Source organism: Mesoplodon bidens (genome assembly GCF_964165515.1).
Source record: "Mesoplodon bidens genome assembly, chromosome: X".
Classification (NCBI taxonomy): Eukaryota; Metazoa; Chordata; class Mammalia; order Artiodactyla; family Ziphiidae; genus Mesoplodon; species Mesoplodon bidens.
Genome location: NC_138163.1, coordinates 35,500,402 through 35,644,580, shown reverse-complemented (window position 1 = coordinate 35,644,580; position 144,179 = coordinate 35,500,402). Strand labels below are relative to the sequence as shown.

Below are 144,179 nucleotides of genomic sequence, written 5' to 3'. Positions count from 1 at the left end.
GCCACCTTATTACCAAAGGTTCTGTCATATTCTTTCATGTCCTTACCCTCTGGGCCATAGTTGAAAGGTCATGGTGTTAGTACCTGACTTCAAGCTTGGCTAATCATTTTCTTCCTTAGAGGTTTTGAATTTATAACCCCAGAGAACATTCTCCCTCTTATAGCTAAAAGTATAAGTTAAAAGTCTTGGCAGTTATTGGCAGCTGCAAATAGGATCATATGGCAAGAACTGATTTGTGGAGAAAGACAGTGAAACAGATATTCAGAGAAAATAGACCTGAAGGATAGCATTTGAAATCTTGGTCCAGTTGCTCCTGAGGCAAAGTTTTCCCCCTGTCCTTTCCACAGCTTGGTTGTTCAATCCCCCTTTGGATCGAAGAACTAATAGACTACTCTTTTTTTTTTTTTTTTGTGGTATGCGGGCCTTTCACTGCTGCAGCCTTTCCTGTTGCGGAGCACAGGCTCCGGATGCGCAGGCTCAGCGGCCACGGCTCACCGGCCCAGCCGCTCCGCGGCATGTGGGATATTCCTGGACTGGGGCACGAACCCGCATCCCCTGCATCGGCAGGCAGACTCTCAACCACTGCGCTACCAGGGAAGCCCGACTACTCATTTTTAAAGTGAATTTTAGTTGAGTTTCTAAAACTTACAACCAAAGAAGCCTATTTTAAACACTGTGTTGGACATCTTTGAGGATAGAATATGGTCTGCATTTGAGATGAATTCCTTAAAATATATTATCAAAATAGAATTTCTGGATTAAATGTTATATATTTTAAGTCTCTGAATAAGGGGATTTAAATATCACCAGGTTTACAGAAATCAGAGAAGATAGTCCTGATGAGACATCAAGTTTTAGCTTATTCCTGAAGGTAATTAATTGTGAGAATGAGGCCAAGGAGTTACAATCAGATAAAGAATCAGGTGACTCTCACCATGAAAGAAACCAGAAACATTATGAAGGTTTCTGTGGAGAGAAAGACACATATAAAAGAAATACATAGAAACAACAGATATTCAACATTTGATATGAGTTCTACTAATTTTAAGTGAAACTAGACAACATTAATTGGGGAAAAAATAGATTCTGTAACATGTCTTCAGAATGACATGAAAATAATGCAAATGTGTAAGGTGGCCAAGTCTTACATTACTCAAGGAATTTTTCATGGTTGAACCACAAGTCAACATGAACCACAAGTCAACATGAAGGACTTTAAACTTGTTTTAACGTCACATCAGTGGCAATATTTCACCAAAATTTGTTGATTTCACTCATATGTGGAATACAAAAAACAAACCATAAAACCCACAAAATAAATGAACAAACAATACCAAACAAAAAACCAATGTAGATATACAGAAAAGAGTAGTGGTTACCAGAGGGGACATGGCATGGGGTGGGAGTGGTGAGGGTGAAATGAATAAACGAGGTCAACTGTATGGTGATGGATGGAAACTAAATGTTTGGTGGGAGCCTGCTGTAGTGTATAGAGAAGTTGAAGTAAAATGTTGTATATTAGAAACATATGTCATAAACCAATGTTAGGTCAATTAAAATTTTGTTTAATGAGGTCAAGCATCCTATCAATCTTCTTGTGTAAAAATTTGGAAGAATTTTTAGTTTTGTGATTGGATTCTTCAGTATGATGATTCTCTGGCTCATAGGATGTCTTCTTTGAAATGATTTTGACCAAAACTGATGTTATTCAGATTCATGATCCATTTCCTTTACCAAATTATGGTTTTATATGATTCGGTATTTTTTTCAGCAATGAAATTCATTTTTAAAGAGTGAAGATTTCTTACGATTGTGTTACAATTAAGGATATATAAAAAGAAGCTAAAATGTCTAGAAATATCAAGAAAGCTTTACAAATGTATTTTTGAGCAGTAGCTGTGCTGTTGTAATAAGTAAATTACCTTTGATATGACTAGTCTGAAGTGAATGTCACTTCTTTAGATACGTATGGAGAAAATACATCATTTACTTGGGGGCATATTTCTTGTAACTGTATATCCTAACTTCATCCCTGTCTGAAGCTAACTTTGCAACCGATGCCAAATCTTAACTTGGTAGCAAACGCTTCTGTGATAGGTAGCACAGTGCCTTGCTCATAGAATGCCCTTTGCAGATATTCACTGAATATATGTGAAGTATAATAACCTTTCTGTCCTATCTATCCTTCAGCCTTCAGACTGTATACTGCACTCAGATCTCAAGTGTAGTGTATACAGTGTATATGTATACACACTACCAAACGTAAAATAGATAGCTAGTGGGAAGCAGCCGCATAGCACAGGGAGATCAGCTCAGTGCTTTGTGACCACCTAGAGAGGTGGGATAGGGAGGGTGGGAGGGAGGGAGATGCAAGAGGGAAGAGATATGGGAACATATGTATATGTATAACTGATTCACTGTGTTATAAAGCAGAAACTAACACACCATTGTAAAGCAATTACACTCCAATAAAGATGTTAAAAAAAAAAGAAAGTATTCCCTAGATCTTTTCAGGAATGAAAAGTTTTGATTTAATCAAGCAATCTCAAACTCCATATGTAAATTAACATATTTCTACCTTAGCAATAGTCTTATTATAAGAACTTAGTTTGGTTACACACATAAAATGACAGAATTCCTTTACCAAATAGAATTTTAAAATACATAAGAAAGTAATCACCTTTGTACCAAACTCCATTATTGCCCACCCTCCAGAGTTCATTTTCCTGCAGACATCTTCCAGGAATAGACAAAAATACTGTGGGAAAGAACCTTACAATATACATGCAGATAGTTACATAATTTCTTTTTGCCTTGGTTCGTCTGGCTACAACACTTGCCTCAAGTACGTATGCTCTTGCTAAGCCCTTTAGCATTGGACCATGGATCGAATGAAAGTGTCTGAGCAACCATCATCAGTGAGGTTCCCAGCCTCCATTCCATCTATTCTGGTGTCCTTCTCCACCCCAGAAATGTACTGAGAACCTAGAAAGTTTCTGCCTAAACACATGGGTTTTCCAGACTTACTATTTGGGGAGGGGGCTTAAGAGGCGGTCATCTGGTTGGAAGGTAGACTAAAGGGCTTGTCTTATAGCTGCATTTACATAGAATGTACATGATTTTTACCTAGTCTATGTACTTGAGATAGCTTGAGAATGCAGTGATGGAGATTTTGAAGTACTTTAACCACCTATTCCCTACCACTCCTTGGTTTTAGCACTAAAATCATCACAAGTTTAACCACCATAAAATATATATATCTAATTCCTTGTTAGAACTAATAAAAATCTATAGAACATGGAGACACATTTCTGTTAAGTCCAGGGTACTTATGCTTTTGGAGTAGATCTTTGTCAGATTGAGTTCCAAGTCACCTTGAAGGAGTTGGGAGGGGAGGGAAAGTATCTCTGCCATGGATGGTGAGGGAACTACAGTAAGAGAACATTGGATCTAGGGAACATGAATTTTAAGATTTTGGTAGGAGAGATACAGTTTACAATGTTTACTTTTGTGTAGTGTTATATATTCAGTACTGAGTTAAAGCAATGAAGAGATTGTTAAAGTATGATAGAGAACTTTTAAATGAAACCTTTGGAATACATATTTTGGAGTCTATGTCCAAATTTTTTTTCTCAGCTGGAATTAGTTTATAAAACTAACATATATCCTCCCAAGTATTGCAGAAATAGGAGGAGAATAATTAAACTTGAATTGAGAAAAATGGAAAATGTCCTTTGATACTTCCAAAAACCTGTACTTTCCAAAGTGAGTGAGAAGGCACATAAATTGATAGCAGAAATATTCCCTAGCTGAAAAATTTTATGTGGAGATGGATATCTCATGACTCTGGAACAGTCTGTGTTACTCATTAATGTAACCTGAAAGGAAAGAATAAGGCCCACGAAGCAGAGAGGCTGTCTAAGAGCAGTAGGAAGCAGAGTGGAGAGGGCCGTTTGACATTTCTGTGACTGAGACTGCCTTCGGTTGCTCGGTCAAGGGTTTTTCCTCATTGCTAACTAACTTCTGCCCTCCTCCCTGCCTAACAGTACTAAGTGAGAGTGAAGACGAACTCAGGTTATGTCCCAGCCAAGAGTCTGGCTTATTATGATCTCTTATTCCTATATTTGCATCTCTGAATTTGCATTTGACCCTAATACCCATCCTCATTTTTTGTATGAAAGAAATTGCCTTTCCATTTGCTGCATGCTGGGATTGGGAGGGGAGATTTTATTAGATAAATATCCACCCCTCTCCTCCCATAGAATTGTAGATGAGGGATAATATAAACTAGAGAAGAAAATTTAATATTAAGGTGGGCTATTTAAGTTCAGTAATCTCTGGTGTCAGCTGCAGTTTCTTGAAAGTCTCTCAGACATGAGATCTCTGCGTGATTGATGTAGAATTTGTGAGCACTCACAGCAAAATTTACCAAAGTTACTCTATCAGTTTTACATCTGCTAAGAATTCCTGCAAGTGAGTCTGAAGTATCTTCCCAGTCTTTTGGGAAGATTGCTTTTATTTTTCTCTGTATCTCTAGGCTTTTGCAGAAATTTTACAGTTAAAGTGGGGGGATCAGGGTGAAAATCACACATATATTCCATGAGGAAAAACTGAAAAAGTTTCCGTAAATCACTGTAGCAGGGTTGAAACAAGTACATGGCATCTCTGCCTTTTTCCCCTCAGGGTTTTTTTGTGCTCCTGGGGATGTCATCTCCCCTTTTATTGAATGGCTCACCTCTCATGTTCTTTGCCATCACCAGGAGGCTGGGCCACATTGCCCGGCACAGTATTTGCTTCTGTTCCTTGGGTGCTGCTTCTTCCCAGCAGCTGGGAAGGCATCTTACTTTTGTCAGCTCTTTCCTTGGAACTTGTCAAATAGAGCTGAGCTGCCTATTAGAGCACTGGTGACGTCATTCTGTATACTTACAAGGGCGCTAGTTGCAGGGTTTTGTGAGGTGGGGGATGGCTGAGCATTATTTGAATGCTCTGCCAAAGAAGTACAAGAACAGACAGAACTCTCCTTCAATAGAGACTAGATCAAAAACTTCCACTCCGATGACAACTGTAGCATTAAAGTTTCTTTCTTGGCTCTCATAGCAGTTCCTCCTCTTTTGCTGTATAGAGCTGGAGAATCTCTGCATCTCCTTGATGTCAGGTAGTCTGGTGATTTTCAAATAGTTTTTACCTGGTGCATGGTGAGCGATACAGTTTACAACAGTGCACACATACATAAATGTATATGTAACAAACAAAAATTTCATGAAACATTTAATGTGAGTCTCTCTGCTATTTTCTATTATATCCTGTTCTATTAAAAACCTGCTTGTGACCCACACACTTGATTTTAAAACCTACTAATAGGTTGCTATCCACAAATGAAAAACATTGATCTAGTCCATTAACAGTTTGACCATAAATTCTTTCTTTTGCGTGTATTTATCATTTACTTGTTTTCTTAATTAAAAAATTGATTTTCAATCCCTGTGAAGAAAACTAGGCCCTACATTGATAACAGTTTAAAATCTGACAACAAAGAAAGGTAATCTTCTGTGTTTCCTATATTTTCTACATGTAGAAGAGGGAGTGTGAGAAAATGAAAATAGCACTTCAGCAAGTCACATCCCTTCCCTACGTCTCAATTTCCTCAACTGTATTAAGAAGAGACTGGATTATAAATGACTTAGAAGGTCTATTTCTGGTAGGATCTGTGATTTTGTGTCGCTTCTTTCAGGGAATGTTATGATGATGATAAGAGATACATGGTAAGTCTATGTAAGATTTTGTGATTCTCATTTGTCTATTACAAGTAGTGAATTTTCTACCTATGTTGTGCCTGAGTACTGTGCCAGATAGGTGGGGGACTAAGAAAATATAGTGAGCAAATATGCTGGCAAAAATAACAGTATCTGAGCTCATAGAACTCTGCGTTACAAATCCAAGCTGCAAGGATTCCTGAATTTAGATCATAGTTTAAGGCACTAGCTGACTGTCTCTGAATATCACTTTTCTTATCAGTTTTTAAAAGACTGGAGATAGAATTACATAATCACAATGTCAGATGTAGAAAAGAATTTGGAGATTATTTAATTCAGAGTGCACAGTAGTGTGGTCCAGAGTATTCCAGACTTGGCAAACAAATGCAAAGTAGATGTTAATATGGAATGGATTTAGTCCGCAGAGCAGAGGAATTCAGAAATCTCCCCTAAGTGGAGAGGAACTTGTTTTTAAGCATTTAATACAAACCCAGTTTTAACGAAATCATTGGCAAATTGATTTGGAAGCTGGAAAGTAAAATTCTTTTCGGATTTTTGAATATTTGGGAGAATACTTTGTAATGGTACATTACTTTTCCCTTTGGACTAAGTCCAAAATAGGTGCTTAACTCTAGTAGATTTTAAAAGTGTGACCTCTTTGTTACTGAGAGGTCCTGCAGCTTTCACAAGCAAATCCAAACACTTTAAGGTGTCAGTAAGCAGTGTTCAAATGAACCTTGTCACACCTGTGACATGGTAAGAAAATTGGTCTCTTATACCCCATAAGAGGACCGCTCCATATCAAAGCAACAAATATGTATGTAAGGTCTACTGGGGGCAGACATAGCCTTTGTACTTCCTGTGACTTTTTTGGAAATGGCCATTACCAAAGCTTTGTAATCAAGGTGAGAGTTGATGCACTACTCAGAATTGGCAAACATGCTGATTTAATTAGAAGTCAGGGTTTTTCAGTCAAAGTTCTGACACTTTCCATTAAGATTCAAAACTAAACTTATTTATTTATGAAAGATAGAGTGCTTAATAATTGTTGGGAAGGATGTTAGCTTCTTGATTACTCATTCTAAGGGAAACAAGTTTATGTCAGCAGGAAGAAAGCCTCCTCTGTGAGAAATAAATGCATACATTCTCCTTTAAACTGCATGATTTAACTTACTGACTTAAGTTACCTGAATTAACCACTTGTTTTAACATAATATACACATGACTTTATGATTAAAAATGTATATGCAGTTTGTTTTTGAGATCAGGATCTCTGGGCTCTGTTTCCCGTATTACAAATCTGTGGCCCTAGAGACATTTGCTTCTAATTTCTTGGAGAGATTTGGTAGTACAGTATAGGGGCCAGCAAACTATAGACAGTCATTTGTTTTTGTAAATAAAAAAGCACACCCATTTATGTATATATTGTCTATGACTGCTTTTGCTCTACAATGGCAGAGCTGAGGAGTTGCAACAGAGACTGTATGGCCCCAAAGTCTAAAGTATTTACTATCTGTCCCTTTACAGAAAAAGTTTGAATGCCTCTGGTATAATATACTTTTAAAACAGCATGGAGCAACCAAGTCAATCTCTTTTTCTTTTTTTTTTTTAATGGTTGGTAATTCCTCCATCTGTGTTCTTTATCTGATTCCCTCCCATCTCTCTTTGGACTTTATCCAGTGTGTCATCCTCTCTTTCTCCTGTGTTTTCAACCTTCTCCTCTCTATTGAGTTTCCCAGAGCCTATAATATATACTGTAGTCTCTCCTAACTTAAAAAAACAAACAACAGCAAAAAAAAAAAACCCACCCTTCCTAGCTCTTGCCCTATGTGCTCTTCTTTTTCGAGATGCTCCTTCTTTTCACTTACTACCAACCTATATTCCTCAGCATGCCACATCCTGGTTTCTGTTCTTCCACTTCACTGAAACTGGAAAAGGTCACCAATCCAACAGACACTTAAAAGTCCTTGTCTTGTGTAACCTCTTTGCAACATTTTATGTTACTTCTCACTGCATCCTTGAAAATTTTCCTTCTTTGGTTTCTATGACATTACTGTACCCAGTTTTTCTACTCTTTAATAGTTTCATTCCTCAGTTGCTTTTATGAGATTTTCTTTTTTGTTTGCCCTCTCCATATTGATGTTACTATGTATTCTCTCCTCTGCATAGGGGATGTATATAAGGGGAGAAAAGCAGAGGCCAGTCTAATTCAGTCACATACATTGAATAACTACCTATATGGCTATATCCAAAATAAATATCTGCAAACCAAACATTTTTCCTAAGGTCAGGATCGTATCTGTCTAGTTGACAACTTTTCCCAGATATCCTATAGACATAGCAAAAAGTGACCTCGTATTTTTCCACCTAAATCTATTTCCTGATTTATCAAATGGCATCACCATCCAACATGACATATACCTCAGAAATCTTGGAGTTTTTGTCTTCAAATCATTGTCTTTTGCTCGTTAAACCAATTGTTCGTTAGACCTCATAGATTATAGCTACCCCTCCCTAATATCTCTTATATCTCTTTTCACCTATCAATCTCTACTACAACTGCCTAGGTTAATAGTTTTTAAATTAGTATCTCTACTTGTAGCATATACTTCCCCTTCAAGTCATCCTCTACACAGTTGCAAGAGGAATATTTATAAAGTCCAATCCAGCCTTCTTAACTAAATTGCTTTTAAGATAATATTCAAACACTGTAATGTCACATAAATGGCATAGCACTAAATATTTTACAACTGCATTCCTGTTTAGCTTTACTTTGTAGCATTACCTTAGTGGTAAATTGTATTATTGTTTCCAATCACTTGCTCCCCTATCTTTTGTAAAACATTATGCATCCCTCCCCCTTGCTATGTGGTATAATGCCACCCTATGAGACAAATATGATACCCCATTGTGAGCTTTGACTGTGTGACTTAGTTGGCCAATGAGATATAAATGGAAACAGCATTGTGATACTTTCAAGCAGAACTTTAAACACCTATTCCTTAAATTCTCCAGTTCTCTTGCTTTTTTCTCTTTTGCTATGAGAGTGGCATGTTTTCATGCTGACTGATAATATGGATAAATAATGAGTAGTGTAAGCCACCAAGAGTTTGGAATCATTCATAATCATAGCAAACCTAATTCACCCTCATGTCCTACCATCTTCTAATGAGGAATTCATAATTTCTGTAACATGTCATAAACCTCCACACCTCTGTGACTTCTCCCCATTTTGTCACCTTCTCTATAAAGCCTTTCTGATTCCTCTCCCCACTGTCTCTCACCCCGATCTCTACCCTAATTATTATTCCAGTCTATCCTACAGAAATATTTCTATCAGGGAAGGAAAAAATTAACAGGATGTCCGTAACTCTGTCTTCCCTTCTCAAGAAGATAATGTTTACCTCCACCAAACCTACTTATAAACATGCTTATGGAATTTACTAACAGAAAGATAACTTAAAAAATTCTTATCTAAGAACTCTTCAATAGGACATACCTGTTTTTTTTTTTTGTTTTTTTTTTTGGCTGTGTTGTGTCCTCGTTGCTGCACGCAGGCTTTCTCTAGTTGTGGCAAACGGGGGCTACTCTTCATTGCGCTGTGCGGGCTTCTTATTACGGTAGCTTCTCTTGTTGCGGAGCACGAGCTCTAGGCGTGTGGGCTTCAGTAGCTGTGGCACGTGGGCTCAGTAGTTGTGGGTTGCAGGCTCTAGAATCCAGGCTCAGTAGTTGTGGCACATGGGCTTAGTTGCTCCGCAGCATGTGGGATCTTCCCAGACCAGGGCTCGAACCCGTGTCCCCTGCATTGTCAGGCGGATTCTTACCCACTGCGCCACCAGGGAAGTCCAATACCTGGTCTTTTAAGATTGCTTATTGGAAAAAAAATGAAATTTATAGATTTATAGGATGCTGATAGCTGAAGAATGGAAGATAGTCACAGAGACTCCTTGTTTATGTAACAAATGGAGTGTAAAACCTGGGAAATTAACATGTACCATAAACATAGCTAACATACATTTGTTACTTTGAAGCAAAATGTATCTCACTGTTGAAAAAGGGAATATTGTGGAAATTATGCCTGATACTATGGAGCCCTTTCAGAGACAGATATTCCTACCTTTGTGCTTGCTTTGTGTTTGTGTTCTTTGCCAGTCAGTAAAGTTTGCTGTTGAGTAGTATGCATGATTCATGTGAATCTACTTTTGTCAATCCAACCCTCTGTGACACTACATTATCAATACCCATACCACATTTTAAAAATAGACCTCAGGACACACCATCTTCAGTGTGAATGCATGGTTCTATTCATTCAGTTAGTCATCCAGTCATTTAAAATTAAATCAAATCTTTTAAACCCACCCAAACAGAGAAATAGAAAATTAACAATACTTACATCTGTCCTCATGCTCCTCCACTTTTCTCACTTTCTGCCACCCTACCCAAAGTAAGTACTATCTTGAATATTGTCATTAATCTCTTGTTTGTTAAAATTATTCTACATATTTCTATGTCTAAATAAAATGTTTAGTTTTAGTCATTTTTGAATATTATGAAAAAGATAGCATGCTGTATGTAATCTACTTGGAATTGCCTTTTCATCCCATACTCTTTTCTAAAGGGATTGCTGCTTTACATTTCCACTGGCAACATATAAGAGATCCTGTTGATCCATACTGGATATTGTAAGAAACCTTAGTTTTTGTAAATTGAATGCTTATAAAATGGCTTCTTATTGTGATTTTGGTTTGTATTTTCATCAGTGTTAGTAAGGTCATTCATCTCTTCATATATTTATCAATGTATACGTTTCTTCCTCTGTGGAATTCCTCTTTATATCTTTTGCATTTGAAAAATAGTCTCGTTGTCTTTTGTTTGTTGTTTGTAGTAATCATATATTTTCCTGATGATCCCTTTTGGCTACGTGTATTGTAAATATTTTTTCCCAGTTTCAGGCTTGTATTTTTTTCTTTCTTTAAGTTGTTCTTTGCTGAGAAAAATTCTTAATTTTAGTATAATAAATTGTATCAATCATTTCTCTGAGAGTTAGCACTTTTTATAATTTGTATAAACTATCCTTCAACATCCTGAGTACAGAAATATTTTCACCTGTATTTTCTACTAAGATTTCTATAGTTTTTCCTCTGACATTTAAGTCTAACTGGAATTGATTTCATGTTTAGGGATAACTATATTTTCATACTTCCATTAAGCGAACTGCAATTTTTTCCTACTGATCTGCTATGTCATCTTCTTAATATAACAAAAATATTTTAATGCGAGTTTGTTTCTGAGATATCTCTTATTTCTACTGATTAGTTTGTCTATACCTATGCCACCCTCACTCTGCTTTATTATTATATCTTCACAATGTATCCTGACATCCAGCAAAACATATTTCCCTACAATATTTTTCTCCATAAGAAGTTGATTAGTCTTAGATCTATACTTTACCCTGTAAATTTTTCTAACCAGCCTATCAAGCTCTTCGAACAACCCACTTGGTATTATAATTGGAATTTAAGTAAATATGTAAGTTAATTTAGGATAATTGATATCTTTGTTATGTTAAGTTTTCTGTCTCCTTTTATTTGGATCTTCTTTAACGTCATTCAATAAAACTTTGTTAGATTTACTTTTAGGTACTTCATAGTTTTGTGACTAATATACATTATATCTTATCTTAAACTGTGCTTTGCTAATTGTCAGTAGTGTACAGATATGCATTTGGCTTTGGTAGGTGGATCTTATATCTAGCCTCTTATTAAATTATACAGTTATTTTATTTTATTTTATTCTGTATTTTATTGAAGTATAGCTCATTTACAATGTTGTGTTAGTTTCAGGTATACAGCAAAGTGATTCAGTTTTATATATATTTTATATATTTATATATAATATATATTTATATATATATTTAATATATATAAAACTGAATCATTTTGCTGTATACCTGAAAAAAATATATGTATATATTCTTTTTTCTTTTTCAGATTCCTTTCCCTTATAGATTATTACAAGATACTGAGTAAGGTTACCTGTGCTATATAGTACGTCCTTGTTGGTTATCTGTTTTTTATTTAGTAGTATGTATATGTTAATCCCAAACTCCTAACTTATCCCTCTCCCTCCCTTTCCACTTTGGTAATCATAAGTTTGTTTACTGTGTCTATGAGTCTATTTCTGTTTTGTAAATACATTTATCTGCATCCTTTTTTTAGATTCCACATATAAGCCATATCATCTTTGTCTGGCTTACTTCACTTAGTATAATAATCTCTAGGTCCATCCATGTTGCTGCAAATGGCATTATTTCATTCTTTTGTATGGTTAGTAATATTCCATTGTGTATATATACCACTTTTTCTTTATTCATTCATCTGTCGGTGCACATTTATTTAGGTTGTTTCCATGTCTTGGCTATTGTAAATAGTGCTGCTCTGAACATTGGGATGTACATATCTTTTTGAATTAGTGTTTTACACTTATACAGTTCAGTATGATTACCACTATAGTATTAATTAACATCTCTATCATGTCACATATTTCTTTACTGTGTTTAGAACATTTAAGATCTACTCTCTCAACAACTTTCAACTATATAATACAGTATTTTAAACTGTAATAAAAATGCTGTGCAGTAGATCCCCGGAACGTATTCATTTTCTAACTGCAAGTTTCTATCCATTGATAACATCTCTCCACCCCACAATTCCTGGTAACCACTACTCTTTTTTCCATTTTACAAGTTTGGCTAATTTAGATTTCACATCCAAGTTGTATCATACAGTATTTGTCTTTCTCTTTCTGACTTATCTCACTTATCATATTGCCCTAAAGGGCCATGCATGTTGTCATGAATGTTGGAATTTCCTTCTTTCTCATGGCTGACTAATATTCCATTGTATATATGTGCCACATCTTCTTTATCCATTCATTCATTAATGGACACTTAGATTGTTTCCATATCTTGGTTGTTGAAAATAATGCTGCAATACACATGGGAGTGCAGATATCTTTTTGATATCCTGTTATTTCCTTTGGCTAAATACCCAGAAGTGATATTGCTGGATGATATGATAGTTCTATTTTTAGTTTTTTTGAAGAATCTCCATACTGTTTTCAATAGTGGCTACACCTGTCTACATTCCCACCAACAGTGCACAAGAGTTCCCTTTTCTCTACATTCTTTCCAACACTTCTTATCTCTTTTTCTTTTAGATGACTGTCATTCAAACAGACGTGAGCAAATATCTCATTGTGGTTTTTACTTGCATTTCCCTAATGATTCACATTGTTGAACATGTTTTCATGTACCTGTTGGCCATTTCTATGTCTTCTTTGGAAAAATATGTATTTAGTTCCTCTGCTCATTTTTTAATTGGATTGTTTGTGGGGTTTTTTGTTATTGAGTTGGAAGAGTTCTTTATATATTTTGGATATTAACCTCTTATCAGACATATGGTTTGCAAATATTTTCTCCCATTCTGTTGGTTGCCTTATCATTTTGTTGATAGTTTCCTTTGATGTGCAGAAGCCTTTTATTTTGATATATTAGCACTTGCTGATTTATGTTTTTCTTGATTGTGCTTTTGTGTAATATCCAAAAAATTGTTGTCAAGGCCAGTATCAAGGAGCTTTTTCCCCAAGAGTTTTATGGTTTCAGGTCTTATGTTTAAGTCTTTATTTTATGTTAATTTTTGTAAGTGGTATAAGATAGGGGTCTAATTTCATTTTTCTGCATGTAGTTATCCAGTTTTCCTTGCATAATTTATTGAAGAGACTGTAATTTTTCCATTGATTATTCTTGGCTCCCTTGTAAAATATTAGTTGCCTATATATGGGTAGGTTTATTTCTGTGCTCTCAAGTCTGTTGCATTGGTCTGTGTGTCTATTTTTATGCCAGTACAGTGCTATTTGGTTACTATAGCTTTATAGTGTAGTTTGAAATCAGGATGTGATTTCAGCTTTGTTCGTCTTTCATAGGATTGCTTTGGCTATTCAGGATCTTTTGTGGTTCCATACAAATTTTAGTATTATTTTTTCTATTTCTGTGAAAAATATCATTGGAATTTTTATAGGGTTTGCATTAAATCTATAGATGGCTTTGGGTAATAGGACATTTAACAATATTAATTCTTTTGATCCGTGAACACAGAATGTTTTTCCAGTTGTTTGCTGCTTTTTCACTTTCTTTCTAATTTTCAGTATATGGATCTTTCACTTCCTTGGTTAAATTTATTCCTAAGTCTTTATTTTGTTTTTTGATGCTACTGTGAATGCGTTAGTTTTCTTTTGTTTGTTTTACACTTATTTCATTATTAGAGAAATATAATTGATTTCTGTGTGCTGATTTTATATCCTACAAATTTATTGAATTTGTTGATTAATTCCAACAGATGGTTGAGTCTTTAGCATTTTATATATATAATCAGTTATGGTGGTGTACATGGCCTGGCTGTGAGAGTTTGTGGGAGGGTCAATTGGCAGAGTTCACAAGTGGCCCAGATGACAGTAGGGTTCACGGTTGGACCAACTGGCTATCTGGGTCTGTAGGCGGGATGGCAAGTGGGGTCAAAATTTTATTAGTTATAATTAAGTTCAGATTTTCTGTTCTCTCCTGACTATATTTTGATATGCCAACTTTTTCTAGGAATTAAAAACCTTTTGTCTAAGTTTTCAAATGCAATAAAAATGCTTAAAATATTACCATATTTTTTAAGATTTCTGCTGTGTTTATATATGTCTCATTTTTATTTCTACTATTATATAAGTGCACATTTCTCTCTTTTTTGTTTATAATTATTAACATATTTTTATCTGTTACTCTTTACAAAGAATGAGATTGTTTTTTATATTGTTTTGTCCTTTTACTTATTGTATTTATTGCTCATTTCACCAATATTATTTACTTCTTCCTACTTCTTTTCATTGTTCTCTGTTGTTCCACTTCTAACTTATTGACCTTTAGGCTTAACACGTTAATATTTAATCCTCATATTTTGGTAATATAATCCCTTATGTCATAAACCTTTCATCCAGTGCTGATAAAGCTCAGAATTCAAAATTTGATGTGTATTTTCTATTATTAATTTCAAACTGGGTTGTAATTCCCTTCATGCTTCCTCCTTCAACTGATTTTGTTTGTAAATATCATTTTATATTTCTAAATATATGGGCTTTATAAGTTATCTTTTTGTTATTGATTGCTAGCATAGTTTTATCCTAGTTAGAAAATGTCATCTGTTTCATATCCATTCTTTGCTATTTGCTATATTTTTAGTTGTGGTGATGAACTCTGCTGTCCACATTATGCTATTTAAAGTTAAATTTAAATGAAAAGTAAAGTTAAATGCTGCTATTTAAATTTGCATTAAATAAAATTAAATAAAATGTAAAATTCAGTTAATCAGTTGCACTGGCCATTTTATAAGTGCTCTAGAGCCACATTTGGCTAGTAGCTACTGAATTGGACAGAACACTATTTCCCTCATGGCAGCAAGTTCTATTGAACAGAGCTTGGCTAGAATGTAAACAATTACTATAATGTTCCTTATCTGCTTAAGAATAATATGCCTTCACTAAATTTGGCATGTCAGTTCTATATTTTATTCTTTCTTTTATTTTTTAATCTATCAAGCCTGAGAGGAGAGTGTTAGACTCTCCCACAATGATTGTATATTTACTAATTTCTTTTTAAAGTTTATTTAATTTTCACATTACATGTTCTGAGTCTCTGTTATTAGTGGAATACAAGTTTATAATGTTTACATCACCTTTTGAATTTTTTCTCTTTTATTCTACATTGATCATCTTTACCTTTAATATTGCCTTTTCCCTGAAAATCTATTTTATTGATATTAGCATAGCTACATCTGCTTTCTTTTGCTAAGTACTATCCTGATATTTTATTGTTTACCTTCAACCATTAGAAATCCCTGTGTTTTAGTAGTATACTCTCAAAATTAACCAGAGCTCTTAATTTTCTCACCTGTTTATTTTTTTTACAAGTCTTATATTCCATTATTATGTTCTCAATTCAGTATTCTTCCTTTAGTTTTTGGTTCCATTAGAAAAGATTTCTGTGTTGTCTTTGTTCTTGATCAGTAATTTGACAAGTTACAAAATACTAGGCTGAGAATTACTTTTTTTTCAGCACATTGACAATAGCATATCTTTGCCTAGTGCTAGTGTGTGTTTGTGTGTGTGCGTGTGTACTCTCAGTTTTATTGTTATTTCTTGGTGGAACTATATCTTTGATTTTTGTTTGCATTTAAAAATATTTTCTTTGTGTTTGATGTTCTGAAGTTCTATGATGTGTGAGGGATAGATTTAGATTTTTCTTAAATTGCAGTTAGAATCATTTTGATAAATATATATTTGAGGCTTTAATTTTCAGTGATTCTCAAACAATATCACTTTTATTATTTCCTTTCCCTCATTTTTTCTTTTCTTCTTTTGCATTGCCTTTTGGATTGTCTCAGTCTACCACATCTCTCTCACATTCCCATGCCCCCTTGTCTCTGTGTTGCCTTTTGTTTCATTTTGTTCAATTATTCTCTAGTTCATGACTTTTCTCTTTAGTAGTGTATTATCTGATATCTAACTGTATTTTTCCTTTCAAGGAACACTATTTTTTATTGCAAACTTGCCTAGTACTTTAAAAATAAAGAGTTTGTTGTTTTTGCTTTCATTTCCTCCTTTTATGTATTTATTTTTACATAAGTATTTTTTATGAGAAAAATTTTCACATATACACAAAAGCAGAGTCTGACAAATCCCTAGGTAACATCACACACCTTTAACAACAAATAACATTTTGCTGTACTTATTTTGTCTATCTCCCCTCTGCCATTTTTTGCTAGAGTATTTTTAAGCAAAGCTCAGATATCGTTTATCCCCACCACCCAAGTACTTCAGTATATATCTTCAAACAAAAAACAAGAAAGGGCAATTTTTTTTCTTTTACATAGATAAAATGACAACAAAGTTAACACTAATTCCTTAATACTATCTAAACCCATGTTCATATCCAAATTTTCCTAATTGTTTACCTTTTTGTTGTTTTACAGTTAACTTGTTTTCATCAGGATCTATGCAAGGTCTATTGTCTATGTCTCTTTAGATCTCCTTTAAATTGAACCAAATCAGATCCTCTTCCCATTTGTTGCTATGTATTTGTTGATGAAACTAGATTATTTATCCTGTAGAATGGTCCATATTCTACATTTGGTTCAATGCCTTATCTTATATACTGTATCACATCAAGAGGCACATATCTGAGTGTCTCACTTTTACTAGTATACTAAGATTTATTCATGAGTTCAGGTGATGACATTCTGATCCTTTTATTGTAAAATTCCTAATGATGATTATTGCCCAATTGTGATTTTTATTAGGGGTTGCAAAATGTTGATTTTCCAATTTTATAATTCCCACAGCATTTAATGCCTTGGATTTACTCACTAGAAGATTTTTTACATCAACTTTTCTTTTCATATTACTCTCTCCTTTTATACATTGGAAAGTATACCTCCTTGTAATCTCAACTATGTTAATATAAATCATTTCAATATCTTATCCAGAATTTTATTTGCTTTTAAATAATGTGAGACTTTTTAGTTTTCCATATTGTTTGAAACTGAAGTTCTTAAATTGTAAAATCTTTTATCATTATATATTTATATTTTAATATCTGATATTTGCCCAGGCCTTAATTACCATTCTTTAGGGTTTTTAAAAAAATTGAATTACATTTAGGCATTGTCAGTTTGATCCTAGATCCACACTTTTTTAGCTATGTGACCTTCACTAAGTTGTCACCTTTAGCGAAGAAATTGAAATTTTCAAATTAATAAAGCTCCCTGTGCTTGAATATATTAACAGTCTACATATTCCATGTTTTTCAATAAAGTTATATTGTTTTCTGAAGATAGATCAGGCATATGTCATTAATCAGGGTTCAACTTAGTATGGCTAATAGGCTGCATCTGACCTCCTGCCTAATTTTGATTAATTGTGTATTTAGCAAATTAAATGTGCAAAAGCATTAATTGTTTGAAACATTAACATATCTCTAAACATTTGACTAAAATCAAAGTCTAAGTATCCCATTCTCTTGAATGCTTGAAAAGCAGAAAAACACCCCAAATTTCAAAAACTTATTTTTTCCATTTTATTTCCTTTGAAAAAGTGCTCATCCTGTGGACAGTGATGGCTGATATTTACACTTGACATGTACTGACATCTTTTTATTGTCGTAAAATACATATAACCAAGTTTACAATTTTAACCATTTTAAAATATGCAATTCAGTAGCATTAAGTATGGTCACAATAATGTGAGCCATCATCAGTCTCTAGTCTCAGAACTTTTTCATAACCCCAAAAAGGAACTGAATACCTATTAAGCAATCTTTCTTCATAAAACTGTATTTATGATGCCATTGAAAATGGAATTATTTTTCGGACTTTCCTTTTCAGATTGTTCATTACTAGTGTATACATACATCTACAACTGATTTTGTATATTAATCTTGAACCCTGCAACTTTGCTGCATTCATTTATTAGCCCTAATGTGTGTGTGTGTGTGTGTGTGTGTGTGTGTGTGTGTATTTTATACATATAAGATCAGGTCACCGGGAAATATAGATTTGCTTCTTTCATTTCCACTTTGGATGAATTTTATTTCTTTTTCTCGCCCAATTTTTCTGCCTAGAACTTCCAATACAGTATTAAATACAAATGACAAAAGTGTTCATCCTTGTCATTTTCCTGATCTTAGGGGTAAAGATTTCAGCCTTTCACCTTTGAGTGTTATGTTAACTGTGGGTTTTTCCACAGGTGCCATTTATAATATTTATTTTTTATTAAAAAATATTTTTAACATCTTGATTGGAGTATAATTGCTTTACAATGGTGTGTTAGTTTCTGTTCTATAACAAAGTGAGCCAGCTATACATATACATATATCCCCATATCTCCTCCTTCTTGCGTCTCCCTCCCACCCTCCCTATCCCACCCCTCTAGGTGGTCACAAAGCACCGAGCTGATCTCCCTGTGCTATGTGGCTGCTTTCCACTAGCTATCTATTTTATGTTTGGTAGTGTATATATATGTCCATGCCACTCTCTCACTTCATCGCAGCTTACCCTTCCCCCTCCCCGTGTCCTCAAGTCCATTCTCTACATCTGCATCTTTATTCCTGTCCTGCCCCTAGGTTGTTCAGAACTTTTTTTTTTTAAGGTTCCATATATATGTGTTAGCATCCAGTATTTGTTTTTCTCTTTCTGACTTCCTTCACTCTGTATGACAGTCTCTAGGTCCATCCATCTCACTACAGGTAACTCAATTTTGTTTCTTTTTATGGCTGAGTAATATTCCATTGTATATATGTGCCACATCTTCTTTATCCATTCATCTGTCGATGGACAATTAGGTTGCTTCCATGTCCTGGCTATTGTGAATAGAGCTGCAATGAACTATGTGGTACATGACTCTTTTTGAATTATGGTTTTCTCTGGGTATATGCCCAGTAGTGGGATTGCTGGGTCGTATGATAGTTCTACTTTTAGTTTTTTAAGGAACCTCCATATAGTTCTCCATAGTGGCTGTATCAATGTACATTCCCACCAACAGTGCAAGAGGGTTCCCTTTTCTCCCTACCCTCTCCAGCATTTATTGTTTGTAGATTTTTTGATGATGGCCCTTCTGACCGGTGTGAGGTGATACCTCATTGTAGTTTTGATTTGCATTTATCTAATGATTAGTGATGTCAAGCATCCTTTCTTGTGTTTGTTGTCAATCTGTATATCTTCTTTGGAGAAATGTCTGTTTAGGTCTTCTGCCCATTTTTGGATTGGGTTATTTGTTTTTTTAATATTGAGCTGCATGAGCTGTTTATATATTTTGGAGATTAATCCTTTGTTAGTTGATTCGTTTGTAAATATTTTCTCCCATTCTAAGGGTTGTCTTTTCATCTTGTTTATGGTTTCCTTTGCTGTGCAAAAGCTTTTAAGTCTCATTAGTTCCCATTTGTCTATGTTTGTTTTTATTTCCATTTCTCTAGGAGGTGGGTCAAAAAGGATCTTGCTGTGATTTATGCCATGGAGTGTTCTGCCTATGTTTTCCTCTAAGACTTTGATAGTGTCTGGCCTTATATTTAAATGTTTAATCCATTTTGAGTTTATTTTTGTGTATGGTGTTAGAGAGTGTTCTAATTTCATTCTTTTACATGTCGCTGTCCACTGTTCCCAGCACCAATTGTTGAAGAGGCTGTCTTCTCTCCATTGTATATTCTAGCCTCCTTTATCAAAAATAAGGTGACCATATGTGCATGGGTTTATCTCTGGGCTTTCTATCCTGTTCCATTGACCTATATTTCTGTTTTTATGCCAGTACCATACTGTTTTGATGACTGGAGCTTTGTAGTATAGTCTGAAGTCTGGGACCCTATTTCCTCCAGCTCCGTTTTTCTTTCTCAAGATTGCTTTGGCTATTCGGGGTCTTTTGTGTTTCCATACAAATTGTGAATTTTTTTGTTCTAGTTCTGTGAAAAATGCCAGTGGTAGTTTGATAGGGATTGCATTGAATCTGTAGATTGCTTTGGGTAGTAGAGTCATTTTCACAATGTTGATTCTTCCAATCCAAGAACATGGTATATCTCTCCATCTATTTGTATCATCTTTAATTTCTTTCATCAGTGTCTTATAGTTTTCTGCATACAGTTCTTTTGTCTCCTCAGGTAGGTTTATTGTAATATTTAAGAAGTTCTCTCCTATTCCTAGTTTGTTGAGTGTTTTATCATGAAGGAGTGTTGAATTTTGGCAAATGATTTTTCTGTATCGATTGAGATATGTTTATCCCCTTATTCTGTTAGCATGATATCTTACATTAATTGATTTTTGTCTACTGAAACATCCTTGCATTTCTGAGATAAATCCCACTTGATCATAATAATCCTTTTACTGTGCTGCTGGATTTGGTTTGATGCCATTTTGTTGAGGATTTTTACATCTGTATTCCTAAGGGATATGGGCCTGTCATAATCTTTTCTTATGATGTCTTTGTGTAGCTCTGGTGTCTGGGTTATCCTGGCCTCATGTAGAATGATTTAGGAAGTGCTTCTTTTTATTCTGTTTTTTTAAAGATTTTTGAGAAGGATTGGTATTCTTTAAATTTTTGGTAGATTCATCTGTTGAAGACATGGTCCTGGGCTTTTCTTTGTTTAGAGACTTTACTGATTCAGTCTTTTTAACTTCTTATATGTATTCAGATTTCTGTTTCTTCTCAATTAAGTTTTGGTAGTTTGTGTGTTTCTAACAATTTGTCTCTTTCAACTAGATGTGCTAGCATGCAATTTTTCATAACATTTTCTCAAAATCATTTTTATTTCTGAAGGGTTGGTAGCAGTGGCCAAACTCATTAATTATTTTAGTAGTTTAAATGTTTTATGTCATTTGCTTGGTCAGTCTACCTAAAGATATGTCAATTTTGTTGGTCTTCTCAAAGAGCCAACTTTTTGTTTCTCTGTTGATTTTATATTCTCTATTTCTTTTTCAGTGAATTATAGTTGATTTATAATGTTTTAGTTTCAGAGGTAAAACATAGTGATTCTGTATTTTTATAGGTTGTATGTATTCTCAATTTCATTTTTCCCCACTCTAGTCTGTTATTTCCTTTCTTCTGATAGCTTTGTCTTTAGTTTGCTTTTCTTTTTCTAGTTTTTAAAATATAAATGTAGGTTATTGATTTGAGGTCTTTGTTTAATGTAGCCAGTTGAAGCTATAAATTTCCCTTTGAGCACTGCTTTTTCTTCATCCCATGAGTTTTGTTATGTTCTGTTTTCATTTTCATTCATCAAAATGTATTTTCTAATTTCCTTCATTATTTTTTCTTTGATCCATTAATTGTTTTGTGTTTATCTCCCCACATTTTTTAAATTCTTAGTTTTCCTTTTTCTTACTGATTTCTAGTTTTGTTCCATCATTGCCAAAAAAGATACTTTGTGTGATTTTAATCTTTTTAAAAATATTGATGATTGTTTTGTGACCTAGAATGGTTTATCCTGAAGATTGTTTCATGTGCACTTAAGAAGAATGTGTCTTCTGTTGGGTGAAGTGTTCTGTATATGTCTGGTATGTCTAGTTGATTTTTATTGTGCCAAGTCTTCTATATACTCATTATGTTCTTTTAGTTGTCCTATCCTGTATTGAAAGTGGGTTATTGAAGTGTCCAGCTGCACTTGTTAAACTGTCTATTTCTCTCTTCACTTCTGACAATGTTTGCTTCCTATATTTTGAGGCTCTATGTTAGGTGTGTATAAGTTAATAATTGTTATATATTTTTGAAGGATTGACCCTTTTATCAATGTATAATATCCTCCTTTGTCTACTGTAATAGTTTAGTATAGCCACGCCAGCTCTCTGTTGGTTACAATTACGTGATATCTTTTTCTATCCTTTTGCTTTCAAACTATTTGTTCTTTGGATCTAAAATGAGTCTCTTGTCAACAACACGTAGATGGATCACACTTTTTATTCATTCTGCCAGTCTCTGCATTTTGATTGGGGTAATTGTATCAGCAACTATTGATAAGAAAGGACTTACATCTGCTAGTTTGCTAGTCTTTTTTCTGTGTTTCTTATACCTTTTTTCAATTCTTTTATTACAGCCTCCTTTTGTGTTTAATTGAACCCCTCACATAGCCCAAAATAGATAAAAATGAACTCAATTTTGAGAACAAGGTCTGCTCTATTCCAGAACCAAGAACTCACACTGGGAACATTAGCTGTTTCTTTAAGATAGTTGCAATATTTGGAGGGGGATAAGGCTAGAGAAGTTAAAACATTATAAAACTCTCCCTACTGTGTTTCAATTGCCTTTTTATTTTTACTTTCTTTAATTGAAGTATAGTTGATTTATAATACTATATTAGTTTCAGGTATATAGCATAGTGATTCAGTTATATTCTCCTGATTGTATTTCATTATAGGTTCTTAAATATTCGATATAATTCCCTGTCCTATATAGTACATATTTGTTGCTTATCTACTTTGTGTGTAGTAGTTTGTATCTGTTAATCCAATACTCTTAATTTGTCCCTCCCCCTTTCCTCTCCCCTTTGGTAACCATAAGCTTGTTTTCTATATCTGTGAGTCTGTTTCTGTTTTGTATGTAGATTCATTTATATCAGTTTTTAGATTCTACATATAAGTGATATCATATAGTATTTGTCTTTGTCTGACTTACTTTACTAAACATACTGTTCTCTAGGTCCATCCATGTTGCTGCAAATGGCAATGTTTCGTTCTTTTTTATGGCTGAGTAATATTCCATTGTATATATGTACCACATCGTAAGCCCATTGTTTGTTGATGGGCATTTGGGTTGTTTCCTTGTCTTGGCTATTGTAAATAGTGCTGCTGTGAATATTGGGGTGCATGTTTCTTTCCCAATTAGAGTTTTCATTTTTTCCAGATATATACCCAGGAGTGGGATTGCTGGATCATACGATAACTCTATTTTTATTTTTTTAAGGAACCTCCATACTGTTTTCCATAGTGACTGTACCATTTACATTCCCACCAATAGTGTAGGAGGGTTCCCTTTTCTCCACACCCTCCCCAGCATTTATTATTTGTAGACATTTTGATGATGGCCAGTCTGGCCGGTGTGAGGTGATACCTCACTGTGGTTTTGATTTGCCTTTCTCTGGTGATTAGTGATGTTGAGCATCTTTTCATGTACGTGTTGGCCATTTGTGTATCTTCTTTGGATAAATGTCTGTATAGATCTTCTGCCCATTTTTTGACTGGGTTGTTTGTTTTTTTCAATATTGAGTTGTATGAGCTGTTTGTATATTTTGGATATTAACCCCTTGTCAGTTGCATCATTTACAAATATTTTCTCCCATTCTGTAGCTTGTCTTTACATTTTGTTGATGGTTTCCTTTGCTGTGCAAAAGCTTTTAAATTTGATTAGGTCCCATTTGTTTATTTATGCTTTTATTTATTTTGTTTTGGGAGATTGATCTAAGAAAATATTGCTACAATTTATGTCAGAGAATGTTTTGCCTATGTTCTCTTCTAGGAGTTTTATGCTGTCCTGTATTATATTTAGGTCTTTAAGCCATTTTGAGTTTATTTTTTTATGTGATGTGAGGGAGTGTTCTAATTTCATTGATTTACATGTAGCTGTCCAGCTTTCCGAACACCACTTGTTGAAGAGAGTGTCTTTTGCCCATTTTATATTCTTGCCTCCTTTGTCATAGATTGACAGTAGGTATGTGGGTTTATCTCTAGGCTCTCTATTCTCTTCCACTGATCTATATGTTTACTTTTGTGCCAATACCATGCTGTTATGATTAATGTAGCTTTGTACTATAGTCTGAAGTCTGGAAGGGTAATACCTCCATTGTTGTTCTTTTTCCTCAGGATTTCTTTGGCAATTCCGGGGTTTTTCTATGGTTCCATATAAACATTAGGATTGTTTGTTCTAGTTCTGTGAAAAAATGTCATGGATAGTTTGATAGGAATTGCATTAAATCTGTAAATTTCTTTGGGTTGTGTGGCCATTTTAACAATATTAATTCTTCCAATTCAGGAGCCCAGGGTATCTTTCCATTTCTTTTAATCATCTTCAGTTTCCTTTATAAATGTTTTATAGTTTTCAGCATATATGTCTTTCACCTCCTTGGTTAAGTTTATTCCTAGGCACTTTTTAGATGCAATTTTAAAGGGGATTTTTTAAACTTTCTGATATTTCATTATTAGTATAAAGAAATGAAACAGATTTCTATATATTAATCTTGTATCCTGCTACCTTGCTGAATTCATTTATTAGTTCTAATAGTTTTTGTGTGGAGACTTTAGGGTTCTCTATATAGAGTATTATGTCATCTACAAATAGTGACAGTTTTATCTCTTCCCTTCAAATCTGCATACCTCTTCTTTTTCTTTTCTTTTTAAAATGATTTTTTAAAAAATCTTTATTCATACATAGATAGAGAACAATGTTTATTTTTTTTCACTCTTTTTTAGATTCTTTTCCCATATAGGTCATTACAGAGTATTGAGACTAGTTCCCTGTGCTATACAGTAGGTTCTTATTAGTTATCTACTTTATATATAGTAGTGTGTATATGTCAATCCCAATCTCCCAATTTATCCCTCCCCCACTTTCCCCCCGGTAACCATAAGCTTGTTTTCTAAATCTGTGACTCTATTTCTGTTTTGTAAATAAGTTCATTTGTACCATTTTTTTAGATTCCACATATAAGCGATATCATATGATATTTATCTTTCTCTGACTTACTTCACTCAGTATGACATACTCATGTCTCTCTTCAGATTGTATGACTCTTTTGCCTTTTACCTCTTCTTTTTCTTGTCTGATTGCTGTGGCTACAACTTCCAATACTACATTGAATAGAAGTGGTGAGAGTGGGTATCCTTGTCTTGCTCTGAAAGCAGGAAGGCTTTCAGCTTTTCACAGTTGAGCATTTGATTGCCTTTTTCTTAATGAGGCATTCACTCTGTTGCTATAAAGCTTTTACTATTTTTCAGAGTTTAAACAAAGTTGATTCTGACAGTTTTGGCAGATTTTTTAAGTGTTTCTTAGGAGTGATGTGTTCTTGGAATTCACTAGTCTGAAATTTTCACTCCCCTTGATTCCTGCTGACTCTTTTTGTACATAAAATTTTATTGGAACTGTGTACCACTTGTTTGTTGATATATTATCTATGGCTACTTTTGCTCTACAGTGGCAGAGTTGTGTGGTTGCAACATAGACTATGTGGCCTCAAAACCTAAAATACTGTTATGTTTTCCCAATGAATTAAAATGCCAGTTTAATCAATCAAATATAGATTCATGTTCCTAAGCTGTCTATTTTTGTGTGTGCTCAAAAGCTCTTTTCTAATAAGAGTACTATACTCTTAATTATTTCACTTTTATAGGTAATGTTGATCAATATGTCTCATTTCATTATTGTTTTTTTCAATGTTTTTTAAAAATATATGTCTTGTCTGCTATAGATGGAAATTAGAATTATTTTATCAAGGCTCTCCAACTCCTCACAATCCCTTTGGAAATTTGAATAATATATAATATGTAATCTTTGCAATATTGGGTTTTTCTTTCCTAGAAAATAACATGTGTCGCTTTATCCAGTTTGTTTTCATTTCTCCCAATATACTTCTAATATTTACATTGAGCTTGTGTATTTACTGTGATTAATCCTTATAGTTTTATATTTTATTGTTATTTTGTATAGGTTAATTCATCTCATGTTAAATAACAGTTGTGTTATACAGGCAATATTTTTGGTGCCAGATTTGATAGGCATGCTTTTAGTGCCCTGATAGATGAAATCTCATGTGGCAAATGTTATATACTGTTTATGTCTACCTAGAGTATTGGATTTAGAAAGGTTTTTAGGTCTGTTTCAATTCAGCTGTAAAGAGGACTTTTATAGTTGAATTCATTAATTTCATGAATATGGACTAGGAAATGGCAATACATGTCCTAATTTTATATACCTGCTCTTCTATTTCACCATTAAGTATGACAAATAACTATTAATATCACTTATACATTATTAACAAGTTAAAGAGGTTTCCTCCAAGTTTTGACTTTACTTAGAGTGTTTTTTATTTATCAGAAATTGGTGTTGAAGTTTATCAAATAAATGCCCTTTAGCAACTGTCAAAAATCATTTGGTTCTTTATTAAAGTAAAACAATATACAGAGTAGTTTAAAGAATTTCTAATTATAACTCATCTGTCATTTCCTGTGATAAAATCAGCTTGGTCATAATATATGATTTTTAGTTAACATATGACTGGACTTGTTTTGTTAGATATTTGAGGTTTCATGTTATACTTATTAGTGAAATTTATCAGTATTTTCATTCTTTTTGTGACAATGTATATCACATATAACAGCTTGATAAAAAATAATTCCAGGGTTTCAAGCTTTTTGTCCTATACTCTGAAACATTTTGAAGAAAATAAGAGTGTCTCTTACTTTGAGGTTTGAAAGAACCTGCTTAACACAATTGGAATATAGTGTCACTCTTGGGGGTAATTCTTTTAAAACCTTTTCAGACTTCTTTCATGGTTTTTGCTATACTTTTACACTTTTTCCTTAGTTAACTCGGTCATATATATTGATAATTCCTGGTGGAATTGTCCATTATATCAGTTTTAATTTTTTTATTAGAACAGAGTACAGAATTTTTTTTTTTTTTCTGTACGTGGGCCTCTCACCATTGTGGCCTCTCCCGTTGCAGAGCACAGGCTCCGGACGCGCAGGCTCAGCGGCCATGGCTCATGGGCCCAGCCGCTCTGCGGCATGTGGGATCTTCCCGGACTGGGGCATGAACCCACGTCCCCTGCATCGACAGGTGGACTCTCAACCACTGCACCACCAGGGAAGCCCCAGAGTAGAGAATTTTTATTCTTCTCTTCTAATTTTATTAAGTAAAATTTTTTATCAGGATAATATATATGTGCATAAGTTTTTAAAGTCACATTTACTAAGGGCATTTAGTGGATAACAACAGTATCCTGATGGAAACGTCCCCATCCCTTAGCCCTGTTCCTCAGATAGAACAACTTTAAACTATTTAAGGTGTTTCTTCTAGTGTTACCTCTGTGTTTCAAAGGAATATGCTCATGCCATTATTTATTTAGTGATTTTTAGAAATTATGCTTTTATTTCCAGTAACGGCATAGGAACATTTAAACTCTATGATTCAAACTTTTTCTTCTTCCATCTTTCAAATATAGTTATAATTTTAATAAAGTTTCAGTGTTTATATTATTATGACTGTGTTTATATCATTAACTGATAAGCCATCTATGGATGTTTCTTTTTTATACTTCTGAATTTTCATACATTTAATAATTATCTTGTTTTCTCTAGCAAATTCTTATTAATTATTGCAATACAAATGTGAAATGCCCATCAGTATTATTTTCTAAACAGTCAAATGCATTGTTTAATCTAGCATTTCTATTTTTTTCCCTGGAGACCTTTTTTTCCTTAATCCCTCCATTCCACAATGATTGCTTTCTGGGTATACTGAAGATTTGTCATCCCAGGAGTATTTTCATTCATATCCTATGTTGTACTCCGTGTTTTCTAAATCTCATGACTGTCTGGTTTACTCACCCATTTTGTTGGAGCAAATTTACCAGTGGTCTTCTGTGAAAGGACATATGCAGAATGTATTATAAATTTTTGAGCCATTTCATGTTTGAAAATCTCCTTACACTGTTCAGAAACTTGGTTTAGAGGAATGATATTCTCTCAGAATTTTAAAGGCATTGCTTCATTTTCTTCTAGCTTCCGGTGTTATGCTTGAGAACTTTGATGCTGTTCTATTTCCCAGTCCTTTTAGGATCATCTCTTTTATTTCCAGTGTTCTGAAATTTCACAATAATGTGCTTTGGTGTAGGCTTTTTCCCAATCATTTTGTTGACACTTCATTGCTTCTTTCTATTAGGAGACTCATATCTTTAAATTCTGTGAAACTTTTCCATTTTATTCCTTTGATAATTTTCTCTTTTATATTTCCTTATTTTTAAATTTCAGGTTATTTTATCAATTCCTGAATTAATCCTTCAGGTAAAAAATCTCCTCTCTCCCATTGTCTGATTTTCTTGTTGCTGTCAATATTATTTAAATTTCTAGGAAATTTCCTTGGTTTTAACTTCCATTGTTTCTTCTTTTAGAAATTGTGAGCTTATTTTTAAATTCCAAGGACTCTATTTTTCCTGATTCTTCCCCTTTTTGTAACATTCTGTTCTTATTTCAAAGACAAGGTATGTTCTCCGAAGATATTAATTATTGCCATTTTTGAAGTTCTATCTGTTTCTTGTATTTTCTGCTTTCATCTTGCTTCCTTTTCTCTTGTTTTTTTAAGGGGCTATTTCATGTTGGAGAGTTTCCTGAACATCTCATTATCTTTCACTGTTGGTTTACATTTAGGAAGGAAACATAAAAGAACTGCTTAGAAGCTCTGTGTGTGTGAACAGGGCTTTCAAATAGCAAACTTTAAATTACAGTGACTGTACAGTAATCCAGCTCTTTCATTAGGAGAACTCACAAATGTCTTTTCTCTAAAGTCCTTCCATTTTTCTGTGGATAAATTATCTAATTACCTGCCTAGTATGTATAAGCCTGGTTGCTGAAATTCTGGAAGCAGGGTAACAAAGGGAGCCTTGAATTTCCAAGGTTGAGTATGTATATTTTTATTTAATTATGACATGTGGAGCTTTGCACTTCACCCCATCCTACCTTGTGTTTGATCATGGACACAGAAACAAGTCCCTTTTTCGTTTGTCATGGTGTCTTTTTTTGAATTTGTAGTTTAATATCATTCTGTGTAAAGAGTTAAAATCTTAAGCTACTAACATAAATTTTACTGTTCATTGTTGTATTGTGCAGTGCCAGGTTTAAATGCAAGTATAAGAGCATTTAAATCATTTATGAAATCACAGAAATTATACAGTTTGCTTTCATGCATGCATATGAATTTCATTACCACAATTGTGAAAATGCTGCACAAAAGTAACTAAACTGTTTTTGTTTTACTTATCGATATGTGCACATTCTATAGATACTCTGGCTTACTGTTGAGTGAGAAGGACTGAACAGAAAAGAAATTTTAGTTTCCTTTACTTTTTTGAAAAAGATTATTTTCAATGTAAGTAGTTGGCTAATTAAGGATATAACATAAGTAAGACAGGATATGGTAGGATTCCTTGATTGTTCCAGTTTTTTAAAATGTCATTGGCTTTTTTCTGCATTTGGAGTTAAAATTTAGTCTTTGGGAGCTGTCAGCTTCCTTGCTTATTTACTTAACAGCTAAAACACACCTACCTTGTACTCAGTGTCTTGCTGAACTGCCACATATCATGAGTCTAGTGAAATTCTATGCTCATGGATCACCCACAAATGCTATATGCACATGATGTGGTAAGGAACAGCAGGGAGCATGCATACTGCACCAGTCTCCTTTGCTCATGTATGTGCTCCATTGTCTCATGGTGTTTCATTCATAATAACCCAAATTGAAAGGTATAATTATTAAGAACTTCAAGACAGCAACAGCAGAGCTTTAAACCAAGGCAGAGCTATTTTGAGCACAAGGCCATACATATACATGAAACCTGTTTGTGTTGGTCTTTTCAAGTAAATAATTCAGAAAATTATTTCTAATTCATTAATTTCTGCTTTTCTTCTGTCATTTCCTTCCTCCTATTTTCCTTACTTTTTTTTGTTTTCTAACTTTTCCATTTGAATGTCCAGTTTAATTATTTTCATTCTTGCTTATTTAATAAAAATATATTTGAGGCTATGAATTTCATTTGAGTGTAACTGTAACCGAACACTATAAATTTTGATATTTAGTGATATAATTGTTCATTTTTTGTAAATACTCTATAATTTTTACTTACTATTTCATATGAAAGTCACTTAGCAGCATAACTTTTAGTTCCTATAATATGTCTTATTCTACAAACACAGGTGTTTTTGAAAATGTCACATAATTTCCATTAAATAAAATTTGAATCCAACTTTGTTATGGATTGAATTATGTCTCCCAAAATTATATATTGAATTCTTAGCCCCCAGAACTTATTGGAAATAGGGTCTTTGCCGATGTAATCAAAATAAGATGAAAACATACTGGATTAGGGTAGACATTCTTACAGTCACTGGTGTCATTATAAGAGAAAGGAGAGGGATATTTGGACACTGAGATGCAGGAAAATAGCCATGGGAAGGTGGAGGCAGAGATTGGAGTTATGCTACCACAAGGCAAGAAATGCCAAAGATTGATTTCTAGCAACCACCAGAAGCTAGAAGACGCAAGGGAGGTATCTTTCCTAGAGACTTTGGAGGGAGTATCACCCTGCTGACTCCTTGATTTAAAACTTCTAGCCTCCAAAACAATGAGAGGATCAATATTTGTTGTTCTAAGCCACCCTATTTTGCTAAATTTTTATGGTAGTCATAGGAAACTAATATAGATTTTGGTATCAAGAAGTATAGTGCTGCTGTAACAAATACCTAAAAATGTAGAAGTGGCTTTGGATTTGGGTAATGGATAGAGGCTTGAAAAATTTGGGGGCACATGATAGAAAAAGCCTAGGCTACCCTGAAGAGACTGTTGTTGGAAATATGGAGGTTAAAGATGCTTCTGGTAAGTTCTCAGATGGAAATGAGAAGCATGTTATTGACCACTGGAGGAAAGGGAATCCACATTATAAAATGGCAGAAAGAATGGCTGAATCATGTTCTTCTGTTGGATAAAAAGTAGAACTTGTAGGTGATGAACTTGAGTATTTACTTGAGATTACCAAGCAAAATGTGGAAGATACAGTCTGCTTTCCTGCTTCTAACAGTGAAATGTGAGAGGAAAGAGAAAATTTGAAGAAAAAAGGAACTAGAACTTGATTTGGAAAAGTATCTGCCTATTCATATTGAAAAAGATGCTAAGACATGCTCTGTAGAGAACACCAAGTCTGTAGCTGGGCAACCTTCTGCTGGAGAGATTAAGGATGTAACTCATGGATCCAATCAAATATTTCAGCAGAAGCCAAGACTAGAGATGGGGTTATCCAGGAAGGTTCTGTAGAGAATCCTCATGTGTAATAGCATTGTTCCCCTTGAAGAAATGGAAGACTACAATGTTTCTGAGGATGTTTTACTAGCAAAAACACTTCCAGCTTGGACTGCCGGGGAGAAAGAAAGGATGAAATGAAGGAAGGCTGTTGAACTTCTGGAATTCTATGGGCAGAAAAAGTTACTTGGCTACCAACATGTGTTATCCTTCAAGTTAAGTAATGAATGACTCTAAGGTTGGGCTCAGTAGCCGATGGGGCCAATGGGACATCTGTAAGCCTAGAGGATGGAATATTAAGCCATAGAGGATTATTCATGGACCTTGAAATATAATGGAATTTTCCCTGCTGGGTTTGCACTTATATAGGACTCAGGATCCCTTTATTCCTTCCAATTTCTCCCTTTGGGAATGGGTATGTCTATCCTATGCCTGCCCCACCATTGTATTTTGGAAACACTTTCTAGTTTCACATGTCCACAGGTGGAGAGGAGTTTTGTCTGAAGATCAGCCATATCCAGAGTATTACCCATACCTGATTAGATGATTTAGAAGACAAGATATAAGACCTAGGGCTTCCCTGGTGGCGCAGTGGTTGAGAGTCTGCCTGCTGAAGCAGGGGATGCGGGTTCGTGCCCTGGTCCGGGAAGATCCCACATGCCGTGGAGCGGCTGGGCCCGTGAGCCATGGCCGTTGAGCCTGCGCATCCGGAGCCTGCGCTCCGCAACGGGAGAGGCCACAACAGTGAGAGGCCCGCGTAACACAAAAACAAACAAGCAAACAAACAAAAAAGATATAAGACCTATTGAGTTGACAGCCAAAAAAATAATGAAATAATGCCATTTGCAGCAACATGGATGGACCTAGAGATTATCGTACTAAGTGAAATAAGTCAGAAAGAGAAAGACAAACAGCATAGGATATCGCTTATATGTGGAATACAAAATATGACACAAATGAACTTATCTACGAAACAGAAACAGACTCACAGACATAGAGAACAGACTTGTGGTTGCCAAGGGGGAGGGGGGAGGGGAAGGATGGATTCAGAGTTTGGGATTAGCAGACGCAAACTGTTACATATAGAATGGATAAACAACAAGGTCCTACTGTATAGCACAGGGACCTATATACAATATCCAGTGATAAACCATAATGGAAAAGAATATGAAAAAGAATGTATATATATACACACACACACACACACACACACACACATATATATAAAACTGAATGACTTTATAGCAGAAATTAATACAACATTGTAAATCAACTATACTTTATTTTATTTGATTTTCTTATTTGGCTGCATTGGATCTTAGTCACGGCATGCTGGTGGGATCTTCATTTCAGCATGTAGAATCTTTCATTGCCGCATGCAGGCTCTTCATTGTGGCACACGGGCTTCTCTCTAGCCATGGCACGCGGGCTCTCTAGTTGTGGTGCATGGGCTCTAGCACACACGGGCTGAGTAGTTGCAGCGTGTGGTCTTAGTTGCCCCATGGCATGTGGGATCTTAGTTCCCCGACCAGGGATTGAACCCACGTCCCCTGCATTGGAAGGTGGATTCATAACCACTGGACCACCACTGAAGTCCCTCAACTATGCTTTAATAAAACAAATTTAAAAAAATAATAAGACCTATTGAGTTGATATTTAGATGAGATTTTGGTCTTAGAGTTAATCCTAGAATGAGTTAAGGCATTTAGGGGTATTGGGATGAAGTGATTGTATGTATTTTGCACGTGGGAAAAACAAGAATTGGGGGTAGGGGGCCGAAGGTAGACTGTTGTGGGTTGAATTGTGTCCTCCCCCAAATTATGTTAAAGTTTTATCTGCCAGTATGTAGTCTAGGTCTTACTTACGAATTCTTACTAGATTCTTAGACAAGCAGCTTCAGTTATGTACTTTTTCCCAATCTCACAGAGCCTTGCAGGCTGCATGGACCCTCCTGCCCATTTTTCTCTGTTTCTAGCTGCCACAGGTGTCTAGACTATGCTGATTCTTTCAGCACTCTTGGGGCAGGGGACTAGAAACCAGGCCCTTGGGGAGCACCACATTAAAAGTCCAAAGATGTTAGAGCCATACTCCACTCCTCCCTCCCTCCTGTATGAGAAGCCTCAGTTCTACACCTTCTCCAAATTTTGCAGAGTTATACTGGGCCACAGGAAGGTATCTACCCCTTTTTCTTTCCTAGCAGCCCCAGGGGTACAGACTATGTTTTTTGGTTTGATATTTATCTGGCTGGGAGTTAAGTTGTGTTTACTGTTTACTATTCTCTCTATGTGTAAGTATCAGAGGGTTAAATTTGGTTGTATGTCCTTGTTTTTATCTCCCCTGTTGCATAGGAGTCCTACTGATGTGTGTACCCATATTTCTTCTTTTTCTTTTGTCTCTTCTTTTTACCTGATGCCCCAAGTTTCTTTCTCTTATCATTACTTTTCTGTTTAAAGAACTTCCTTTAGCCATCTCTCTAACAATAGATCTACTAAACAGAATGCATAATTGTGGCTACTAGGGGCTGGAAGGTGGAGAGGATGAGGAGATGCTGGTCAAAGGTTACAAGCCTTCATTTATGAAGTGAAAGATCTCTGATGATCTAATGTACAGCATGGTGACTATAGTTGATAATACTGTGTTGTGTACTTAAAATTTCCTAAGAGAGTAGACATTAAACATTTTCATCTAACATGCAAAGAAAGGTAATTATGTGAGGTGATGGATGTGTTAATTAACCTGATTGTAGTAATCATTTCACAAAGAACGTCAAAACATCACATTGTATACTTTAAATGTATACAATTTTTTCAACTGTATCTCAATAAAGCTGGTAATAAAAAGGGATAGACCTACTAGTGACATTCTTTTTGTTTTCTCTAATGTCGGAATGCTTTTCTATTCCCTCAGTTTCCAAAGGTGGTAGACTGTTCTTTCCTTTCAGCACTTGAAATAATTTTTGTAGCTTCCTTCTGGCCTCCATGGTCTCAAATGAGAAATATGCTGTCATTTGAATTGGTGTTTTACTATAGTTCATGTGTTGTTTCTCTCGTTGCTTTCAAAATGTTTTTCTTTGATTTAGTTTTCAGAATTTTAATTGTGATGTTTCTTGGCAGGGATCTCTTTGGATGTATTCTATCAGTATTTGATATTTACTCTGCTTTATGAACCTGTACGTTCTTGTTTTCCATCAAATTTGGGAAGTTTTAAGCAGTTATTTATTTGAATATCTCTTTAGTCCTACTTTCTTTCTCCTCTCCTTCTGGCACTCTGATGATACACATTTTTTTTCACAGATCACCAAGGCTCTATTCATGTTTTCTTATGCATTGCTTTCTCTATTATTTAGATTGGGTGAATTCTATAGATCTGTCCTCAAGTTCACTGATTTTATCATCTGTTATTCCCACCCTATTTTTGAGCCTTTCCAGTGAGATTTTTATTTCTGTTATTTGGCAACTTTTATTTGTAATAACATGTCTTCCCAGAAAACTAACAAGATAAATAACGTTTTCAAATTGTGGGGTTTTACCTATTCTTTTCTAATCATTATACTTCCTATTTATTTCTGTTTGCTTATTGTGTTGGCTAGGACCATCATTAAAATGCTTAATAGTAGAAGTTATACTATCTTTAATTTACTCAAGACTTTATTAAAAATTCTTTGAAAGTTTTACCAGAAGTATCATCTTTTTCATGTGTGTGTGTTTTTTTTTGAGTTACCTTTAGTTAAGTTAAGGAATTTTTCCCTTTATTTTGCTAGACATTTTTATAATGATGGTGCATTGAATTTCATCAAGTCCTTTTTTTTGTCAGTGAGATGTTAATATTTTTCCTTTAAATTAAAGAAGTGAACTACAGAGATAGATTATCAAATCTATGTGCCATCCTAAAATACATCTGACTTATTTCTTTTTTCTTAACTTTATTTATTTATTTGGTTGCACTAGGTATTAGTTGCAGCAGGTGGACTCCTTAGTTGCAGCTCCAGGGCTCCTTAGTTGTGGCATGCAAACTCTTAGTTGAAGCATGCATGTGGGATCTAGTTCCCTGACCAGGGATCGAACTCAGGCCCCCTGCATTGGGAGCGTGGAGTCTTATCCACTGTGCCACCAGGGAAGTCCCCACATCTGACTTATTTCTACTTTATTATTTGAAATCCTTCCTGAATTCAATTTGCTAATATTTTGTTTAGGATTTTTGCTTTTATGCTTATACCTGACTTTGATTAATAATTGTATTTAATGTTCTTCTTGTCTAATTTTGGCATCAGGATTATGTTAACGAGCTAAAAGGAGTTTATAGTCTTCTCTTTTTTCTAAGTTTTTAAGCACTGTGCCTGAGATGAAAGTTACATGGTCCTTAAGGTTTTTGTTTGAATACCGCATAGAAGGACAAGAAATGATAGTAAAAGATACACTTTCAAAGATTTATTTATTTTATAGCTTATTGGTCTAGTCAGGCTTTCCACTTCTTATTTGAAAATTTTGGTATACTTTTATGTTTCTAAATTATTATCCACTTTATGGGTGCAAATATATTGGCATAAATATGCACATATTAGTCTCCTGATGTGGTAGTCGTCTGATGTTTTTATATTTTACCTTCTCTCTTCTTTTGATTATACTTGTCAACATTTGTATTTTTATTTTTTTATTATTTTTTAAAATTAATTAATTAATTAATTTTGGCTGCATTGGGTCTTCATTTCTGTGTGCAGGCTTTCTCTAGTTGTGGCAAGTGGGGGCTACTCTTCATTGCAGTGCATGGGCTTCTCACTGCAGTGGCTTCTACTGTTGCGGAGCACAGGCTCTGGGCACACGGGCTTCAGTAGTTGCAGCATGTGGGCTCAGTAGTTGTGGCTCACAGGCTCTAGAGTGCAGGCTCAGTAGTTGTGGCACACGGGCTTAGTTGCTCCACGGCATGTGGGATCTTCCTGGACCAGGGCTCAAACCCATGTCCCCTGCATTGGCAGGAGGATTCTTAACCACTGCACCACCAGGGAAGCCCCAACATTTGTATTTTTAATTAGTTTTCTGGAATAACTTTGTTTTATGGACAATTTCTACTGCTTTTTTATTTTTTCATTTTCAGCTTTTACATTTATTAATTCATTTACCTTGATTTGTGTTCATCTTGCAGTTCTCTTTCTAGTTTTATATTTCGATACTTAATTCATTTCTTTTTAATCTCCCATATTCAAGTGAATTACCTTCTTAATATTACGTTGGCTACATCTCACAGGTAGTGTTTTTATTTTCATTTATTTCTAAATATATCTTTTAACATTTATTCTTCAAATTCTCTTTAACCAAGGATATTTTAGAACTGTCTTTTCTCTTAATTTCTAAGTTGTATGGAATTTAGGGACCACCTTTTAAAAACAGATTTCTGAATATGTTGAATTGTAGTGTGTGGACATGGTTGGTACAATGTTATTATTTTAATTAATTTAGACATTCTTTGTCAATTTTTTTCAAATATTCCAAATATGTTTTTATCCTACCTTCAAATAAAGGTTATGCTTTTTTTTTCAGTGTGCTGGTTAATTTGATTATTGAAATTCTCTATAAACCTTCTTATTTGACTTACTGGTTTCTGAGAAAGATCTGCTCAAATCTCCTATTATTGCACATTTTACAAATTCTCTGTTGAGACTCAGTCAATATTTGCTTTACTTTAACAAAAAGATGTTGGATATGTAAATTAATGTTCATGGCTTTTATATATTTTAGTTGATTTTTCTTTACCAATATACAATATCTTACTTTGTCCCACTTAATGCTTTCTGCAATGAAACATATTTTGTCTACACCTGCTTTTATTTTAACATTTACTTGATGTAAAAATTTTTATTCATTTATTTTCTACCTTTTTTGCCATCTTATTAAGGTGCCACTCTTATGAACAGTCATGCTTGAACTTTAAAAAAATCCATTTTGGGGCCTCCCTGGTGGCGCAGTGGTTGAGAGTCCGCCTGCCGATGCAGGGGATACGGGTTCGTGCCCCGGTCTGGGAGGATCCCATATGCCGCGGAGCGGCTGGGCCCGTGAGCCATGGCCGCTGGGCCTGCGCATCCGGAGCCTGTGCTCCGCAACGGGAGAGGCCACAACAGTGAGAGGCCCGCATACCACAAAAAGAAAAAAAAAAAAAAAATCCATTTTGAGGATCTCTGTCTTGCAATAGATAATTTTAACCAATTAAAATTTATGTGATTACTGATATAGTTGGCTTTATTCCTGCCATCTTATTTTGTGTTTTCTCTTTCATTGTTTTATTCTATTCCTTTTTCTATGTTAGATGATCAAATTTATCTTTAAGTTTGACTTACCTATTATTTGTTCAGAAACAGAATCCATAACTCTAATTCTTCTAGAGTTGATCCACATATTAACACACTCTTAACAAACATCTACAAAATAGCACTAGCCTTCTGCATTTCCTCTCTTCTCCCTTCAGTGCTCCTATTTATTTGTATGTTACCCCTTTCTATCTGCAATTTCAGATCTTTCTTCATTTTAAATTTTAATTATTTACTTCTCTTATATATTTCAAGTCTCTTCTTTTAGCACATAGTTGTCTGTGAATTTGTTCTTAATAATCTGTCTTGTATGCTATCGCCTCTCTTATCATTTATTGTCTTTATTTTCTGCCTTGTTCTTCTGTGCAATCCCAGAAAGCTGTTTTAGGCACTCTGCATATAAATGATTTATGTTGTAATAATTATCCTTGCTTGTAATGCTTTTCTGAAATATGTTATACTGTTCATTTCCCTCTACACTTTTTTCATTATACTACCTATATCCGTTATTGTTATATTTTATTTCATCAGCATAGCTTTCATTTCCTTTATAGAATTTGTTTCTGTGAGCACAACGCAGATGCTGGCTAAAATTTCCTCTTATTTTAGCAATCAGTTTAACAAACTATGTTCTTCTTTATCTCTTTAGTGTTACTTTTATTTCTTTATATTATTCTGAAAAATATTTTGGCTCACTTGTTAGTTCTTTCTGTTGCAGACTTGAATGTGGCCTGATATTTGTCCAAAAGTGTGGGTGGATTCTCTTTACATTGTCTCTGTAGTCTCTAGGATACTCACAGAATCCTTTGCTCACATCTTTAATTTGAAAGTTGATTAAAATAAGTTTCTGTTATCAGTCTGGTGATTCAGTAACCTGAGGGTAATGGTAAGATGCTATTGCAGTGAGCAGCCCTGGTACAGTAATTTTACTTTTTCATAGATTTTATTTCAGAAATCTACTTTCTGTATCTAGTTTTCTCCTTAGCCTGACTTCCACTTCAGAGACATTGTAATTCATTGTCCATTTTTATTCCTGGTGCTACTGCACCCAATGCCAGAGAAAACCCTGATATATTTAGAAATGGTTTTAAAGACCTAAATAAATGGAGAGACATGCCTTGTTCATGGATTTTGAAGGCTCACTGTGGTGGAGATGTTAACAATTCCAAAATTGATTCATACAGTCAAATAAATGCCATTCAAAATCCCAGCAAGATCTTTGTTTAAAAATTGAAAACTAATTCTGTAATTCATATGGAAAGGCAAAGTTACTAGAATAGCCGAAACAGTTCTGAACAATACTCGATTGCAAGATTTTCCATAAAGCTAAAGTAGTCAATGTGGTATTGGCACATACCAAGAGACACACAAATCAATGAAACAAAATAGAGAACTCAGAAGTAGACTCATACAGGTATGGCCATTTGATTTCTGATGAAGGTGCAAAGGAAATTAAATGGAGAAAGTATAATATTTTCAAGAAAATGTGCTGAAACAATTGAAAATTCAAAAGAGAATAAAGGAAACAACATATGCCTCGTACCTTATACAGAAAACAAAGATTAACTCAAAATGGATCATAGCCCTAGTTGTAAAATGAAAAAAAACATGAAAGTTTTAAAAGAAAACACAGGATAAAATGTATGACATGGGATTGGTAACATAATTTTAAGTAGGGCACCAAAACTATACATACAGATACGCTGCTGGATAAAATACAGGATATCAGTTATATCTGAATTTCAGGAAAACAATGACATAATAGTATAAGTATTCCCCAAGTGTGTATTTTTCTTTGCTAAATCTGGTAACCCTAGAGATAGACAATAGATCAGTCGTTGCCAGAATCTGAGGGTAGGGGAGGGATTGAATACAAAGGAGTATGGGGGAATTTGAGAGGTAAAAGAAATATTCTATATCTTGATTGTTGTGGTAGCTATACAATTGCAGGTGTTTGACAAAGCTGGTACAACTATACACCAAAATGGGTGAAGTTTACTATATTTAAGAGTCTGTCATACAGAGTGAAGTAAGTCAGAAATAGAACAACAAATACCGTATGCTAACATATATATGTAATATAAGAAAAAAGTGTCATGAAGAACCTAGGGGTAAGACGGGAATAAAGACAAAAGACTCAGACCTACTAGAGAATGGACTTGAGGATTTCGGGAGGGAGAAGGGTAAGCTGTGACAAAGTGAGAGAGTGGCATGGACATATATACACTACCAAACATAAAATAGATAGCTAGTGGGAAGCAGCCGCATAGCACAGGGAGATCAGCTCGGTGCTTTGTGACCACCTAGAAGGGTGGGATAGGGAGGGTGGGAGGGAGGGAGATACAAGAGGGAAGAGATATGGGAACATATGTATATGTATAACTGTTCCACTTTGTTATAAAGCAGAAACTAACACACCATTGTAAAGCAATTATACTCCAATAAAGATGTTAAAAAGTGTACCTTAATAATGAAAATTGAAAGAAGTTAGAGTAAAATGGTAATTGTAGAATCCAGGCGGATATACGGTTGTTGTCTGTAAAATCTTTAAAAATTTTCTGAATGTTTGAAATGTTTCATAATTAAAAATTGGTGGGGGGAGCTGAACAATATAAAACAGACAAACAAACAAAACAGAAAACAAATAGAAATAGTTCTACCTCTTAGGGAATATGTCCACCATATCAAGAATCAGCTATGCTAGGGAGATACCAAAGATTTCTATTTGTTTTGGCCATACTTGCCTTTAAAGTACTTGGGAGTAGCTGCTTCTGATAAGTTTCTGCAAGGCTAAGAAGATTCCAGGAGTGCATTTTCCAACTTCTAAACTACCAATCCTTGTGTCTTAATATTAGGGGTATTTGTGGTGTTTTTCTAGGATCAACACAGTTCTTGTGATTCCACACTGTTTTTCCAGAGAAAGGATTTGAATAGATGAAATTTCATATCTTCATTCAGTCAGGCCTACTTTGCCTATTTCAAAGAAAAATTTATTGTAGTTTGTGTCATTTGAAGGGCATCTTTGCCCAATTTCCACAGCAGGGTTTTGCATATTTTAGCTAATTTGTGTCTGTTTCCAGGCAACATAGTAGGGTCAGGGGTAATGGTTTGGAACTGTCTTCTTATACCGCTGTCTTGAGAAAGGAATAAAAATCAGGTTGGCAAATCTGGAAGAGTTTTGACAAAACAAAAACTTGATTTTGTTTCCTTGAATACATGAAGATGTTTTGTCCATATTCAGATTCACATTTTACTAGTTTGTGGTCTATGTACAGGTCAATTTTCTTTAATTTATCCAAAACAAGTTAATATTTTTCTTTCTATTCTTAAGCATGTTTTTTTTTTTTTAGGTCCAGAACATTTTATTCCCAGTATTTGGTTCTTCCTTTCAAATGTTCTTGTTCCCTCTTTGGAACACCTAAACTTTATAGTTTTGACCTCCATTGTCTGTGCTCATTTACTCGTTTATACTTCATTTTTTAACCTCGTTCATAGTTTTGCAGAATGCAGGGTAAAAGAGACTGTATTAGGTTTGCCTCTATATTGCATATTTAGTTTGTTTTTTTAGCCATCGAGACTACAATTTGTATCTCTTTGTATTGTTTACTGTTATCTATGTTTTTTTCTCTGCTTTTCAATTCCATCTTTTTTTTTTCTTTTGACGCACATGTGCTTGTGCCTAAAAGGCCATGTCTTCTTAAAGTCATATTGAAGAAGCCAAGCATGGAAGATTTTCAGCACTTTTCCATAGATCCTTTGTAAATATTTCTCATTCTTTCTTTGAAACTGCTCACTATTCACTGGGAGAAGATTGCCAGAAAGTTAAAAAAATAATAGCAATGGATAAGGTTCTGGTTCAAGATATTGACCTAGGAAGATCTTGAACTTACCTCCACTCACAGACTTACCACATCAACACCTATATATGGAAAATTTTTCCTGACAAGAATCCTAAAAACTAGCAAGTACACATTGGGCAAATGAGAAAAAACGAGACACATCAAAGCAGGTAAGAGGGTCTGGGGTACAATCTCACCATACCTTACCCCTGGCATGGTGACCCACAGCCAGGAGGAAACTCAAAACCTGGATCTTCTCCCTGAGAAACAAAGAGTTTGAACTCACATTGGGAACCCCAACTTTTAGGACCTGCACCTGAGAGATGAGCTCCCAAAGCACTTAGCTTTGAAAACCAGTGGGCCTTGCATCCACAAGACCCATAGGGAATAGCAAACTGAGAAAGTGATCTTAAAGGGCTTTCCTGCTCAGACTCACTGGTCCCAGGGACCAGTGCAGAGGCAGCCAGACTTTTCTTGAAAAAAGCTTATTTGATTATCTTAAAGTGTCAGCCTGAGGGGAAGGCATCTAATTAATGCACATCCAGGTGTCTGCTAGGTTATTCTCTGGGAAGGGAGGTTGGCAGGTGCCATCTTTGCTCTCTCTGCCTCACTCCAGCTTACCCGTATCTCCCGGAAAGGAGCTTGTACCCTCTTCTCATGCCCCAATTTTTGTGGTTGCCACCCAGGAGGCTCCTCTAGACTGCCTAGCTCTGGTGGCCAACAAGGCTTATGCTCACTGGCCCCAAAGGACTTTAACCAGCAGAGAAAGAGTTCTTAAAGGGCTACTACCCCAGGGCACAGGAAGAGGTGACAGTCCAATGAGCCCAGGCTTTCTGTTGAAAGAGGCCTATTAGATTATCTTTATAGCTGTGGCCTGAGGGGCAGGCTTCTAATTAAACACACATTTAAGGATTGACTGTAATCTGTTTCCAGAGACCTAGAAGGGAGGGTGCTATCTTCGTGCTCTTCCTCTGCCAGGTTCCGGAGCACCAGTATTTCACAGAGGGGAGCTTTTGCATGTATCTGGTGCGCCAGTTTTTGTGGCTGCTGCTGAGAGGATGCCCTTAATCACTTGGCTGTGGAGGCCAGGGGGGCTTGCAGTCCCACAGGACTGTAACAATCAGAGAGTCAGTTCTTGGATGGCTACCACCCTCAGGGCACTGCACAGACAGAGACTGAAACCCACCCCAAGTCCTTCTGTGAAAAAGGCCTATTTGCTGGTCCTGGAGCTTTGGCCTGAGGTCCAGGCATCTTGTTTGTCACGCATCTAAGGGCCTACTGATGTTCTCTCAAGGGACGGAGGCCAGTGGACGTCATCTTTGCACTCTCCTCTTGTCTCACTTCAGCTTGCTGGTATCTCCCAGAAAGGAGCTTGTACACTCATCTGGTCCCCCAATTTTTGTGGCTGCTGCCCAGGGGACACCTCTAGATCACCTGTCTCTCATGGCCAATGGGACTTAAGCGTGCAGTCCCACAGACTGTATATATTAGTAGACTTTAAAAACCGCTCCCTGGGCTTCCCTGGTGGCACAGTGGTTGGGAGTCTGCCTGCCGATGGGGAGGACACGGGTTCGTTCCCCGGTCCGGGAAGATCCCACATGCCGCGGAGTGGCTGGGCCCGTGAGCCATGGCCGCTGAGCCTGCGCGTCCGGAGTCTGTGCTCCACAATGGGAGAGGCCACAATGGTGAGAGGCCCGCGTACTGCAAAAAAAAAAAAAAAAACGCTCCCTGAGGATCTGGTGTTCAATCAGCCTGAATCTAGGTGCTGACTGAGATCCTTCCCTTTGGGACACCGACAGGTCTTGGCACACCCTCAACTACTGGGACCCAGTAAAAATAAAATGGGCTGCTTGGACAATCACAATGGTTCACTCTCTGTGCTGTGAAGTTCAATGAGCTTTGACATATGCTCAATGTCTTATATCTACCATTAGGGTATTAGTCAGAATAGTTTCACTACCCTAAGAAATCCCTTGTGGTTCATCTATTCAACCCTCCCCTTTACCTGAGCTCCTGGCCGCCATTGATCTTTTTGAGTTGTATATACTTTTGCCTTTTCCAAAATATGATGTGATTATACTGTATGTAGTCTTTTCAGATTGGCTTCTTTCCCTTAACAATATGTATTTAAGGTTTATCCATGTCATTTCATAACTTAATGAGTCATTTTTTTGTACTGCTGAATAAGATTCCATTGTAAGGATATATACAGTTTGCTTATCCATTCACCTCTCAAAGGGCATTTTAGTTGCTTCCAATTTTTGGTGATTACAAATAAGGCTGTTACGTTTTTCAGTTCTGTAATTTTATTTGGCTCTTTTTAATAACATCTATTTCTTTGCTGAGATTTTTTTTATTTTGAGAGAATTTGTAATTGCCTGTTAAGCATTTTATGGTGTCCACTTTAAAATACTTTGACAGAATGTCAATATCTGATTCATCTTAGTGTTAGCATCTTAGTATTAGTTGATTGTTTTTTCTCATTCATGTTTTGCTTTTTCTGGTACTTGATATGGTGGGTGATTTTTGACTGTGTCCTGCATATTCTTGAGCATCCCTGGATTTTGGTATATGAGGAGATCCTGGAACCAACCCCCATGGATACCAAGATAAAACTGTATTACTACCTCAGGTCTAGAGAAAAGTGGGAAGAAAAAATAGAGCAAACCCCCAATGCTTATTATTTTTTAATATATTAGAACCACACAATGAAGAAATATATACCAATAGCTCTTACTTTTCAACCAGGTACCTCACTCCTCAAAGTAGCAAATGAGGGGTAAGGCAATAGTCCAATAGTATTAATCCAGGGAAGTCTCCTCACATAGAGACTTTTTGAAATCAGTGTTTTTGTCTTATTAATGAGTTGTAAGAGTTTTTGGTATATATTCTGTATACAAAACCTTGATCAGATAAAATTTTTTGCAAATTTTTTTTCTCAATCTGTTTGCCTCTTTATTCTTGAAAGTCTTTCAGAGATCAGGAGTTTTTAATTTTGATGTATTCCAATTTGTATAGTCTTTATTTTACAATTTTCACATAGCCTAAAGTCACACAAATAAGAGATAAGCAATCCAATAACACTTGGAATTATTAATTTTTAAAATTGCCAGTGTAATAGGCAAAACACTATATCCAGTTCTTAAGAATTGCATTTATTTGATTATTAGAGATGTTGGACCATTTCTAAGATTTTTTTTCTTACACTTATTAATTACCAACTTTTTTGGCCATGTCATAGAGGGCAAATGTCACACAGCTCCCAAAATATCCTGTGGTATTTTTGTTAAAAAGTATTCTGCATAGACTGGATAGACCATGATGTTGACCAATACAGAAATGTTTTTCCTTCAATTCAAGTAACTTGTTAAATAGAGCATGTTATACCTATGTATAGTTTGGGAGACTCAATCCATTTCTAAAAATTAAGACAAAAGACAGGAGGTACATCATTTTTTATTATAACCATAATGTATCCACTACCAGTTATTGCCTGATAGAACATAAGTAGGACTTGGTTATGCTCCTTGTTGTTAATGACCCAAAGTCATTTTGGTATATATTCTTATACAAATCTGTATAAGCATGTATGTGAACACTATAGTTTCTCTTAATATCTTCATGAATGGAAGAACCATAACAAAATTTCCATATCTGTTTACAACACATGTATTTTGCTGATATTTCACAATTTGGTGAAAAATTTAAAGTTTATTTTCTCACTCTTTTTTTTATTTAATGTGTATGACTCTAGCCTCAACTTAAACTTTGCATTTACTCTTATACAAATATATAGAAGCAGCAGGACAAAGTGGTGGCATGGCAGTATAGAGGGTTAGGAGTTAGAAGCCGTGGGTTTAAGTCCCAAGCACTTAACACATTTATGGAACAACTCCCACAGTCCAAATTCTATTTAATTTGAACAGCTGAAGAGATGAAATCTAACTTTGTCATTTTCTAGTTGTTTAAACCTACAGAAGTCACTCCTTTTAGCTTTAATTTCCTCACTACAGGGTCATTAAGATTATGAAACAAGATAAAATTAAGAAAACTACTTTGTACATTATAAGTACAGCATATATGTAAGAGATTGCTATTATTTTGCAGTCACATCCCCTCTTCTCCTGAATAACTGGTGTTTTCCCATGTCTTATTTGGACCATCTGTAATTTAGATCACTTATTTTTGTGCTTAGTCTAAGCAGAGATGATCTCTATGTACATTTTCAGATTTCCATATGTAGAGACATCTCAAAACACCTAGGAGTTTTTTGGTATATATTCTGTATACAAAACCTTGATCAGATGAAAATTTCTACAGAAGTTTTTTCTTAATCTCTTTGCCTCTTTATTCTTGGAAGTCTTACAGAGATCAAAAGTTTTTACTTTTGATCTGTTCCAATTTGTATATTCTTTGTTTTACAATCTTCACTTAGCCCAAAGCCACAACAAATTTTCTCTTATATTTTCTGTTAGAAGTTTTATAATTTTAGCTTTACCTTTAGGTCTATGTTCCATTTCAAATCAATTTTTTGTATAGTGTGAAGTAAAGTGAAGGTTATTTTATTTTTATTGTTTGCATATGGCTATCCATTTGTTTAAGCACAATTTGTTGGACAACCTTTCTTTCCCCATTGAATTACCTCAGCACCATATTAAAAAAGCAGTGGACCACATAAATATGTATCTATTTTTGAATTCTCAATTCTGTTCTATCGATCTATATGTCTGTTTTTATGCCAATGCCACATTTTTTCTTTACTGTAGCTTTATAGTATGCCTTAATCAGGTAGTATAAGCTTTCCAGCTTTTTTCTTCTATTTCAAAATTATAATGGCTATTCTAGGTCTTTTGTATTTCCATGTAAAGTTTAGAATCAACTTGTCAATTTCTAAAAAAAAAAACCTTTGAGAATTTTTTGGAGGGTTATATTGGATCTCACATCAATTTGAGAAGAATTGACACTGTAAGATTCTGAGTCTCCCATTGTAGGCAGAATTATGGTTTCCATGATGTGTGTCCCCTGGTGTCACTCCTGTAAAAATGTTACATTTCATGACAAAAGGAATGTGGAAGTGTAATTCAAGTTACTAATCAATTGACCTTGAAATAGGGAGATTATTCTGGATTATCTGGGAGAGCAATATGTAATCAATCACACGGGCTATTAAAAGCAGAAAGCAGGGGCAGAATTAGAATTATTAGAAATCCAAATGTTAACTTTTCAACCCAATATAAAAAGTACAAGATAAGGAAAAGTGTCTATTTGTGTGCTGATTCACATTTAAATGTTTTATCTCTTTACACCGTTTAATTAAAGGACTTGTTTTGAGTTAAGCACCAAATCCTGCAGAACAATTAGTAGATGTTGTTGTCGTTGTTGATACAACACACTGGAAAGGAGACATCATTTCTGTGTTCTGGTGTTTTTTTTCCCCCCAAATCCATAACCTAACTCCAATCATGGGAAAACACCAGACAAACCCAAATTAAGGGTATTCTATAAAATAACACACTAGTGATTTTCAATATTCTCAAATTCATTAAGGAGAAGGAAACACTGAGGACCTTTTATGGACTAAAAGAGACAAAAGAGAATACTAAATACAATGTGGAACAAAAAAATGGTATTAGTGGAAAAATTGATGAAATTCTAATAAGGTCTATAATTTAGTTAATGATGTAATACAAATGTTACTTTCTTGTTTTTGATAATTGCACCATGATAATATAAGATATTAATATTAGGGGAACCTGGGTGGAGGATATGAGATGTTTTGTACTATTTTTGAAAATCTGAAGTTACTTGAAATGAAAAAATTTTAGAAAATTTATACTAAGGCAATAAAATGGCTAGCACTTAGCAAAGTTCTGAGGGCATGAGCATATGACAGGTAATCTTTGAATGGGGCATGGTCTATCAATATTTGACTACAAGAAAGAGTGCTATCCTTTATGGGCTGAGTGTGAGAAACTTGAATGTGATCACCCAGCACAGAAGAATCAAAGCAGTACATAAAAGGAATTTTTATATCTCAATTCCAAGTTTACCAAGTACCTCCCCTACTTGCGTGGTAACAGCTCAGCTGAAGGACGAATCTGTGCCAACAGGTTGATCCATCCCGCAAAGCAAAAATACATTTTCTTAAGCCTTTCTGGGAAGTCAATGTCTTAACTAAAAGAAATAACCTTAACATTATGGATTTTAAGTATCATAACAGATCAGTCTATCCAAAGTTTGGAGGCAGACAAGTCCTTGGAACTATTCTTAATTTGTTCTATTGTAGGTGGCTGCCTCTTCTGCTTCATCTATATCAGGAAGTCTGAATTAATCTTTCTGTTCTGACTGCTCTTATTAAATATCTGATATTTTTCTTCATAATTTTACCTTTTTTCTCTGTAGCATTGTCTTTACGTTTTCTGCATAATTAAAGAGATATTCTTGTTTAGTTCAGTTATTAGAAGCCCTAGAAATGTGCCTGGGTGAAGTGAGCTGGCTACAATTTGATACACTGTATTACCATGGGCTTTAGCCCATGGATTATGGGACAACTCACAATTGTCTTTGCTGAAATTTTATGGTTTGTAATACCTGGAGGGCATAGTGGTAATTTTGTACAACCTTTATTTCTTAAAAATAAGTCATGGACTCTTGAAATGCACAGTGATTGAGAGAAATGAAAGAAAGGTATGAGAAGAAGAAATAAATAAAAGAAATGTTCTTTTTTAATGCAAAGGAAATACTTCACTGGTGTTATTTTCAGAAGGCAAATATTTTCAAGTATGAGCCAGCTTTCAACTAACAGAGACTTACCTACTTTGGGATGTATATATCCCCTGCTCTCCACACTCCTTCTGAATGCTACAGGGGCTTCATTTTTTTCTGACAACTAGCTAAAGTGCACGTTTATTTGACAGTTTCATCACCAGTGGAAAAAGTCTGAAAATGGCATTCATATAGCTCTCTAAAAGATAGCAAGCACTTTGTGGAATACTCTAGAAAACAGTACCAAATACATGGTTAGTTGATTAAATGTAGTGTGAAACCAAAAGCTACATTATATTTTAAATTCTCAGAAAATGCATGAAGTTGTACATGGAGTATCCATGATCTCTTTCTATCCTCTCTCTTTCTCAATCACACACACACACAAAATTTTAGTTTGTTATTCTGATATCTAGTTGTTTTATTTGCTAAAAGTCTCATCCTAGTAATGTAAGTGTAACAATGTTAAAAATTAACAGTATGATTTGTGCTTTTGACTAGAGTATATAAACTACACATTTTCTCTATAAACAGATAAAATTTTTCAGAAAGTTCAGTAGATGTTTATTATTAAAATCCACGTGCAAATATGAATAGTTGAGAACATTTTTGGTAAGTTTTAGGCTTTTGATCAAAAGCCTAAGGCAAATATATTTAATGGGAGAGAATTCATATACTTTCCCTTTAAGGTAAGCTACAGGGCAAAAATGCTTGTTACTTCCATCACTGGTTAACACAGGTAATCCTGTCACATTACAATGGGAAAAATATAAATACCTGGATTGGAAGAAAACAATAACTTTCATTTTATATAGATAATTTGACCATTTATATATAGGAACCCCTATGAAATCAACATACAAATTATTAGAATGGAAGTGTTCATAGAGGAACAAAAATCAAGAGTTATTCCACACTTGGAACAGGTGACTAAGGTATTATTTCTATTAATATTATGAATGAAGTATGTCCTTTTCACTGTATATTCTTGCCAGTGTAATCAGTGTTTCATAAGGAGACAGTAGAGATAATGAGGAAGAAGAAATATATGAAGAATGATTGTTGGTGATTTAGAATTTTCCAAAACTGTCAAAGGACCTCAATCCACAAACATAAGAAGCACTATAGGGACTTCCCTGGTGGTCCAGTGGTAAAGCACCCGCCTTCCAATGCAGGGGGCGTGGGTTCAATCCCTGGTTGGGGAACTAGATCCCACATGCCGAGGGTCAAGTAAGCCTGCCTGCCACAGCTACTGAGCTCACGTTCCTCAACAAGAGAGCCCACGTGTTGCAAACTACAGAGCCCATGCACTCTGGAGCCCACACACCCTGGAGCCTGTGTACCACAACTAGAGAGAGAAAACCCACGCACCACAACTAGAGAGAAGCCCGTCTGCTGCAACGTAGACCTGACACAGCCAAAAAAATAAAGAAAAATAAAGAAATAAAATTAAAAAAAGAATCACTATAAAACCCAAGACATATAAATACAAAAAACTTCAAACCAAGGCACATCATAGTAAGACTGCTGAAAATAAAATGCAAGGAGAAAATCTTTAAAGACTCTCAAGAAAAAAATGACACAATATCATTAAGAACAACAATATAACTGTTCAGCTTACTTCTCAACATCAACAAAAACCAACAAGAAGACGGAATAATATTTTTAATGTAAAAATAAATGCAAATTTAAAATTTAATAATGAACTTATCCCTCATGTATTAAGGTGAATTAAATACATTTTTAGAAAACCAAAATGAGAGAATTTATCATTAGTAAGCCTGCCCTAAAATTAAAAACTAGTATTTAGGCTGATGGAAAATTATTCCACATTGCAGTTTGGAGATGCAAGATGTAAAAAGGTAAATATAAATGAATTGTTGTCAGTATAAAACTACAGAACAGCAGCAGCAGCAGCAACAATGATGTTTCCTTATATATATATGAAAATAAAATATACAAAACCCAGAAAGTGATAAGTGAGGTTAAAGTAGCCTGATGTCTTTTTAGTATTTGAAATTTGATAAAAGTAATAATATTGGATTTTAAATCAAGGCTTCATGTTGTAGTCTTTAGGATAAACATTAATATAGACCTGAAAGAATGTGCAAATAATAAGTTAAAAGAGGGGTAAAATGGTATAATAAAACACAGTAGAAAAAGGTGAGGTAAAAATAAAATTAGTTAACATAGAGAGGTGGGACAAAGAGCAAGCACATTGTACAATGGTAGATTTTAAGCCAAATATATCAGTCATTCCATTAAATAGCTTAATTTCCTAATTAAAGACAAAGTCAGTCTGGATAAAAAACTAGAGATGCCCTCTAAATAAAATGACATAAATAGATTGAAGGGCAAATATGAAAAAGGATTATGATATTAACAAAAAGAAAACTGTTCTAGTTGTACTCCTATGACAAAAATAGAACATAAAAGTAGAAGCATTACTAGAGATAAGAGTTATTTCATAAGGATAGAGTCTTAAAATACCAGGAATATATATATATATATATATATATATATATATATATATATATATACATTCTAACTTTGTATAAACCTAATGAAATAATCTCAAAATATACTAAGCAAAGACTAACAGAACTAAAGGAATAGATTAATCCATAGTCCTAAGTGGAGATTTTAACATTTACTTCATAGTAAATTTAGAACAAGATAACAGAAAAGATCATTTAAGTTTGAAGTAAAAGGAAGGAAATGATCAAAGTCAAGAGAGACATAATAAAATATGAAGCAAATATACAATAGAGAATAAATAAAGCCAAATGTTGGCTCATTTACAATATGTTTGACTTTTTTTCACTCTGTCAAGACCAATCAAGAAAAAAAAAAAAAAAGCCAGGACAGAAATAACCAGTACCTGGAATGAAAATTGGGCATCACTTTAGATTCTATGGATTATTATGAAGACATTAGCAGGGTAATTTGAACAACTTTACAAAAATAAATTTTTTAACTAGATGAAAGGAGAAAGTTTCCTTAGAAATACATGTGAATAAATGAAACAAGAGGACATGGAAAATCTGAATAATTCTCTGTCTATTAATGAGTTTGATGTCATAATTAATTTGAATATCTAATGGAAACCTTTCCCAATTAGTGTCTGCTTATGCATAGGATGAAGTGATTTGTGTCCCTCTGAGAACTAGTGGAAATGCCAGCTAAATTTTTTTTCAAATCTGCTTAAAGGCATCAGAGAACAGGGGATAAGATTCTGTACAAGGCTGAAACATGTAAAGGTAAGCTGAAGATATGCAGTCATTCAATCATTTTTCCCGTAGTAGCATTTGCCAATTTCAAATTAAGGAAGAGGTTAAGAAGTAGAAAGTTGAGAAGAGATCAGAAGACTGAAGCCAACAGAACTTTTGGGAGTAGTATGCAATGGAGCAACAAAATAGGAGACTTTAGGGCCACAGATGTCTGGAGTCCTCTGAAAACATTGGCTATATTCTGAACCTATGGTGGGTAGTAGACTAAAAAGCTAAGTCAAAAATATGTGAAAAACAAAATTTCCAAAATCTTGCAGTGCTGAAAATTAAAAGATTATAGCTCATGACCCATCAACAAGAGGGACTCCAATGAACAACACAGCAGATTTACATTGGGAACTTCTGGTGAACTACAACATACCCACAGGATAAACCAGTTGTAAACCAGTTGTAAACTGAGCCTTACCAAATCTACAAGCCAATATTAACTCCATGAGTCCCTGTCTGCATAAAATTATCACCTCCAACTTTAACTAACTAGCAGAGGAGCTTATGAATACTATTTAGTGTATAATAAAATCATCTGGAACCTCTAGAGGTTTTCTTTTCTTTTTTTTTTTTTTTTTAATTGGCTGTGTTGGATCTTAGTTGCGGCATGCAGAATCTTCATTGCAGTGTGTGGGCTTCTCTCTGGTTATGGCGCATGGGCTCCAGAGCAGGTGGGCTCAATAGTTGCAGCACGCGGGCTTAGTTGCCCCATGGCATGTGGGATTTCAGTTCCCCAACCAGGGATCAAACCCGCGTCCCCTGCATTGGAAGGCACATTTTTAACCACTGGGCCACCAGGGAAGTCCCTAGAGGTTTTCTTTTAATACATGATTTTTGGTATTCATTTAAAAAATTACTTGGTATTCCTATAAAACAAACATAATAGAACAACTAGGCAGAAGATAATAAGGAAATAGAAGACTTGAACAACATTATACACAAATTAGGACCAATAGACGTCTATAGAACATTCTACCAAAAAAGAGCAGAATTCTTCCCAAGTGTACATGGAACATTCTCCAAGATAAACCATATGCTAACCCATGAAACAAGTCTGAAGAGATTTAAAGAGATAGAAATCATAAAAAATATGATATTCTATCACAATGGAGTAAAATTAGAAATTAATAACAGAAATAAATTTTTGTAATTCCCAAATAGTGCAAGTTAAATAACATACTCCCGAATAACCAAAGGGTCAGAGGAGAAATCATACAAAAATTAGAAGATACTTTGGAACAAATGAAAATGGAGATAAAACATACCAAAATTTAAGGAATGTAGCTAAAGCTGCACTTAGAGGGAAACTTATAGCTGTAAATGCCTACAGTAAAAAAGAAATCTCAAAACAACCACCTAACCTTCCACCTTACGATACCAGGAAAAGAGAAAAATGGATAACCCTTTAGCTAGACTGACCAAGAAAAAGGAGAGGACTCAATTTATTAAAATAAGTAATGAAAAAAGGTATATTATTACTGACATCACAGAAAGAAAATGATTGGAAGGAAATACTATAAATAACTCTATGTCAACACATTAACTTCTGTGAAATGGAAAAATTTCTAGAAACACATAAAAACCAAAACAGACTCAAGAAGAAATAAAAAATCTGAAGAGACCACAAACAAGTATCATGAATTGAATCAAGCTTCCCCTTCCCAAAATTCATATGTGAAAATCCTAACCTCCAGCGCCTCAGAATGTGACCTTATTTGGAAATAGGATCTTTGCAGATATAATTAAGATGGGGTCATATGATGGTGTCCTTACAAATATGAGAAATTTGTACTCAGACATACATACAGGGTAACATTATGTGAAGATGAAGGCAGAAATTGGGGTGATGCTTCTATAAGCCAAGATGCACCAAAGATTGACAGTAAACCACCAGAAACTAGAGGAGAGACATAGAACAGATTCTTGCTCATGATCCTCAGGAGGAACCAACCTGTCAACACTAGTCTCAAACTTCTAACCTCCAGAATTGTGAGAAAATAAATTTTTATTGTTTAAGGTACCCTGTGTGTAGCACTTTGCTACAGCAGCCCTAGCAAACTATTATTAGTGGAGAGATTAAATTAGTAACAGAAAAAAAAAATCCTAGGCTAAGGTGGCTTCACTGGTGAATTTTGCCAAGCATTTAAAGAAGAAATACCAATTATCCACAAATTCTTCCAAAAAACTCAAGGATAAAGGAACATTTTCCAACTCATTCTATAAAGCCAGCATTACCCTGATACCAAATCCAGATAATGAAATCATGAGAAGAGAGATCTGCAGCCCATAATTCCTTATGCATATAGATGCAAAATCCTCAACAAAATACTAGCAAGCTGGATCCAGTAATACATAAAAAGCATTATACACCATGACCAAGTGTTATTTATCCCAGGAATCCACAAATAAATGAAATATAAAATATCAATATAATAAATGACAGAATCCTCATTATTTTGATAGTTGTAGAAAAAGCTTTTGAAAAAATTTCATATCCCCAGTGATTAAAACAAACAAACAAACAAAACTAGGAATGCAGAGGATCTTCCTCAATCTGATAAAAGACATCTAACAAACATCCACAGCTAACATACTGAATGGTGAAAGACTAGATGCTATCCCTGTGAGATCAGGAACAAGACAGATTTCTATTCTCACCACTTCTATTCAACGTTGTACTTGAGGTGTTAGCCAGGCAATTAGACAGAATATGAAATAAGATGCATCCAGACTGGAAAGGAAGAAGTAAAACTACCTCCATCTAGAACTAATAAACTAATACAGCAAGGTTACAGAATACAAGATCAATGTACAAAAATCAATTATATTTCCCTATATTTGCAATGAACAAACCAAAAACATTACTGACAGTTACACTTATAATAGCATCAAAAAAAAACCCTTAGGAATAAATTTAACTAAAAGTTTATGCTTTGAAAACTTCTAAACGGGGGAAAGAAGACTCTTTTGAACAGATAGTACAGGGACAACTGGATATCCACATGTAAATAAATTAATTTGGACTCCGACTTCATACCATATTTTAAAATTAATTCAGAATTCATCAAAGACCTAAATGTCAGAGAAAACACTATAGAAGTCTTAGGAGAAAACATAGGCATAAAACAACATGGCCTCTATTTCTTAGAAATGATATCAAAAGCACAAAGAACAAAAGAAAAAATAGGTACATTGTACATCAGCAAGATTAAAAATGTCTGTGCTTAAGGACACAAGAAAGTGCAAAGACAATTCACAGAATGGGAGAGGGGTGGGATTATGACAAGAGGATGTCTTGTATTTTTCTACAGGCTTTGGTGTCACTGGTTTCACACTAATCTAGGGTGCTGGAGCCTCTCAACTGGTTTCTGGATTTTTCACAAAGAGAACTAATCCATACATCATTGTTGAATGGGTGTGTCTCTCCAGGGAAAGAGGGCCCAGGGCTTCCTATTCTTTCCTCTTACTGATATTACTCCTCAATATTGATTTTTTAAAAAACAATTATTCATTTGAATATCTTTTCTTTGCATTTGACTTTCTCAAATGTAAAAAGCAAGATATCATTTATAAAGATTCTGATCACTTGCATTCTGATCAGTGGAGGTACATTCCTCTGAGATTACATCCTGAAACAAAGTTGCTGTTACAGTCATACACTAAAGAGTGGACCAAATATATATTTTAAGTACTGCACTTCAGCACTCTTTCTTACACATTGCCATACAAACGTAAAGCAGTGCCTTTCTGGAAAGCAGATTGCAATTATGTATCGAGCCTTAACAATATTTGTACTCTTTAAACTAGTAATTCAACTCAGAGAAATTGACCTACATCTCTATTTCCTAGGAATAAAGATTTACATTGAGTACTTTTCTTTGCAGTTTTTCTTTTTCAGTAAAACTAAAACTTTCGAAATACCTCAAGTGCCCAACAATAAAAGAATGATTCAATAAAGCATGGTACATACCCACATGGAATCCTTTACAGCTATTAAAATTCATACTTAAAAATATTTTAGGCTTGAGGAAGTACTTGCAGTTAACGGTAAGCAGAGAAAAAACAAGCTAATACTAAAATATGTGGGTGTAAAAATCACAGGACACCTGGGATTCATTTTTAAATACTTCAGCAAAAGAAAATTTAAAATTCTGGTGATAAAGACACTGAGGGATATTCTTAATAATTGTTGAGTCTCGGTGCCATTTGATTTATTATGATCATCTCTAATTTAGGTATGTTTAAAGAAGTTCATGATCACTTTAAAAACAACCTACAGATGCATGGGTAGAGCAGAGGGGATTTTTAGGGCAGTGAAGCTATTCTGTATGATACTGTAATGGTGGTTACATGTCATTATACATTTTTTAAAACTCACAAAATGTACAAGACAAAGAGCTAACCCTAAAGTAAACTATGGACCTTAGTTTAAAATAATGTATCAATATTGGCTCATCAATTGTAAATATACCATGTAAGCAAAATGTTAATAGGGGAAACTGTCTGGGGAGGTTGAGGGGATCCACTGGGAACTCTGTACTTTTCACTCAGTTTTTTTGGTAAACCTAAAACTGTTCTTTAGAAATAGGCTAATTACAGAGAAAAGAAAGAGTAGTGGTTACCAGAGGGGAAGGGGTAGGGGGTGGGGGGGACAGAGAGTGAAATTTTTGGTGGTGAGCATACTGTAGGGTATACAGATGTAGAAATGTAGTACCTATGAGGCTTATACAGTGTTCTAAACCAATATTACCTCAATAAAAATAAATTTTAAAAATAGTTTATTTAAAATAAATACGATACCACAAATAAGCAGTATATTATCAATTTCCTTTTATGTATTTACATTGAATAAGGCTGAAAATGATATAGTTAAATGTAAAGAAAAGAAATATTTGGTGGAATTATGAATTATTTTTATGTTCTTACTCCTAGTTTTCTTTTCTTCTAAATTATTAGGTAAAGGTTAAAGAAAATTCTTACATGCATATTATAGTCAACACCACCTCCCCGAAAAACTTCTGTTATTATATTATCATTTGGTCTTAATTCCTTTCAGTATATTCATGATGTGTAACTTATACATAATGAATCTTACTCTGTATGTGTTTTTGGCATGTGAGATCTGTTTAACACAATCTCTGGTGAAAATATCCAAGTAACGTTTGGAGTCAGAGGGTAAACAAATAAATCTATAAATCCATTTGTAGGAATTGGCGGTTGCCATTTTCATTCAGTCTAATATCTTTCTACAAGAGCAAGCAAACTAGGAGATATAATTGTGTGAAATGGCAACATTTATTCTTTCAAAGGTAAATTTTGAACTTTTCAAAATAGCTCGTTCTAGCTATTTAAATATGGTAGTTTATTTTTCCATAGTTGTTGTGTAGTAAATGTTAAAACCAAATCTGAAGAATAAAAAAAAAGTAAAATATTTTCACTCAAAAACATCAGATCTGAAACAGTTTTTCCCTGACACTGATTCTTCAATATCCCTGCTTCCTCGCTATCATTTAAAAACTGATCTTTAGAAGGACCTTCAAGATAGCAGAGGAGTAAGACGTAGAGATCACCTTCCTCCCCACAAATACATCAAAAATACATCTACATGTGGAACATCTCCTACAGAACACCTACTGAACGCTGGCAGAAGACCTCAGACCTCCCAAAAGGCAAGAAACTCCCCCACGTACCTGGGTAGAGCAAAAGAAAAAAGAAAAAAACAGACACAAAAGAATAGGGACGGGACCTGCACCAGTGGGAGGGAGCTGTGAAGGAGGAAAGGTTTCCACACACTAGAAGCCCCTTCGCGGGCGGAGACTGCGGGTGGCAGAGGGGGTAAGCTTCAAAGCCACGGAGGAGAGCACAGCAACAGGGGTGTGGAGGGCAAAGCGGAGAGATTCCCGCACAGAGGATCGGTGCCGACCAGCACTCACCAGCCCGAGAGGCTTGTCTGCTCACCCGCCGGGGCAGGCGGGGCTGGGAGCTGAGGCTCGGGCTTCGGAGTTCAGATCCCAGGGAGAGGACTGGCGGCGTGAGCACAGTGAATTCTGGCAGAAGACCACAGCTCAGTGCTTTGTGTCCGCCTAGAGGGGTGGGATAGGGAGGGTGGGAGGGAGATGCAAGAGGGAAGAGATATGGGGCTATATGTATATGTATAACTGATTCACTTTGTTATAAAGCAGAAACTAGCACAACAATGTAAAGGAATTATACTCCAATAAAGGTGTTAAAAAAAAAACCCTAATCTTTATATTTACTTCTCCTTTGCCTCTAATTCTATTTGGACATCTTCTTTAGCCTATTGTTATCGGTTGTATTGATCAATTTTCAAATGTTGAATGAGTCTTGCATATCTGGAATAAATCTCCTTTGGTTATGGTGTATCATTCTTTTTATATGTTGTTGGATTTGATTTGCTAATTTTTTTTAATTTAAATTTTATTTTTGGCTGCGTTGGGTCTTTGTTGCTGCACGCGGGCTTTCCTCTGGTGCGGCGAGCGGGGGCCACTCCTTGTTGCGGTGTGCAGGCTTCTCATTGCGGTGGTTTCTCTTGTTGTGGAGCACGGGCTCTAGGCACACGGGCTTCAGTAGTTGTGGTACACGGGCTCAGAGTGCAGGCTCAGTAGTTGTAGCACACGGGCTTAGTCGCTCCGTGGCATGTGGGATCTTCCCGGACCAGGGCTCGAACCCATGTCCCCTGCATTGCCAGGCAGATTCTTAACCACTGAGCCACCAGGGAAGCCCTGATTTGCTAATGTTTAATTAAGGTGTTGTGCACCAGTGTTCATGAGACATACTGCTTGGTAGTTTTCCTTTCCCATAATAACTTTAGTCTAGTTTTAGTGATAGGGTAATGCAAACCTCATAAAATGAGTGAGGAAATATCCCCTCTGCTTCTATTTTCAGGAAGCAATTGTAAAGAATCGGTATCTTTTTTTCATTAAGTTTTGGTAGAAAACCTTATGGGCTTGGTGTTTTCTCTTTTGGAAGGTTATTAATTATTGATTCAGTTGTTATAAGTAGATATAGGCCTATTTAGATTATCTGTTTCTTCTTGTGTTTTGTTGGTTTATGTCTTTCAAGGAATTGGTCTATTTCATCTGTTATCAAATTGATGGACATAGAATTGTTCATAATAATTTTGGCATGACAGTTTGCCCTGCAACCTCGGTTTTCTGCTGGGTCCAAGTAAAATTATTGATTTTCAGTTTGCTCAGCCTTTTTCTTTTAAGGACTAGAGTAAAACTGGAAGTCTATTTTCAAGTCTTTAAAGTACCAATCTTTACAACAGTGATTTGTGACAACTTTTTTGATGCCACAGTAATCTGATGACGTCTATAAACCCTCATTGCAGTACAAAATAAATAAAACTATTATCCCGATATTGAATACAATTCAACACTGAACCTGCCCTGAGACCCATTCTTGGTGTCCCTTATACTAAGGCAGTATTTTCCAAAATTTCATACCCATGGCCATTTGTAGCAAAATTGCCTGGGGTTCTTGTTAAACTTGTAGAACTATTGACCTGCCCTAATCCTACTGAATAAGAGTATTTTGGAGGGAGCTTGGAACTCTGTATTTAAATAAGCATTACAGATTTTGTGTGCTATAATAAAATATAAGGACTACTTCTCTCTCCAACCTGCTACACTCAATGTAGCATTATCATTGCACTCTTTCTCAGTAAAATTCTTGGCATTAGTATCCTATCCATATTTTCTTTTCACATTGTTCTTTGCACATTTCTTTCTTGTCTCTGATCCCTAAGTTCTCCGTACTTTTCCCAACATCTCCATTTTCCCAATTTCTACCATTATATGAAGACTTCATTACCTTTCTGTTTTTTACAGGAAGTTGTCTTCTATTATTCAAATGAAGTATCATCTTTATCTCCTCACAACCTTTAGTAGTGTAATAATATTGTGCTCTAGTTCTGTTTTTTTTTTTTTGATATATCCAAGTATTTTTATCCCTGAACATTTTTAGCTGGGTATCAGGAATAATATGTTTTTCCTTCTGAAGGGATAGAACATCACCATCATTAATATAGATTACCAGTCATGAGTACAAATATCTTTAGATATGGCAGATCTAATATCTAGGTTTACCTAAATATATCTAGATATAAATAAATAGGGTATATCTAAATATATATATCTGAATATCTTTAGATACTAGGTATCCAGCTCATATGTTGCAGCACTTTTGTACCTTCTTCCTAGACATTCAGTTCTCTCATAACATGATAGATTTCATTTTCCCTCTGGTATTCACTAAGAAGCACAGTTGGCTTTGCATTATTCTCTAGTTTATACATTTTCTTATAATTCCATTTTTGTATTGGCAATGTTTTTCCAGCATGTTTCAACAAAATTTAATTTGGGAGACCAAGATTTTAGTCATTCTGATTTAAAATGTAAACTAAAAAAATAGAGGCGTACTGTGTTTAGTACAAAGTGACTATATAAATTAGCTGGCAAGAACTAACTTTTATATTCAATATAATTTACACATAGAAAATCATGATGGAGTGAGTGTACCAATCAATGAAGTTTTACAAAGTGAATATGCCCAGATAAACATCACCTGGACCAATATATAGAAAATTGCCAGCATCTTAGACACTTCATCCCAGCCAACAGATCCTCTACCCCAAAGTACTCTTTCAACTTGTATAATCTAAGATAAGGCTTTTATATTTTTGAATTTGATATACATGTTATCACACAATGCACTCTTTTGTGTCTGGTTTCATTTGCTCAATATTATATTTAAGATTCATCCATATTGTTGTATGTAATGGGTTGCAGTTATTTTCTCCCAATGCTGAAAAGGCTTGACTTTTCATTCTTTTCATGGAGATTTGTTTTATGAAATCATTTTTAAATCTTGTTGTCCAATTTATCAACTCTCTTCTTTATGGTTAGTGCTTATGACATCTTCTCCAACCCCAAGGTCATGAATATATTCTCATGATTATCTTTTAGCAAATTGGGTTATGTTTTAGAAGGCGTACTCCTTTACCTCTTTATGTTGCAATCTACAGTCCACTTGGAATTTAATTTTGTGTATGCTGTGAGGTATGAGTCATGATTCTTAATTTTTTAAAATATATGGGTATACGATTGACCCAGCACCATTAATTTTTCCTTTTCTACTGTTCCACTATGCTTTTTCCAGAAACAAACTGTCAAATTTAGCAATATCCCTGTTTTTTCTAGTTTGCTAACAGTTTTATTATTATTATTATCATTATTATTATTATTATTATTATTATGTGAGAATGTTGGTTTTTATTAAACATTTTGCTGCATCCAGTGAAAGGATCATATGATTTTCTCCTTTGTTCTATCGATGTGAGAAATTATATGATTACATGGATTGAATTTTTAATTGTTGTAAAAATACATAATGTAAAATTTTCCATTTTAACCATTTTTAAGTGTGCGATTCAGTACCATTAAGTACATACACATTATTGTGCAGCCATCACCATTATCAATCTCCAGAACTTTTTATTCATCCCAAATTGGATTGATTTTTGAGCAATAGTTACACATTCTTTTACTATTTTTTAATTGCTATTGTAACAATTACAAGATGCATTCTTAGCTTAGTAAGCACAATATAAAGTAGAATATTTCAACTTTATTGACAATTAAAAACCATTAGAATAGGTGAACTCCATTTAGCACCTTCTTGCATTCTGTGCTATCTTTGTCACACATTTGAATTCTTCATAATCTCCAAGTATTTTGTACCCCACAGAATATCATTATTATTGTTTCATTTATACAATACGAATTTAGATTTTAACTCCACATTTACTTTTTATTTTTCATTCTTTCTTGCAATTCCTTGTTACCATCAAAGATCAGTTTTATTCTGTGTGAACTCCTCCCTTAATATTCCCTTTAATGCTGGTCTACTGATAGTGAATTTTCTCTCTTTTTTTGGTCTTAGAAAGTTGTTATTTTTACTTCATTTTAGAAACTACTCGTTAGATGTAATTTACATATGATTAAATGCAAAAAATTAAATACACAGTTTGAAGGCTTTAACAAATATACACACCTATGTAACACTAGTTAAGAGGTAGAACATTTCCATCACTCAGGAAAGTTACCTCACACCCCTTTGCAAGATAACCACCCACCAAGGTAACCAGCATTCTGGTGTGTATCACAGCAACTTAATTTTATCTACTGTAGAAATTCATATGCATGGGATTGTACAGTAAGTACTCTTTTGTTTCTAGCTTCCATAACACAAAATATTCTTTTGTTATCATCCATACAGTTGCATATTCAAATAGTTTGTAATTTTCGTACTGAGTGCTTTCCCATTGTATGGATATATCATAGTTCATACAATCTCTTCTTAATAGATGTTTGTATTTTTCCAGATTTTAGTTCTAAATAGAGAACCTCTTCTAAATAGAGAAGCTATGAAATTCCTGAATAAGTCTTTCTGTAGATATTACTTTTTTATTTACCTTTGGAAAATAACTAAGAGTGATTAATAGGTTAGGTCTATATTTAACTTGTATAAAAATTGCAAAATCTGTTTCCCAAAGTGATTTTTACCATTTTACACTTACACCAGCAACATATAAGACCTCAAGCTGCTCTGCATCTTCACCCACACTTGAAATTGTCATTCATTTTAATTTTATTCTAATGAGTGCAGAGTGCTACCTTTCATGGTTTAATTTTCAATTTCCAAATGACTAATGATGCTGAACACCTTTTTGTGTTTTTTCAGCCATTGCTATGTCTTCTGTTACTTTCTAAGAAGATGTATTGCCTACTTTTAAATTAAAAATGTGTCTTTTAATTATTGAATTGAATTCTATATATATTCTGTATGCAACCTCTGTCAAATTTATGTATTATGTTAATTATCTCCAAGTCTACGCTCTTTTATTTTCATAATTCTTCAAAAGAGCAAAAGCTTTTAATTTTGATAAGGTCCAGTATTTTTCAAAATGTAACTTTTGTTTATTTATTGAAATAAAGTTGACATACAATATTATGTTAGTTTCAGGTGTACTACATGATTTGGCATTTGCATACGTTAGGAAATTATCACCACAATAAATCTAGTAACCATCTGTCCCAATGCAAAGATACTGCAAAATTATTGATCACATTCTTTGTGCTGTATTATACCCCTATGACCTATTTCTCATATAACTAAAGGTTTATACCTCTTAATTCCCTTTACCTATTGACACTCCCCATGCCCTCCCCTCTGTCAATCACCCATATTTCTCTGTATCTATGAGTCTGTTTTTTTTTGTTTGCTTATTTTGTTTTTTAGCTGCCAAATGTGAGATCATGTGGCATTTATCTTTCTCTGACTTATTTCACTTAGCATAATACCCTCTAAATCCATCCATGTTGTTGCAAATAGCAAGATTTTATTATTTTTATAGCTGAATAATATTCCATTGTGTGTGTGTGTGTATATACATACCATGTCTTTTTTATCCATTCGTCTATTCATGTATATTTAGGTTGTTTCCATGTCTTGGCTATTGTGAATAATGCTGCAATGAAAACTGGAGTGCATATATGTCACAGGATTAGTGTTTTTGTTTTCTTTGGGTAAATACCCAAAGTATTTTTACCAAAGTGAAATTGGTGGATCATATGGCAGTTTTATTTTAATTTTTTGAGGAACCTTCATACCATTTTCCATAGTGGCTACACCAATTTACATTCTCACACACAGTGCACCAAGGTTCCCTTTTCTCCACATAATTGGCAATACTTACTATTTGTTGTCTCTTCGATGACAGACATTCTGACAGGTATGAGGTGGTATCTCCTTGGGGTTTTGATTTTCATTTCCCTGATGATTAGTGATGTTGAGCATTCTTTTCATGTGTCTCTTGGCCATATGTATGTTTTCTTTGGAAAAATGTCTATTCAGGTCCTCTACCCATTTTTAATTGGGTTTTTCAATGTTAAATTTTATGAGTTTTTGTATATTTTCTATATTAACTTGTTATCAGATATATTGTTTGCAAATATCTTTTCCTGTTCAGTAGGCTGTCTTTCTTTTTGTTGATAGTTTCTTTTTCTGTGCAGAAGCTTTTTAGTTTGCTGTAGTCCCATTTGTTTATTTTTGCTTTTGTTTCTCTTGCCTGAGGAAACATACCCAAAAGAATATTGTTAACATCCACATCAAAGAGAGTACTGCCTATGTTTTCTTCTAGGAGTTTTATGGTTTCAAGTCTTAACATTGAAGTGTTTAACCTATTTTGAGTTTATTTTTGTATACACTATGAGAAAGTAGTCCATTTTGATTCTTTTCCATGTAACTGTCCACTTTTCTTAACATCATTAATTGAAGACACTATCTCTTCCTCATTGTATATTCTTGCCTCCTTTATCATAGGTTAACTGACCATATAAACGTGGGTTCATTTCAGAGCTCTCTGTTGTGTTCCATTGACCTATGTGTCTATTTTTGTGCCAGTCCCATACTGTTTTGATCACTGTACCTTTGTAGTATAGTTTGGAATCAGGGAGTGTGATACCTCCAGCCTTGTTCTTCCTTATGATTGTGTTTACTGTTTGGGGTATTTTGTGTTTTCCAATGTATTTTAGAATTATTTGTTCTAGTTCTGTGAAAACATGTCATTGGTGTTTTGATGGGGATTGCATTGAATCTGTAGATTGCCTTGAGTAGTATGGTCATTTTAATAATGTTAGCTCTCCCAGTCCATGAGCACAATATATTTTTCCATTTGTGTCATCTTCTATTTCTTTCATCAATGTTTTATAGTTTTCTGAATATGTCTTTTAGTTCCTTTTATTCTTTTTGATTCAATTATAAATGGGATTATTTTCTAAATTTGTCTTTCTGATAGTTTGTTCTTAGTGTATAGAAACACAACAGATTTCTATATATTAATTTTGTATCCTGCAACTTTGCTGAATTCATTTATTAGTTCTAATAGTTTTTTAGTGGCATCTTTAGGACTTTCTGTAGATAGTATCATGTTGTCTGCAAGCAGTGATAGTTTTACTTCTTCATTTCCAATTTGGCTGCCTTTTATCTCTTTTTTCTTATCTGACTGCTATGGATAGGACTTCCAATACTATGTTGAATAAAAGTGGTGAGAGTGGGCATCCTTGTCTTGGTCCTGATCTTAGAGGACATACTTTCAGCTATTCACCATTGAATATGATTTTTCTGTGGACTTGTCATATATGGCCTTTATTATGTTGAGTTGTGTTCCCTCTGTACCCACTTTGTTGAGAGATTTTATCATAAATGAATGTTGAATTTTGTCCAAAACTTTTTTCTGCATCTGTTGAGATGATCATATGATTTTAATTCTTTAATTTGTTAATATGGTATGATATGTTGATTACTTTGTGGATACTGAAATGTCCGTTGCTTTCCTGGGATAAATACCACTTGATCATGGTGTTTGATCCTTTTAATATATTGTTGAATTCAGTTTGCTAATATTTTGTTGAGGATTTTTACATCTATGTTCATCAGTGATATTGGCCTGTAATTTTTTGTGATATTTTTGTCTGGTTTTGTTATTAGGGTGATGATGGCCTTGTAGAATGAGTTTGGAAGCATTCATTCCTCTTCAATTTTTTGGAATAGTGTGAAAAATATATGTTTTAATTCTTTAAACGCTTGGTAGAATTTATCTATGAAGCCCATGGGGTCTGGACTTATGTCTTGGGGGAGATTTTTTTATTACTGACTCAATTTAATTACTGGCAATAAGTTCATATTTTCTATTTCTTCCAAGTTCAGTCTTAGGGGATGGTACATTTCTAGCAATTTATTGATTTCTTCTAGGTTGTCCATTTTATTGGTGTATAATTGTTTGTAGTAATCTCTTATGATCCTTTGTATTTCTATGGGGTCAATTGTAATTTCTCCTATTTCATATCTTATTTTATTTACTTGGGTTCTCCCTCTTTTTTTCTTGATGCGTTTAACTAAAGGTTTATTAATTTCATTTATCTTTTCAAAGAACCAGCACTTAGTTTCATTGATCTTTTCTATTCTCTTTTTTTTGGCCTCTGTTTCATTTATTTCTGCTCTGTTCTTTATGATTTCTCTCATTCTACTAACTTTGGATTTTGTTTGTTCTTTTTCTTGTTCCTTTAGATGTAAGGTTAGGTTATTTATTTGAGATTTTTCTTGTAGATGCTTATGGTTTCCCTTATATATGCTTTATATATTTTTTATTAAGTTTTCCCTAAGTATTATATAGATCATTATTATTGTAAAGGCTATTTCTGACAACCTGGATCCCCTGTGGGTATCTTTTTGTTCATTTTTCTTCTTGATTTTAGATTGATCTCGCAATGTGGTATGCCTGTTAATTTTTAAAAATTCAGTGTCAGATGGGCCTCCCTGGTGGCGCAGTGGTTGAGAGTCCGCCTGCCGATGCAGGGGATACGGGTTCGTGCCCCGGTCTGGGAGGATCCCATATGCCGCGGAGCGGCTGGGCCCGTGAGCCATGGCCGCTGGGCCTGCGCATCCGGAGCCTGTGCTCCGCAACGGGAGAGGCCACAACAGTGAGAGGCCCGCATACCGCAAAAAAAAAAAAAAAAAAAAAAAAAAAAAAAAAAAAAAAAAAAAAAAAAAAAAATTCAGTGTCAGATGTTATATATAGAAATATAGAGATATTTTAAGGCTTTTGCATCTGGCCTCTAAGCTAGGGGGAGATCACTTTAATTCAGCCAGAGTTTGGGCTGATTATATAGGCTGAGTTTCGGTCTTTACAAAAGCTGATCTATTTTTGGTTCATCCTTACAACCCTGTAAAGATGATCTACCTGAAAACTAAATTATTTTATGAGGGCCGACCACTTTGATCAGTCCTAAACTCCAATTTCTATCTTCTTAGCTCCAAGAGAATGCTGAGAGCTATACTCAAATTCTTAGCTTTTTGGCTATCAGTCATGAATTTGTAAATGCCTGTAGAAGAAATGCAGTACCGAATGTCGGACTCATCTCTCTGTGTTTCACTTCTCTCTGGGGTGTTGACCCCTCAAGTCCTGCCTTTATTTGTAACTTTCTGATGCCTTCAAACATTTTTTTACAAAAAACTTTTTGTTTTAAAATAAATCATAGTTTCACCAGAAGTGACAAAGTAGTACAGAGAGGTACAGTGTACCCTTCATCCCAGTTTCCTCTAATAGTTACATTTTATATAGTTTTAACATAATATCAAAATAAGGATATTGACATTAGTACAATATGCGTGTATAGTTCTATGCCATTGTATCCCATGTGTACATCCATGTAACTACCATTTCAATCAAGCTATAGTATTCCACATTAAAAAAATGCTTTAAAAATATTTTATCCAGCTTTTCTGTCGATTCTTGGAAGTAAGATTGATCTAACCTAGCTTTTCCATCATGACCAGAAGCAGATGTACTAAAATTACCTTTATAATGTTTACTTTTCATATTTGCATTAGGAATTTTTCTGACTCTGAGATTGTGTATAGTATGTGAAAGTGTAAGATGTAGGTTTCAGAGTTCTCTTTTTCTTCTCCATAGTGCCTACCGTGGAGCTGGATATATGGTAGTAAAGCAACAAACAATTATTAGATGATATTTAACTAAATTTATTTCTATAGTCATAGTTATAAAGTCATTGTAGCAATGCGTTTGAGACAAAGCCATTAGTTCTAGTTTGCCTACATGGCAGAGACCTAGCTTAATTTACTTTTTTGGTACATTCAAGCTAAATGAATCATAGTTACCTTGTTCTTGCACAATTTTATCTTTGCATATGCACACATGTAAGGTGTTCCTGTATATTTAAATACCACAACATTTAAGTTACACTGGGGTCTATTCTCCTGCTCCACTGTTGGAAGAACTTAAATTTCAAGTTAAAGAATATGGGCATTTAGTAGACAATGAATAGGTATTAGTGGCTACTTAGCAAAGTACTTTAGGAAACTGCTTCCTTTGTAAGTACACATAACGAATAAGACGTGAGAAGCAATATTTCAGGTGAAATGTCATGAATAGCCATGAAGTTGACCCAAGGGACCAGTGAGTTAGAATTTTGTATCTGTAAGAATATTAGAGTTTAAGTTCATGACTTTATATAATGGAAGGGAAAATAGAAGGAAGAGAGAAAGTGGAAAAGAAATATAGATAGCACAGTGTTAAAAAAAATGAGTTCAGAGGTAAATAAATTATTTAAAATACCAAGTTTTGGGCTTTCACATATTTTTTAATAAGAGTGTCATATAAAAACAAATCCAGGCTTAGATAAGGAGAGGCTTTACTGAGAAGAAAGACTGTTGCAGTAAGGAAAGGACTCAGATCTCAGGAATGTGCAAGTGTCTCAAAAGCAAGCAAAAAGGCTTTTCTTTTATAGAGAGGGTCAGCTTATTCTTGGGATAAGCTGATAAGGGGATATTTTTGGCATTTCAGTGCTTGCTTAGGCTTGAGGACAAGCAGAATTCAGGGACCTTTAGTGAAGAGAAAAAACTGACAGAAATTTGGTCAAGACAAAGCAGAGGGTAAGACGTGGGCAACTGTGAACACCTGATCAGGAGCCAACACCACACAGGGATATACTGTTACTAAAGACATTCCAGTGAATAATAAATAGCCTCTTGGTAGTTATGCTATAGAAGAAATTTGTTATTTTAATCTGGTAGGAATTTGGCCTAAGTGACCTTCAAAAATTTATTCTAACTTGAAGAACAATTCTTTGTATGATTCAGTGAGTTAGTATTTTTACAGAAAAACCAAAGAGGTCCCCTTAGTGTACATTCCTGGGCAATTAGATTTGCTACATCATCTAGTCAAAGTATCATTCAATGAAAGTTAGTAAAATCCTTTAAAAGCAAGCTGTGTAATCATCATTTTGTAGATTGCATAAATGAATTATTCAGGACTAAGTATTTCAGAATATCTATTATTTCAGATTGAACAAAATTGCTGTGTACAGGATATGCATTTCTTCCCTAGGAATGCAATAATAGTATGGAAAAGATGTGCAGTATTAACATTTAGATAGGTATCATTGGAAGAGCAATGCTTAAAATTTACCTAGTGTGGAGAGAAAAGAGGAAAAGTTTTGGTTAAATCTTATCAGACTTACCACTAGTCCCTCAATTCAAAGTCAGCTTGGGGAGTGATGTTGCTTTTCAAGCTCTCATGAAAAGACTTCCTGATTTGTAAAGGAGGCAAATTTATTTATGTAAATTGACTATTTGGCAGTACTTCTGCTTCTTTTAGTGTTGACTAGTCCCACCTCTGATAAGACAGATCTAATTTCATTTCCATTAAAATGCAATGAAAGCACATTTATGAATTTAATAATTTCTTGCCTGAGTTTGATAGCTTAAAATGGTTAACTATGGAGTATTATTAATAAATATTGCTTTTTAAAATTAAAATAGAAACACCTAGCTGGTCAGAGATTTTTTTTTTCTATAGATTATGACAGAAATTAAGTTGGTAAAAGAAATAGTAATTTGCCAAAGGGTTTGTTTAATTGGGCCCTCTTGCTTATCTCCTTGTCAAATTATTTTCAAACCTAAGCTTTTCTATATAATTTAAATATTGGTGTACTTTGTTTTGCATAACTTATTCATCTTCCTGAAAGGAACATGAAGCAAATATAAATTTAGGCTTTTTAACAAAGCATGAAAAGAGGAATGTGACATCGTGAATTGTTATTCTAATTTGTCTTTCAGAAGGCTTTTCTAAAATCTTACCTTTTTCTCATACTTTCTGATCTTGGGTGGCCTCGGCCTGTAGCAGCTTGAAGCATGGTTTTGGTTCCCGGCCAGAGATTGAGGTCAGGTCAAGGCACCGAATCCTAGCCACTAGACCACCAGGAACAAGTAGCCAGTGACAAGGCCCTGGCCCTTTGGCTTTGCAGAAAAGAATTCCCACAAAGACATAAAGTAGTGAAACAAGTGTCCATTAGGAGAAGAAAAGAGTACGATACGTGTGGATAGACACACAGGCAGATTCAGAGAGAGAGTTGCACCCTCATGGTAGTTTAAATCACTTATATGGGACATTTCTTCCAGGTTTCCTTTGACCAATCATTTTGATTTGCCTGGTTCAGAATCTGTATTTGGTATATCTCAGGATCCTCCCATGTGCACGTGCATCTCTTAGCCAAGATGGATTCTACCGAAGAGGCCTATGGGTAGTTGGCATCACTTACTATGGGGTGGCGCACCCTCCCTTTTTGACCTTAAGGAGCTTTCTAGTTGGGAAGGTTTCCTTGACTTTGAGAATGAGAAATATGTGGTCTCTTATCCTCTATCTGGGCAGGGCCCAGCCTCCTCTCTCAATTGTCCTGCTATTGTCACCTTGGAGTATTGGTCCACAGGGAATGAATCTTCAATTGCTTACCCTGGGGGGGGAGGGGCATCTACCTCCTGCCTCACTTTCTACATTTTTATATGAACTGCCTATGTAAATGTCATTATTTCTGATAACTTTGTGTGCCTACTTGATCCACAGTTCTTCCTGATGAAGTAACATTTAGCTGAAGTTCCTCTGCATAACCTGCATAGTCAACAACCATTTGTGCTTTAACAAAAAAGGGAAGATATGTGTGAAAATTCGAAAAAATACTAAAGGGTTTTAAAGATTATGAGAATCACTGGTAGCAGAGCTGATCCTATTTTCCTGTCTAAATTAAGTTTCTGACTTCCCCTTCCCAAGAGGGTGAGGGGAGGGGAAGCTTCCCTTTTATCACTTAAAAATCACTTGATTGGGGCTTCCCTGGTGGCGCAGTGGTTGAGAGTCCGCCTGCCGATGCAGGGGACGCGGGTTCGTGCCCCGGTCCGAGAAGATCCCACATGCCGTGGAGTGGCTAGGCCCATGAGCCATGGCCGCTGAGCTGCGTGTCTGGAGCCTGTGCTCCACAACGGGAGAGGCCACAACAGTGAGAGGCCTGCGTACCACAAAAAAAAAAAAATCACTTGATTGAATTGTTAGGTCATATGAAACAAACAACTTTCTTGACATCAAGAGACATGTATATTGGGGAAGAAGACTGAGAAAATCTATGTAACAACGTAGAAACAGTGGGTTGCATGGATTCAGAATACTGAAACAATGTGGCTACAACTTAAGAGTTTCTTATGCATGGTTACTTAAAATAAATAAATGCTGAATTTACAAACTCGCAATTTCCTTGACAGTATTGCACACCTGTCAGTCATTTCCAGCCTATCCTTTATTAAATGACAAATAAATCTGGATTGGAGTAGAAAATATTATCTTGTGTCAAATATTTGTAGATGCCTTACTATGACTAGAACTAAAGACATAGACCTACTAGAGAATGGACTTGAGGATATGAGTAGGGGGAAGGGTAAGCTGTGACAAACTGAGAGAGTGGCATGCCATATATACACTACCAAACATAAAATAGATAGCTAGTGGGAAGCAGCCACATAGCACAGGGAGATCAGCTCGGTGCTTTGTGACCACCTAGAGGGGTGGGATGGGGAGGGTGGGAGGGAGGGAGACGCAAGAGGGAAGAGATATGGGAACATATGTATATGTATAACTGATTCACTTTGTTATAAAGCAGAAACTAACCATTGTAAAGCAATTATACTCCAATAAAGATGTAAAAAAATTTTGGGGGGTCTATTAATATTGCTATACTAGCTTCCCTTTTTATTTTATATATGTACATTAAATTTAAAATGATAGTTGTACCATTTTCTAAACACAATCTAAATTTATCATGCTATTTAAATTTCACAGTTTTCTGTGCAGACCTGTGTAATGTTTTGTGTATGGAATGAAAATCTGTTTTAATCAAAATATATTGATTTAGATTATAAAAATAATATAAAATGAAATAAATTCAATAGCTATCAGTAAATATTTGAACTATCATCCTTATGCATATTAAAAATTCATAGCAAATTAAGAAAGAAGAAAACATCATTAGATAAATGTACCAAACCTACTGCAAAAGTCATTCTTAATGGTAGAATATTAATAATTCATCCCAAATCAGCAATAACACCATTGGTGCTATTATTTATTATTTTACTAGAAGACCTAACCAATGCATTAAGACAAAGAAAGAGATATAAATATTGGAAATTGATACAAAACTGAGGATGCTTTCAAATGATTTGATCTGATTATCAAATAATTCTATTAGATTAGAAGCAGTGTTTTAATACATCAGCAATATCCAAATGATATATTGCCAACAGAAAAATAAAGATACATATTAAAATAGACAAGAGCTTTAATTTTATTTTGGAATAAACTTAACCAGAAATGTGAAAGACCTATACAAAAAAAATGGTAAAATTTATTGATAGACATTAAAGTTTCAACTAGGAAGACCAAACATTTTCCTTTTATTCTAAAGATTCATGAGTTTCAACTTTTGGAAATTTACTTATACTACTTCTTTAATAATTTTTTCTTCTTCATTTCCTCTATTTACTCTTTTTAATTTCTAATAGTAAAATATTGTCTCTATGAGATTGAATCCCTTTGTCGCCATCATTTCTTTCACATTTTCTTTCTCTTTTCCTTTCTCTCTACAAAAATACATTTATTTCTTCAGCATTTTTTCCCCAGTAATTCTATTGATATACTTTCATATAACAGTCATGTTTTGTTTTCTGATGCTTTTTTACAACATTCAATTTCAGTTTTTAGTTAAGTTTTTCCTTTTTGAGAAAGTTAAATTCACATGCAGTTTTAAGAAAGAATACAGATCCTGTATGCACCTTACCCAATTTCTCTCGGTGATAATATCTTGCAAATCTATAATATCACAACAGAGATATGACAATTGATACAGCCAAGATATAGAACTTTTCTATCACCAGAAGGATCCTTCACATTGCCCTTTTATAGTTATGCCTATTTCCCTCCCACCCCACCCTTTCCTTAATCCCTGGTGACTGTCAATCTGTTTTCCATTTCTATTATTTTGTAGTTTCAAGAATTTCATATAAATCTTATACAAATATAGCATTTATATAGTGTGTATTTGGCTTTGTTCACTCAGCATAATTCTCTGGAGATTTATACAGGTTATTGCATGTATCATTAGCTCATTGCTTTTTATTGCTAATTTGTATTTCATGGTATGGATGTACCACAGTTTGTTTAACCAATCATCCATTGAAGGATATCTGCATTGTTTTCAGTTTGGGGCTATTACTATTAAAACTAGTATAAACATTTATGTACAGGTGTTTGTATGAATATAAATTTTCATTTCTTTGGAGTGTAATTGCTGGTGTATGGTAGTTGCATGTTTAGTTACTCAAGAAATTGTCAAACTGTATCCCAGAGTGACTGTACCATTTTACATTCCTACCAGCAATCTATGATGTACTCATATTTCTCTGAGAATACTAATTAGATTATCTTAAAATATCTCTTCTCTTTCTTGAACTATATTTATTCTGGGCTCAGTATTCTGCTTGTTGTTTTGAAACTTACTGTCTTATTCTGTTGATTTTTATCGTATGTGTTAAATTTTTGTTGCCTGTTCATATACTTCAGAATGAAGTATTTCGTTGATTATTGTAGGTAAGTTGAAATTGGTTTTCTTTGCTATTGTATAGGCAGGTGTGTTTCCTGATAGGTTTCTCACCTGATTGGGAAGCCTAATGGAAGCTTTGTTTCTGGAGACTAGGCTGGACATTTTGAATGGCAAGCTTCATTTTAAGATGCCTATATGAAGAGTTAGAATGTTTGGCTTGGGAATCCCCAAATTCCAGCCTGTGGAATGCTTTAATTTAAATGTTAAATTCAATATTTGAAGGCCTAACTACACATAGAGTTAAGCACTCTAGTTTTGGGGTGGTGTGTGTGTATATATGTGTGCGTGCTCACGCACACATGTGTATGTGAGTGTTTTGAACATGGAGCAGGAGACAGGGAAATGGCCTTCCCATCTCATCTCTCTGTATGGAGGAGTAGGGAAGGATAGAATGAAGACAGAGACCGATCAGGATTCCATAGATGGTCATTAAAATTAATACCCTTCTAGCCTCACTTTTCACCATCTCTCTGTGTGGAAGAATTGGACAGGATGGGCTGATGGCAGAGACTTGGCACAAGTTTTTGGTAATCATTCAAATTAACACCTCTATATCCCCCTGTAAATACTTACTTCAATAATAGATCCTCACTGGGCTTTTCCCATGAATATCAGCTTGTACTTCTTTTCTAGGTACCATATTCATGTATTCGGCACCACATTTATAACAGGGCAAGAGAGTAACCTGTCCTGAGCTCCATGCTTTAGATGATCCCAATTATACACACAAAAAAATTAAACTTACTAAAGTACATATAGCAGCTTTTGTCCCTTAGCATCTGCCACTCAGACCTGCAACCCTAAGCAAGCTGTCTTGTGACGAATATTGTTTGGATCCAGGAGAAAACATTTTCCCACCTCTTGCCCTGTGCCCAAATACTAAGGAGTTTCATGTGTTGGATACTGCTTCAGGATGTGAGAAACATTTAAATGCCTTATGTAACAGAAAACACAAATTAATTAACTTGTTCAATATCTTTTCTCTCAGATGATATAAATCCCATAGATTCTTGCTTAAGGAAGTATTATTTCACAGTAGTGACAGGCATCCCTTTCCTTCCTTTTCTTTATGTTCCAATATTGTTTCTGAAGAGACACACATGGTTTTTATAACCAGTACAAAATGCAGCTGAGAAATATTTTGCTACATTTAACAATTCATATTCCTTTTAAATGTACATATATAGCTCTTTATGTTGGAAAGTAGGTGGGCATTAAAAGGTAGTATTGTGAATATCTTTATATCTATAATCATACTGATAAGATCTGAGTAAATTTTCAAAAAATACTATACATTTCAGCTTTATTTAAAATTTTAACTAAAATTTTGAAATTCAATAATTAAGATATATATTTGGCTTTTTTAAAAGTTTGAATATTATATAAGGTAACTGAAAGTATATGTGAACATAGCTATGTTTTAATATTTTATAGTAATTTAATTTTATCAATATAAATTCAAAATTTGTATATTTTGAACATGATCACCTTTTACATTTTAATCTTTTATTGCATTAATATGAAAATCTTTATTTTAACATTAAAGAAAAGGAAAAATAACTTGTATGGAATGAATATTCATAAATATGAATTATATATATCTATATTTTATTACTCAACCAAATATCACTGACATTAATAATTAACAATTTTTTTTTTTTTTTTTTTTTTTTTCCATTTTTTTTTAAGTTTATTTATTCATTTTTTTAATTAGTTTCTGCTTTATAACAAAGTGAATCAGTCATACATATACATCTGTTCCCACATCCCTTCCCTCATGCATCTCCCTCCCTCCCACCCTCCCCATCCCACCCCTCCAGGCGGTCACAAAGCACCGAGCTGATCTCCCTGTGCTCTGCGGCTCCTTCCCTCTATCTATCTACCTTACGTTTGGTAGTGTATACACGTCCATGCCTCTCTTTCGCCTTGTCACAGCCCACCCTTCCCCCTCCCCATATCCTCAAGTCCATTCTCAAGTAGGTCTGCGTCTTCATTCCCGTTTTGCCCCTAGGTTCTTCATGACATTTTTTTTTTAAATTCCGTATATATGTGTTAGCATACGGTATTTGTCTTTCTCTTTCTGACTAACTTCACTCTGTATGACAGACTCTAGGTCTATCCACCTCATTACAAATAGCTCAGTTTCGTTTCTTTTTATGGCTGAGTAATATTCCATTGTATATATGTGCCACATCTTCTTTATCCATTCATCCGATGATGGACACTTAGGTTGTTTCCAGCTCCGGGCTATTGTGAATAGAGCTGCAATGAACATTTTGGTACATGTCTCTTTTGGAATTATGGTTTTCTCAGGGTATATGCCCAGTAGTGGGATTGCTGGGTCATATGGTAGTTCTATTTGTAGTTTTTTAAGGAACCTCCATACCGTTCTCCATAGTGGCTGTACCAATTCACATTCCCACCAGCAGTGCAAGAGTGTTCCCTTTTCTCCACACCCTCTCCAGCATTTATTGTTTCTAGATTTCTCTTTTTTTTTTTTTTTAATTAGTTTCTGCTTTATAACAAAGTGAATCAGTCATACATATACATCTGTTCCCACATCCCTTCCCTCATGCATCTCCCTCCCTCCCACCCTTCCCATCCCACCCCTCCAGGCGGTCACAAAGCACCGAGCTGATCTCCCTGTGCTCTGCGGCTGCTTCCCACTATCTATCTACCTTACGTTTGGTAGTGTATATATGTCCATGCCTCTCTTTCGCTTTGTCACAGCTTACCCTTCCCCCTCCCCATATCCTCAAGTCCATTCTCAAGTAGGTCTGTGTCTTTATTCTCGTTTTGCCCCTAGGTTCTTCATGACATTTTTTTTTTAAATTCCGTATATATGTGTTAGCATACGGTATTTGTCTTTCTCTTTCTGACTAACTTCACTCTGTATGACAGACTCTAGGTCTATCCACCTCATTACAAATAGCTCAGTTTCGTTTCTTTTTATGGCTGAGTAATATTCCATTGTATATATGTGCCACATCTTCTTTATCCATTCATCCGATGATGGACACTTAGGTTGTTTCCAGCTCCGGGCTATTGTGAATAGAGCTGCAATGAACATTTTGGTACATGTCTCTTTTGGAATTATGGTTTTCTCAGGGTATATGCCCAGTAGTGGGATTGCTGGGTCATATGGTAGTTCTATTTGTAGTTTTTTAAGGAACCTCCATACCGTTCTCCATAGTGGCTGTACCAATTCACATTCCCACCAGCAGTGCAAGAGTGTTCCCTTTTCTCCACACCCTCTCCAGCATTTATTGTTTCTAGATTCCTTGATGATGGCCATTCTGACTGGTGTGAGATGATATCTCATTGTAGTTTTGATTTGCATTTCTCTAATGATTAATGATGTTGAGCATTCTTTCATGTGTTTGTTGGCAGTCTGTATATCTTCTTTGGAGAAATGCCTATTTAAGTCTTCTGCCCATTTTTGGATTGGGTTGTCTGTTTTTTTGCTATTGAGCTGCATGAGCTGTTTATAAATTTTGGAGATTAATCCTTTGTCAGTTGCTTCATTTGCAAATATTTTCTCCCATTCTGAGGGTTGTCTTTTGGTCTTCTTTATGGTTTCCTTTGCTGTGCAAAAGCTTTGAAGTTTCATTAGGTCCCATTTGTTTATCTTTGTTTTTATTTCCATTTCTCTAGGAGGTGGGTCCAAAAGGATCTTGCTGTGATTTATGTCATAGAGTGTTCTACCTATGTTTTCCTCTAAGAGTTTGATAGTTTCTGGCCTTACATTTAAGTCTTTAATCCATTTTGAGCTTATTTTTGTGTATGGTGCTAGGGAATGATCTAATCTCAAACTTTTACATGTCCCTGTCCAGTTTTCCCAGCACCACTTATTGAAGAGGCTGTCCTTTCTCCACTGTACATTCCTGCCTCCTTTATCAAAGATAAGTTGGCCATATGTGCGTGGGTTTATCTCTGGGCTTTCTATCCTGATCCACTGATCTATCTTTCTGTTTTTATGCCAGTACCAGACTGTCTTAATTACTGTAGCTTTGTAGTATAGTCTGAAGTCAGGGAGCCTGATTCCTCCAGCTCCGTTTTTCGTTCTCAAGATTGCTTTAGCTATTCGGGGCCTTTTGTTTTTCCAAACAAATTTTGAAATTTTTTGTTCTAGTTCTGTGAAAAATGCCATTGGTAGTTTGATAGGGATTGCATTGAATCTGTAGATTGCTTTCGGTAGTAGAGTCATTTTCACAATATTGATTCTTCCAATCCAGGAGCATGGTATATCTCTCCATCTATTTGTATCATCTTTAATTTCTTTCATCAGTGTCTTATAGTTTTCTGCATACAGGTCTTTTGTCTCCTTAGGTAGGTTTATTCCTAGATATTTTATTCTTTTTGTTGCGATGGTAAATGGGAGTGTTTTCTTGATTTCATTTTCAGATTTTTCATCATTAGTGTATAGGAATGCCAGAGATTTCTGTACATTAATTTTATATCCTGCTACTTTACCAAATTCATTGATTAGCTCTAGTAGTTTTTCGGTAGCATCTTTAGGATTCTCTATGTATAGTATCATGTCATCTGCAAACAGTGACAGCTTTACTTCTTCTTTTCCAATTTGGATTCCTTTTATTTCCTTTTCTTCTCTGATTGCTGTGGCTAAAACTTCCAAAACTATGTTGAATAAGAGTGGTGAGAGTGGGCAGCCTTGTCTTGTTCCTGATCTTAGTGGAAATGGTTTCAGTTTTTCACCATTGAGGACAATGTTGGCTGTGGGTTTGTCATATATGGCCTTTATTATGTTGAGGAAAGATCCCTCTATACCTACTTTCTGCAGGGTTTTTATCATAAATGGGTGTTGAATTTTGTCGAAAGCTTTCTCTGCATCTATTGAGATGATCATATGGTTTTTCTCCTTCAACTTGTTAATATGGTGTATTACATTGATTGATTTGCGTATATTGAAGAATCCTTGCATTCCTGGGATAAACCCCACTTGATCATGGTGTATGATCCTTTTAATGTGCTCTTGGATTCTGTTTGCTAGTATTTTGTTGAGGATTTTTGCATCTATGTTCATCAGTGATATTGGCCTGTAGTTTTCTTTCTTTGTGACATCCTTGCCTGGTTTTGGTATCAAGGTGATGTCGGCCTCGTAGAATGAGTTTGGGAGTGTTCCTCCCTCTGCTATATTTTGGAAGAGTTTGAGAAGGATAGGTGTTAGCTCTTCTCTAAATGTTTGATAGAATTCACCTGTGAAGCCATCTGGTCCTGGGCTTTTGTTTGATGGAAGATTTTTAATCACAGTTTCAATTTCAGTGCTTGTGATTGGTCTATTCATATTTTCTATTTCTTCCTGAGTCAGTCTTGGCAGGTTGTGCATTTCTAAGAATGTGTCCATTTCTTCCAGGTTGTCCATTTTATTGGAATAGAGTTGCTTATAGTAATCTCTCATAATCTTTTGTATTTCTGCAGTGTCAGTTGTTACTTCTCCTTTTTCATTTCTAATTCTATTGATTTGAGTCTTCTCCCTTTTTTTCTTGATGAGTCTGGCTAATGGTTTGTCAATTTTGTTTATCTTCTCAAAGAACCAGCTTTTAGTTTGGTTGATCTTTGCTATCGTTTCCTTCATTTCTTTTTCATTTATTTCTGATCTGATCTTTATGATTTCTTTCCTTCTGCTAGCTTTGGGGTATTTTTGTTCTTCTTTCTCTAATTGCTTTAGGTGCAGGGTCAGGTTGTTTACTCGAAATGCTTCCTGTTTCTTAAGGTGGGATTGTATTGCTATAAACTTCCCCCTTAGAACTGCTTTTGCTGCGTCCCATAGGTTTTGGGTCGTCGTGTCTCCATTGTCATTTGTTTCTAGGTATTTTTTAATTTCCTCTTTGATTTCTTCAGTGATCACTTCGTTATTGAGTAGTGTATTGTTTAGCCTCCATGTGTTTGTATTTTTTACACATCTTTTCCTGTAATTGATGTCTAGTCTCATAGCATTGTGGTCGGAGAAGATACTTGATACAATTTCAATTTTCTTAAAATTACCGAGGCTTGATTTGTGACCCAAGATATGATCTATCCTGGAGAATGTTCCATGAGCACTTGAGAAAAATGTGTATTCTGTTGTTTTTGGATGGAATGTCCTATAAATATCAACTAAGTCCATCTCGTTTAATGTATCATTTAAAGCTTGTGTTTCCTTATTTATTTTCATTTTGGATGATCTGTCCATTGGTGAAAGTGGGGTGTTAAAGTCCCCTACTATGAGTGTGTTACTGTCGATTTCCCCTTTTATGGCTGTTAGTATTTGCCTTATGTATTGAGGTGCTCCTATGTTGGGTGCATAAATATTTACAATTGTTATATCTTCTTCTTGGATCGATCCCTTTATCGTTATGTAGTGTCCTTCCTTGTCTCTTCTAATAGTCTTTATTTTAAAGTCTATTTTGTCTGATATAAGAATTGCTACTCCAGCTTTCTTTTGATTTCCATTTGCATGGAATATCTTTTTCCATCCCTTTACTTTCAATCTGTATGTGTCTCTAGGTCTGAAGTGGGTCTCTTGTAGACAGCATATATATGGGTCTTGTTTTTGTATCCATTCAGCCACTCTGTGTCTTTTGGTGGGAGCATTTAGTCCATTTACATTTAAGGTAATTATTGATATGTATGTTCCTATTCCCATTTCCTTAATTGCTTTGGGTTCGTTATTGTAGGTATATTCCTTCTGTTGTGTTTCTTGCCTAGAGAAGTTCCTTTAGCATTTGTTGTAAAGCTGGTTTGGTGGTGCTGAACTCTCTCAGCTTTTGCTTGTCTGTAAACGTTTTAATTTCTCCATCAAATCTGAATGAGATCCTTGCTGGGTAGAGTAATCTAGGTTGCAGGTTTCTCTCCTTCATCACTTTAATTATGTCCTGCCACTCCCTTCTGGCTTGTAGGGTTTCTGCTGAGAGATCAGCTGTTAACCTTATGGGGATTCCCTTGTGTGTTATTTGTTGTTTTTGCCTTGCTGCTTTTAATATGATTTCTTTGTGTTTAATTTTTGACAGTTTGATTAATATGTGTCTTGGTGTATTTCTCCTTGGATTTATTCTGTATGGGACTCTCTGTGCCTCCTGGACTTGATTAACTATTTCCTTTCCCAAATTAGGGAAGTTTTCAACTATAATCTCTTCAAATATTTTCTCAGTCCCTTTCTTTTTCTCTTCTTCTTCTGGAACCCCTATAATTCGAATGTTGGTGCGTTTAATGTTGTCCCAGAGGTCTCTGAGACTCTCCTCTGTTCTTTTCATTCTTTTTTCTTTATTTTGCTCTGCATCAGTTATTTCCACTATTTTATCTTCCACCTCACTTATCCGTTCTTCTGCCTCAGTTATTCTGCTATTGATCCCATCTAGAGTATTTTTCATTTCATTTATTGTGTTTTTAATCGATGCTTGATTCATCTTTAGTTCTTCTAGGTCCTTGTTAACTGTTTCTTGCATGTTGTCTATTCTATTTCCAAGATTATGGATCATGGAAATAGAATCTTGGATCAGCTTTACTATCATTATTCTGAATTCTTTTTCAGGTAGACTGCCTATTACCTCTTCATTTGTTAGGTCTGGTAGGTGTTTATCTTGCTCCTTCACCTGCTGTGTGTTTTTCTGCCTTCTCATTTTGCTTATGTTACTGTGTTTGGGGTCTCCTTTTTGCCGGCTGCAGATTCGTAGTTCCCGTTGTTTTTGGTGTCTGACCCCAGTGGCTAAGGTTGTTTCAGTAGGTTGGGTAGGCTTCCTGGTGGGGGGGACTAATTCCTGTGCTCTGGTGGTTGAGGCTCGATCTTGTCTTTCTGGTGGACAGGTCCACGTCTGGTGGTGTGTTTTGGGGTGCCTATGGCCTTATTATGTTTTTAGGTAGCCTCTCTGCTAATGGGTGGGGTTGTGTTCCTGCCTTGCTAGTTGCTTGGCATAGGGTGACCCGCACTGTAGCTTGCTGGTCGTTGACTGAAGCTGGGTGCTGGTGTTGGGATGGAGATCTCTGGGAGATTTTCGCTGCTTGATATTATGTGGAGCTGGGAGGTCTGTTGTGGACCCGTGTCCTGAAGTTGGCTCTCCCACTTCAGAGGCACAGCACTGGCTCCTGGCTGCAGCACCAAGAGCCTTTCATCCACCCGGCTCAGAGTAACAGGGAGAAAAAGTAGAAAGAAAGAATTAGTAGAAGAAAGAAAGAGAGAGGGAAAGAAAGGAAGAAGGGAAGAAAGGAAGGAAGGAAGGAAGGAAGAAAGAAAGGAGGGAGGGAGGGAGGGAGGAAGGATGGAAAGAAAGGAGGGAGGGAGGGAGAAAGGAAAGGAAGAAAGACAGGAGGGAGGGAGGAAGGAAAGAAAAAGAAAGTGGAAAGAAGAAGGGTGGGAGGGAGGAAAGAAAAAGAAAGAAGGAAAGGAGGAGCGGAGGGAGGGAGGGAGGAAGGGAGAGTAGGAAAAAAAGAAAGAGCAGGTAAAGTAAAATAGAATAAAGTATGAAATATAGTAGCGTTATTAAAATTAGAAAGTAATTATTGAAAAAAAAAAAAAAAAACCGGACCGATAGAACCCTGAGACATATGGTGGAAGCAAAGCTATACAGAGAGAATCTTACACAGAAGATTACACATACACATTCACAAAAAGAGAGCAGGGGGAAAAATCAAAAATCTTGCTCTCCAAGTCCACCTCCTCAATTTGGGATAATTCGTTGTAAAAAGAGGAAAAGGGCGAGAAGTCTGAAATCTTGCTCTCTAAGTCCACCTCCTTAATTTGGAATAATTCGTTGTAAAAAGAGGAAAAGGGGGGAAAGTCTTAAATCTTGTCCTCAAAGTCCACTTCCTCAATTTGGGATGATTCGCTGTCCATTCATGCACTCCACAGACGCAGGGCACATCAAATGGACCGTGGAGCTTTAATCCGCTGCCTCCGAGGCTGCACAGAATTTCCCTGCCTCTGCTCTCACAGCTCCCGGGTCTCAGCCTTGGACCTGGCCCCGCCTCTGCGCGTAGGTCGCCGGAGGGCATCCGTTCTTCGCTCAGACAGGACGGGTTTAAAGGAGCCGCTGATTCGGGGGCTCTGGCTCACTCAGGCAGAGGGGAGGGAGGGGCGCGCAGTGTGGGGCGGGCCTGCGGCGGCAGAGGCCGGCGTGACGTTGCAGCAGCCCGTGGCGCTCCGTGCGCTTTCCCGGGAAAGCCGTCCCCGGGTCTCGGGGACCCCAGCAGTGGCGGGGTGCACAGGCCCCCCGGAAGGCGGGGCGGACAGTGACCCGCGCTCGCACACAGGCCCCGCGGCGGCGGCGGCGGCGGCGGCGGCGGCGGCCCACGCCCGTCTCCGAGGTCCGTGCCTTACCCGCGGCTCGTGCCTGTCACCGGCGCTTCCCCAAGCAGCCCTCTTAATGCCCTCTCCTCGCGCACCAGGAAACAAAAGGGAAAAAAGTCTCTTGCCTCTTCAGCAGCTCCAGACCCTTTCCCCGGACTCCCTCCGGGCTAGCCGTGGTGCACTAACTCCTTCAGGCTCTCTTCCTGCCGCCAGCCCCAGTCCTCTCCCTGCGCTCCGACTGAAAGCCGATACCCGAGCCTCAGCTCCCAGCCCCGCCCGCCACGGCGGCCGAGCAGACAAGCCTCTCGGGCTGGTGTGTGCCTGAGGGCACCGGTCCTCTGTGCCAGAATCTCTCCGCTTTGCCCTCCGCACCCCTGTTGCTGTGCTCTCCTCCGCTACTCCGAAGCTTTCCCCCTCCGCCACCTGCAGTCTCCGCCCGCGAAGGGGCTTGTAGTGTGTAGAAACCTTCCCCCCTTCACGGCTCCCTCCCACTGGTGCAGGTCCCGTCCCTATCCTATTGTCTCTGTTTATTCTTTTTTTCTTTTGCCCTACCCAGGTATGTGGGGAGCTTCTTGCCTTTTGGGGGGTCTGAGGTCTTCTGTCAGCGTTCAGTAGGTGTTCTGTAGGAGTTGTTCCACGTGTAGATGAATTTCTGATGTATCTGTGGGGAGGAAGGTGATCTCCGCGTCTTACTCTTCCGCCATCTTCCTCCGGGGTCCTGAAGCATGTCCTTGCCTCCTATCACACTGGAATCCCATCAAGCCTTCAGGCTTCCTACCAGCTTACAGGATGGAATCTGCTGGCGTCTCCCCGCTTTTCCCCTCCATTAATGGCAGGGTCCCAATGTGTACTTGCGACCCATGCTTTTCTCAAACCAGTGCTTCTCCCGTTTAGCGCGCGCCAACCCCCCAATAATTAACAATTTTTAATCTTCCAAAATTGTCATATAAAAACAGTCAACCAGGCTTTTAACTTTTTTCAAGGCAGGATAATATATATGTTTTATGTAACAGATTTTTAGCTTGACTCAGAAGTCTTATACTCTTGCCAGGTCCCCAAATTGTTAAAGGTGTGTCCAAGCTCTTATTTGATTTCTGGTTCCAAAAATGTGTTTCAATCTTTTTGCTATTTTTTCCTTACTCTTTTAGTTCAGATATTTACTATGATGTTTTTAGAAAATATCACACACAAACAATTCTGCCCAGTCTTCAGTAAACACTTTCACCTCAAAATAAGTGCCTTCTTCTGTTGTGCACTTGATTGCATTTTACTCCTCCAAGACTCCATGTTTTCCTATGGAACTCCTGTTGTATAAATGCTGTGTGTGTGTGTGTGTGTTTGTATGTGAGAATAAAGATGTTCTTCCATATTTGCTCTCTGTATCCTTGCTATTTAAAGTAAGGTCTGCTGATCAGTAACTTCTGCATCTCTTGGGAACCAATGAGAAATGCAGAATCGCAGGCCCTACCGCATATTTACTCATTCAAAATGTGCATTTTTTTTTTTTTTTTACTTGTTGACAGTTTGCTTTATTTATTTATTTATTTTTGGCTGTGTTGGGTCTTCGTTTCTGTGCGAGGGCTTTCTCTAGTTGTGGAGAGCGGGGGCCACTCTTCATCGCGATGCGCGGGCCTCTCACCATCGCGGCCTCTCTTGTTGCGGAGCACAGGCTCCAGACGCACAGGCTCAGCAATTTTGGCTCACGGGCCGAGTTGCTCCGCGGCATGTGGGATCTTCCCAGACCGGGGCACGAACCCGTGTCCCCTGCATCAGCAGGCAGACTCTCAACCACTGCGCCACCAGGGAAGCCCCAAAATGTGCATTTTTAACAAGATCACCTGGTGATTTATATCCACATTAGTGTTTGAAGGGCACTGCTCAGTATCTTGGCTATCATAATTTCTATGGTTTTCCTTTAATTCTGTATTTTGAGAGGATTCTCTGATACAGTAACTAAATTTTGCTAATTCAGATCTTTATTGTTATGTATGTGATTCAGTGCCACTAAGGGCTATTTTATTATTGTTATTATAATCTCTGATATATTTTTATTTCTATGGAAGTTATCTTCTATTTTTATTGTCTCATTATACTTGATTTCCCCTTCTACTTGTAGTTCTATAAATTTTTATATATATTTTTCAGTTATATAAATATGTGCATAGATTTATAATTGTGATATATTCCTGAAGGATTGACCATTTTGTCATTTTATGAAATCTCCCTCGTTGTCACTGGAAATGTTGCTTGCCTTAAAGTCTACTTGATTTAGTAACAGTCCTGTTAAAGTAGCTTTCCTCTTAGTATTTTCATACTGAATGTTTTCATTTTTTTTTACCTTGAACCTGATTACTTTTATTTAAATTGTGTTTTTTGGTAAATAGCAACCGTTTTGAAATATGCCATAACTGTTGTCCAAAACAAAGGGAACTTTGTAAGGTCCTTGTATGACCTTGTTGTATCTCCTTTGTTGACTCTAGAATTCCTTAATTACTCCTACTTGAATAAGGTCTTTGTTATTCAGCTCTTTTCACTGTAAGCCACTGTTACACCAATCCCTCTTGGTATGGTGGCAAGGTATGGGAGAAGTTTCTTTCAATTTATGGTTGAATCGCAGTCGTTTAGTGGGCCCATGTCTCTGAGCTGTGACTTGCATCAATGTTTCTTAGCCTTAATTTCTCCTCTTAGGTAATACAGGAAGGATTTGGGGTCGGGGAGGGAGTAGAATTGGATAAATGCTCTTCTCCCTAGGGTGTAATAAGGCTCTGGTAAAGCCTTTTCTCCTGCAAAGTTCCCTTTGTTTTGGAGAACAGTCTTGGCATATTTCAAAATGGTTATGTTTCCTTTTCCTGTTTCAGAGCCAGCAGAGGATCCTTCCAAGCTTTTCACTGTGAGGATTGGGCTCCTGAAGGCAAAGTCCATGAAAGTGTACCCCCGACACACATGCCAAAACACAGCTCTTAGGAGTTCTCCCTCATGCTAGTATACTCAACCTCAAGCAGTTTGTCAAAATTAAAACTTAAGTGTTCCTAGGACTTTTTGTTTCCAGGTTTCAGCTGTGATTCTCTATTCACCTCTCTCTCCAGATTTCAAGAGTGGCAGTTTGCCCTGTGATCACAGTTCTCTGATGGGTCTAAGAAGAGTCCTTAATTTTCATTTTGTTCAGTTTTCTTTCTGTAATGATGGAAATAACTATCTCCTAGCTGTTTACATGTCAAAATTGAAACTGGGAGTCTCTTTTGGTTTGTTTATAACTTCTGAAACAGTAAATATTTTTAAGATCTGTTTTATTTCATAAAAGAAGTATATCATGCTGTAGGCAATCTTTGGAGACTCATTTGTCCTCAACATTTTATCACAAAGTTCTTTCATGTTTTTACATGTTGCTAGTTCATTTGTTTTGACTATTGTATAATACTGCATTTTACTGTACCACAGTTAATTCATCTACATTATTGTTGATGAGCATTTGTTTTTTTTTTTCCAGTTTGTCGATATTGTGAACAGTACTTGAAAATACACAAACCCTCTTTAGTACATATGTAGGAGGGGAATTTCTGGCTCATATATACGTCTATTGTCAACTTTAGGAGATAATGCTAGTGCCTTATGAAGGTATACATATTTATATATACATATTTCATTCTGTTAGTATGGTAGATTAAAATGATTTTTTGTCAAATGGCAAACCAACTTTGCTTTTCTGGGATAAAGCCCAACAAGTCATGGTGTATTATTCTTTTTGTACATTACTTTAAATTATCTACTGATATTTTGAAAGGGAATTTGCATCTATATTTATGAGGGATATTGGTATAAATTTTATTTTTCTGTAATGCTTTTGTCAGTTTTTGGTATCAGGGTTTTAATGTCCTGGCTAGCTAATTTAGGAAGTGTTTCCTCCACTTCTATTTATGAAAACAGTTTATTTTAGATATGGCATTATTTATTGCTTAAATATTTGATTAATTAATTAATGAAACTGTGCCTGGAGGTTTTCTTCCTTCCCTCCTTCCTCCCTGCTTTCTTTCCTCCTTCCCACCCATTCATCCTTACGTTCTTTCTTTCTCTTTTTTTTCCTCCCTCTTCTCCTCTCTTTCTATTTCTCTCTCCTGATCTTGCTCTCTCCATTTTATTTTCTGCTTTTCTTAGGTGGTTTCTGATTATGAATTGAATTGCCTTAATGAAAAGTATTTTTCTAAATTTTTATTTCTTCATCTGTCAGTTTGGGTAATTCATGGTTTTCAATAAATATCTCCAGTTAGCTAGGTTGTTGAATTTAATGATATAAACAGAATTATAATATTATTTTATTACCCTTTTAATGTCTGTAGTCCTTTTAATATGTTTAGTGATATTCCCTTTTTAACTACTGCTCTAGGCAATATGTATATCTTTATTTCCTTAATCAGTCTGGTTAGTATCTACAACTTTTATTATTTTTCCCCCAAAACCCCATATCTTAACTTTATTATCTATTGTTATCTGTTTCCTATTTCTTGATTTATGGTCTTATTTTTATTATTTACCTTCTATTATTTTAAGTTTAATTTGCTCTTTTACTAGTGCTCTTATGGTACAAGCTTAGGTCATTAATTTTTAAATCTTTTTTCTAGCAGTTATTTATATTTATAAAATTCTAAGCATTGCTTTGGATACATACCACAAAATTTGATACTTGGATATCCACTATTGATATATATGGTAGGTGTTCAGCTCACAGTATTCACTATTTTTTCTTATGATTTCTTCTTTGACCCATGGATTATTAATACATGTTGCAGAAATTCCAAAATTGAGGGAATCTCTCCATACTATTTGGTATGGGTTGAGCTATGTTCCCACCCGAAAAAAAAGATATGCTGATGTCCTAACCCCCAGTACCTCAGAATGTGACCTTATTTGAAAGCAGAATCAATGTAGATGTAATTAGTTAAGATAAGGTCATATTGGAGTCGGGTGAACCCTTAATCCTATACAACTGGTGTCCATATAAGAAGGCAGCCATGTGAAGATAGGCACAGGGAAAAAGTCATGTGAAGGCAGAGAATCAGAGTGATGCATGAACAGGCCAAAGAATGTCAAAGATTGCTGACAAACCACCAGCAGCTAAGAAAATGCAAGGAAGGATTCCACTACAGGTTTTAGAGGGAGGTTGGCTCTGGTGACACATTGGTTTCAGACTTCTTGCCTCCAGAACTGAAACAATAAATTTCTGTTTTGTTTTAAACTCCCCAGTTTGTGGTACTTTGTTATGGCAGGCCTAGGAAACTAATACACTATTACTGTATGGTTTCAATTCTTTTAAATTTGTTGAGGATTTGGTCTTATGGCTCAGCATACCTTCTACCTTGGTGAATGTTCCCTGCACTTGTACATATATGCTGCACTTGTTGGTATAGCGTTCTTATTTTGGCGAGAGGAGTAACAAATTACTCTATTTGAAGGAATGATACTAAGGAAAGAACTTGTAGATGTTTTGGTACAACTTATAGAAAAGGTAAAGGTAACCCAAACATGCGTGCGCTGCCTTGGTGACCAGGGAAGTCATCCCTGTGGCTATGGTAAGCCAGCCTAAGGCTTAGCTCTCATTATCACTGTTTCCCAGGATGTGCTTGTCAAAGCGATAGTCTGTCATGCCAGATTTGGGGGCCCCCATCTTGCGTTAGTTGGTTACATGGTCACGCAATTCTTTGATGGATTTCACCTGCTTGTTCAGGTAAAGAGTCTCAATGAAGTCACACAAATTGGGGTCATTTTTGTCAGTGGCCAGTTTGTGCAGTTCCAGTAGTGACTGATTCACACTTTTTTCCAAGTGTAGCACACATTCCATTGCATTCAGCCCATTCTCCCAGTCATCACGGTCTGGTTTCTTGATATCCTGAAGGAAGATTCGGCCACCCTGTTGGTTCTGCAGCTTCATCAGTTTCTCAGCATGTTCCCTCTCCTCACGAGACTGGTGAAGAAAGTATTTGGCAAAGTTCTTCAAAGCCACATCATCGTGGTCAAAATAGTATGACATGGATAGGTAGACATAGGAAGCATAGAGCTCCAGGCTCTATGGCGGCTGATGGCAGCCTCCGAGTGCTGGTGGTAGTTCTGGTACACCTGCGAGGGGGATGCGGTCGTCGGTCGTCGTGGCCGGCGGCTGAGGAGAGGCGGTTGGAGGGCACTGTGAGGTGGTGGCGAGGGCTGGCTCTGAGCGGCCGGCCAGAGCAGGGGACGAGTGCGGGGTTCCGTCCAAGCACTGTTGAAGCAGGAAACCTCGGTGACTCTCCGCGAAGACTGTGGCCGGTATAGCATTCTTTAAATGTCAAATAGATCAAGTCGGTGGTTTTCAAATCTCTTGTATCTTCACTGATTTTTTTTTCTACATTTTTTATCAGGTACTGGGAGAGATGTTTGTTCTCTATGAGTGCTGATTTTTCTATTTTAGTCTGTCAATTTTTACTTAATATAGCTTTTTACATCCACTTTAATATGATTCATATTCAATTTTTATAACTTTCCTTAACTATTTACTGTCACTCTGTGCCTTTTTTATTAAATTGTTTCTACTCAACACCATAGAGTTTAATCTTGCTTTTAAATCTAGTCTGACAATCTCTGCCTTTTGATTCTAGCGTTAGACCATTTATAAATTGAATCAGTACAAGTGTTTACTTTGTCTTTACTGCAGATCCAATTTTCTGTCATATATAATTTCTCTACAGTCTGATGAACTTCTTTTATCAGTTATTATATTGTATGTGCATTTGGGACAAATTCAGCTTTCCCTGCTGAGAAAGTTTTTATTTCATATTCATAGATTGCAAAGATATTCTTCTATGTTTTATTCCAGCAGGTATATAACGTTTTTATACTTATGTCTATGATCATCCTGAAATGAAATTTTGTGTGTGGAGTAAGGTAGCATCCAAGTTCATGTTGTCCCTGTACCATTTGTTGATAAGACAGACTTTCTTTTCCCCATTAAATTGTAGAAATATATTTGTGGAAAGTCAAATGACCATATAAGCTTAAGTCTCATTCTGAATTCCCTATTTTATTCCATTTATTGATTCATCTATCCGTATATCAATACCATTCTGTCTTAGTTAATGAAGCTTCTTTGTAAGTCTTGATATCTGGGACTAAATGTTGCACAATATTACTGTCCTTTTGAAAACTAATACTAGCTCTTCTGTAGCATAAATTGTAGAATCCAACTGTCAGTTTCTTCAGTATCATAGCAATATTCTCTCAATTAATGAACATAAATAATCCCTCCATTTATTTAACTATTCTTTAATATTCCTTATCTATGTCATGGGGTTTTCAGTCGTGAGCTCTTGGAAAATTTCATTAAATTTATTCCTAACTCTTTAATATTTTCATGCCACTTTAATGATATTTCAGAATTAAAATTCTCAATATTTTGTTGCTAGTATATGTTAATGCAGTTGCTTTTTTATATTTTAACTTATATGAGTTAGAGTTCTAATATTTTTATTAATAGATTCCTGTAGATTTTTTCTAGCATATAACCATACTCTGAAAATAACAGTAGTTTTACTTCTTATCCAATATTTATGTATTTATTTACTCTTTTGTCTTATTGCTTGGTTAAGACCTACTTCTAATGTTGATTAGAAGTAATGAGAGCAGACACCCCTGACTTTTCCCTATTTTAGTTGGAAACTTCAATATCATAACAGTAAGCTTGATGTTAGCTATAGATCTTTGCTAGAAGCATTTTAGCAGACTGAGGGAGTTCCCTCCTACTTACAGTGTGCTGAAATTAGTTATTATGATTTAGTGTTGAACTTCTTTAAAAAAATTATTTTCTATATCTATTGAGATCATTACTTTTGCTTCTTATTTTTTAAATAGATTTGTGGTGATTTAGATGGATTTTAGAATTTTAAACCAACCTCACATTCCTGAGATAAACCCACTTTGTTATAATCTATTTTCCTTTTTTTAAAATATTGATGGGTTCAATTCATAATGTTTTCTTAAGGAATTTTGATGCTATGCTCCTGAGTAGTTTTGAACTATAAATTAATTTTCTTATAATGCCCTTGTCAGGCTTTTGTATCAAGATCACATTGTCTCATACAATCAGTTGTGACATGTTCTTATTTCTGTTATTTTCTAAAAATGTTTGTGCAAGATTGGTGTTATTTCTTCCTTAAATGTTTGATGGTATTCACCAGTAAAATTGTCTGGGTGTGTAATTACCTATCATTATTGTGCACACTTCATGCCAGGGAGGGAAAGTGTAGCTTCATGCATCGGGACCCTGTCTTTTCCAAGGGGGTTTCTCAGATGACTGCCTTCTGTTTTGGAGCTCTGATGAATCTGGCACAATCTAGCCACCACAGGGAGAATAGAAGTGCACATTGGGATGGTAGAATGCCATTGATCTTATCTCCTGCTCTGCACAGTGAGCAGACAAAAAAATCTCAGCTCTCAGCTTCCCCCTTGGGAGGGAAAGAGTTGATCCATGCATCCAGCAATCCATCCTCTCCAGGGCTGCACAAAGGAATGGAATCTGTACTGTATAGCACAGGGAACTATATTCAGTATCCTGTCATAAACCATAATGGAAAAGAATATAAAGGAAAGAATGTATGTGTACAACTGAGTCACTTTGCTGTACAGCAGAGATTGGCACAACATTGTAAATCAACTATACTATAATTGAAGGAAAATAAAAATTAAAAAAAGAAATAGCATCTGTTTCACTAGTTCTGAAGTTCTGATGGACCAGTGGCAGCTCGTGTGTAGATGCCATTGTTTCTCTCTCATGATCAACACAGGGTTAATGGATAAAAAATCCCAGTTTTCAGCTTGCCCCTGAGAAGGAAAAGAGTTGATCTGTATGTCCAATGCCCCCACTTTTCCAGGGCTGACCAAAGAACTAACATCGATCTCACTAGTCTTGAAGCTCTGATAGATCTAGCACAGTCTAGCCACCTGGTGAAGAATGGAGGTAGCAGCTTGGTCTGGTAGATGCCATAGCTACCCCTACCTCCTGGGCTCAGCATGGAGGGAATGGACAAAAGCCGCAGATGCCTGCTTTTCCCTGGGGAGGGTAAGAGTTGGTAGAGGTCCCCCAAATCTCTGGCCAGGCTGATTGGCAGGGGTCTTCTTCTGTATGAGGCAAGTCAGTGAAGACTGAAAGAGGTGTCTGCTTTGTCAAATGTATAGACACCAACACAGAAAACCTATGAAAATGAGGAATCAGATAAAGATGTTCCAAACAAAGGAAACAGAGAAATCTCCAGAAACCAACCCTAATGAAACAGAGTTATATGATTTTCCTTATAGAGAATTAGAAATAGCTCTTATAAAGATGGACAATGAGGTGGTGGGTAAATCACTTTTAATTCTAGTATAAAAGTTAAAGACAAAAGGATTTTTAAAAACTATACCTAAAAATGTGTTAAAGGATACACAATATGAATACTTTCAAATTGTGACGTGTATTCATGACACCCACTCTGAAAGATTTTTTGAAAAAAAAAAACTACAGTGAAAAGTTTCATTTAAATTCTTTCCAAACCCAAGGATCCTTAGGCAGTAAGCAAACTATAGCAGCATTATCAAAATCCTCCACAAGTTTGCAAATGTTTGAATGTCAGACTTGAGACGTAGAGTCTCTCCACGTTAGATGCCTTCTCTTGCAGGAAGTAAGAGGAAACCTAGAGGTTGTATGTTGCCTGTCATGGCAGGAGAAAGCTGACTTCTGGAGATAGTAAATTCTGATGATGATAATATGGACTGGAGAGGGGAGAAGTTAAAGTGTAGAGCATTTGTATGCAGTTGAACTCTAGTTATCAGCTTAAAAAAAGACTGTTATAAGATATATCATATTCTTATAGAATATAATAATATTATATATGTATTACATAACCCCAAAGTAACCAAAAAATACCTATAGAAATTATACAAAAGAAAAAGAGAAAGGAATGAAAGTATATCAATTCAAAATATCAAAAAAAACACAAAGCAAGATGAGGGGGAACAGACAGACAAAAGAATTAAAAGACTAACAGAAAACAACGAATGGCAATAGTAAATACTTTCCTAAGAATAATAATTTAAATGTAAATAGATTAAATTCTCCAATTAGAAGACATAGAATGGCTGAAGGGATAAAAAGCAGGACTAACTATATGCTATCTACAAGAAAATCACTATTTTTTTAAATTGAAGTATAGTTGATTCACAGTATTGTGTTAGTTTTAGGTGTACAGCAAAGTGATTCAGTTCTATTCAGTTAAATATATATATGTATATTTCAGATTATTTTTCATTATAGGTTATTACGAGATACTGAATATAGTACCCTGTGAAAAAGGATGAAATATTGAAATATTGCCATCTGCAGCAACTTGGATGGACCTAGAAACTATCGTACTAAGAAAATCACTTTAGATTTAAGGACACGTATAGGCAGAAAGTGTAGGGATGAAAAGAGATAATATTCCATGTCATTGGTAAACAGTAGAGAGCAGGGTTGACTGATTTTATCAGGAAAAATAGATTTTAAATTATAAACTCTCACAAGAAATAAAGAAGGATATTATATAATGATAAAGGGTCAATCCACCAGGAAGATATTTCACTCAGTATCAGAGCATACACTGGTAGAACTGAAGGAAGAAATAGATAGCAATACAGTAAGAGTAAGAGATTTCAGTACCACACTTTGAAGAAGGGATGGAATATCCAGACAGAAGATTAGTAAGCAAACAGAGGACTTCAATAACACTATAGGCCAAATGTAACAAAGTTTCTATAAACTTTCCACTCAATACCACAATACACCACAATACACATTCTTCTCAACTGAGAATGGATCCTTCTCCAGCATAGATCACATGTTTGATCATGAAACAGGTCAACAAATTTAAGATTAAAATCATACCAAGTATCATTTCTGATCACAGTGGAATGAAAATAGAAATCAGTAGCAGAAGGAAAACTGAAAAATTCACAAATATGTGGAAATTAAACCATACACTCTTGAACAATGATTGGGTCTGAAAAGAATCAGAGGAAACTAGAAAATACCTCGAGACAAAAATAAAAACACAACATACCAAAACGTATGAAATTGAGAAAGAGAGTACTAAGAGGGATGTTCATAGTTAGAAAAGTCTACATTATAAAAGAAGAAAGATCTCAAAAAATCTAACTTCATACCTCAAGGATTTAGAAAAAGAAAAACAAAGCCCAAAGTTAGCAGAAGGAATTAAAAAAAGAAGACAGAAATAAACAAAATAGAAAATGGAAAAACAATAGAGAAAAACAGTGAAACTCAGAACTGTTTTTTGAAAAGATTTTTTAAAACGCGAAAAAACCTTTGGATAGACTAAAAAAAAGAGAGAACAATCAGTATCAGAAATGAGAGACATTACAACTTATGCCACAGAAATACAAAGAATCATAAGGACACTACTATGGACAATTATATACCAACAAGCTGAATAGTCTAGAAAAGATGAGTAAATTCCTGGAAACATACAGCCTACCAAGACTAAAACATGAAGAAAGTCTAAACAGACCTATATCTAATATGGAGATTGAATCAGTAATCAAAAGCCTCCCAACAAAGAAAAGTGCAGAGTCAGATGGCTTCACTAGTGAATTCTTAGCAAAAAATACCAAACTTTTCCACAAAATTGAAGAGGAGGGAACACTTCCAGAATCATTTAATGAGTCCCTCACTACCCCGATACTAAAGCTAGACAAAGACCTACAAGAAGGTAGGTGAGAGAATCATAAGAATGTATTACCTTATCAAAAATAAATTGATTGTAAAAGAAAATTGGAGATAGTAAGATAGCAAGAAAGGGTCAAAACTTTCAAGTATTATTTTTATTATTGCTTTCCTTAAACATTTGTAATATATGTTTCTTATATAAGAAAGCCTTTCCTAGCCTCTCAAATTTAACTATTTACTATATCTAATACAACTGAATTTTGCATACGTTGTGAGGAAGGAATAAAAACTTATTTTCCCCATCTGGAAAATTGTTCTAGCATCATCTATATCTATCTATCTATCTATCTATCTATCATCTATATCTATTTTTATTTTGAGATATATTTTACATAAATAATAGTGCATAAAACACAATGTAAAGAATAATTATGAAGTATGTGTAATTTGTAACAACCAAAGTGAAAAAAATAGATCATTTTTAGTATCTCAGAAATCTCTCATGTGTCTATCCTTTCCCCCATTCTAAATATTTTGACTTTTATGATAATTATTACCTTGCTTTTCTTTATAATTTTACTACTTATATGAATATGTCTATAAATATATTATTTTTCCTTGATTTTGAGTGTAATGCAAAGTGAGCACACTACTGTATTACTTTCTTTTTTATTTATTGCACAGCATTGTGAGACTCTAACAGCATTAAATATAGCTATAGTTATTTCATTTGTTTTGCTGTATACTATTCTATTGTATGAATATCTCCAAGTTTGTTCATTCTACTATTGATAGACATTTGAAGATTTTTCCAATTAAAACTCATTACGAACACTGCTGCTGCAAATATTTTTCATATCTACTAGCAAGCATGTACAAGATTCATTCCGCTTTATATACTTAGATGGGATATTGCTATATTACAAGTCAAGTGTTATTTAAATGAGTAGATAATGCTAATATTTTTTCCAACATAGTTGAACAACTTAAAATCTACCAGTCATGCATGAGATTCTCCTTTGCGTCACAATTTTACCAACAATTGGTGTCATCAGAGGTTTTAGTAATTGCCAATCTGGTATGTATTCAATAATATTTCATTGAGATTTTAATTTGAATTTGTCTGATTTACTAATGAAGTTAAAGGTATGTTTACATGTTTAGTGGTAATTGGTATATCCTCTTTTGTAAAGTATAGTAAAATTTATGGCCCATTTTTAAAAACTGGTATTTGGAGATTTTCTTAATGGCTTCTTGTAATTTTTGTTTGTTGGTATGTATTATATACATATACTTAGTTAAATATACATGTTGCAAACATCTTCTCCTTACTTTCTTTTACCTTCTCACAGTTTTATTGTGTCTTTAGACGAAGAGAGATTAAGTTTAATGTAATGGAGTTTATCAGTATTTCCTTCATGCATATGGCTGTTTTCATCTAGTTTAACACATCTTTCCCTCAAGATGAAATCATAAAAATATTGTCTTATGCATCTCCTAAAAATGTATAGTTTCCCCTTTCATGTGTTAGTAATTTTTTCTGCCTGGAATTGATTTTTATAGCATTTGTAAAATTTGGGATATATTTTATATAGCATATAATTCAGCATTTTAAAAATGTACACCTAAGTGGATTATAATATATTTACTGTTGTATAGCCCTCACCACTGTCTAATTCCAGAACTTTCCACTACCCCATAATGAAGCCATAGTCATTAGGAGTTAATGTCAATCACCCATCACTCCCATCCCCTGACAATCACTATTCTACTTTCAGTCTCTATGGATTTGCCTATTCTGCAAATTTCATATAAATGTTATCATAAAATGTGACATTGGAAAATTATAGACCTTCTAGATTCCCTTCTAGATCCCAGGAATATTTTGCAACTTTCCAAAGTTTTAGGGATGTTCCTCCTGTGTTAGTTGCTAGGGCTACCATAACAAAATATCACAGACTGTGTGGCTTAAACCACAGAAATTTATTTTCTCACAGTTCTAGAGACTTCAAGTCCTAGAGCAAGGTGTTGGCAGGTTTGATTTCTCCTAAGGCCTCTCTCACATGGCCTTTTCTCTGTGTGCACGCATCTTCAAATATGGTCATATTCTAAGATTCTGGGGTTAGGGTTTCAACATACGAATTTTGAGGGGACACAATTCATTCCATAAAACCTCCCAAACTTTTTGGTTAGTCTATTGTTTTCCACAGCTGTTACACAACACCTATCATCTCAGGTGGCAGGAAACTAAGATTGTTTTAGCCTGCAAGGTTTGCAGGAAATTCTGCCCCCAATTTGCAAGCTGTTTTAACACTAAACCTGCAGGTTACTAACATAAAAACTAACGTTTGAGCCAGTTTTCCAGGGAGATACTAGACAGGTCAGAACAAATAATTAATTACAACTCTATGTGAATAAGGTCTGTTCTTTTTCATCTGGTGCCAGGAAAGTGGTCCAGTGGTCTGTTACTTTCATGGCTACCATGGAGAAAGGGAGCTGGGTATGGGAATGGGGTAAGTTAAATGCCACAAGATTCTCAGTTCTTACTGAGAATCATTCTTTTCATTTTTTTTCTTTTTTTGAGCAAGTACATTCTCCAGATTGTTGCAAGCCTTGGTAAGTTTCCAGAATCTAAAAAAAAGTTGATTCTGACAGTTTTTGCCTGTTTTTTCTTGCTTTTATGCATGGTAGAATTGGGGATCATTTATTCTGCCATTTTTGCTGATGTCAACCTGGAATTGATCTTTGCATATGATATGCAGTAAAAGTCCTGTTATGATTCATCAGTTGTCGCCACATGACTTTTTGTAAAGTTCATCCTTTCTTGCTTTTCTTCAAGGCCATCTCTTTCATACATCAATTGTCCATACATAGGTTACTCAGTTTCTAGGATTTTTATTTTCATTCTGAGTGATTTATTTACGCATCCATGTCCAAATACCATGCTGTCTGATTATTTTACTTTAAAATAAGTACATTTTTAAACTTTTTAATTTATTGTTTTAGTGAATATAGTTGATTTACAATGTTGTGTTAGTTTCTGGTGTACAGTAAAGTGATTCAGTTTTATATATATATATTCAGTTTCATATATATATATATATTCTTTTTCCATTATGGTTTATTACAGGATATTGAATATAGTTCCCTGTGCTATATAGTAGAACCTTGTTTCTTGTCTATTTTATATATAGTAGACTGTATCTACTAATCCCAAACTCCTAATTTATCCCTCCCCCATCCCTTTTCCCCTTTGGTAACCATAAGTTTATTTTCTATGTCGGTGAGTCTGTTTCTGTTTCATAAATAAGTTCATTTGTGTCATATTTTAGATTCCATCCACATATAAGTGATATCATGTGATATTTGTCTTTCTGACTTATTACTTCATTTAGTATAATAATTTCTAGGTACATCCATGTTGCTGCAGATTGCATTATTTCATTCTTTTATGGCTAAGTAGTATTCCATTGTATATATGTACCACATCTTCTTTATCCATTTATCTGTCAATGAACATTTAGGTTGCTTTCATGTTTGCCTGTTGTAAATAGTGCTGCTATGAACATAGGAGTGCATGTATCTTTTTGAATTACAGTTTTCTCCAGATATATGCCCAGGAGTGGGATTGCTGGATAATGTGACAACTCTATTTTTAGTTTTTGGAGGAGCCTGCATACTGTCTTCCATAGTGGCTGCACCAGTTTACATTCCCGCTAACAGTATAAGAGGGTTCCCTTTTCTCCACAGCCTTTCCAGCATTTGTTATTTGTAGACTATTTAATGATGGCCATTCTGACCAGTGTGAGGTGGTACCTCATTGCAGGTTTGATTTGCATTTCTTTAATAATTAGCAATGTTGAGCATCTTTTCGTGTGCATATTGGCCATCTGTTTGTCTTCTTTGGAGAAATGTCTATTTGGATCTTCTGTCCATTATATTATTAGGTTGCTTGTTTTTTTTTGTTACTTACTTATATGAGCTGTTTTTCATGTTTTGGAATTTAAGCCCTTGTCAGTTGCATTGTTTGCAAATATTTTATCCTGGTCCATAGGTTGTCTTTTTGTTTTGTTGATGGTTTCCTTTGGTGTGAAAAAGCTTATAAGTTTGATTAGGTCCCATTTGTTTATTTTTGCTTTTATTTCTGTTGCCTTGGGAGACTGACCTAAGAAAACATCGGTACAATTTATGTCAGAGAATGTTTTTCCTGTGCTCTCTTCTAGGAGTTTTATGTTATCATGTCTTATATTTAAGTCTTTAATCCATTTTGAGTTTATTTTTGTGTATGGTGTGAGGGTGTGTTCTAAGTTCATTGACTTACATGTGGCTGTCCAGCTTTCCCAACACCATTTGCTGAAGAGACTGTCTTTTCTCCATTGTATATTCTTGCCTCCTTTGTTGAAGACTGACTGTAGGTTCGTGAGTTTATTTCTGGACTCTCTCTTCTATTCCATTGATCCATATGTCTGTTTTTGTGCCAATACCATTCTGTTTTGATTACTGTAGCTTTGTAGTATTGTCTGAAGTTTGGGAGGGTTATGGCTCCTACTTCGTTCTTTTTCCTCAGGATTGATTGGCAATTCTGGGTCTTTCATGGTACCATATAAGTTTTAGGGTTGTTTGTTCTAGTTCTGTGAAAAATGCCATGGGTATTTTGATAGGGATTGCATTAAATCTGTAGATTGCTTTTGGTAGTAATACCATTTGGACAATATTAATTCTTCTAATCCAAAAGCATTGGATATCTTTCCATTTCTTTGAATCATCTTCAGTTTCCTTCCTCAATGTTTTATAATTCTCAGCATGTAAGTCTTTCCCCTCCTTGGTCAGGTTTATTCCTAAGTATCTTTTTTTTTTCTGATGAGATTTTAGAAGGGTTTTTTTTTTTACTTTTCCTTTCTGATATATTATTGTTAGTGTAAAGAAACACAACAGATTTCTGTATTTTAATCTTGTATCCTGCTACCTTGCTGAATTTTTTTATCAGTTCTGGTAGTTTTGTGTGGAGTCTTTGAGGTTTTCTATATATTGTATAATGTTATCTGCATATAATGACAATTTTATCTCTTCTCTTCCTATTTGGATACCTTTTATTTCTTTTTCTTGTCTGATTGCTGTGGCTAGGACTTCCAATACTGTGTTGAGTAGAAGTGGTGAGAATGGGCATCCTTGTTTCCAGATTTTACTGTGAAGCCTCTCAGATTTTCACTGTTGAGTTTTATGTTGGCTGTTGGTTTATCAAAAATAGCTTTTATTATGTTGAGATATGTTCCCTCTATACCCACTTTGTTAAGAGTTTTTGTCATGAATGGATGTCTAATTTTATCGAAGGCTTTTTCTGCATCTATTGAAATGATTATGTGGTTTTTGTGTTTTCCTTTGTTGATGTGGTATATCACATTAATTGTTTTGATTATGTTGAACCATACTTGTGACCATGGGATGAATCCAACTTGATTGTGGTGTATGATCTTTTTTTATGTGTTGTAGCATTCAGTTTGCTAATATTTTGTTGAGAACTTTTGTATCTATATTCATCAAAGTTATTGGCCTGTAGTTTTCTTTTTAGGTAGTGTCTTTGTCTGATTTTGGTATCAGGCTGATGGTGGCTTCATAGAATGACTTTGGGAGTGTTCCTTCCTATTCAATCTTTAGGAGGAATTTGAGAAGGATCAGTATAAATTCTTTGTATGTTTGGTAGAATTCCCCAGTGAAGCCATCTTGTTCTGGACTTTTGTTTGCAGGGAGTTTTTCTTATTACAGATTCTAGTTTACTTCTAGTGATTGATCTGTTCAAATTATCTATTTCTTCTTGATTCACTTTTGGTGGGGTGTATGTCTCTAGAAACTTGTCCATTTCTTCTAGGTTGTCCAATGTTGGCATATAATTGTTCATAGTATTATGTTTTTTTTGTAGTATTTCTGTGGTATCAGTTGTTATTTCTCCTCTTTCATCTCTTATTTTGTTTATTTGGGTCCTTTATCTTTTCTTCTTGGTGAGCCTGGACAGAGGTTTGTCAATTTTGTTTACCCTTTCAAGGAACTAGCTCTTGATTTTATTGATATTTTTCTATTTTTTCAATCTCTATTTCATTTCTTTCCTCTCTGATCTTTATCATTTCATTCCTTCTGGTGACTTTAGGTTTTGTTTGTTCTTTTTCTAATTTTTTGAGGTGGTAGGTTAGGTTGTTTATTTGAGATTTTTCTTGTTTTTTTGAGGAAGGCCTGTATCACTATGGACTTCCCTCTTAGGAATGCTATTGCTGCATCCCATAGATTTTGTATGGTTGTGTTTTCATTGTCATTTGTCTCAAGGTATTTTTTAATTTCCTCTTTGATTTCATTGTTGCCCCATTGGTTTTTTAGTAACATGTCGTTTAGTCTCCATGTAATCATTTTTTTCTTGTTTCTCTTTCTGTAGTTGATTTCTAGTTTCATGACATTGTGGTCAGAAAAGATGCTTAAATTGACTTATTTCCTCTTAAATTTGTTGAGGTTTGTTTTGTATGTAGGCAGTCCTAGAGAATGTTCCATGTGCACTTGAAAAGAATGTGTATTCTATTTTTTTTTGGATGTGACGTACTAAAAATATCAATTAAGTCTAACTGTTCTATTGTATCATTTAGAATATCTGTTGCCTTCTTGATTTTTTGTCTGGAAGATCTGTCCATTGATGTGAGTGGGTTTTTAAAGTCTCCTACTATTTTTGTTTTCCTGTTAATTGCTCCCTTTATGTCTGTTAGTATTTGTTTTATGTATTTAGGTGCTGCTATATTGGGTGCATATATGTTAATGAATATAATATCCTCTTCTTGTATTGATCCTTGTATCATTATATAGTATCCTTCTTTATCTTTCTTTATGGCCTTTGTTTTAAAGTCTATTTTGTCTGGTTTGTCTATTGCTACCCTGATTTCTTCATAGTTTCTAGTTCCTTTTTTAGAGTCATCTGCATTTCTGTTGGTAGCTTTTCTTAATTCCTTCAGTATTTTCATTACCTCTTTTTTGAATTTGAGGTCTAGTAGACTAGAGAGATCTGTTTCATTGTTTGTACTTTCAGGGTAATCCTCTTGATCTTTTAATTGGAAGTGGTTCCTCTGCTTCTTAGTTTTACTTATATTTCTCTGACTGTGAGTTTAGGAGAAACAGTTATCTACTATGGTCTAGGAGGGCTCTTATGTGGGAGCATCCCGATGTAGCCTGGGTGTGTCTCATATTTTTGGTGCAAGGGCTGTTTTTAGTATGGATGCCTGCCACATTTTCTCTCAGTGTGTGTAGGCTGTTATCCCTTTGTATGGGGTGTGACTGGTGTTGTGGTGACCAGAGCCTGCACTGGATGTTAAGCAGGCCTCCTCTTTGCTCTGTGGTTGTCACAGCCCTGTTGGGTGCAGGATCTGCTCCCCAGTTGTTGGAGTAGATGCCCCCAGATCTGTTTCTGAACTGTGGTGTGAGGTAGGAGGAACTGGAGCACTCCCACTGGGAGAGGAGCCACTGAGTATTCCTCCACAGGAGCTGTCCACTAGGAAGTGTGCTCTGTGGTATCACCTGTCACCTGTTGTGCAGGCTCACCGACTACACTGTTTTGGCACTGCCCTCAGCCCTGCCTCAACCTTGGAAATTCAGGCAGTTGGCGCAGGTGTCCCACAGGTGCTGTGTTCACAAAGCCCTATAGCGCATATCTGTTGGCACAGAACCACTGAAGGTTAGGCGCCGGGACCACCATAGTCCCACACTTGGACCTGCCCTCAGAGCTACCAAGTCAGCCCAGACCCTAGCCCTACCTCTACATCTGTGTGCTTGCAGAGCCTATAGCTTGCTATCACCAGCCCTGCCCCAGCCATGGGAGCACCAGTAATTGGCTCAGATGTCCTGCAGGCAGTGAGTTTACAAAGCCACCTGTGGTGCATAAATCCTCTGATTGCAGAGTGACTGCTTCTGAAGTCTTGGGGCTCCTGGGGATCGGCTTGGATTTCAGCCCCACCTCTGCATGTGGGCAACCTGCAGGTGCTTATGTGCTCCCAGAACTCCACACCCACTGTAAGCATGTTGAAAATGAGGCTGCTCCAGTAAGCCCCACCCTTCCAGCATGCATGTTAACAATGGGGCTTCAGTGGCAGACCTGGGCTCCTTCCTGTGCACACCCCAGGTTGCAGCTTAGACCACAGTCCAGCCCCTTCAGGCTCTTTCCACACAGCCAATCCCTGTCCTTTCTCTGGGTCCGCTGAAGCCAGAGTTTCAGCACCCAGCCCCCATGCACACCAGAAGTGCATCTTGAGTTGGGGAGTGCAGGGAAGTGGCATGGACCCTCTGTGCTGGTCTTTCTCTGTTTTGCCTGCTGCAAGCTGGCTGCTGCACTCTCTTCTGAGCCTCGGAAGCTCCCTTTCTGTCCTGACCTCCCCACCAGTGATGGGGCTTCCCAAAGTGAGGGAACCTTTCTTCTTTCACAGCTCCCTTCCAGAGGTGCAGGTCCCATCCTGATTCCTTTTTGTTGTTGTTGTTTTCTCCTACTTTGTTACATGGTGATCTTCCTTGAGGTTTTGTTTTTATGAGATCTTCTGCCAGTGTTCAGCAGGTATTCTGTGAGAATTGTAGATGTACTTTTGATGTGGGAGGAGGTGAGCTTCATGTCCTTCTATTCTGCCACCTTGATCTGGCCCCTTATTTTTTTAACTATTAAAGCAAGTTATTCAACCCTTGTATTTTCTTTCAGGAATGGCTTGGGTATTCTTGATCCTTTCTGTTTCCATATAAGATTTAAAAATCAGTTGTGAAGTCCCACGGTATAATCTGTGTTTTTTTTTATTGGAGTTCTATTGAATCTAAAATTGATGTGGGGGTAATGGACATATTTAAAATATTAAGTCCATAAATTCATTAACATGATATATCTCTATATTCAGGAAATCTTTAATATCTCCTATTAAAATTTTATAATTGCCTCCAAAGACAATTGCAATACTCTGATACATTTGTTCTTACTTCATGATTTTGACAGTATTGTGAATGGTATACTTTATTTTTGTGTGTGTTACTGGCATGTTGAAATACAATTGATATTTTTTAAAGTTAATGTTGTATATAGCCAGTAAACCTACTAAACTGCCGTATCTTTTAGCTGCTTTATTAATACTAAAATATTTATCAGTTGATTCTTTTAGATATTTTTACATATGCCATTGTGGTAGGCAAAAATATGCCCCCTCTCTGCAAAAAATCCACATGATAATTCACAGACCCGATCTCCCAGGACCCTGTGAATATGATGAGATTATCCTGAATTGTTCAGATGGTCCAAATGTAAACACCCGAGCCCTTAAAGGTGAAGAGAAAGGCTTAAGAAGAAGTAAGAGAGATCTAAGGAATGGTAAGGATTTAACACACTGTAATTGTCTTGATGAAGAAGGGATTCCTATGTCATAAGAATAACATATCATTCCTACAACCACAAGGAATTGAATTCTTTTAATGTAAGTGAGCTTGGCAGAGGAGCCTGAGCCCCAGACAAGAACTGAAACTCTGGTCAATATTTTTATTTTAGCTGTGTGGGACCATAAGCAGAGTATCTAGCCATGTTTTCCATTATGAATTTTATAATTTTAACTATTACATTTTTGTCCTTGATCTATTTTGAGTTAAGTTTTGTATGTCATGGAATGTAGGGTTCCAACTTCATTCTTTTGCATGTGGATATCCTATTTTCCCAGCACCATTTGTTGAAGACTGTATTTCCCCCATTGAATGGTTATGGCTCCCTTCCTCTCTCTAATTTTTAATATATTTTTTTCTGCCTTAATGTTCTTGTTACCACCTCTGGTATAACGTTGAGTAGCATGGGAAACTTTTCACTTTCACTATTATGTATGAGATTGGTTGTAGTTGTTGTCATTGTTGTTCTTGGGGGAGGTTGTAAATACTCTTGATTAGAATAATATTTATGATAAAAACCCTCCAGAAAGTAAGCATAGAGGGAACTTACCTCAACATAATAAAGGCCACATATGACAAACCCACAGCCAAAATCGTTCTCAATGGTGAAAAACTAAAACCATTTCCTCTAAGATCAGGAACAAGACAAGGTTGTCCACTCTTATCGCTATTATTCAACATAGTTTTGGAAGTTTTAGCCACAGCAATCAGAGAAGAAAAAGAAATAAAAGGAATCCAAACTGGAAAAGAAGAAGTAAAGCTGTCACTGTTTGCAGATGACATGATACTATACATAGAGAATCCTAAACATGCTACCAGAAAAGTACTGGAGCTAGTCAATGAATTTGGTAAAGTAGCATGTACAAAATTAATGCACAGAAATCTCTTGCATTCCTAATGATGCTCTCAGAAAATTACTAGATGCTACCAGAATCCTAAAGATGCTACCAGAAAACTACTAGAGCTAGTCAATGAATTTGGTAAAGTAGCAGGATACAAAATTAATGCACAGAAAACTTTTGCATTCCTATACACTAACGGTGAAAAATCTCACAGAGAAATTAAGGAAACATTCCCATTTACCATTGCAACAAAAAGAATAGAATACCTAGTAATAAACCTACCTAAGGAGACAAAACACCTGTATGCAGAAAACTGTGACACTGATGAAAGAAATTAAAGATGATACAAACAGATGGAGAGATATACCATGTTCTTGGATTGGAAGAAGGAACATTGTGAAAATGACTATACTACCCAAAGCAATCTACATATTCAGTGCAATCCCTGTCAGACTACCAATGGCATTTTTCACAGAACTAGAACAAAAAATTGGCACAGGGAGATTAGCTCGTTGCTTTGTGTCCACCTAGAGAGGTCGGATAGGGAGGGTGGGATGGAGATTCAAGAGGGAGGAAAAATGTGGATAAATGTATATATATTGCTGTTTCACTTTGTTATACAGCAGAAACTAATACACCATTGTAAATCAATTATACTCCAATAAAGATGTTAAAAGAAAAACAACCTATTTTGCATTTCAAAGAAAGAATGTATATTCTGCTGCTGTTACACACAGTAATCTATACATGACCATATGTGTATGTTAATTTTGTTTTTCAAATCTTCTCTAGCTTTATTTTCTGTATGTTCTGTCACTTACTGACAAAATTCTTTGTCTAGGTATGACATTTATAACATTGAAATAAATCTCCCACAGAACTATGGAGATATTGCTCTGTTCTCTAGTCTGATTCTTGTTTTGTTTTAGGGATTGCTTTTATATTTTCTTTCTGAAGTTAAAAAAATTGAATATTTGTGGTTCAAAAGTTTCACCCAATTGTTTCAGATTTTTAAACTTAAAAATATCCCCTTTTGGACTTTTCATAATGACACTTAGTTCATTCTTCTATTCAGAGATATTTTACACTATTTATTTCCCTCCTACTCTTCATTGTCTATAGTCTGTTTATTTTGATCCCTGTTAAAAGGATATTGGAACTATTGCACCCATTTTATGTATCTCACTTATTTTTCTTCTCATCTTTTTATACATTTTCACTGCACTCCTGGAAATACCTGAATTTAATCTTATGTTTATTAATTAGATCTTCAGCTTGGGTCATTCTGTTATTTAGCCCAAATATTAACTTTTAATTTCAATAAAGTTCATGGACATTAAAAATGACTGCCTTTGAGAGATTCGAGAAAGTATAGCATTATAAAAAGTAGAGGATGAGGATGCAGCAATGAGGGTGCAACTTCAATGTTAGAATTAATAGGAAAATATAAAATATTAATTATAAGATTACCTAATGTGTTCATTTTGCAGAATTTTAATGCTTTCAGTTACATCATGTTGATTTTCTTCACTAGTTGATTTTTGATTGTATATCCATATTTACCTATAATGGTTAAGATTGATTCAGATTGGCCACTTTCTTTAGACATAAATAATTCACCTTTTCTCTTTTCATGAATGCAGGTTTGAATTAACAGGTTACCCTTGGCTTGAATAGTTGTTGAGGGGCATATGGTGGTTACTAGGATTCCTTTAGAGTTTAGTTTTTCTTGGGGTTCTAAATTTAGGGAATTGGTGTCCTTTGTGATGGTTGACAGGAAATTATAGCACTCCGCTTATTCCTATGTAAATTGTCATATTTTAGGGTACCCTACTTGTGTTTTTATCCTGCGGTCAAAACACTGAAAATAGCCACTTTAAGAAAGAGGGAATGAAATTTTTTTACTGACGTTTAATTACATGGGAAAAGTACCCTTGTTCCTTTCAGTTCCTCTTGTGATTGTTCTTATACACAGTTTCTGCTCAGAGTAATATTTGTGGGGCCCCCTCTTTCTCTCAGTGAGACTGAAAGTTCTTCAGCTCTTTTTGTTTTCATTATTAATCTGTTCTGTCTTTTTTATAATTTTAAAAGTTTCTTTTTTTGTCTGCTGGAGATGTACTTTCTTTCTTAGTGTTATTATTCTTCTATTTTAATAAAATTTTGAGAGAGTGGTAAGGTGAATATATGTATTATGTTTTCAAATAGAACTATATTTCCTATTTACTAATGAATATTTTAAATTCAAAGGCCAACTGAACTCATTGTAACAAGTGGAATAATACAAAAATGCATAAATTAAATCTTAAACTCCCTGCTCACATAGAAAGCACTGATAGACCAGGCTTGACTGCTATCCTTTGTAAGTCCTGCTTACAAGGTTTGGTCTTCACTAGCATCTGAGAACTTGGATTTAGGGAAGGTTCCCATCGTTCTAACTGGTAGGAGTGGCTCACTGTGCCTACACTATTTATATGAATAATGTGGCTTATCCTGCCTTCCTTCTGCGAGTATGCAGTTTTGACACATGATAAGCAGACAGTGCCTGATATGATCAGCCCCCAATATAATTCTGGGAACTAGGTCTCTAATGAGCTTATTTATAGACAACATTTCATTTGTATTTTCACAACTCATTGCTAGGAGATTTAAGCATGTTTTGTATGACCCCAAAGGGAGAGGGCTTGTGCCTGGTTTTCTCTGGACTTTGTCCCCTTTGACTTTTCCCTTTGCTAATTTTGCTTTATATTCTTTCACTGTAATAAAACATAGTGATGGGTGACATTTTATACTAAGATCTCTTAGTCCTCCTAGCAAGTCATCAAACTGTGAGTGGTCTTGGGGACCTCTGACACACTGCTCTAATTTATTACTACCCTCTTGATTTGTGTATGTTGAGCCATACTTGCATCCCAGGGATAGATCCCACTTGGCCATAGTGTATAATCCTTTTAATGTACAGTTGAATTTGGTTTGATAATGTTTTATTAAGGATATTTGCATTTATGTTCATCCAGGATATGAGCCTGTGCTTTTCTTTTCTTTAGTGTCTTTGTATAGCTTTGCTATCACTGTGATGCTGGCCTTCTTAAATGTTTCTATATGTTCCCCCTTTTGTTTTTTGGGAGAGTTTAAGAATGTTTGATATAATTTACCCATGAAGTCCTCTGGTCCTGGGCTTTTCTTTGTTGGGAGGTTTTTGACTACTGATTCAATCTCCTTATTTGTTATTCATCTGTTTAGGCTTCCTATTTCTTCTTGATTCTGCTTTAGTAGATTGTATGTTTCCTAGAAGTTTATTTTTTCCCAGGTTATCCAATTTGTTGATATATAATTATGTATAATAGTCCCTTAAGATAATCTTTATTTCTGAAACATTCATTAGAATGTCTCTTATTTGTTTCTGATATTTTGAGTCTTCTCTCTTTTCTTCTCTTTTTTTCTTGTGCAGGGGAAGCCATGGTGGAGGGGATTTCCTCTTGGCATTGAGTTGTACTGGCAAGGGGGATGGAATGATGCAGGTAAAATCCTTCTACTCTTTCTATGCTGTAAATGAATATCTGAGTATGTGATTCTTGCATTACCATCTGTAGAAGTTGTTCCACTATCTCTTAATTTTCAATGCAGCAGATTAAAATTTGAGATTACATTGATACCTGAAATTTCAATACTGAAGGGTATATGCTAGTCTTTTCTGATTCATATGTTTAACTCTCTTTTCCAACAATGGTAAAAATGGCTCTCATTATTTATTTACTTAAGCAAGTATACACAGATAGTTTCAGATTAGTGAATCCATTAACACTTCAGAAAGAAAATCTATTAACTTAGAATTCAATATTTCTTTTTTAAATTAAATTTTTAATTGAATTATAGTTGCTGTACAATCTTATATAAGTTACAGGTGTACAATATACTGATTCAAATGGTCTACTCCATTTATAGTTATTATAGTTATTTATAGTTATTATGGTTATTTATAGCTATAGTTATTATTTATAGTTATTATAAAATATTTGCTCTGTTCCCCATGTGGTACAATATATCCTTGTAGCTTATTTTATGCCTAATAGTTTGTACCTCTTAATCCCCTACCTCTATATTGCCCCTCCCCCTTTCCTTTCCCCACTAGTAACAACAAGTTTGTTCTCTACATCTGTGGGTTTCCTTTTTTGTTATATTCACTAGTTTGTTGTATTTTTTAGATTCCACATATAAGTGATATCATACAGTTATTTGTCTTTCTCTGTCTGACTTATTTCACTTAGCATAATACCCTCCAAGTCTATCCATGTTGCTGCAAATGACAAAATTTCATTCTTTTTTATGGCTGAGTATTATTCTATCGAGTGTATACACACACACACACACACACACACACACCACATTTTTATCCATTCATCTTTTGATGGACACTTAGGTTGGTTTTACATCTTGGCAATTATAAATAATGCTTTTATGAACATTGGGGTGCATGTATGTTTTTGAATTAGTGTTTTTGTTTTTCTCAGCTATATATCCAGGAGTGGAGTTGCTGGGTCTTATGGTAGTTCTGTTTTTAGTTTTTTTGAGAAGGCTTCATACTGTTTTCCACAGTGACTGCACCAATTTATGTTCCCACCAACAGTGTACAAAGATTCCCTTTTCTCCACATCCTGGTCAAAGTTTGTTATTTGTGTTCTTTTTGATGGTAGCCATTCTGACATGTGTGAGGTGATATTTCATTGTGCTTTTGTTTTACATTTCCCTGATGATTAACAATTTTGAGCATCTTTTCATTTGCCTCTTGGCCATCTGCATTTCCTCTTTGGAAAAACGTCTGTTCAGTTCTTCTGCTCATTTTTTAATTGGGTTGTTTGTGGGGTTTTTTGATATTGACTTGTATGAGCTGTTTATATATATTGGATATTAACCCCTTATTGGTCATATCATTTGCAAATATTTTCTCCCTTTCGTTAGGATGTCTTTTTTTTTTTTTTTGTGGTATGCGGGCCTCTCACTGTTGTGGCCTCTCCCGTTGCGGAGCACAGGCTCCGGATGCGCAGGCCCAGCAGCCATGGCTCATGGGCCCAGCCGCTCCGTGGCATGTGGGATCTTCCCGGACTGGGGCACGAACCCGTGTCCCCTGCATTGGCAGGCGGACTCTCAACCACTGCGCCACCAGGGAAGCCCCATTTGGTTGTCTTTTTATTGATGGTTTCTTTTGCTGTGCAAAAGCTTTGAAGTTTAATTAGGTCCCATTTGTTTATTTTTGCTTGTATTTCCTTTGCTTTATGGGACAGATCTAAAAAATATTGCTATGATTTATGTCAAAGTGTGTTCTGCCTATGTTTTCTTCTAGGAGTTTTATGGTATCTGGTCTTACATTTAGGTCTTTAATCCATTTTGAGTTTATTTTTGTAAATGGTGTTAGAGAATGTTTTAATTTCATTCTTTTACAAGTAGCTGTCCAGTTTTCCCAGTACCAGTTATTGAAGAGGCTGTCTTTTCTCCATTGTATATTCTTGCCTCTTTTGTCATATATTAATTCACCATAAGTGCATGGGTTTATTTCTGGACATTCTATCCTCTTCCATTGATCTTTGTGTGTGTTTTTGCACCAGTACCATACTGTTTTGATGACTGCAGCTTTGTATTGTAGTCTGAAGTCAGGGAGGGTGATTCCTCCAGCTCTGTTCTTCTTTCTCAAGATTGTTTTGGCTATTCAGGGTCTTTTGTGATTCCATACAAATTTTGACATTATTTTTTCTAGTTCTGTGAAAAATGCCTTTGGTATTTTGGTAAGGATTCCTTTGAATCTGTAGATTGCAATTCAGTATTTTTTATACCCGTTTAATAGATAAATTACCATACAGTGAAATGTTCACATTCTTAAAGTTCATTTTGATGAGCTTGATATATGCTCCAGAAAGTTTCTTCATATCCCTTCCCAGTTAATCTACTACAGAGGAAATCTTGTTCTTATTTTTTTTTACCTTGGATTAATTTTACCTAATCTATAGTTTTAAATGAAATGAATGCTATACTATGAACTCTTTGTGTCTATTTCTGCTCAGCATGTTAGCAGTGAGATTCTTCCCCATTTATGTATCAACATTTTTCCTATGTATTGCCAAGTAGTATTCCACTATATGAATGTTACAATTTGTTTTTCCATTCTCCTGTTGAAGTATATTTGGATTTTGTCTCATTTTTAGTTATTTTGGATAAAACCTCTATGAATATTCTTGTACAAATCTTTTTAGGGAGATATTTTTACATATCTCTTTAGTAAAGTTTCATCTCGTATAAAAAATATAATCCTGATGGAATTATGATGGATATTATTTGGAAAGAGTCTATTCTGTTCTGCTCTGTTCTCAATCAGACTCTATTTTGGTCCACTGACCTATTTATCTTTGTGCCACAACCACACTGTCTTAATTAGTGTTGTTGGAACATAAACTTAAATTCAAACAATTTGTCCTCAAAATGTGTACTTATCTTTCAATATTGTTTTGGCCATTGTAACTCTTTTGTATTTCTACATATAATTTAGAGTCAGGTTTCAGAGTAGATGTGTTGGGTATATTTTGAATTTTACTCTTAAATATTTTACATTATTCAAAATAAAATTTTAATTTCATTTTGTTTGCTGATAGTATGCAGAAATAGAATTTATGTTTTGTACTGACCTTATATTTTTGAATTGTTAAATTAACTTATAACAGTAGCTTTTAATTTGTTTAGGAACTGTTACATAGAGAGTCATATTTTGTTGCACTAAAAGAACAGTTTTGTTTCATCCTTTTCAATATTTAGGCCTTTTATTTCTATTGTCTTATTGCAATGACTTGGATATCCAGTACAGTGTTCAGTAGAAATGGTTAGAGCAGGAGGATCATAGTCCTTTTCTGGTTCTTAAAGGGGAAGCATTCAAATTTTTATTATCATTATGTTAGCTCTAGGTTTTTCATTGATACTTTTTTCAGATTAAATAATTTCCATTATATTCCTAGTTTGCTGAGAGTTTTTATCATGGATAACTGTCAAATTTTGTCAAATAATTTTCCTGCATATATTGAGATGATCATATGGTTTTATCATTCATTCTGTTAGTGTGGTGGATGACATGGATAGATTTTCAAATGTGAAACCAACCTTGAATTCTTTGAGTAAACTCTACCTAGTAATGTTGTATAATCCTTTTGGCATATTACTAGATTCAATTTATTAATGCTTTGCTAAGTATTTTTTGTCAAGTTCATGAAGATATTGATCATTTGTTTTCTATTCTTGTAATGTATTTTTCAGATTGTAGATCAAGATTATGTTGTCTCTTTTGGAAAGCACCTAAGGAGGGGGGCTGGTTGTCACAGAAACCAACATTGATTAGATGGTGGGAACTATAAGTCCCACCCACTGATTTCCAGGGAGGAGAGAAGGGCTAGAGGTTGAATCAGTCACCAGTGGTCAATGAGTTAATCAATCTTGCTTGTATAATGAAGCCTCTATAAAAAACCAAAAAGATGGGATTTGGAGGGCTTCTGGATTCGTGAACATGTAGAGGTGCTAGAAGAGTGGGGCACTCGAAGAGGGCTTGGAAATTCTGCTGCCCCCCCCTTCTCCATACCTTGCCCTCTGCTTCTCATCCATTTGGTTATTCCTGAGTTATATCCATTTATAATAAACCAGCGATGTAGTAAAAAAAAAATAGAGTATGTAATCCTCATAAAATGATTCAGGAAGTATTTCCTCCCCTATTTTCTAAAATAGTTTTGTAGGATTGGAATTATTTCTTATATACATGTTGGATACAATTCATGTGAAAACATCGAGGTCTTGTTTTCTTTGTTGGTAGATACTTAACTGATGATTTAATGCTTTTAATAAGTAAAGGGTTATTCAGTTTTCTATTTCTACTTGGGTCCATTTGATAATTTGTGTCTTTAAAGGATTTTGTCCAATTTATCTAAATATTTGAATTTATTGGCATACAATTGTTAATAATACCATTCATAATTTTAAAGCTTAAATGATTTGCAGTAATAGTCCGTCTTTTTTTTCCCTGATACTGGAAATTTGGTGCTTCATTCATTGTTCTTATCTATCTAAGATTGCATCAATTTTATGGATCCTTTAAAAGGACCAACTGTGCTTTAATTGATTTTCTTCTTTGTCCATTTTCTATGTCATTGATTTCTGCTTTTATCTTTTTTATGTTCTTTCTTGTACTTTGGGCTCAATTTGTTCTTTTTGTAGTTGTGTAAGGTAGAAACTTAGATCATTTACTTGAGGTAATTGTTCTTTTCTAATCTAAGCATTTAAAGCATAGCTTTCCATCTAAACACTGTTTTAGCTTTACTCATGGGCTATTTAGAAGGATGTTGTTTAATTTCCAAATAATTATGAAATTTCTAGATATCTTTTATTGACGCTGGTTCCTAACTTAGTTTCCTTGAGTCAGAGAACATAGCCTGAAAAATTATAAAATTTGAAATTGATTGAGACTTGTTTTACGGCCCAGTGTATGGTCTATGGTGTTAAACATTACATGTGCACTTGAAAAGAATTTGTTTCATGTAGTTTTGGGGTTAGTGTTTAATATATGAAAGCTAGGTGAATATGTAGTTTTACTATCAATAACAGAGAGGAGTGCTATAATTTTGAGGTATGATGATGGATTTTATCTGTTTCTGCTGATTTTTGTCAGTTTTTTATGCATTATTAGGCACATTTAAACTATGGTTATATTTGTTTCTTCATGAAGTGATGGGTTTTGTTATTGTGAAATATCTCTGAGAAAGTGCTCTTGTCTTGAGGTATTCTTTATCTGCTGTTAGTATAACCCTTCGACCTTTCTTATCTTTGATTCTCACATTCATTAGCTCTCTTTTTTTTTCTTTTCTTATATTTAACGTGAATTTCTTGTAGACAGCATATATTTAGTCTTTTTTATCCAGACTGGCAATATCTGCCTTTTAAATGGAATGTTTAAACTACTGGCATTTGATCTAATTACCTGTATGGTTGGATTAAGTTTACTGTTTTGCTACTTTTTTATTTGTCCTGTATGTCAGTGTTCTTCTTGTCTTTCTTTACAATCTTTACTTTGGATTTTAAAAATATTTTTTAGTATTCCATTTTAATTCTTCTTGTGACCATTTAGGCACACATCTTTGCCTTAATTTTAAAGTTGCTGCTTAAAAAATTAAAATATACATTCTTTACTTATAGTATACTTAAAGTTAATATTGTTTCACTTCATGGTAAAATATAAAAACCTTGCAATAGTATAATTACATTTCATCCCTTGTTATCTGTGCAATTGTTGTCATATATATTTCACTTACATATTTTTAAACCACACAATGTAGTGTTATCATTTCTGCAAGAGAATTTTGTCCCCATTTTCATAATGAAAAAATGCCAAATAATCTATAAAATCATAACTCTTCTTGACACCACCAGAGAACCGAACTCACAAGGCAAATGCAAAAATCTTATTTCCCCAAAATGACAAGACTCTCTCAGAGTCTTGTGACAAGAAACATTTCATGGGAGGAAGAGGAAGCTGGCATAGACGTGCTTAAGAATAAACAGCTGTAATTGTAACAAATTCTAAATGGTTGAGTGTGGACTAACATATCAGTTTGGAATAACCTGGAGCCCCCTACACAAGGGAAATGAGATTGACTTAACAGTCTTCTACGTGGACCTCCACTGGTTACTCACAAGAAAGGTTGGGGGCTGGGCAGAAGACAATAGTGAGAGTAATTGTTGGTGCAGGGGTACAGTCTCCAATGCCAGGCCAGTAAAACCCTATAGTCTTTCTTGAATCCTTCTCTTGTGTGAAAAAATTGCCTTAAACCACTGGGGGAGGAAAAAACAAACTGTCTTTCCCCCAATACTCAGGCAAAGATTCAGTTCTTCTGAATCAGGGGTAGAACCACAACTCTTCTGACACAGGGTTCAGGTATAACCACACATTTTAGGGGAAGGGCACAGGAAAGTCCCATCTACCCTTTGAGAAAGGGTAGGGAAACTTCTCTCTAGCATGCACAGTGCAGACAAAGATTCTCTGCTTCTGGAGGAGGAGGTAAAAGCAAAAGTCATCTGCCAGTGGGGGAGGGACATAAAATGTCTCTCATAAAAAACGTTACCCAGCTGCAGGGCAGAGTTTGCTCACACAAGGTGAGAGGGATAGGCATGATTAGACCTTATCCACAAAGGCAAAGTGCGCAGGTCCTGCCTAAAACATGAGCTTTGACAAGAAAAACTGAGAATCTCTTTTGCCAGCTTTACAAGCCTAGCACCAAATAACAAACAAGAACACTCTGGGTGTGGCAAGAGTGCATAGGAAGACCTCTCTTGTGACACAAGTGGGAAGGCATTGCTGAAAGCTGAGCAGGAATGCTAAATATTACTCCTCAGTAACCAAGCCTCACACTAAGTAAAGAGTAACCACTGCTTACCATGGAGAATAAAATGGAAGACTGCGTTATACTGAATGTAGCAATACAACAACCCAACTCAATTACTAGCTACATTTACTCAACTCCATCAACTAGTGGCCAGGCAAAAGAAGTGTAACCATTTGTGGCAACAAATACCACTTGACTCAGTCTTTGTTGTTTTTCTAGATAGTAATTCTGGTACTCAATTAAAAGACACATAGCAAATTCAGGAAGAAACATTCATTTTTATGAGATAAAGCAATACAGAGAAACAGACTCAGATGAGCCAGAATTTGGAACTATCAGGCAAGAATTTGAAAATAACTACCATGTGATAGATATGTCACTTAGCTTGATTGTAGTAATCATTTCACAATGTATGTGTGTATCAAAACATATTGTGCATCTTAAATATATACAGTTTTGTATGTCAACTATACCTCAATAAAGCTGAAAAAATAAAACAACTACTGTTATATGTAAAAGGATCGAGTGGTAAATGTGGACAGCATGCATGAAGAGATGTGGAATTTTAGCAGAAAGATAGAAGCAATGCATGTGCTACAACAAACAGAATTTATAATCAAACTGCTCAATAACAAAGGTAAAAATAAATTTGGGGGAAGGCAGGTAGGGAAAGGAAACTCAATATAGAGAAACAACAAAAAAAATTAACTTACTTCTCATGAGACACTTAGAAAACAAAAAGACAGCGGATTGAAATTGTTAAAATATGGAAGGAAAAAAGTCAACCAAGAATTGTATACTTTTCAAAAATGAAGGTGAAATGAAACTTTTCCAGTGAAACAAAAGCTGGTAGAATTTTTTTTTAACCAGCTTGCCTGCTCTGTGAAAAATTAAAATCACACAAATTAAGTTCTCTTACCATAACAGAATTAAATAAGAAATCAATAACAGAAACAAATTTGAAAAATCCCCAAACATTTGGAAATTAAGCAATATACTCTTAAAAAAACTGATTGTATTATATAATAAGTTCTATACTCATACAACAAATTCTGTCTGTACATAATTACAATGGGCTGTTGAAATTATATACATGATTATATTTCTGATATATGTATATTTATATACAGTATCTTAAAATATATTTGTAAGTATCTAAATATATTTTTGTTTAAATAAATATATATAAAAACATATTTAATTGTATATTTATATAATTTCAACCAAATTTCTATGAGTCCCATTTGTTTCTTTGTCAGATATGTCTGGTCATTCCTGATAATTTCTTATTGCTTGCTCATCTTTGTGACCCCAATCTTTACTTCTTTAAATGTTTCTTACATATTCTGTATCTAAATCTGTTGTTTATAGTTTCTGCTTATTCTCTGTTATGGTGGTTTACCTCCTCATGGTCTTGTTGATCTTTAATTTTGAATTTTTGTCTACTTGGTTTCAATCTGTTGGGAGTCCTTCAGTTTCTAAATTTTGGACATTTTCCTCTAAACAGAATCTGTGTCTACTTCAGCCAGGTGTGAGGTAGAAATAAGTACTTTATTCTTCCTTGAGATTCCTAAATTAATCTAGATGTCTTAAATTTCAGCTTCTCCACCTTTTGATACATCAAGGTTTAGTGTCACAATAGCAGTGCTTCCATTGGCATTTTCCATCATGGTAATCCAGTTTCCCCATTCTTGCTAACTGATCACCCCCAGCTCAGACTTATTCTTGTGATTTTTACCTTTTTCAAAGCCAGGTAAATTGTTAGGTTTTTGGAGATCTACCTACATCTTGTAAATCCTGTGATATTTTACTAAGTATCTTCTTTCTAAGATAAAATCGTTTTATAGTAGAATTGTCTTCCAAATGATCTAATCTACCATACTACTGGAAACAGAAGTCTCCATCCTCACCCCTTTTAAAACTTTTGTTGAATGTTTGCCTGATCTGTGATCTCTCTGTGATCCTTCCGACCAGTGTACCTTCAGTGTTAGACCTAGGGCTTAGATTAGAGTAATAAATCTATACCAGTAAGGGCTAGAAGCTAGAGACTAGAAATACCTGCTAAGGTATGGCAGGCTGAGAGCCTGCCTGAGATATCAAGAAACAATTAGCCCAATCAAGTAAGTGTTGGGTCTTTGTCAACACGAAATTGACTAAAATCTTGTTCAGCAGATGGTTAGTGAGAAGGTTAAATGCCACCTGCAGTCATACTGGGGAAAGATAAAGGCAATCTATTTCCATCAAGGAACTGTGGGAGGATTGGCACTCCTGGGGTACAGGCAGTTCACGACAAATGTTCCCTTTAACGATCCTTATCATTTGGTTTATGCTAATGCAACTACAGTTTCTGCTTTTTCCCTGCCAGACTACAAGCTCCATGAAGGCCAGGACCATATCTGCTTTATTCATTACTATTTTCTCATAAATATTTCCATATTTTTGAATGAATGGTTATCAGAGCACTGACTATGCAGAATGCGTGACCAACAGCTATTTTGATAATATATCCAAAGTGACAGATAATATAATGCTCAAAGTCAATTAATATAGTAAGAAGTTTCTAGAAAATTCTTTATTTGAAGCTATAGTTCACTCTCTGAAATAGATTACTTATTGTAGAATGAGAAGGGGCCTCATATTTTGAATATTCTTTAAAAAACTCTTTAATTTATAATAATAATTAATAATAAATAATAAACTCAGTGAAATGGCGATATAATATCCACCCTGCTTACTTTTATTGCTGCTACATCTACAGTCATATTGTTGTCAGGGAAGATGAATAAGAAACTGAACTACCTATATAGAGGAGGGAGATTTCAGAGGGAGGTATAGATTGGGAGGATCAATATAAGAAAGATCTTACTTGGAAAGTAGTCAGTACTCTAAGCCTCAGAAGCAAAGGTCTAAGTTGAAGAGAAGTCCACTGTGAAAATTCAGAGAGACTAGATCATGTTTGCATGGATTTTAAAGCATTGTTAGTTTTTTTCTTGAACTACCTAATCTCACCTATTTTATACCTCACTTCATAATTTGTCCATTGTGTCCCCATCACCAAACAGCAATAAATTTTACTACATCTAGGAACACATTCCTTTCGTACAGACCTTGCTGCTTACTTTCATATGGAAGTGACTTGATACCAATTCTTAGGGTTGTTGGAAGAACTGAAAAAATAGATTTATGACTCAAATTTATATTAACTTCAAATTTGCTCAGAATTTGCAAGTACACAAAATATGTGTTGAACTTTATATAAATTAATCTAACCTGGTGTGAGGTGCAATATAATTTTTTTCTGGGGGACTATTATAGGCACAGTGTTCTAGTAATAAATAATATGTAACAACAGTTAAATAAGTAAATTATGTATGTATATGTGTGTGTGTGTGTGTATATATATATATATATATATATGATTTTAATATCTGTTAACAGTTGAGAAAACCATTGAATCCCAATTATCCCAAGTAAGAAATGCAAACATAGCTATTTTTCATTATACTTTATTTATTTACTAAACAAAACTACATCTTAATTTGCTCTGAACTTCTGAATCTCCAGTTGAAAAGGTTGAATCTTGGATCCAAAATTTTAATAGCAAAGGTGGCTCACCTGTACAGACATGTATAGAGACCAGAGGAGAAGGATAAGACAAGTTGAGGTCATGGCATTCTTTTAAACTTAATTGTATATGAGAACTAGCCCCCAACTTCATCTCCTTCTTAAAGAACAAAGAGACTGACAGGGATAGCTCTCTAGGGTTATTTCCCAATTATCTTATTTATCAGAAATAAAACACAAGCAGAGAAAACTGCATATTTCCAAAACACAGATGGCAAAGACAGAGAATTTTGTAGAAGTACAGAATAAAGAATGGACATTTATTTCTGCCTTCCAAAGCACACATATAGATCATCCAAGATCTCTTTTCTTCAAATAAAAATTGCATAAAGGCTATTGTATTGTAAATAATGGATTAGAGATAAGGCTCACTGCTTTAAGGTTCATAATAACTTTAAAATAATTTTTAAATGAGTACATATACTTAGTAAGAGATAAACAATGTTAAAATCATCTGGAGACTCTGCTCTACCAACCAAGGTAGAGCATAGGGCTGACAGGTCGCTTTCAAGAGAGTGGGAAATAATTATGTTTAGTTTTGATGGTGGAGTAGAGGCCAAGGTATCTAGAAAACACAATCAAGACTGGGATTCTGAGTAGATGGTCTTGGTTTGGCTTTCAGATACTGAAACTGGCTATGGTCAACAGATTTAGATATGAATTATGTGTAGAGAGGGTGTGTGTGTGTGCAAGACAGAGGGGGACAGAAGAGAAAATTGGGGTTCAGTGGGGGTGGCAGTAGACACAGTATCCTGAGGTTGCAACCAAGAAGAAATTAGTTACAATAATTCATGATTGTTATCAGGATTCACAACTGTAACCTGGGCAGAAGGTATAGAGTTGAGTTAGGACCTGTGGTTTAGGCCAGGCATAAAGATACAGGTAGGGGCAGTTTCAGTTCAGGTGACTCAGGGACCAGGAAAGGAGGCATAAAAATATATTTTCCAGTCATTATATGCCCACAAAGTTAAGCTCCATGAGACCAGAACAGGAACCAGGTAGTACTTCACATTGTGGGTAATGTAGGGTGATTATAGCAGAGGATTAAGGCTATACCTGGGCCTTTTAAAGAGGAGTGGGTATTGCTCCTATCTTCATATTGGAAAAGGCCTAACATTCAAAATCATAAATTTTCTAACAACCTATGAGATAATGGTTCCCATCACACAAAGGATTTTTTTCTCTTTTCTTTACAAAATTTACCACAGGATTCATTTGAATATTATATATATATTTTAGTTTTGCTAAGCAACTTTTCACCAATAATCCTCTGTTTTGAACTTTGATAGAGCTTTGTAATTTTCTTGTAATACTTGCATTCTGATATGTAATAAAGTTACTTGTTTATCAGTTTGGTCTACAAAAAATAGTTATATGAGCTCCATGAGAAAATTTATTTAGTTATTGTAAAGGAAATATGTTTGTAAACAGTATATATTAATAAATTTTCAGAAAAATTGAGACAGTACTATAAATTAGTAACCATAAATAACGTCACCACCAAGAAAAAACAACTGAAATAAAGGAAGTCTTGAATATGTAGACTGAGATGTCTTACCATATATGAGGAAAAATTAAATAAGAATGATCCCTATATGTCAAAACCTGATGAATTTGTTGGACTACAAATGTAAATAATTCCACTGGCATCCAAAGCGAATAAAAAATAATTTACTAAGTGAGGAGAATCAAGAATATCCCCTAATTTGTATCTTTTCATTTTTTTTCTCCTGGTTAGACTACGGTCATTTGTTTCTGTTAGGACCACAGGGATAAGGTACCATTTTACCACATAATATCCAGGGAATTATAAAATCAGTATGACTTATTACTGTTGATGTTCACCTTGATCTCTAGTCTTAGGTGGTATTTGTCAGTTTTCTCCACTATAAAATTACTCTTTTTCTCCTTTTCTACACTGTACTCTTTAGAAGTAAGTCACTATGTGTAGCCCACACTTAAAGAGGATGGGAGCATAACTATAAAAATTATTTGAAATTCTTCCACATGGGAGATTTATCTCTTCTCTCCAGTTTATTTGTTCAATCCTTAGTTTATATAAGTATGGACTCATGTATATTTATTTTATATTTGGGTTATAATTCTATACTACTTCTTATATTTTGTTGCTCAAATTGTTCCAGCTTGGCCAACTGAGCTCTTTCAGTTGATTCCTGATTCCCTTTAACATATTCACATCATTGTAGGCTTTTTATTTGTTTGTTTGTTTGTTTTTGTTTAGCACTTTCTAACTTTCTAGCACACAAGATATTCCAGATTTATCATGAGTATCTCCTGTCCTAGTTCTAGAGTTAGCCGTTTCTCTAAGGAGTCCTGGTTCCACTGTTGGAGAATAGTATAAGAAATTAAAATTTGGGTGCTAGTTGTACTCATAGTATTGTGATATCTAGGTCCTCTCAGCTGATAGAGCAAGGAAATATAAGTGCATTTAGTTACCTGTGTACTAATTACACACTGTGTACTAGTATACACCTGTGTACTGATTACACTATTATGAATCTATAATATTTCTGTATGTAACTATCTGTTTATATATTAAGCTAAGCCTAAATTCATATCAATGTCTCCTACTCTAATCTATTACATGTAACTGATTCTAGCCTCCTCTCATTACAATATCATACAGAATAGATTCATCACCTTAAAAAATTCACCACAGGGCTTCCCTGGTGGCGCAGTGGTTGAGAGTCCGCCTGCCGATTCAGGGGACATGGGTTCGTGCCCCGGTCCAGGTAGATCCCACATGCTATGGAGCGGCTGGGCCTGTGAGCCATGGCTGCTGAGCCTGCGTGTCCGGAGCCTGTGCTCCGCAACGGGAGAGGCCACAACAGTGAGAGGCCTGTGTACAGCAAAAAAAAAAAAATATTCACCACATGTTATGACTTTATTAATGTTTGTTAAGTGGATCACAGAGTGCCAGATGATGAGCTGCAGTTCAACAATAGTCCATAAGAGAAATTGAAATAGAGAAGTGTATTACTCACAGATCACTCAGTTTTTGCTTGTCTGAGACAGTCTTTATTTCTCCTTAACATTTAAAGGATAATTTCACTGGACATAGAATTCTAGGTTGGTATGTTTTTTGTTTTGTTTTGTTTTGTTTCTTTCAACACTTTAAGTATTTCATGCCACTTACTCCTTGCTTGAGTGGTGTCTGAAGAGAGGTCAGTTGTAATTCCTGTCCTTGTTCCTCTATAGTTATAGTCCCCATCCCCTGCTGTGACTTCTTGCATGATTTTGTCTTTGTGCAGTTTGAATATAATATACAATATTTTGGTCTTTATTCTACTTGTTTTTTTCTGAACTTCTGGATCTGTGGTTCTCATCAATTTTAGAAAATTATCAGTTATTATTACTTCAAGTGTTTCCTTTCTCTATTTTTTCTTTTCCTTATTTTATTCCAAGTACACATATGTTGCACATTTAAAAACTTATCCCACTGATCTTGGATGTTCTGTTCTCTTTTTATTTCTTTTTACTTTTCTCATTTTAGCTTGGGAAGTGTCTATTGACCTATATTCAAGCTCACTGATTCCATCCTCAACTATGTCCAGTTTACAGATTAGCTCATCAAAGGAATTCTTCATTTCTGATACAGCGTTTGATTTCTAGCATTTTATTGTGTTTCTTTCCTAGAGTTTCCGTCTTCTGCTTACATTACTTACCTGTTCCTGCATGCTGTCTACTTTTTCCTTTAGTGTCTTTAACCTATTTATCATCATTAAGTTCCCTATCTGATAATTTATTCATCTGTGTCATATCTGAGCCTAGTTTGATGCTTACTTTATCTTTTCAGACTATATTTTTTCTTACTCTTTGGAATGCCTTTCAGTTTTCTTGTTGAAAACTGAACATGTTGTATCAAGTAATAGGAATAGGCTTTAATATGAAAGTTTATGTTAATCTGGCTAATTATTGGATTTTTAATATTTTATGTTTAATGTTTTTTGAAGCTCTATGTGCCTAAGGCTTCAAATTCCTCTAGTGTTCTTGTTTTGGTCTCCCTTGTTTATTTTGGAATTCCCCAAGTACTCTTACTCACAGAGAGTCTGTTTGCAATCTTTCATCTGCAGTCCCCTATTATTACACTGGAGCCCTGTTGGTGTGGTGGTAAATTGTGAGAGAAGGAAAGTGTTTTGTAAACCTCAGTAATTTGTAGGCTCGTGTCTCTGGACTCAAACTTTCACAAGTGTTTCTTCACTGGTATTGCTTTCTCTCTTTTAGATAACACAGGAAAGTTACAGAGGGCTAGGGCAGGAGGAATGTGCTTTCCCCAACTGGAAAAAGGTTCTGGTAAAGTCTTTTTCCCTCAGAATAGGCATTTGTTACAGAGAAGGCTCTGGATGTATTTCATAATGATTAATCTTCCCCTCTCCATGCCAGAATCATGAGGGGATCTTTCTGGAATTTCACCATGAGAACCTAGTAGGACTACTGGAAATAAAACCAATGAAACTGTGGGGCTCCTCCTTGAGCTGTGGCCCCTGGGAGTTTCTCACTCACACATCAGTCAACTCTCAATTTCCAACAATTTGTAAAAATTACCATTTAAGTGTTCCTACCAGTTTGGCTCCAGCAGCTTCTGTGTCAAGCAAGCATATCTTGTTTGTGACTTTCTGGCTTTGCCTGACTCTCCAGATACCTGGATAGAGGTTTTTTCTGCCATTTCAGTTGAAAGTCCATGGTTTTAAGATTTTCAACTTATTTTTCTAAGGATGAGATCACAACTTCTAAGCTCTATATATTGGCGCTAAAGCTAGGTTTTAACTTTATTTTTAATATAAATTAAGTTGTAAGTTCATATAAATAAATGGTTTTTATCATTTGTGAATTTAAAATTGTATATATATTATTAAAATATATGCATTTTAATTTTGTTAAAATTATATAATATATATGAATGACATGGAATTTACCATTGTAATCACTTTAAGTGTGCAATTCACTAACATTAATTACAGTGTTGTTATAACCATCACCACTATCTGAAAACGTTTCCCAAACTTTTTCATCAACTCAAAGAGAAACTTTTTGTACCCATTAAGCATTAATTCCACATTCCCCCTCCTCCAGCTCCTGATAACCTCTATTATAATTTCTGTCTTGATTAGTTTGTCTGTTCTAGATATTTAAAATAGGTGGAATCATACAATATTTTCCTTTTGTATCTGGTTTATTTCACATAGTGTATTATTTTTGAGTTTAACCAGACTGTAGCATATATCAAAAGTTCATTCCTTTTTACTGTCAGATAATATTCCTGTGTATGTATAACAATGTATGTATATCCATTCATCTGTTGATGAACATTTGGATTGTTTTCATCTTTTGGCTATTGTAAACAATGCTGCAATGAACATTGGCGTACAGGTACCTGAATCCCTGTTTTCAGTTCTTTTGGGTATATACCTAGGAGTGGAATTGCTAGGTCTTATTGTAAGTATACGTTTAAGTTTTTTGAGGAAGTGCCAAATTCTTTTCCCCAGTGGTTGAAACATTTTGTATTCCAACCAGCAATACATGTGGATTCCAATTTTTACGTATCCTTGTCAACACATGTTATTTCCTGTTTTTTTTATCATAGCCATCATAGTGTGTGATAAATGTATCATTGTGGATTTGAATTGCATTTGCCTAGTGTCTAAGGCTGTTAAGAATCTTTTTATATGCTTATTGGCCATTTGTGTATCTCCTTTGGAGAAGTATCCAAGTCCTTTTTCCATTTTTTAATTGTGTTGTGTTTTCTTGTGGAGTTGTAGGAGTTCTTTATATATTCTAGATATTAAACCGTTATAAGATACATACCTTGAAAATATTTTCTCCCATTCTGTAAGTTGTCTTTTCAACATGGATTATGTTTTTCCCTTTTGGCAATATGATAGTGTTTCTCTTTGTGGATCCCTGAGTTTATCTTACTTGGAGTTTGCTGAGCTTCTTGGATATATAGATATATGTCTTTCATCACATTTGGAAATTTTTCATCCAATACACTTTCAAATATTTTTTCTGCTCCTTTTTCTCTCTCTTTTCTCCTTTTGGGACTCCTATAATGTATATGTTGTTCCATTTGATGATGTTCCGTTGTTCTTTTAGGCTCTTTTCACTTTCCTTCATTTTTTCTCTTTCTGCTCCTCAGACACAATAATTTCAACTGCCCTGTCTTCAAGATTGCTGATTCTTTCTTCTGCCTGATTAAATATGCTGTAAACACCTCTAGTATTTTTTTTCACTTCAGTCATTGTACTTTTCAGCTCGAGAATTTGTTTGGTTACTTTTATAATTTGAATATCTACTGATTTTCCTATTTTGTTTTTGCATCATTTTCCTGATTTCATTTAGATTTTTGTTCTTTTCATTTGACTATTTGGGCATATTTAAAACAGTTTTTATAAAATCTTGTTCTAGTAATTCCAGTGTGTAGGTTTCCTCAGGGATGGTTTCTGTCAGTTTATTTTGTTCTGTTGAATTGGCTATGTGTTCTTGATTATTTGTTGCCTTGTTATTTTTTTGTTGAAAACTGGACCTTTGAATATTATAATATGGTAATTCTGAAAATCAAATTCTTTCCCACCCCTCAGGTTCACTGTGTTTTTTAATTGTTGAAGATTGTAGTAGTCTAACTGATTAATAACTTTTCAAGATTATTTTTGAAAATCAGTATTCCTTTTTGTGTGTGATTACTGAAGTGTTTGCTCATTTTGGTTGTGTTCAGCTAGTAGTCATAGAAATTTCCTATGGAGCTAAAAAGAGAAAAAAAGCACCTCGCTCATTCTTTGCAGACTGTTACTTTGAGTTCTCTAATAGTTATTCAGGCTTGTGCCGAGCCTAGGGATTAGCCTGAGGTAAAAGTCTAGGGTCTTCTAAGATTTTAATGTATGCATGTGTCTTACCCTGTTCTTGCTTGTGGCTTTCTAAATTTCCCAATAAACATGGGTATTTTTGAATGACCTAATTTTTCAAAGAAATTCTCCCTAGCTTTTCCTTCCAGACTTTAGGTGGTCTGTTATATGTCTCAGCTTTAATCTTTCTTTGCAGGCTTCTGAGGGTTCTTTGTTCACCTTGCAAAGCTTTCAAGAAATGACTGCTAGTTTTCTGGCCTGTTAGTTCTGAGTTTGGTGAAACAGAGACAAATGCCTAGTATCAGTACTTCATGTAGCCCCTAGACAGGTCAAAGCCAACATAAACAATAATTTGTGAGTAAGGCCTGATCTGTTCCTTCTGTAACTTGAGAGAGGATGCCACGCTGGGAATGCAGGCTGTCGTCTTCAAGACTGCTGTCAAGCCAGGGAGGGATGGGGAGGGGCAAGTAACATGCTACAAAGATTTCCTACCATTGTTAAGTTGCTTTTTTCTTGATTCAATGTTTGTTTGATTACTGTAAACCTTTGACTCTTTTCCAGGATTATGACAAAGTTGGCTCTGATGGTGCTTGTATTTTGGTCTTCCTGTGGAGGATGAGAGCTTGGAGCTGTCTACTCTGCCATTTTGCTAATGGCAGTCCTATATAATTTGATTTTAAGTAATGGGAATATGGTCACAAATTTCCTGAAAATTTACCATTCAATTCTCATGAACTGATTTGAACCAGCTCTAACACATTTCTGAGTTTAAATTCTTTTAAAGATGTATTATCTGTACTTTGAATTACATCATGCTATCCAAGCAGAACCATGACTTTTGCCCTCAGAGAATTTCTACTCTGAAGAAAGTTACTCCAAGTAGGACAGTGTGATACATGCATTGAAGAGAGATTTCCAGGACATTCGGTCTGGTTTTGATATTTTCATAAACCAAAATTATCATGATGATAGCATTCTGATCCCTGGTCCCATCTTTTTTATTTTTTATTTTGAAAGGTTTTTTAAAATATATTTTATTTATTTATTTATTTATGGCTGTGTTGGGTCTTAGTTACTGTGCGCAGGCTTTCTCTATTTGTGGTGAGCGGGGGCTACTCTTTGTTGTGGTGCACAGACTTCTTATTGCAGTGGCTCCTCTTGTTGTGGAGCACAGGCTCTAGGTGCACGGGCTTCAGTACTTGTGGCTCGTGAGCTCTAGAACACAGGTTCAGTAGATGTGGCACATGGGTTTAGTTGCTCCACGGCATGTGGGATCTTCCCAGACCAGGGCTTGAACCCGTTTCCCCTGCAGGTGGATTCTTAACCACTGTGACACCAGGGAAGCCCCCTGGTCCCATCTTTATTGTGTGTGTGTGGGGGGGGGTCTGTGTAATGGTTCTGTCATCTCTTCCTAATTATGGCTTTGTCTCTCCACTGTAAGAATTTAAATGGTTCCCTAGGTTTTGCAATGCTTAGCTAGCTAGATGCTGCTAATCCTCTGGTCAAATAATACAATGCTTCTGAGCATAGCATTGAACTTTCTTTCAATTTTTGTACTCTTACTGAAATCCAGTAGCACTACTTTTATATCATCTCTAAAATTAACCATTCTTAAATGGCTGAAATATACCCTACTGCAATTTTCAGTCAACAAAAAAGTTTAATAAAATCAGTTATATATTTAAAGAATTGCTGTCTGATTATACCAAAATACTAATTGCTCATAGTGGGGGATTTATAAAGTTAATTTATATATTGTTACATTGAAAAATAGGATCCTTTAATTTTTAAAATAAACACTTCCCATCTGTTATATGAATTCCTCTGCAACTTACAGGAAAAATCAAAGCTGTCCCTCCTGTACTGTTCACATTCCAGTGCTACAGTACAGATATGTTACATAACAGGAGGAAATGATTCTTGAGCTGAGTTTGAATCAGATGCAATCAATTATCCATTGAATATGTAAAGCTTGGCTATGTAATAATTTTGGTTTTCTAGTTAATTCAACATTGCAATAGAAAAAAATAAAATATTATATAAAAGTAAAGCTACTTACCATAGAACCAAGTTTAGGTTCTCATATGATTTCAAAACTTATATTAAATAGGTTGATTTATATAATACATATATAAAAGTCTAAAAATAACTGTAATTATTTCCTTCCGTCCTCCAATCACTCCTGTCACTATGCTTTTGATTCAGAGACTTGCCAAAATTTACCCATTGGCACAAGCTTTATTTTTAGGTGTGTTCTTTCTCAACTAAAAGTAATTGATGCATAGAAATTTTGCATTTATTCACTGATGTGAAAATAATAATACATGGTATTTAGCGGCATGTCAAAGGAGAATACAATGCAGGCATTCTCTAAGCTGTAATTGCAGGCAGTGGCTTAGTATAAAGTAATTTGCTTTTAAACATGAGAGAACATATGGCCTGAGGAGAGAGAGTCAGTGCTAGAAGGTATTATTTCTATTATTTATTTTTGAATTTCTCCAAAATCTTCTCTATATTGCTTAAAACAAGCAAGACATTGACCACAAAGTTACTATAGATCAATATGTCCAAGTCTACAAGATCACCTCAAAATGCATTGGAAAATAAAAAATATAAAGGGTTTGTGATATCAAGTGGTTGTAAAAACAAACACAGGAAGAATATTTTGGGTCATAGGAGCTTGGACACTTGCTAAAATGCCCAGGACACACATAACTACTCCTATTCAGAAATCTCCCAAACGGGGCGGGGGGGAGAACTTCAAGATGGCAGAAGAGTAAGACGTGGAGATCAGCTTCCTCACCACAGATATATCAGAAATACATCTACATGTGGAACAACTCCTACAGAACACCTACTGAATGCTGGCAGAAGACCACAGACTTCCCAAAAGGCAAGAAACTCCCCACGTACCTAGGTAGGGCAAAAGAAAAAAAATACAGACTAAAGAATAGGGATGGCACCTGCACCTCTGGGAGGGAGCTGTGAAGGAAGAAAAGTTTCCACACACCAGGAAGCTCCTTCACTTGTGGAAATGGGGTGTGGGGGGAAGCTTCAGAGCCATGGAGGAGAGCACAGCAACAGGGGTGCAGAGGGCAAAGCAGAGAGATTCCCGCACAGAAGATCCATGCAACCAGCACTCACCAGCCTGAGACATTTGTCTGCTCACCCACTGTGGTAGGTGGGGGCTGGGAGCTGAGGCTTGGGCTTCGGAGGTCAGATCCCAGGGAGAGGACGGGGGTTGGCTGCATGAACACAGCCTGAAGGGGGCTGGTGTGCCACAGCTAGCTGGGAGGGAGTCTGGGGAAAAGTCTGGACCTGCTGAAGAGGCAAGAGACCATTGTATCAGGGTACGCAAGGAGAGGGGATTCAGAAAACCACCTAAATGAACTCCAGAGATGGGCGTGAGTCATGGCTATCAGCACGGACACCAGAGACGGGCATGAAATGCTAAGGCTGCTGCTGCAGCCACCAAGAAGCCTGTGTGCAAGCACAGGTCACTGTCCACACCTCCCCTCCCAGGAGCCTGTTCAGCCTGCCACTGCCAGGGTCCTGTGATCAAGGGACAACTTCCCCCAGAGAACACACGGCGCACCTCATACTGTTTCAATGTCATGCTGGCCTCTGCCGCCACAGGCTCGCCCCACATACAGTACCCCTCCCTCCCCCTGGCCTGAGTGAGCCAGAGCACCCTAATCAGCTGCTTCTTTAACCCCATCCTGTCTGGGCAAAGAACAGACACCCTCAGGCGACCTAAACACAGAGGTGGGTCCAAATCCAAAGCTGAATCCCAGGAACTGTATGAACAAAGAAGAGAAAGGGAAATTTCTCCCAGCAGCCTCAGGAGCAGCAGATTAAATCTCCACAATCAACTTGATTTATCCTACATCTGTGGAATACATGAAGAGACAATGATCCATCCTAAAAATGAGGCAGTGGACTTCGGGAGCAAAGATATATATATTTTTTTCCTTTTTCTCTTTTTGTGAGTATGAATGTGTATGCTTCTTTGTGTGATTTTGTCTGTATAGCTTTGCTTGTAGCACTTGTCCTATGGTTCTGTCTGGTTTTTTTTTTTTTTTTTTGGAGAGTTCTTAGCACTTGTTATCATTGGTGGATTTGTTTTTTGGTTTGGTTGCCCTCTTTTCTCTTTCTTTCTTTTTTCTTTTTCTAATAATTTTAAAATATTTTCTTTTCTTTTTCTTTTTTTTTTTTTTTTTTTGTGGTACGCGGGCCTCTCCCACTGTGGAGCACAGACTCCGGATGCGCAGGCCCAGCAGCCATGGCACACGGGACCAGCTGCTCCACGGCACATGGGATCCCCCTGGACCAGGGCACGAACCCACGTCCCCTGCATCGGCAGGCGGACTCCCAGTCACTGCACCACCAGAAAGCCCTAAATATTTTACTTTTTATAATTATTTTTATTTATTATTTTAATAACTTTATTTTATTTTTCTTTCTTTTTTTTCACTTTCCCTCTGAGCTGTGTGGCTGACAGGGTCTTAGGGCTGTGACTGGGTGTCAGGCCTGTGCCTCTGAGGTGGGAGAGCTGAGTTCAGGACATTGGACCATCAGAGACCACCCAGCTCCATGTAATATCTAACAGCAAAAGCTCTCCCAGAGATCTCCATCTCAACACTAAGACCCAACTCCACTCAACGACCAGCAAGCTACAGTGCTGGACACCCTAGGCCAAACAACTAGCCAGACAGAAAAACAACCCTGCCCATTAGCAGAGAGGCTGCTTAAAATCATATTAAGAGCACAGACACCCAAAAACACACCACCAGATGCAGACCTACACAACAGAAAGACAAGATCCAACATCATCCAATAGAACACAGGCACTAGTCCCCTCCACCAGGAAGCCTACAAAGCCTACTGAACCAACATAAGCAACTAGGGGCAGCCATCAAAAAAAACAGGAATTACTAACCAGCAGCCTGCAAAAAGGAGACCCCAAACACAGTAAGTTAAGCAAAATGAGAAGACAGGGAAACATACAGCAGATGAAGGAGCAAGATAAAAACCCACCAGACCAAACAAATGAAGAGGAAATAGGCAGTCTACCTGAAAAAGAATTCAGAATAATGAGAGTAAAGATCCAATGTCTTGGAAATAGAATGGAGAAAATACAAGAAATGTTTAACAAGGACCTAGAAGAACTAAAGAGCAAACAAACATAGATGAACAATACAATAAATGAAATTTAAAATTCTCTAGAAGGAATCAATAGCAGAATAACTGAGGCAGGAGAACAAATAAGTGACCTGGAAGATAAAATAGTGGAAATAACTACCACAGAGCAGAATAAAGAAAAAAGAATGAAAAGAATCGAGGACAGTCTCAGAGACCTCTGTGACAACATTAAATGAAGCAACATTCAAATTGTAGGGGTCCCAGAAGAAGAAGAGAAAAGAAAGGGACTGAGAAAATACTTGAATAGATTATAGTTGAAAACTAACCTAATATGGGAAAAGAAATAGTTAATCAAATCCATGACGCGCAGAGTCCCATACAGGATAAATTCAAGGAGAAACGTGCCAAGGCACATATTAATCAAACTATCAAAAATTAAATACAAAGAAAAAATATTACAAGCAGCAAGGGAAAAGCAACCAATAACATAAAAGGGAATCCACATAAGGTTAACAACTGATCTTTCCGCAGAAAGTCTGCAAGCGAGAAAGGAGTGGCAAGACATATTTAAAGTGATGAAAGGGAAAAAAACTACAACCAAGATTACTCTACCCAGCAAGCATCTCATTCAGATGTGACAGAGAAATTAAAACCTTTACAGACAACCAAAATCTAAGAGAATTCAGCACAACTATCCAGCTTTGCAACAAATCCTAAAGGAACTTCTCTAGGCAGGAAACACAAGAGAAGGAAAAGACCTACAATAACAAACCCAAAACAATTAAGAAAATGGTAATAGGATCATACATATTGATAATTACCTTAAATGCAAACGGATTAAATGCTCCAACCAAAAAACAGAGACTGGTTGTATGGATATGAAAACATGACCTGTATATATGCTGTCTACAAGAGACCCACTTCAGACCTAGGGACACATATAGAGTGAAAGTGAGGGGATGGAAAAAGATATTCCATGCAAATGGAAATCAAAAGGAAGCTGGAGTAGCAATTCTAATCAGACAGACTTTAAAATAAAGACCATTACAAGTGAAAATGAAGGACACTACATAATGATCAAGGGATCAATCCAAGAAGAAGATATAACAATTGTTAATATTTATGCACCCAATATAGGAGCACCATAATACATAAGGCGAATGCTAATAGCCATAAAAGGGGAAATCAGAAAGGAATAAAATCATAGTACGGGACTGAAACACCTCACTTTCACCAATGGACAAATCATCCAAAATGAAAATAAATAAGGAAACACAAGCTTTAAATGATACGTTAAACAAGATGGACTTAATATTTATAGGACATTCCGTCCAAAAACAACAGAATACACATTCTTCTCAAGTGATCATGGAACATTCTCCAGGACAGATCATATCTTGGGTCACAGATCAAGCCTTTGTAAATTGAAGAAAATTGAAATCATATCAAGTATCTTTTCCTACCCTTAATGCTATGAAATTAGATATCAGTTACAGGAAGAAATCTGTGAAAACTACAAACACATGGAGGCTAAACAATAAACTACTTAATATCCAAGAGATCACTGAAGAAATCAAAGAGGAAATCAAAAAATACCTAGAAACAAATGATAATGGAAATACGATGACCCAAAACCTATGGGATGCAGCAAAAGCAGTTCTAAGCAGGAAGTTTATAGCAATACAATACTATCTCCAGAAACAAGTAATATCTCAAATAAACAACCTAACCTTACACCTAAAGCAATTAGAGAAGGAAGAACAAAAATCCCCAACTTTATTTCTTTTTTTTTTTTTTTTTTTTTTTTTTTTGCGGTACGCGGGCCTCTCACTGTCGTGGCCTCTCCTGTTGCAGAGCACAGGCTCTGGACGCGCAGGCTCAGCTGCCATGGCTCACGGGCCCAGCCGCTCCGCAGCATGTGGGATCTTCCCAGACCGGGGCACGAACCCACGTCCCCTGCATCGGCAGGCAGACTCTCAACCACTGCGCCACCAGGGAAGCCCCAAAAATCCCCAACTTTAGAAGACAGAAAGACATCATAAAGATCAGAACAGGAATAAATGAAAAAGAAATGAAGAAACAATAGCAAAGACCAATAAAACTAAAAGCTGGTTCTTTGAGAACATAAACAAAATTGATAAACCATTAGCCAGACTCAAGAAAAAAAAAGGGGAGAAGACTCAAATCAGTAGAATTAGAAATGGAAAAGGAGAAGTAACAACTGACACTGCAGAAATACAAAGGATCATGAGAGATTACTACAAGCAACTCTATGCCAATAAAATGGACAACCTGGAAGAAATGGACAAATTCTTAGAAATGCACAACCTTCTGAGACTGAACCAGGAAGAAACAGAAAATAAAAACAGACCAATCACATGCACTGAAACTGAAACTGTGATTAAAAATCTTCCAACAAACAAAAGCCCAGGACCAGATGGCTTCACAGGCGAATTCCATCAAACATTTAGAGGAGAGCTAACACCTATCCTTCTCAAACTCTTTGAAAGTATAGCAGAGGGAGGATCACACCCAAACACATTCTACGAGGCCACCATCACCGTGATACCAAAACCAGAAAAAAATATGTCACAGAAAAAGAAAACTACAGGCCAATGTCACTGATGAACATAGATGCAAATATCCTCAACAAAATACTTGCAAACAGAATCCAACAGCATATTAAAGGATCATACACCATAATCAAATGGAGTTTATCCTAGGATTGCAAGGATTCTTCAGTATAGCCAAATCAAGCAATGTGATACACCATATTAACAAATTGAAGGAGAAAAACCATATGATCATCTCAATAGATGCAGAGAAAGCTTTTGACAAAATTCAATACCCATTTATAATAAAAACCCTCCAGGGGCTTCCCTGGTGGCGCAGTGGTTGGGAGTCCGCCTGCCGATGCAGGGGATGTGGGTTCATGCCCCGGTCCGGGAGGATCCTGTGTGCCGTGGAGCGGCTGGGCCCGAGGGCCATGGCGGCTGGGCCTGCGTGTCTGGAGCCTGTGCTCCTCAGAGGGAGAGGCCACAGCGGTGAGAGGCCCACTTAGCGCAAAAAAAAAAAAAAAAAAAAAAAAAAAAAAACCAACCCTCCAGAAAGTAGGCATAGAGGGAACTTACCTAAACATAATAAAGGCCATATATGACAAACCCACAGCAAACATCGTTCTCAGTGGTGAAGAACTGAAACCATTTCCACTAAGATCAGGAACAAGACAAGGTTGCCCACTCTCACCACTCTTATTCAATATAGTTTTGGAAGTTTTAGCCACAGCAATCAGAGGAGAAAAAGAAATAAAAGAAATCCAAATTGGAAAAGAAGCAGTAAAGCTGTCATTGTTTATAGATGACATGATGCTATCTATAGAGAATCCTAAAGATGCTACCAGAAAACTACTATAGCTAATCAATGAATTCGGTTTAGTAGCAGGAGGCAAAATTAATGCACAGAAATCTCTGGCATTCTTATACACTAATGGTGATAAATTTGAAGGAGAAATTAAGGAAACACTCCCATTACCATTGCAACAAAAAGAATAAAATATCTAGGAATAAATCTACCTAAGAAGACAAAAGACCTGTATGCAGAAAACTATAAGATGCTGATGAAAGTAATTAAAGATGATACAAACAGATGGAGAGATATACCATGTACTTGGACTGGAAGGATCAACATTGTGAAAATGACTATACTCCCCAAAGCAATCTACAGATTCATTGCAATGCCTATCAAACTGCCAATGACATTTTTCACAGAACTAGAACAAAAAATTGCACAATTTGTATGGAAACACAACAGACCCTGAATATCCAAAGTAATCTTGAGAAACAAAAACGGAGCTGGTGGAATCAGGATCCCTGATTTCAGACTATACTACAAAGCTACAGTCATCAAGACAGTATGGTCTGGCACAGAAACAGAAATATAGATCAGTGGAATAGGATAGAAAGCCCAGATAAACCCAGACACATATGGTCACCTTAGTTTTTATAAAGGAGACAAGAATATACAAGGGAGAAAAGACAGCCTCTTCAATATGTGGTGCTGGGAAAACTGGACAGCTACATGTAAAAGAAAGAAATTAGAACACTCCCTAACACCATAGAAAAATAAACTCAAAATGGATTAAAGACCTAAATTTAAGACCAGACCCTGTAAAACTCTTAGAGGAAAACATAGGCAGAAAACTCTATGACATAAATCACAGCAAGATCCTTTTGGACCCACCTCGTAGAGAAATGGAAATAAAATCAAAAGTAAACAAATGGGACCAAATGAAACTTAAAAGCTTTTGCACAGCAAAGGAAACCATAAACAAGACGAAAAGACAACCCTCAGAATGGGAGAAAGTATTTGCAAATGAAGCAACTGACAAAGGATTGATCTCCAAAATTTATAAGCAGCTCCTGCAGCTCAATATCAAAAAGAAAACAAACAACCTAATCCAAAAATGGGCAGAAGACCTAAATAGACATTTCTGCAAAGAACATATACAGGTTGCCAACAAACACATGAAAGGATGCTCAACATCAGTAATCATTAGAGAAATGCAAATCAAAACTACAATGCGGTATCACCTCACACCAGTCAGAATGGCCATCATCAAAAAATCTAACAAGAATAAATGCTGGAGAGGGTGTGGAGAAAAGGAAACCCTCTTGCACTGTTGGTGGGTATGTAAATTGATACAGACATTATGGAGAACAGTATGGGAGTTCCTTAATAAACTAAAAGTAGAAGTACCATACAACCCAGCAATCCCACTACTGGGCATATACCCTGACTAAACCATAATTCAAAAAGGGTCATGTATCACAATGTACATTGCAGCAGTATTTACAATTGCCAGGACATGGAAGCAACCTAAGTGTCCATCGACAGATGAATGGATAAAGAAAATGTGGGACATATATACAATGGAATATTACTCAGCCATAAAAAGAAACGAAATTGAGTTATTTGTAGTTAGGTGGATGGACCTAGATTCTGTCATAGAGAGTGAAGTAAGTCAGAATGAGAAAAACAAATACCGTATGCTACCATATATATGAAATCTAAAAAAAAAAAATTGGTTATGCAGAACCTAGGGGCAGGACAGGAATAAAGACGCCAACGTAGAGAATGGACTTGAGGACACGGGGAGGGGAAGGTTAAGCTGGGACGAAGTGAGAGAGTGGCATGGACATATATACACTACCAAATGTAAAACAGATAACTAGTGGGAAGCAGCCACATAACACAAGGAGATCAGCTCAGTGTTTTGTGACCACCTAAAGAGGTGGGATAAGGAGGGTGGGAGGGAGACACAACAGGGAGGAGATATGGGGATATATGTATATGTATAGCTGCTTCACTCTGTTAGAAAGCAGAAACTAACACACCATTGTAAAGCAATTATACTCCAATAAAGATGTTAAGAAAAAAAAGAGAAATCTCCCAAACGAAATTTGTTCAAGGCTGGAGTTGTCAATGTAATGGTCTTTTTTCTTGTGGTCTGAGGTTTTATGGAATCATAGAGGATGATCAAGATAAGCCACAGACTATTACATAGTCTTCAACTCCTATGGTTTTAAGTGAGTGTAGTACAGTTTGAGGTAATTCCAGATAGCCAGTTACGTTATAGTCATGAAAATTCAGGCCAAAGAGGACATATATGAGCAGTGACTTTTACCCTGTGTAAAGGAAATTTTTATCAAAGCATGTTTTATTTTAATGGCCAAAGAAGTCTTGACGTTGCTCTTTTTCTATCGCAGTAAGTTTTGGAGTTATCACTTAGATGTCTCCAAAGAAATGAGGAGCACGTTGGTCATAGAAAATAATTTTTGTGAAGAAATGTTCTAAAATACTTTATTAATGTTATCACATCTGTCTAACCAAGCTGGAGCCGCATATCTCTTTTTCAACTAGACTCAGAGTAAAACATGAAGAATCATTTGACTCAAGTAATGAAATTATAAATATCACTCCATTATGTGAAAATTATCACATTGCCTGGCTGACTTAGTTTTTTTCTTTTTCTATCACTTGTTAAGCTGTATTAGTGACATTATGCAAAACAAGCTAGAAGACATGGGCCACAGTTTCCCAAAGTGTTGTTTACATGATAGCAGCAAAGTGCTTCGCAACTGAATTATTGATGAATTTGTAATTCATTGGTGGATAGAAAGCCGAAAACATTGGCTCTGAAGATGGAGGTTTCCATAATACAAAAGCACAGGAATGAAAGAGTAGGCAATAAAACTGGCAAAAATAGTTTGATCTGCTGCTTAGAGAATCCTACCACACTGAGTTTGCCCACAGCTGTTGATCAATTCCCAGTATACTCTAAAGGGAATGAATTATGTGGGAATATGATGATGAATCTCAAGCACTCTCTATGTAACTAAAAGTACCTCTGCCTGAGAATGCTCCACTTATGATTTGATCCTAAACAACTAGTTTTCAAACTACAAATGAACTCATCTATCAAATAGTGTCTTGTTCTTTAGCTTACCTTTCTTGTTACGTTATAGATGGAGGCAAAAATCTGTTCGAATCCTTTAGTTTGAATTATGGCCTGTATATAGGCAGCTTTACTCTGAAAACGGGCATTTTCTTCATTGTTAATAAGAAATGCCACAGTTCATACAATTGATGACTAGAAAGCGCTTGACCTTTGCTATGATCACAGTTATGTATCTCCAAACATCTCCCCTAAAGTGTCAAAAAAAATTAGCATTAAATTGCCTAACTTGCTTTCTTTTTCAGCTGGTATGACATAACCTTTAAATAAAATGGTGTTTGTTTTAGAAATACATTAATAAATATTTATTTCATTTCTTCACAAAATGCACAGTGTTTTATATTTATCAAGGACTATGCTAAGTCCTTTTATATGCATAATGTCCTAATTCTCACAAAATCCTTTTTTAAAGAGGAAACAAAGATATAGGTTCTGTAACCTAATTAAGGTCACATATCTAGTAAACAGGCAAAACAATTATATGAACGTATTATCTAAATTTTTAAGTCTGAATATTTGCCACTATTTTTTCCATTTTTCATCCAGATTTTCAAACTTATTTCCATACCATTATTCATAGGATTCTCTCATTCTATTGTATTACTATTGTATCATGAAAAAAGTGCCACTATTTTTTATTATTTTCCTCATTATAAAAATCTATCCCAGTAAAATTACAATATTTTAAATATACTGTTAGTTATGAAGAAGTAAAAGTAATACAGAAACTTCTAAACCAGGGTCTCTCAACCTGGTCACTCTCAACATTTTGTACTAGATACATTTTTGGCAAGGGAGCATCATCAGTGGAGGACTGTACTGTGCATTGTAAGACGTTTAGCAATATCCCTGGTTCTAACCATTTAGATGCCAGTGGCAAACACTACCTACTCCTAGTTGTGACAACCAAAAGTGTCTCCAGACAGTGTTAAATGTCCTGGGGGAAGGAGGGAAAATAACCCCTCCTTCTGTGAACTGCTGCCCTAGAGAAATCAATGTCATGTTTCCTCTTTCAGTCATTAAGTTTATTATCTAGTTTTATAGTTTTCAATAGCCTTGTAGAATCAGAAGTCCATTAAAAAATAGATACACTTATTTTCTTTAATGTTATTTCCATGGAAACTAGGAGAAGGTCGACTTCTATTGCTGTAGTCTCTTGGCGGAAGTTTTAAGCTTAGTCCTGTGCAATTATAAGACTTTTTTGAACAAGATAAATTTAATAACTTGTTATTGTGACAAATTCTAAGCTCCTTTTGAAAAAATTAAATACTGCCATATTCCTATAGGTTTTCAATTGTGATCCTGGGCAACAGTTATCACACTGCTGAAGTTTTCTTCAAAGGTGGGATCTGAAAGCAAGTCTGTAGAAATCTCAGGCAGTAGAGCATTCTTGAAGTTCATGATATAATCTAAAAGGTAATAATAAAACTCTGCTACATTTAATTTTTTATTCTACAAGCATCATAGTCTTGATTTAACCTTAAAAGATCTCAAATATTTACCTATAAATTATAACAGTATGGGGTTCCATGAAGTAACAATTCATACACATAGAGATATAAGTGAATGTGTATATTAAAAGCTACCTGGGTATTATAATTAGAATAGTTCCTTCTCCCTCAAAATTTGCATATTTCCTTTAGGCGTCGTCAACTGTTAACCTTATGTCAAATCCATAGCGTAGTTCAGCTATTTTGATTATGCAGTATCCATTCTATCTTCACTTTGAAAGTTATTCCTTAGTCTCAACACTCATCAGATATCCCTCTGCCCCAAGGAGGTCAGTCTGCTCATGAGTCTCCCAAACGCCTTTATGAAAGCCCCAAAATGTTTTGAAATGAAACAAATTTCTAGACAAATAACTAAGTGACCATCTCTGGTAAATTATAATATTTGGTATTTATTCAAAGACCACTTGCTCCATTTTTAGTAAAATAAGCACAGTCCTAGTTTTATGGTACCCAAGGCTGCTTCATTGCTTGGCTAACTTATACATTCAGAATAAAAAAAGGTACAAAGATTGTGTTTCTAAAATAAGATGCCATCAGTAAAACATATTTTTGAGCCATTAGTCTTATATAAAAAATTTTAATCTCTACTCAATCCAGATCTACCTCTCTTAACTACTTCTACATGGAAGAAGACTTGTTTATATTTTACAGTAAGAGAAATATGAACCAAGGAAACTTACTGGAAATATAAACTTGACCTACATTTTATTTTTTTTTAATTTACTTTTTTTAGTTGTTTTTGAGATATATATTTTAAAGTAATAACTAGAACTATGACTTATAACATTATACAAAAACATATAAGATTTTTAGAAATTTCATGTAATGTCTGAAACATTTATATTAACATATTTCCATACAAACAACCCAAAGAATGTTTAGTATTAGTTGATTTTTGTTTGTTTTTTTATACTGCAGGCCCTTCTTAGTCATCAGTTTTATACACATTAGTGTATACATGTCAATCCCAATCGCCCGATTTACCACACCAACATGCCCACCCCACCGCGATTTTCCACCCCTGGTGTCCATACATTTGTTCTCTACATCTGTGTCTCAAGTTATGCCCTGCAAACCGATTCATCTGTACCATTTTTATAGGTTCCACATACATGCGTTAATATACGATATTTGTTTTTCTCTTTCTGACTTACTGCACCCTGTATGACAATCTCTAGATCCATCCACATCTCAACAAATGACTCAATTTCGTTTCTTTTCATGGCCGAGTAATATTCCATTATATATATGTACCACACCTCTTTATCCATTCATCTGTCGATGGGCATTTAGGTTGCTTCCATGACCTGGCTATTGTAAATAGTGCTTCAGTGAACATTGGGGTACACGTGTCTTTTTGAATAATGGTTTTCTCTGGGTATATGCCCAGTAGTGGGATTGCTGGATCGTATGGTAATAATATTTTTGTTTTTTAAGGAACCTCCATACTGTTCTCCATAGTGGCTGTATCAATTTACATTCCAACCTACAGTGCAAGAGGGTTCCCTTTTCACCACACCCTCTCCAGCATTTGTTGTTTGTAGATTTTCTGATGATGCCCATTCTAACTGGTGTGAGGTGATACCTCATTGTAGTTTTGATTTGCATTTCTCTAATAATTACTGATGTTGAGCAACTTGTCATGTGCTTCTTGGCCATCTGTATGTCTTCTTTGGAGAAATGTCTATTTAGGTCTTCTGCCCATTTTTGGATTGGGTTGTCTGTTTCTTTAATATTGAGCTGCATGAGCTGTTTATATATTTTGGAGATTAATCCTTTGTCCGTTGATTTGTTTCCAAATATTTTCTCCCATTCTGAGGGTTGTCTTTTTCATCTTGTTTATAGTTTCCTTTGCTGTGCCAAAGCTTTGAAGTTTCATTAGGTCCTATTTGTTTATTTTTATTTTTATTTCCATTACTCTAGGAGGTGGATCAAAAAAGATCTTGCTGTGATTTATATCAAAGAGTGTTCTTCCTATGTTTGCCTCTAAGAGTTTTATAGTGTCCAGTCTTACACTTAGGTCTCGAATCCATTTTGAGTTTATTTTTGTGTATGGTGTTAGGGAGTGTTCTAGTTTCATTCTTTTACATGTAGCTGTCCAGTTTTCCCAGCACCACTTATTGAAGAGACTGTCTTTTCTCCATTGTATATCTTTGCCTCCTTTGTCATAGATTACTTGACCATAGGTGCATGGGTTTATCTCTGGGCTTTCTATCTTGTTCCATTGATCTATGTTTCTGTTTTTGTGCCAGTACCATATTTTCTTGATTACTGTAGCTTTGTAGTATAGTCTGAAGACAGCAAGTCTGATTCCTCCAGCTCCGTTTTTTTCCCTCAAGACTGATTTGGCTATACGGGGTCTTTTGTGTCTCCATACAAATTTTAAGATGATTTGTTGTAGTTCCATAAAAAATGCCATTGGTAATTTGATAGGGATTGCATTGAATCTGTAGCTTGCTTTGGGTAGTAGAGTCATTTTCACAATACTGATTCTTCCAATCGAAGAACATGGTCTATCTCTCCATCTGTTGGTATCATCTTTAATTTCTTTCATCAGTGTCTTATAATTTTCTGCATACAGGTCTTTTGTCTCCCTTGGTATGTTTATTCCTAGGTATTTTATTCTTTTTGTTGCAATGGTAAATGGGAGTGTTTCCTTAATTTCTCTTTCAGATTTTTCATCATTAGTGTATAGGAATGCAAGAGATTTCTGTGCATTAATTTTGTATTGTGCAACTTTACCAAATTCATTGATTAGCTCTAGTACTTTTCTGGTGGCATATTTAGGATTCTCTATGTATAGTATCATGTCATCAGCAAAAAGTGACAGTTTTACTTCTTCTTTTCCAATTTGTATTCGTTTTATTTCTTTTCCTTCTCTGATTGACGTGGCTAGGACTTCCAAATATATGTTGAATAATAGTGGTGAGAATGGACATCCTTGTCTTGTTCGTGATCTTAGAGGAAATGCTTTCAGTTTTTCACCATTGAGTATGATGTTTACTGTGTGTTTGTCCTATATGGCCTTTATTATGTTGAGGTAAGTTCCCTCTATGCCCACTTTCTGGAGAGTTTTTATCATAAATGGGTGTTGAATTTTGTGAAAAGTTTTTTCTGCATGTATTGAGATGATCATATGGTTTTTATTCTTCAGTTTGTTAATATGATGTATCACATTGATTGATTTGCGTATATTGAAGAATCCTTGCATCCCTGGGATAAATCCCACTTGATAATGGTGTATGATCCTTTTAATGTGTTGTTGGATTCTGCTTGCTCATATTTTGTTGTGTATTTTTGCATCTATATTCATCAGTGATATTGGTCTGTAATTTTCTTCTTTTGCAGTATCTTTGTCTGGTTTTGGTATCAGGGTGATGGTGACCTCATAGAATGAGTTTGGGAGTGTTCCTTCCTTTGCAGTTTTTTGGACGAGTTTGAGAAGGATGGGTTTTAGCTCTTCTCTAAATGTTTGATAGAATTCACCTGTGAAGCCATCTGGTCCTGGTCTTTTGTTTGTTGGAAGATTTTTAATCACATTTTCAATTTCATTACTTATGATTGGTCTGTTCATATTTTCTGTTTCCTCCTGGTTCAGTCTTGGAAGGTTATACCTTTCTAAGAATTTGTCCATTTCTTCCAGGGTGTCCATTTTATTGGCATAGAGTTGCTTGTAGTAGTCTCTTAGGATGCTTTGTATTTCTGTGGTGTCTGTTGTAACTTCTCCTTTTTCATTTCTAATTTTATTGATTTGAGTCCTCTCCCACTTTTTCTTGATAATGGTTTATCAATTTTGTTTATCTTCTCCAAGAAACAGCTTTTAGTTTTATTAATCTTTGCTATTGTTTTCTTTGTATTTCATTTATTTTTTCTCTGATCTTTATGATTTCTTTCCTCCTGCTAACTTTGGGTTTTGTTTGTTCTTATTTCTCTATTTCCTTTATGTGTAAGGTTAGGTTGTTTACTTGAGATTTTTCTTGTTTCTAGTGGTAGGCTTGTATAGCTATAAACTTCCCTCTTAGAACTGCTTTTGCTGCATCCTATAGGTTTTGGATCGTTGTGTTTTCATTGTCATTTGTCTCTAGGTATTTTTTGATTTCCTCTTTGATATCTTCAGTGATCTCTTCGTTATTTAGCAACATATCGTTTAACCTCCATGTGTTTTTGTTTTTATGTTCTTTTCCCTGTAGTTCATTTCTAATCTCATAGAATTGTGGTCAGAAAAGATGCTTGATATGATTTCAATTTTCTTAAATTTACTGAGGCTTGATTTGTGACCCAAGATGTGACCTATCCTGGAGAATGTTCCGTGTGCAGTTGAGAAGACTGTTTAATCTGCTCTTTTTGGATAGAATGTCCTATAAATATCAATTAAATCTATCTGGTCTATTGTGTCATTTAAAGCTTCCATTTACTTATTTATTTTCCTTTTGGATGATCTGTCCATTGGTGTAAGTGAGGTGTTAAAGTCCCCCACTATTATTGTGTTACTGTCGATTTCCTCTTTTTTAGCTGTTAGCAGTTGCCTTATGTATTGAGGTGATCCTATGTTGGGTGCATATATATTTATAATTGTTATATCTTATTCTTGGATTGATCCCTTGATCATTATGTTGTATCCTTCCTTGTCTCTTGTAACATTCTTTATTTTAAAGTCTATTTTATCTGATATGTGTATAGCTAAGCCAGCTTTCTTTTGATTTCCATTTACATGGAATATCTTTTTCCATCCCCTCACTTTCAGTCTGTATGTATCCCTAGGTCTGAAGTGGGTCTCTTGTAGACAGCACGTATATGGATCTCGTTTTTGTATCCATTCAGCAAGTCTGTGTCTTTTTGTTGGAGCATTTAATCCATTCATGTTGAAGGTAATTATCGATATGTATGTTCCTATGACCATTTTCTTAATTGTTTTGGGTTTGTTTTTGTAGGTCGTTTTCTTCTCTTGTGTTTCCCACTTAGAGGAGTTCCTTTAGCATTTGATGTAGAGCTGGTTTGGTGGTGTTGAGTTCTCTTAGCTTTTGCCTGTCTGTGAAGCTTTTGATTTCTCCATCAAATCTGAATGAGATCCTTGCTGGGTAGACTAAACTTAGTTGTAGGTTTCTCCCTTTCATCACTTTAAGTATATCATGCCACCCCCTTCTGGCTTGTAGAGTTTCTGCTGAGAAATCAGCTTTTAACCTAATGGGAGTTCCCTTGTATGTTATTTTTCATTTTTCCCTTGCTGCTTTCAATAATTTTTGTCTTTAATTTATGCCAGTTTGATTACTATGTGTCTCGGTGTATTTCTCCTTGGGTTTTTCCTGTATGGGACTCGCTGTGCTTCCTGGACTTGGGTGGCAATTTCCTTTCCCATGTTAGGGAAGTTTTTGACTATAATCTCTTCAAATATTTTCTCTGCTCCTTTCTCTCTCTCTTCTCCTTCTGTGACCCCTATAATGCAAATGTTGTTGTGTTTAATGTTGTCCCAGAGGTCTCTTAGGCTGTCTTTATTTCTTTTCATTATTATTTCTTTATTCTCTTCCACAGCAGTGTATTCCACCTTTCTGTCTTCCAGGTCACTTTTCCATTCTTCTGCCTCAGTTATTCTGCTATTGATTCCTTCTAGTGTAGTTTTCATTTCAGTTATTGTATTGTTCATCTCTATTTGTTTATTCTTTAATTCTTCTAGGTCTTTTTTAAGCATTTCTTGCATCTTCTCCATTCTTT

The 144,179-nt window shown here is 35.6% G+C and overlaps 1 pseudogene across 1 annotated transcript; it reads right to left on the bottom strand.

Moving 5' to 3' along the window:
- Positions 1–87,961: 87,961 nt before the first annotated feature.
- Positions 87,962–88,738, bottom strand: LOC308609306 (ferritin heavy chain-like; annotated as a pseudogene). The gene has a single exon. The product of its transcript is annotated as a ferritin heavy chain-like (transcript).
- Between the last annotated feature and the right edge of the window lie 55,441 nt (positions 88,739–144,179).